General features: G+C 39.7%; 2 protein-coding genes across 14 annotated transcripts in view; both read left to right on the top strand.

Annotated features, from left to right (window-relative positions):
- The first annotated feature begins 22,612 nt into the window (after positions 1 to 22,612).
- Positions 22,613 to 89,437, top strand: CD86 (CD86 molecule). Of its 10 annotated transcripts, none has more exons than XM_043473120.1 (7): positions 22,613 to 22,735; positions 58,514 to 58,563; positions 72,025 to 72,381; positions 74,159 to 74,464; positions 77,437 to 77,586; positions 84,626 to 84,671; positions 86,842 to 89,437. In XM_043473120.1, exons 2-7 carry the CDS (start codon positions 58,518 to 58,520, stop codon positions 86,936 to 86,938), a joined length of 1,002 nt encoding a protein of 333 aa, XP_043329055.1. In that variant the 5' UTR covers positions 22,613 to 22,735; positions 58,514 to 58,517; the 3' UTR covers positions 86,939 to 89,437. The 10 variants fall into 10 exon arrangements, with proteins under 10 accessions (XP_043329055.1, XP_043329054.1, XP_043329059.1 ...); XM_043473119.1 differs by lacking the exon at positions 22,613 to 22,735 and adding an exon at positions 24,167 to 24,306; XM_043473124.1 differs by lacking the exon at positions 22,613 to 22,735 and adding an exon at positions 24,167 to 24,306 and having other exon boundaries at positions 86,847 to 89,437.
- A 41,515-nt stretch (positions 89,438 to 130,952) lies between these two features.
- Positions 130,953 to 144,179, top strand: part of CASR (calcium sensing receptor) — an 80,770-nt gene continuing 67,543 nt past the window's right edge. The window contains exon 1 of one of the 4 annotated variants that reach the window (XM_043473131.1): positions 130,953 to 131,020. The gene's annotated coding sequence lies outside the window, so the exon portion shown is untranslated. Of the gene's footprint in view, positions 131,021 to 131,802; positions 131,925 to 131,972; positions 132,244 to 132,293; positions 132,559 to 144,179 lie in introns of those variants that run through there. The other 3 variants (XM_043473130.1, XM_043473129.1, XM_043473128.1) reach the window with 3 other exon arrangements.

Here is a 144,179-nt window from a genome sequence, read left to right on the forward strand (position 1 = left end):
AAGGATGTTCATGAGAGAAAAGTTAGAAAAATATGCATTAATGGAAGTAAGAAAAAAGTCCTGCTCCCACCACCCATAGTTAGGCATCGTTAATATTGGTTTAGTCCTTTTTTATTATTTGCCATCCTGCCTGCAGCTCAGCAGTCCCTTGCAGACCTCAGCCACGGATTCTAAGTCTCTTTAAATCAGGCCATTTAGGATGTAATCCCAGCCTCTCCTTCCCTGGTAGGAAACCACGTGTAGGGATAAAGCAAAACAGAGAGAAAGGCAGCTTGCCTTCAGGAAGCAGCCAACCAATGACATTAATTTGGAAAGTAACATAAACATTGGCTAATACAAGTAGACAATACAAATAGATTTTATACACCTCTCTTTTATTGGGGATTTCTCACTGTGCTCCTCATTATGTAAAGAACACAATTCTCCTTTCTGCTAGCCACCACCTTTTACCTGATGAAAATAGTTATAAAGATCTGTTAAACGTGGTTTCTGGGCTTCCCTGGTGGCTCAGACTGTAAAGAATCTGCCGGCAATACACAAGACCCAGGTTCGATTCGATCACTGGATTAGGAAGATCCCCTGAAGAAAGGGATGGCAACCCTTCCAGGATTCTTGCCTGAAAAATTCCGTGGACAGAGGAACTTGGAGGGCTAGAGTCCATGGGATTGCAAAGAGTCAGACATGACTGAGTGACTAACACTACCACTAAAGATGGCTTCTGCCCTCAGGGAACTGCCCTTCTGCTCACCAACCTTAGAAGTCAATATTATTTCTCCTAAAGTATATCTCGTGTTTTACTTTGCTGAGAAGGTTCCTCTTCTCCTGGCACTACTGGAGTCCCTCCTCTCTCCTCCACCCAGAGGAGCATCCTTGTCCTGAATCTGATTGGAGGTTTCAACTCAATCTCTCCTCTCCAACTCTTCTCCTTCCCCTCTACTCCTGGGTCTGGCCTCTGGTTCCCCAAAAGGGCCTTTCCACTTTAAATGTTTTTCTTGTAGCCTTTTCTCTTCTATAAAGTAGGAAGTAAAATCAGGAAGTGCATGGCTAAAGGCAGATAGTACAGGATGTTTAGAAGCCCACAGTGGGATCCCAGAATAGCAGGAGCAGCAGGATACAATGTGAGTGAGGGATTCTCCCCACCACCTCCCAGGTACCCTGTACATGCTCTCAGGAACACCCTGTGTGTTTTACTGTTTGTGACCCTGAAGGATTTGTGTCTCCTGGCTTAGAGAATTGTTCTAGGGAAATTTTCAATTCTACTCTAAAAACGTATGAGCCCTCTTCTTCTTAAACCTACCTCCCTTAGCCCTTGCTTTGGTATTAAGGTCATTTTGATACTCATTGAAGTCAGCATTTCTCCATATTTATTCCATGGAACAGTAGTTCCATGGAATGTTAATAAATAGTATATCGGGGAAAAGGGCTCTTTGATCAAATATATTCAAGAAATGCTGGATTAAGTTAAATGAAACATTTTTTCAGGACCCGTCAAACCCCTAGGGCTGCTACTACACATTTGAATATCCAAGGGAATATGTCACACAGTATTTCCCAGCATTGTTCAACCATAAAACCTTTTTTCTCATACATATCTTAGGACAGATGTCCCATGGAATGTGTTTTGGGAAAGCCTGGTGGTCTAATCCAAACATAACTGGGGGCTACATAGGAATGTATGTATATCCATAGGAATAACAACAAAAAAACACCTTTAACAAAAGTTATGCCAAGTGCAGTAGAATTAGAAAATTTCCTTGTTCTCTCTTGGAAATCACTTGGTCAATTTGAACATCTACCTCCATCGCTTCCATTGGAGTGAACACTTAGGTTAACTTTATATAGTCCTTGGTCTACTATGGTGTATCTTTTTTTCTTCACCACTTATTAAGTATTATGTACCAAGTAATGTCCTAAGTGCTTTACATGGATTATCTCATTAAATTCTCACAATAACTGTATGAAATAGAAACTTATTATTAATCCCATTTTACAGATGTGGAAGCTGAGATACAAAGAAGTAACTTGCCCAAGGTGACAAAGCTGGTAAGTGGTGGAATTTTGAGTCTTAGTGAGGAAGTCTGATTCCAGACCTTGTGAGCTTAGCTGTTATACCACCATACACTCTCACTTATGTCTCAGAGTGTGTAGTGACTCTATGTGGAAAGAACAGTTTCTTTCCACTTAAATTATTTAGCTCCAAACAAAGAAAAATTCTATTCCACTGCCATGAGCTCTTCTGAGCCAGTGATTTTGCCACCATGTGCCACTCATTCAATAAAGATTAGATGAGAGTATACGTTTGTCTCAGAACAACAAATAGTTCTTTCATGGCTAGATATAGAAGTAAAAAATCACTTGACCTGCTGATAGTGACTGAGACAAAAGTGTCTTCATCTGTAAAATAATAATAGCTACTATTTATTAAACACTTAATTGTGCTAGGCGGTATTCTAAGCACTTTTCATTTTAACTTCAATAATTCTTTCAATTATACTATGTGGCAAAGACTATCATTGTCCCTACTTTATAGCTGAGAAACTTGAGGCACAAAGATACAGTTATTTACCTAGGATCACCCAGCTTGTAAGTAACAGAGCTGAGATGCAAACTTAGGCAGCCGATCTTCAGAGCACACACCCTTAGTTACTACTCTAGCCATACTGTGCTTCTTTGTGTCATCTGGTCTAGGCTCTAAAACAAAGTACGGACAGCAGGATCCTCTATGCCCACCTCCCAGAATATTGGAAATAAAAGCAAAAATAAACAAATGGGACCTAGTTAAACTTAAAAGCTTTTGCACAACAAAGGAAACTATAAGCAAGGTGAAAAGACAGCCCTCAGAATGGGAGAAAATAATAGCAAATGAAGCAACAGACAAAGGATTAATTTCAAAAATATACAAGCAACTCCTGCAGCTCAATTCCAGAAAAATAAATGACCCAATCAAAAAATGGGCCAAAGATCTAAACAGACATTTCTCCAAAGAAGACATACAGATGGCTAAAAAACACATGAAAAGATGCTCAACATCACTCACTATCAGAGAAATGCAAATCAAAACCACAATGAGGTACCATTACATGCCAGTCAGAATGGCTGCTATCCAAAAGTCTACAAGCAATAAATGCTGGAGAGGGTGCAGAGAAAAGGGAACCCTCTTAAACTGTTGGTGGGAATGCAAACTAGTATAACCACTATGGAGAACAGTGTGGAGATTCCTTAAAAAACTGGAAATAGAACTGCCATATGACCCAGCAATCCCACTTCTAGGCATACACACTGAGGAAACCAGATCTGAAAGAGACACGCGTACCCCAATGTTCATCACAGCACTGTTCATAATAACCAGGACATGGAAGCAACCTAGATGCCATCAGCAGATGAATGGATAAGAAAGCTGTGGTACATATACACGATGGAATATTACTCAGCCATTAAAAAGAATTCATTTGAATCAGTTCTAATGAGATGGATAAAACTGGAGCCCATTCTACAGAGCAAAGTAAGCCAGAAAGATAAACACCAATACAGTATACTAATGCATATATATGGAATTTAAAAAGATGGTAACGATAATCCTATATGCAAGACAGAAAAAGAGACACAGATGTATAGAACAGACTTTTGGACTCTGTGGGAGAAGGCAAGGGTGGGATGATCTGAGAGAACAGCATCGAAATATGTATATTATCAAGTGTGAAACAGATCGCCAGTCCAGGTTGGATGCATGAGACAAGTGCTCGGGGCTGGTGCACTGGGATGACCCAGAGGGATGGGATGGGGAGGGAGGTGGGAGGAGGGTTCAGGATGGGGAACACATGTAAATCCATGGCTGATTCATGTCAATGTATGGCAAAAACCAGTACAATACTGTAAAGTAATTAGCCTCCAACTAATAAAAATAATTGGGAAAAAAAGAACAAAGTACTGAGCTTATGATCCCATCATGTATAAATGTACTTTTGAGTTGAAATTGTATCCATGACTATTCTGAATACTGAGTCCATACCTGCATATGCCTCTGTGTTTGAGAATATTGTCGTATTTATACATCTATGTGCATATTTATTAAGAAAGGAGAAAAGAAAAGAGCACATAAATAAATATTATGCTTCAGACAGTTAAAGCTAAAGGATGGCAAGAAAAGAAATTTGCTAACTAATGTTGTACCATTTGGAGTGTGTGACCATTTTATATGCCAAGCATATGTCATAGCACCTAGCATATAGGTAGTACTAATAAATATTTGGTGAGCTGTTAATCCATAGATTCTGTAGGATGTGACATGTAATCTGGGTTTGAAAACAAATAAAAGTTTGCCAGAGTAACACAAGCAGAGGGATCAGTATGTCAAGAATCATGGGACCAGGAAATAGCATAGCTTAATTATAAGCACTTGAGTTCTGCTAGACTATAAAACAAGGTGGGGGAGTGGTAGGAAAGTATGTTAGAGAGCTAGCCAGGGTAAATAAAAGGCCTTGCATGACCAGCTGGAGAACTAAGATTTCATGTAATAGACACTGGGAAGACAGTGAAGGGTTTCAAGCTGGGTGAGGTATGATCAGACTTCTAAAGCTTATCTTTAGAAAGAAACTTGGCAGCAGTAAAAAGAATGGTAGGTGAAAATTGAGATGAAAGGTAGGGAGACCAGTTATGAAACTGTTACTATAGTCAATGAGGGCTTAAACCAGTCATTAGTGTTGGCAACGGAGAGGAGAGAATACTTTGGCAGATATTTAGAATATAGAATTGACAAAATTGCTAATAAATAAGATGTGGAAATTGAGAGAAGAATATGCTTCTGACTGTTGAGCCTAGGTGGATGGTGATGCCTTTAAAGAACATAGATATATAGATAAGTTTTGAGTCACTTCAGACACATGGCACCTGAGAGAATAGTCAATCATCCAAATGAAACTCCTGTGGATGGTTGGACATCTTTATTAAGTGGGATTGATTAGATGAAGTTAGTAGAAGCTGCATACCTGTATAGGGAGGTCTGGGCTAGTAGAGACTGAGAAATCTTCTGGATTAGTGGGATTTAACAAGAGAGTTTATCTTGGAGTAGGGCTAAAAGCAGGAGGTGGTACAATCTAGTGAAAGGAGTTTGAGAACAAATAACATTTATTATTACCACTCCTATTCAACATTTTACAGGATATTCAAACTAGTATGGGGCATCCTTGGTGGCTCAGCGGTAAAGAATCTGCCAGCAATGCAGGAGACGCGAGTTAGATCCCTGAGTCGGGAAGACCCCCTGGAGGAGAGCACAGCCACCCACTCCAGTATTCTTGCCTAGAGAATCCCATGGACAGAGGAACCTGCTGGGCTTGTAGTCCATAAGGTCACAAAGAGTCAGACACAACTGAAGTGATGAGTATGCACACGTGCATAACTAGTATAATAAGAAAATGAAAAGTAAAAGCCTGAAAATGAAGAATAACAATGTTGTTATTCACAGTTTTATGATTATCTACACAGAACATTGAAGACAATTTGTAAATTATTTATAAGGACTAACAAGAAAGGTTGCTGGAAACAAGGTCAATATATTCATGTCACTTGTGCTTGTACAACCAGCAACATCCATTTGGAAAATATGACTCTAAAATATATATTTGCAGGGCTTCCTTGGTGACTCAGTGATAAAGATTCTGCCTGCCAATGTAGGAGAAACGGGTTCGATGCCGGTTCGGGAAGATCTCACATGCCTCGGAGCAACTAATCCATAGGCTGCAACTACTGAGCCCACATGCCACAACTACTGAAGCCTGCATGCCCTAGAACCCGTGCTCTGCAACAAAATAAGCCACTGCAATGAGAAGACCTTGCAAATCCCACGCACATTAGAGGAAATCTGACTTAGTATTCTTAGTATTCTGACTTTGTCCTTCATCGGAAGGACTGATGTTGAAGCTGAAACTCCAATACTTTGGTCACCTAATGCAAAGAACTGACTCACTTGAAAAGACCCTGATGCTGGAAAAGATTGAAGGTGGGAAGAGAAGGGGACAACAGATGGTTGGATGGCATCACCGACTCAGTGGACATGAATTTGAGTAAACTCCGAGAGTTGGTGATGGACAGGGAGGCCTGGCGTGCTGCAGTCCATGGGGTCACAAAGAGTCGGACACGACCGAGTGACTGAACTGAACTGATGTAGTATTACACGTATTAAAAGATATTCAACTTAACAAGTAATCAAAAATTGGAAATTTAAAATAACAAATGCTATTTCACATATGACAAATTGTTTAAAATGTAAAAGACTAAACCTACCAAGTATTGGTAAAGATGTGAGAAGTGTAAATTGGTTTAACCATTTCAGAGAACAATTTGACAAAACCTCGTAAAGTTAAAGATGCACATATCCTAGGATCTTGTAATTCCCCTCTAGGTTTCTACTCCATAGATATTCTAAATTTTGTGCACACATGTGCAAGGGTGTTCATTGCAAAGCAATTTGTGCAAAACTTGGAAACAACTTTCTACTAGAGGGAAATAATAATATGGGGCTTATAAATGGAATGAGATAATATGCCATTGTTACAATTAATTAACTAGGTCTATGCCACAGATGAACATTAAAAATATAATGCTATATAAATAAAGAAGTTGCAAGATACTTCTCTGTCAAATATTAAGACACAAAACAATATCGTGCAGTGTTATGGAAGATTCATTTATATGTAGAACAAAGTATAAAACGTTCAGGGGAATGGGATTCACCAGTGTTAGGGTGTTGTTACTCCTGAGAGGGAGGGAGGAGAGAAATGAAAGGGACTTTAGCTGAATCTGTGATGTTTTATTTTTTTAAATATCTGAAACAAATATGCTAAAAGTGTAAAATCAGTTACATCTAGGTGGTATAAGTGGTACCAGTTACATTATTTTTTATAACTGGTATTGTAAGAGTTATTTTTTTGTAACTCTTCTGTATCTTTGGAATATTTTGTGTTTAAAATACTTTTCAAGACAAAAAAAGAGAGTGGGCACTGGATGTAGAATCAGACCAAGTGTTTGTGTCATGACATTTCCACTGGCATTCAGTGTTACTCTATGTAAGTCACTTTGGGCATAGAGGTTTTTATCTATCAAATGGGAAACTGCATAAGATAACCTTCTTGGTCCTTCCCACCTCTGGCATTCTACAGTTCAAAGGTGAGAAGAAGCCAGATTAGGAGACATCAGGGTTCCTTGACTGGACAGAGAAACACAGAGCCAACACATCTTTAAGACTGACCTCCTTCAGAGAAAGGTCCTGCCAAGCTCTGCTGATTCTGAGCACATAGACTCCATGTTCTGCCAAAGAATGAAACTCATTCTTTAATCACACTTGTCATTGAAAGACCTAAGAATGTGGTTCTCTCAGTATTTTCTTCTAAGGAGGGGAGAAGGGTTTTGCATTCCTGAGGCTGGAGCCATAGACAACAGGTCCATGTTCTCAGGTCATAGCAACCAAGGCAGAAAGCCCACAGTTTTGCTACCGTGAGAGGGATTTTTTTTTTTCTCTCTCTCTCTAATGTTTTTTTCTCTTTTGTCAATGCCCGGTTGGCTGTGTAAACTCAAAGCTTCTCTGAGAAAATGAGCTCAATCCATGCACATCTCTGTAAAGCTCGATAAGAATCAGAATATCCAGTTCTTTGCAGCATACTCCAGACTCTGATTCAATAGTCCTTGGGGGAGGCCCAGGAAAAAGTTTTTCGTTGTTTTTTTTTCTAAGTTCCCAGGTGGTTCTAATGTGCAGCCAGAGTTGAGGAGCTAACTGAAGGGTGAGCTGGATCAGAGACTGCCCCGAATATTTGCTGCCAATCAGGGTATTCCCCAGGGCAGTCCCTAAATGAAACACTTTCCAATACATCTCCCATATCAGCTTCTCTTTAGTAACTTTGCTTTGCCACTGCCTCAAGTGACAGAATACGAGTCTCTACTTCAAAAACCATGGTCCTGATATGTGTAACTTTCCCCCTTTTTTGGCTTCTCCATCAGGGCAGCACAGTGCCTTCAAATGGCAGTGAATATCAGGTCATTACCACAAAGTAATAGCTCTAAACAATGAAAACAGTAGTAACATATGCTCTCTAAGCCTGTTTCTTTATTTGTAGCAAAAGCGAGTTAAACTAGATCAGTAGTTTTTAAACTGTGTTCTGAGAAACTATTCTGTGAAATATCTAAGGGGTTGCCCCTGCCTGATAGTAGGGTTTGCAAAATCAGTGGGTCAAATGATCCAGAAGTTCTCTTCCAGAATCAACATTCAACTATTCTAAATTCTACAGGAATAGATTTATGATACCATCAAAGGCTGCTGCTGCTGCTAAGTCACTTCAGTCATGTCTGACTCTGTGCGACCCCATAGACGGCAGCCCACCAGGCTCCCCCCGCGCCCCCGCCCCCCCCACACCCCCCCCCACACCCCACACACCCCCCACCCCCCCCCCCCCCCGGCCCTGAGATTCTGCAGGCAAGAACACTGGAGTTGGTTGCCATTTCCTTCTCCAATGCATGAAAGTGAAAGTGAAGTCGCTCAGTCGTGTCCAACTCTTAGCAACACCATGGACTGCAGCCCACCAGGCTCCTCCGTCCATGGGATTTTCCAGGGAAGAGTACTGGAGTGGGGTGCCATTGCCTTCTCTCATCAAAGGCTACTGTAACCCGTATAGTTTGAGGCCAACCCTGGTCTAAGGCAGATATTACAAACTGGCTACTTGCAAGCCAAATTTAGCACAAAGACTTGTTTTGGTTTTGCCTGAAGAGTATTTTTATTTTTCCTTTCTTGGTAGCTTTTAGAATTTTTCCAAATTACAGCATAAAACAATTCTGAAATCTGCACAAATAAAAGGTGTATCACTCAATGAAATATCTCAGGATGGGGAACACACGTAAATCCATGGCTGATTCATGTCAATGTATGGCAAAAATCACTACAATATTGTAAAGTAATTAGCCTCCAACTAATAAAAATAAATGAAAAAAAATTTTTTTAATGAAATATCACACTATAAACACACCTTTGCAACCACTACTCTAGGCAAGTTATAAATCAGTTAACACCATTTCAGAAGGTCTTCCTCATTACCCCTGTTAGTCATTCCCTCCTTCCCCTTCTCCAGAGGTAACCACCGTCTTGACTTCTTCCACTGTATTCTGGTTCTGCCTCTTTTAACATTTATATAAAGGAAATAATATTACAGTTTTTTTTAGTTTTTCTCTTTGACTTAATATTAGTGAGCAAAAAGTTAGCAAGCAAAAGAATTAGTGAGATTCATCTATGGTTTTGCATGTACCTATAATTTATTAATCTGTAATTTACTAATTTTCACTTCTGAATAGTTTCCCATTGTTAGAATACACCATAATTTATTTATCCATTATATTGTTGATAGATATTTTATTTGTTTCTACAATTTGGCTATTATGAGTAACAATGGTATAAAATACTCATAAATGCTTGGGAGGCCATATACCAACCCATTTTTGCTTCTATAATTCAGGGTCAAGTGATTAGGTTATAGGGTGATTAGGTTGTATGTGGTGATTTTGTTTTTTTAAATAGATGATAATTTCTTTATAATATTGTGATGGTTTCTGCCTTATATCAACATAAATCGGCATTAGGTACACATATGTCCCCTCTCTCTTGAACCCCTTTCCACCTCCCTCCCCATCTGACCCCTCCCAGTTGTCACAGAACACTGGCTGTGGGTCCCCGAGTCATATATCAAACTGCCACTGGCTATTTTACATATGGTAATGCGTATGTTTCAGTGCTGCTCTCTCATATCATCCCGCCCTCTCCTACCCACAGTGTGTCCAAAATGTCTGTTTCCTTTGCTGCCATGTAAGTAGGATCATCAGTATTATCTTTCTAGACGCCACATATATGCATTAATATATTTGTCTTTCTCTTTCTGACTTACTTCACTCTGTATAATAGGCTCTTAGGTTCATCCACCTCATTTGAAATGACTCAAATGCATTCCGTTTTGTAGCAGAGTAATATTCCATTGTGTATATGTTCCACAACTTCCTTTTTCATTCATCTGCCAATGGACATCAAGGTTGCTTCTATGTCCTAGCTATCATAAATAGTGCTACAGTGAACACTGGTGGTATATGTGTCTATTTTAGTTCTGGTTTCCTCAGGGTATATGCCCCATAGTGGGATTGCTGAGTCATATGGTAGCTTTATTCCTAGTTTTTAAAGGAAACTCCATACTATTCTCCATAGTGGCTGTATCAATTTGCATTCCCACCAACAGTGTAACAGGTTCCCTTTTCTGTGTGATGATTTTAATATATGTCCATGAAGTCTTTGACCCTCCTGTCTTCAAAAGGGGGAGCCTAAATCCATGACCCTCAAGTATAGGCTTGACTCAGTGACTCACTTCTAATGAATAAAATAACAGAAGTGACACTGTGTTACCTCTGAGACTAGGCCCTAAAAGGCTTTACAGTTTCTTTCTTGTCTCCTCCGGGGGAAACCAGTTGCAATATTATGAAGATACTCAGGTAGTCCTATGGAGAGGCCCACATACTGAGGAAGCAAGGCTTCCTGCCAATGGATGTGTGAGTGAGCTATCCTGGGAGGAAATTTTCTAGCAGCAGTCAAGTCTTCAGAAGAGCTGATATCTTAACTAAACTCTGAGAGACCCTGAACCCAAAATTCTATAGCTAAACTACTGTCAAATTCCTAACCCACAGAAAGAATAAGAGAATATATATTATTTAAAGTTACTAAACAGTATTGTTATTATGCAACAATAGATTACCAGTAGAATAAGCATGTGTTGAATCTTCATAGAAAACACCAAAGATTTTTTCCAAATTTATCCACATACCCGTATATCAGTGTATGAAAGTTTTCATTGTTCCGCATCTGTGGCAATATTTGGATCCGACAGTCTTTTCAAGTAGAACTCTATAGGTGGATGTGTGATGGTATTGCCTTGTGGTTTAATTTGCATTCCCTAATGACTAATGAAGCTGAACACTCTCTCATATGTATTGGCCTTTTGGATATCTTATTTTTGGCGTTAGTGGAATCTTTTGCTTATTTTTCTATCACTTTCTTGATATTTAGGAGTTTCTTCTGTGTCCAGGGTATAGTCCTTTCTGTGGTTAAAAATGTCTTTTCCCTATTTTTGACTTGCCATTGTGCTCTCTTAATGATATTGTTTGATGAACAAATTTTTTAATGTTTTTATTTACTTATTATATATAAATTTGTAAATCTTTTCCTTGAATGCACTTAAGAGTCTACTATTTTATTTAAGAAATACTTGCTTACTCTAGGTTCATGAAGATATTCTCCTCTGTTGCCTCCTAGAAGGACTATATTTTGGTTTTTACTTTTAAGTCTATCATACATAGAATTAAGGTGTGAATTAGCCAGGGGGTGGAAGGGTGAGTTAAATTTCATCTTTTCTCATGTGAATATCCAATTGACAAAGCCTAATCACTGAAAATTAATTCCTTTCTCCACTGCTCAGCAGTGTCAACTTTTTAAAAAAATCAAGTATTGATACATGTGTGTATCTGATTCTGGATTCTCTATTCTCTCCCACTGGTCTATTTATTTGTCTGTATTTGTGCCTGTATTATATTCTTTTCATCAGAACTTTATAAAAAACCCTGATATCTGCTATAGCAAGTCTTTCTACCTCATTTTTTCTCCAAGACTGACTAAACTATTCTTAGCTCTTTGTATTTCCACATATATTTTAGAATCAGTGTGATAATTTCCAGAAAAAAACCTACTAGGGTATTAATTGGGGTTGCCTTTCATCAATAGCTCAATTTGGGAAATCAATCACTTTATATTTTGAGCCCTCTAATATCTCCATTTATTTTTATATTTTCAATTTCTCTTAATAATTCCTTTAGGGTTTTTTTTTTCTGGGTAGAAATACCATACATCTTCATGAGGTTTATTTCTATTGATATTGTTCGATGGCAAACTGTATCATTAAAAACTTTTTTCTATTATTTGTGGTTGGTATATAGAAGTTAAGTTGATTTTGTATACTAACCTTGTATTCAGCAAACTTGTGTATCTGGTCATTTTTGTTGAGCCCAGAAATTGTACATAAAAAATTATAGAGATTAATTCTAATTTCAACTCAGAAGATGTAGAAAGTTATAAGGAGACTTCTTCCCACCCTAACAATAAGAAAATGATGGATAAACTGCAAACCAATGAAGACTCTTGAATTCTTAGAACTGCCATGGCAGGGCAAAAGGAGAACCTAAATTTTAGGGAGAGACAAGCGCCTACATGGAAAAATAGGATCTGATCACCTGGGGTGTGCATGCATGCTTAGTCGCTAAGTTGCATCCAACACTTTGTGACCCCATGCACTATAGCACTCCAGGCTCCTCTGTCCTTGGGATTTCCCAGGCAAGAATACTGGAGTGGGTTGCCATTTCCTCCTCCAGGAATCTTCCAGACCCAGGGATTGAACCTGCATGTCCTGTGTCTCCTGTATTGGCAGGCAGATTTATCACCACTGAGCCATCCAGGAAGCCAATTACCTGGGGTAGAGGTCTCCAGATGCCTCACGTCAACAAGAATCAGCTGGAAAATTGTAATAAGTTGCTAAAGACTGAGTGCAGGTTGGTGTGATACAGTGAGGCCCCTGGGGGTTCTCATCTTCTTGCAGGGTCTTTCTGTAAGAACATCGCCAGGAACTCACAAGAAAAACTGGAGAAAATCTTGAAGAAATTTTCCTCACAGGAATGAGTGAATGATGGGGATGAGAAGTTGTTGCCAAAACTCTGCCCAAATCCATTTATCTCCCTTAGGGAACAAAAGGCTTAATCTGCAGGGATAATGGAAACAAAAACTGTGTCTGTGAGGCACTGGTGGGAGCCCATTGCCACTGGGGGGAAGAAGGCAGAAAAACCATGTTTACCCCTCAGAAAAATTCAAGAGTAGGTTCTAGCCCAGTGCTAGATTTGACGGAGGGATGGGAACACTAGAGAACACTAGTTCACAATGTCTGACTAAAACTGAAACAATGAGAATATCAGAGAACTCTGCCTTCCTCAACTTCCTCACCCTCCTCTGTAACCACTGTGAAAAGCACCAAGTAAAATAAGAATATAGCGAGGAAAATTGAATTAAAGATTTACTGAGCATGGCCCCACCCATCAGAACAAGACCCAGTTCCCCTCAGTCAGTCTCTCCTGTCAGGAAGCTTCCATAAGCCTCTTATCCTTCTCCATCAGAGGGCGGACAGACTGAAAACCACAATCACAGAAAACTAACCAATCTAATCACATGGACCAGAGCCTTGTCTAACTCAATGAAACTATGAGCCATGCCATGTAGGGCCACCCAAGATGGATGGGTCATGGTGGAGAAGGGAATGGCAAACCACTTCAGTACTCTTGCTGAATATTGACAAAATGTGGCCCACTGGAGAAGGGACAAAGTGTGGTCCACTAGCAGCAGCAGAGAAGGGAATGGCAAACCACTTCAGTATTCTTGCCTTGAGAACCCCATGAACAGTATGAAAAGGCAAAAAGATAGGACACTGAAGGATGAACTCCCCAGGTCGGTAGGTGCCCAATATTGCTACTGGAGATCAGTGGAGAAATAACTCCAGAAAGAATAAAGGAATGCAGCCAAAGCAAAAACAACACCCAGTTGTGAATGTGACTGGTGATGGAAGCAAAGTCTGATGCTGTAAACAGCAATATTGCATAGGAACCTGGAATGTTAGGTCCATAAATCAAGGCAAATTGTAAGTGGTCAAACAGGAGATGACAAGAGTAAACATGGACATTTAAATAATCAGCAAACTAAAATGGACTGGAATGGGTGAATTTAACTCAGATGACCATTATATCTACTACTGTGGGCAAGAATCCCCTAGAAGAATTGGAGTAGCCATCATAATCAACAAAAGAGTCCAAAATGCATTACTTGGATGCAATCTCAAAAACAACAGAATGATCTCTGTTCATTTCCAAGGCAAACCATTCAATATCACAGTAATCAAAGCCTATGCCCCAACCAGTAATGCTGAAGAAGCTGAAGTTTAACAGTTCTATGAAGACCTATAAGACCTTTTAGAACTAACAACCAAAAAGGAGGTCCTTTTCATTATAGGGGACTGGAATGCAAAAGTAGGAAGTCAAGAAACACTTGGATTAACAGGCAAATTTGGCCTTGGAGTACAGAATGAAGCAGGGCAAAGGCTGATAGAATTTTTCCAAGAGAATGCACTGGTCATAGCAAACACCCTCTTCCAACAACACAAGAGAAGACTTTACACATGGACATCACCAGATGGTCAACACCGAAATCAGATTGATTATATTCTTTGCAGCCAAGGATGAAGAAGCTCTATACAGTCAGCAAAAACAAGACCGGGAGCTGACTGTGGCTCAGATCATGAACTCCTTATTGCCAAATTCAGACTTAAATTGAAAAAAGCAGGGAAAACCACTAGACCATTCAGGTATGACCTAAATCAAATCCCTAACAATTATACAGTAGAAGTGAGAAATAGATTTAAGGGACTGTATCTGATAGACAAAGTGCCTGAAGAACTATGGACAGAGGTTTGTGACATTGTACAGGAGACGGGGAGCAAGACCATCCCCAAGAAAAAGAAATGTAAAAGAGCAAATTGGTTGTCTGAGGAGGCCTTACAAATAGCTGAGAAAAGAAGAGAAGTAAAAAGCAAAGGATAAAAGGAAAGATATACCCATTTGAATGCAGACTTCCAAAAAATAGCAAGGAGAGATAAGAAATCCTTCCTCAGTGATCCGTGCAAAGAAATAGAGGAAAACAATAGAATGGGGAAAGCTAGAGATCCCTTCAAGAAAATTAGAGATACCAAGGGAACAGAAATAGTATGGACCTAACAGAAGCAGAACATATTAAGAAGGGTGACAGGAATATACAGAAGAATTGTACAAAAAAGATCTTCACAACCCAGATAATCATGATGATGTGATCATTCACCTAGAGCCAGACATCCTAGAATGTGAAGTCAAATGAGCCTTAGGAAGCATCACTACAAACAAAGCTAGTGGAGGTGATGGAATTCCTGTTGAGCTGTTTCAAAGCCTCAAAGATGATGCTATAAAAGTGCTGCACTCAATATGCCAGCAAATTTGGAAAACTCAACAGTGGCCACAGGACTGGAAAAGGTCTGTTCTCATTCCAGTCCCTAAGAAAGGCAATGCCAAAGAATGCTCAAACTACCACACAATTACACTCATCTCACACTTTAGTAATGCTCAAAATTCTCCAAGCCATCAGCAATATGTGAACCGTGAATTCCCAGATGTTCAAGCAGGTTTTAGAAAAGGCAGAGGAACCAGAGATCAAATTGCCAGCATCTGCTGGATCATCAAAAAGCAAAAGAGCTCCAGAAAAACATCTGTTTCTGCTTTATTGACTATACCATAGCCTTTGACTGTGTGGATCACAATAAACTGTGGAAAATTCTGAAAGAGATGGGAATACCAGACCATCTGACCTGCCTCTTGAGAAACCTGTATGCAGATCAGGAAACAACTGTTAGAACTGGACATGGAACAAGAGACATGGAACAAGAGACTGGTGCCAAATAGGAAAAGGAGTGCTTCAAGGCTGTATATTGTCACCATGTTTATTTAACTTATATGCAGAGTGCATCATGAAAAATGCTGGCTTGGATGAAGCACAAGCTGGAATCAAGATTGCTGGGAGCAAATAAATAACCTCAGATATGCAGATGACACCACCCTTACGGCAGAAAGTGAAGAAGAACTAAAGAGCCTCTTGATGAAAGTGAAAGAGGAGAGTGAAAAAGTTGGCTTAAAGCTCAACATTCAGAAAACAAGGATCATGGCATCCACTTCATGGCAAATAGATGGGGAATTAGTGGAAACAGTGACAGACTTTATTTTTTGGGCTCCAAAATCACTGCAGATGGTGACTGCAGCCATGAAATAAAAAGAATACTTACTCCTTGGAAGAAAAGTTATTACCAACCTAGACAGCATATTAAAAAGCAGAAACATTACTTTACCAACAAAGGTCCATCTAATCAAGGCTGTGGTGTTTCCAGTAGTAATGTATGGATGTGAGAGTTGGACTATAAAGGAAGTTGAGTGCCAAAGAATTGATGCTTTTGAACTGTGGTATTGGAGAAGACTCTTGAGAGTCCCTTGGACAGCAAGGAGATCCAACCAGTCCATCCTAAAGGAAATCAGTCCTGAATATTCATTGGAAGGACTGATGTTGAAGCTGAAACTTCAAAGTTTGGCCACCTGATGCGAAGAACTGACTCATTTGAAAAGACCCTGATGCTGGGAAAGATTGAAGGCAGGCAAAGATGGGGACAACAGAGGATAAGATGGTTGGATGACATCACCAACTCAATGGGCATGAATTTGAGTAAACTCCGGGAGTTGGTGATGGACAGCGAGGCCTGGCATGCTGCAGTCCATGGAATAACGAAGAGTCAGACATGACTGAGCAACTGAACTGAACTGATAGCTAGGAGAACTGCAAAAGACAGATTCTTCCTGGGGAGAAGTTCAAAGCGAAGACTCTAAACAGAATGAGTTAAAACCATGTGTAGAGCAGACATGTGAAGAAACACCCTGGTGTTTGTTGTGTGGGCCCACACAAGGTATCATTAGAGAAATCTGAAGCCTATGGTACACTGAGGTGAGCCATATCAACAACAAGCTTCAAACCTAACTCAACTCCAGACAAAATTAACACAAATTCCCACATGACTAAGGACCTAGCAGAAGGAAGGCATGTTTATCTCTAAGCACAAAACATATTTACCTCAGTATCTATTATTTTACATAACCTATCTGATTTTAAACAAAAAATTATGAGGCTGTCCTAGTTGATTCAGGCTGTTATAACAAAATTCCACAGACTGGGTGGCTTAAGCAAAAATTTATTTCTCATGGTTTTGGAGTCTGGAAAGTCCAAGATTAGGGTGCCAGAATGATTGGTATTTGTATTTGCTAGGCTATCATAACAAAATGTCACAGAGTGGGTGACTTAAGCAACAGAAATTAATTTCTCACAGTTCTGAAGGCTCCAAGTTCAAGATCAAGGTGTGGTAGGGTTGGTTTCTTCTGAGGCATCTCCTTGTGGCTGGTAGATGGCTGACCTCTTGCTATCTGGTCACATGGTCATCACTTTGTCCATGGTTGTCACCCATGATGTCTCTTTTTGTATCCGAACTTTCCTTTCCTGTAAGGATATCAGTCAGATTGGATTAGGAAGGCTCTTAACAGCCTCATTTAAAGACCATATCTTCAAATATAGTCACATTCCATGTACTTGGGGTTAGGATTTCAACATATAACTCTGGAGGAGAACAGTTCAGTCCATACCAATATTCAAAGTGCTGACAACCAAGAGCAGAGAGAAAATCTTTAAAATAGGGGGAAAAATGTTCCTACAGAAAAACAGAGATAAGAATTACAGCAGACTTAGGACTCCTCTGGCAGTCCAGTGATTAAGACTCCATGCTCCCACTGCAGGGAGCTTGAGTTTTATACCCGGTAAGGGAACTAAGATCCCACATACCACATGACACAACCAGAAAAAGAAAAAAAGAATTACAGTAGATTTTTTCTCCCCCTGAAACCTAAAACCAAGTAAGAACACAATGGAGTGACATGTTTAAAGTGCTCAAAGACCGTTTGCAGCAATATAGATGGACCCAATCTTGTCATATTGGGTAAAATAAGTCAGATGGAGAAAGACAAATATCACTTGATATCACTTAAAAGTGGAATCTAAAAAAAGGCTACAAATAAACTTATCTACAAAACAGAAATAGAGTTACAGATGTAGAAAATAAACTTACAGTTACACGGGATAGGGTAGGGGGAAGGATAAACTGGAAGGCTGGGATTGACACATACACACTACTATGTATAAAATAGATAATTAATAAGGACTTACTGAACAGCATGGGGAACTCTACTCCATACTCTATAATGGCCTTACATAGGAAAAGAATATTGAAAAGAGTGGATAGATGTATAACAGATTCACTTTGCTGTACACCTGAAAGTAACATAATATTTTAAATGAACTATCACCCCAATAAAAATCTTTTTAAAAATAAAAAATAAAGTGCTGGGGAAAAAAAAAAAACCTGTCAATTCCAATTCTTTTTTTTTTTTTCTTGGATGGGGGCACTCATTTTGTGGGATCATAGTTCCCTGACCAGGGATTGAACCCAGGCCCTTAGCAGTGAGAGCACAGAGTCTTAACCACTGGATCACCAAGGAATTCCCTCCATTTCTTCACTCAGCAAAAAATAGTTTTCAGAAATGATGGAGAAATATCCTTTCAGATAAATGTTGATAAAATCCACCCCCAAGAAATGTGAAAAAACAGTCATTTAGGTGAAGGAATATGTATTGGTCAGAAATTGACAGGCGTACCTCAGAGATACTGCTGATTTGATTCCAAATCACCTCGACAAAGTGAGTCACACAATTTTTTTGGTTTCTGAGTGCAAATAAAATTTATGTTTACACTATATTGTAGCTTATTAATTGTTCATTAGCATAAAGTCTAAAAAATGAATATACCTTAATTAAAAAATATTTTTTGCTGAAAAATGGTAGCCATTATCTGACAACTCTGGGTTGCTGCAAATCTTCATTTTGTAAAATATGAAGTATCTGCAAAGTGTAATAAAGCAAAGTGCAATAAAATGAGATATGAATGTATACACAAAAATTTAATGAAATAATGAATAAATAAAAGAAAATAGAATCTTTTTCTTAGATTTAAATGTGCTAAAAAATAACTGACTGTATAAAGCAAAATAATAACAATGTACTATGTTTGAAGCATGGGTAAAAGTAAAATAGATGACAAAAATAACACAATTTTAAAGTTCACTGATAAGTTCTTAAAGATTTAAAGGGGAACTTCTCTTCTTTCTTAACATGAACATTAATTGCTGTCAACTACCTTCTTAGAACTGCATTTTCTGCATACCATGAGTTTTGGTAATTTGTGTTTTCATTTTTGTCTGTCTCAAGATTCTTTTTGATTCCTTTTTTAAATTCCTTCTTTGACCCTTTGGTTGCTTCTGATTTTAGTGATTTGGATCTTCTATGTTCTTAATCCAACTAGCTGAAGGTTTGTCAAATTTTTTTTTAATCTTTTAAAAAGTACAACATTTTGATTTCATTGATTTCTCTGTTTTTTCCATTCTCTTTTTCATTTATTTCTGACCTAATTGCTATTATTTCCTTCCTTCTGCTATCTTTGGGTTTAGTGTTTGTCTTTTTCTAGTTCCTTAAGTTGTAAAGTTTCTAGTTCCTTATGTTGTCACTTGAGATCCTTGTTTTTGACATCAGTGTTTAGAGCTATTAAATATTCACCATAGTCCTAGTTTTCACTGTATTCCATAAGTTTTGAGGTGTTTTGTTTTCATTCATCTCTAAGGTTTTCTAATATCCCTTGGGATTTCCCCTTTGATCTACTGATTGCTTAAAAACATGTTGCTTAATTTCTACAAATTTGTGAACTTTCAGTTTTGATTCTGTTACTGATTTCTAACATTATTCCATTTTGGTCTGAGAACATATTTTGTATTATATCTATCTCTTAAAGTTCATTGAAAGTGAATTTGAGGCCTGACTTATAGTCTATCCTAGAAAATATCTTGTGTTAATGAGAAGATCAATGTTGTTGTTGTTGGGTAAGTGTTATATGTATGTTCATCAGATCTAGTAGGCTTATATTATTGTCCTTTATTTCCTTGCTTATCTTTTGTTTGGTTGTTCTACCCATTATGGAGAGTGGCTAATGAAGTCTTCAACTATCAGTAATTATTGATTTTTACTTATTACTTTTACTTATTTACTTATTACTTTTGTCATTTTGCTATTTGTCTTCTATCTGCCTTATAGATTTTTTTGTCCTTCTTTTCCTACCCTATTGTCTCCTTTTGTGTTTAGTTGTGTTTCCTTTTTTGGAGTGAAATGCTCAAATTTATTTCTTATGTCATTTATATATATTATATAACTATATATAACTATATATATATAACCACGAAACTTTGTGGTTACCTTGGGGACTATATTTAAACATCCTAAAACTGTAGCATTCTAATTTGAATTATATTTGCTTAACTTTAATAAACAAAACTTTGCTCCTTTACAGCTCTGTCAGTTGTTGACATCACAAAATTACATCTTTATTTATTGTGTGCCCCAAAATACAAACTAATAAGTCTTTTACATGCATTAATATCTTGTTTTAGCATCTTTTTATGATTAGTAGTTGCATGGTATATATTTTTTTATTTTTTAATTTTCAACACTTCTGTGAGGTATTTTTTGATGTATATCTTATACAGCTAATTTTCTAACATTCCACTTTTTAAATAAGAGTGCATTCTGTTTTATTTATTTTGAAAAAAATGCATTAACCTCTTGAACTATATAGAAAACAAAACATTGAGTTACAAATCAAAGTTCCAATGATACTAGCTTTTAGAATTGCCAGTTTATTAAACTTTACTGAGATCTTTATTTCTTTGTACAACTTTGAGTTACTTCTAGTTTGTTTTTATTTTACCCTGCAGGACTCCCTTGAGCATTTCTTGTAGAGATAATAAAGAAGTAAACAACCCTTTCAGCTTTTGTTTACCTGGGAAAGACTTAATTTCTTCCTTACATTTGAAGGACAGTTTTTCCATATATGGGGTTGTTGGTTGATAGGTTTTTCTTTTTTCTTTTAGTGCTTTGAATATATTGGCCCATGGCCTTCTGGCCTCTAAAGTTTCTAATAAGTATTAATATTATGGTGATAATGTTATAAAGGATCCTAAAGGGGCTTCCCTGATGGCTCAGAAGGTAAAGAATCTGCCAGAAATGCAGGAGACCCAGGTTCGATCCCTGAGTCAGGAAGATCTCCTAGAGAAGGGAATGTCTACCCACTCAAGTACTCTGGCGTGGAGAATCCCATGGACAGAGGAATCTGGTGGGCTACAGTCCAAGGGGTCACAAGGTGTCAGGCACGACTGAGTGACTAACACTTTGTACATGACAAGTCTTTCTCACCTGATACTTTGAAGATTCTCTGGTGCTTCCCTGGTGACTCAGTGGTAAAGAATCCACCTACCAATGCAGAGACATGAATTCGATCCCTGATCTGGGAGCCCACATGCCTGGGAGCAACTAAGCCCATGTGCCACAAATATTGAGCCTGTGCTCTTGAGCCTGAAAACACCTGAGTGCCTAGAGCCCATGCTCAGCAACAAGAGAAGTCACTGTTATGAGAAGCCTGCACATCACACCTAGAGAGCTGTCCTGCTCTCCACAACCAGAGAAAAGCCCTCACAGCAACAGAGACCCAGCATGGACAAAAATAAATAAATAAACTCTCTCTTTGTATTTTGCTTTCCAGAAATTTCATCATATGTCTCAGTATAGGTCTCTTTGAGTTCATCTTACTTGGAGTTTGTTGAACTGATTGAATATCTATATTTAAGTCTTTCATCAAATTTGTGACGTGTTCTTCCCCTTTCTCCCTCTCTTCTCCTTCTAGACTCCCACAATGAATATGTTGATTAATGTCACAGTGTTCCATGGGTAACCTAGCCTCTAATAATTTTTCTTCATCTTTCGTTTTCTGTTTCTCAATCTTGATAATTTTTTTGGTCTCATCTTTAACTTCATTGATTCTTTCTTCTGCCTACTCAAATTTTGGTTTGACTCCTAGTGAATTTTAAAATACCAGTTATTGTACTTTTCAGCTCTATAATTTTTTTGGTTTCTCTTTGGGTTTTGTAACTCTTTTACCAACACTTCCATTGTGTTCATACATCATTTTATTGACTTTCTCTACATCCTGTTTTAGTTCTTTGAACATCTTTAAGAATTGTTTTAAAGTCTTTGTCTAGTAGATATGCCATGAAGTCTTGAAGAGCGGTTTCTGTTGATTTTTTTCTTTTAATACTTTATATTTCTTTATATACATTGGATATGATTTTTTTTTTTACTGAAAACTGGACATTTGAATCTAATAATGTACTAACCCTGGAGATCAGATTATCTACCTTTCCCATTGTTTACTTTTTGTCTCTGTGCTAAGGATCAGACTGAGGTATAAACCTAAGGTTCTCACAGGTCTTTTGTGAATCTTTGCCTTTCACAATTTCCCCATACATGCAGTTGCTTTTGAATTTCCTAGTCTTTAATGTCTGGCTCCAAAAAAGGGGAAAAGAGAAAAATGAAGGAAGAGAAAAGGGCACCAGTCCTTTAAATCCTCTGTAGGCCATTTCAGCTGGAGGGGGAGGTGCAACAAAATGGCTTCTCATCTCTTTTCTGTGCTTGTGTATCAGAAGCAGCAATCAGGGATCAGAACATAAACCGCAGATACTTGGAGTATAGGGCCTTGTTTTTGTCCATTCTGACTCATGCAAGCTATGTGCAAGCCGCTCCAGGAACTGTGCACGGTTGCCTGCAATGGAGCTGAGAGTGGCAGATGAGTATCTGCTTCTGTGCCAACAGCTGAAATTTTTGGAAATTAACCACAGTTTACAGTCCAAACCTTCCCTTGAAAACTGAGAGCCTTCAATAGACTGCAGAGTTCCAGAATAGTTACATCAGACAAAGTCTTCCTTTGCAATTGTTGTCTCAGTAATGAAAGAGATTCCTGGTACTTCTTACTCTGCCATCTTCCCAAAATCGTATCACCTGTTACTTTCAAACTTCTGTAAAAATACAGGTAATCTATCTCTAATGATTTTTTTCTTAACGTTCTAATCTTCTAAACTAATTTACAACAATTATTTTCAGTGTTATCTCTATGTTTTACTGACTTTCAAGCTCACCTAAGCTTTCTTTCTTTAACCATAGCTTTTCCATTCTTAGACTTTCAATTTTAATTCATTTTTAACTATTCTGGAATACATACTTAAATAATTTATTTAGGAAGGTTATCTTAGTGGTAGTGTTTTTATTGCTGCAGTTTTTCTGTCTGGTAATATGTTCCTATTGATTTCACATTTAACCACCATCTTATCTGGGTAGAGAACACTACCTCAAAATTTATGTCTATTATTCTGTGGTTTTCTGACATTTAGTGTTGATTAACAGACCAAACTGGTTTAGCTTTCTCTGCATTCATCCCACTTGAATTTCTTTCCTTTTCTTAGTTTTTCTTATTTTTGGAATTTAAAATGCTCATGGTGATTTCTTGAAATGAAAGTCATGTTCTTAAAAATATTTTTGACAGTCTGAACCCTTTGAGTTCCTTAATTGTGTCTTGTGCATGCTAAGTTGCTTCAAGTTGTATCCAACTCTTTGTGACCCTATGGACTGTAGCCTGGCAGGCTCCAGTGTCCACGGGATTCTCCTGGCAAGAATACTAGAGTGAGTTGCTATGCCCTCCTCCAGAGAATCTTCCTGACCTAAGGACTGAACCCACTTCTCTTATGTTTCCTGCATTGGCAGGCAGGCTCTTTATCACCAGTACCAATTGGGAAGCCTGAATCAGCTGTATGAATACATATATCCCCTCCCTCCTTCCCCTCCCCCCAACCCACCTATCTAGTCATCACAGAGCACATCTTTTAATTTTAGGATGCTGCTTTTTTTTTCAAGTCTCTATTTCAGGATCCTTTCTTTGACCAATTTAATCTTTGGCTCTAATAGGAGTGACATAATAAAAGCGGCGGCTTTTGTTTGCCCTCCTTGGTTGAGCAGATCTTACATGAGAACATCCCCTTGTCCCCAAAGTTCAGTGAAATCTTCTATCATCTTGGTGGTAGAAATCACAAGGGGAGGCTACCCACTTCCAATACACATCCATACTAAGTCACACTTTTTATTGTGTTACCATAATCTGTAGGACATTCTTTTATACCATCTTATAAATGCAGAGGTCTTCCCCCTCTCCTCGGGATAATTATGTTAATTTTTAGGCTTTTTGAGGGAGTTTCAAGAGGAGAGATTTTTAATTAGTCTCATTTTAATGCCATGTTTGGAACTCAAGCCACTGAATTATTATTTTTTAAATACATTTAGACCTAGGTGAAAACACTCAAATGCAAGAAAAGGGTTAAATTTCTTCCACAAGTATTGGCAAAATCTGTAGAAAAAAAGAGGAACAGCCTTTAATACAGAAAGTTACAGATTATGCAGTCATTGAGGAGGAAGGCTTTCACGGGTGTAGGAGGGGTTGCTCCTCCTGCCACTGTAAAGCGGACTAGCACAGACAGACAGACGGACAGACAAGGGCAGTCCATTCCCAGAAGTAACCCCAACAGCAGAAATAGCGAAAATGCATTTCAAATGGTGAGTGATCATTCTTATTCTTTGAAAAGCAGTTGGTGATCTCAGTGTTAGACTGAGGTTGAGGATGGTGCTGTTTTCTGTCCTTCCTGCCCAAGAATGCTAATTATGTGTTAAGGGCATATTTATGTGGCAGGAAAACTTGGGAGAAAGCTCCATCTATGCTATGGAAGGTTAGCTAAAGTCTTGAAGGCATTCTTGCCTTCTTGCTCTACCACTCTAAGTTGATCCCATACCTCCAAGGCAGGGGAGATTTTAAAAAATTCCTACCAAAGACATTTGACTACTAATTAAAGATGTGAATTACTGGATATATCAAAATGTTTATTGGTTGTCAGGGGTTTTTTTACATGATTTAATTTTTTAGATTTGCTTTTTAAATATTTAAATGTTGCAGTTATTGATTTCATGAATCAGGAAACTTTTAAATGTCTGTACAGGTATAACAAATATCAGGGAGTAAATTCAGTGGACACCAAGTTCAGTTTGACCTGGGGTGGGGAATGAGATAGAGACAGTAGAAGAAAGGCAAGGAAAAGGGAGAGGAGTAAGAGGTTAAGAAGAAAATGCAGAGCCCAGAGAGTGAGTCACAAATAGGCCATGGGAGATTCTGAGCAGGACGAGGTAGCAGAAGGAGGTAGAATAGCTCAGTTTGCTACCGGGTATTAAATATGCATGATATAGCCTAAGTTTACTGTGATTTCATTATATTTTAGTCTTTGCAATGACTCTCAGACAGATGATATCATCGCTGTGTTTTATAGATGAGAAAACTGTGGCTTAGAGAAGCTAAATAAGTAACTAAAGATCACGATGGTCAGAAGGAGTAAAGCTGAGATCTTTCTTTCCGTTTTGCCTGCACCACAAGGTTTCTCCAAGCCCTGGCAGGCCCCCATGGCAGGGACTTACTGGAAGAAGTCACACACGCCCTTCCCTTGGATGGTGGCAGCTGGGGTCACTGGTTATTATTGTGCTTTGGAAATCTACATAACCCTCATCTACCCAGTGCTTACTGGTTTGGTAGATAGTTTTTCTGCTTTTATTTCAGAAGATTAGAATTTAATTCCCAAGTAAAGACTTCTTTTCCTGCCAGTGAAATTATTGCCCATATAAGAAATAAACAATTTCAGAATTTACAGTTTTTGTGGAACCATAGAAGTGATACCCTTAATTATGCTATAGATGTGTATAGAACCAAAGGCCACTATGTACATTGTTGTTGTTGAGATTCTCTTTGTTTCACAGTGCTTGAAAATTGATCATGAGCAGGAAATTTTAAAATATAAATGACCAATACTGTTTAGTCCCATCTGAAATAAAAGAAATGGAAATTAAAAGTGAAATGACATTTTTCTTTTAGCAAAGTGGCAAATATTTTGCAAAGCAAGCGAGAATTCTATGCGTTTCTAAGGAGGGAGGAACATTTATACCCTTGTTACTTGTTGATGATAATACAATCTTTCTAGATGATAATCTAGTAATACATACCAAAAGCTCTGAAAATATATATGCCTATTAACCAAGTAGTTCAACTTTTAGGAATTTATTGTAAGGATTCAAGCATATTTTCCTTGCCATTGTTTCTCATAGGGAAAGTCTTAAAAATAACTTAAATGTCTAAACATAAGTAGTTGGTTAATTATGGAGCATTCATAATGAAATACAATGCAATCATTAAAAACTTCTAATGTAGAACAATTCTTCATGTGTTTCGCTTACAGAAAAATAAAAACAAAAAACCCAGAATGTACATTGCTATTACTTTTATACATGATACCTATATATATACAATGTCAGAAATACAGATGATTTATATTTTCTACTTTGTGCTTTTGAATTTGGATCACATCCGCAGGCAGAAAAATAAAGCTAGATATTTAAGAAAACATAACCAATAGCTGTCTTCTTTCAGAAAAGCAGCCAGCTGTCCAGTGGTACATGATCACTCATAATTTGTGGAGTTTCATTGTTAGGGCTTGGGTCATTTTTTATTAACTTTTTTGTTTCTTGACTGTCTCTTGACACCTCAAAAACATACTCTCTCTACCCATAAATCACTAGATCCTGATAAGCCTATTTTCATAAAATATTCTATGTGGAAGATATCAGAATGCTCATTTCCTTATTTTGCAAATGGATAATATGGCTCTAGAGAGAGCTGCATGGTAAAAGGAAGAACAGTGCAAGGGTTAAGTGGCCACACTTAGGAACCAAAGTGCTGGGGTTTCTGTGCCTGACTCTTTCACTTTCTAGGTGTGTGACTTTGGACAAGTTGCTTAACAATTAAAATTCTTTAGTGTTTTACTGTGTAATGGGGAATAATCATGATAAGTGTGAGATTTTAATGAGATAATTCATGTAAGGTTCTAAGTACCTTAGAACCTTGCTGTGAAAAGTACTCAGCGATTATTAATATTGTTTATTACTATTATAGTTAGGATTAAGAAATAGAAAGAAGATCATTTGTCCAAGATGATACAGCTACTTGATGTCAATGCTAGGACTAGAACTCAGGAAGATTTTTGTCCAGCATAAGTAATCAATCTGCTCTGAGCCTCTCAGGGCAACCCTAGGCTGGGCTCCCAGGGGAGCTGACATGAAACAGGCAGTCCAAGGACAAGTCCAGCCACTTCCAGGGAATGATTCTGATCACAGCAGGAAGTCAAACACTGGAAAGGAGGATGAAGGTAAAGCAGCTGAGACCTGAGTTAGATGCAGAGATGAAGCCAGGAGCAAAGAGCTATTGCAGGAGAGAAAAGATGGCTCAGAAACCCTCCTGAGGCTTTTATAGGCCACAGGCTGTGGGCTTCACGAGGAGTCTACATAACTTAAATGAACCCTCCCCTGCAAGGTTGGGGTGATCAAACAGATAGATGGGGTGTGTGGAATTGCAGATATACTGCAAGAAGGTGCCCGACAGATAGTTCTCATAGAGGATGAGGTGGACCCTGGGAGGGGCCAGAACAAAGACACCCCCCCTGCCCCCACCCCCGCAAGCCCAGGCATCCATTGTGATTATCCCAAAGTCACAGCCTACATTTGAAGAACCATAAACAAGCAAAAATATGATAAAAATTTTTTTTTAATTCCACGGGCAGCAGAATGCATAACTGATTTGAGATAACAAGGAAATCATTTAGGAAAATATTAGACTAATAGGACTATAGGAAACTAATTCAAGGAGAGGTGTTGAGAACATGAGACTGGGGCAGTTATGGTGGGCTCAGAGAGGAGAGGACGCATTTGGGAGATATTTACAAACTAGAATTGGCAGAATTTGAATGGAGCTTGAAAGGAGAGATCTAAGTATATAGTGGCATCCTTCCCAAAATGTGGATGGGATTGGGCCAGGGGGAAAGAGGACAGAAGTTGAATTCATTTTTTAACATGCTGAATTTGAGATCTCTTGGAGCAGCTAGATGGTGATGTCCAAGCAGACAAGTGGATATACAGGTGTAAAGTTCAAGAAAGAGGTATGGGCTGCAGAAAACATTAGTCTTAAGCATCAGTTATAGGTATAGTTGAGATTCTCTTTGTGGGTGAGATCACTAGGGAGAGGGGATGGTGGAGTAAGAAGAAGCCAAGGATAGAACCTGGAAAACTTCAAGACCGAGGAGGGTATATGATAGAGAGTCCACAATAGACATCAAGGAGGGATTTGAGAGAGTGGAACAAGGTAGGAAAAAAGTGGTGTCACTGGAACCCAAAGAGGAGAGAGATACAAGGAAGAGGACAGCCATACACCTGAAACTAACACAATATTGTAAATCAACTATACCTCAGTTAAAAAAAAAAAAAAAAAGAGGAGGACATGGCCACAGAAAGACAAAGTATATTTACTGAATTTCTACACTGAGCACCTGAGATACAGAAAAAGTGATTCTAGGGACTGAGGGTTAAGGGTTGATTGTGTTCCCTCAAAATTTGTACAGTCTTAAATTGCTTTCCAGAAAAATTATAGCCATTCACAATCCCATAGTCATTAGTATATGTAAGTACCATTCTTCTTAATGGGACCTCAGGATGTAACTATATTTAGAGATAGAGTCTCTGCAGACATAATCAAGCTAAAATGAGGTCATTAGGGTGGGCCTTAATTCAAGATGACTGATATGCTTAACAATAAGAGGAAATTTAGACACAGAAACAGGCATAGAGGAAAGACAATGTAAAGAAACCTGGAGAAGATAGCCATCTACCAAGAAGAGAGCCCTTGTAACAGATCCTTCCCTTATAACTCTCAGAAGGAATCAGCACTGCTGATAACTTCATTTTGGACTTCCAGCTTCCAGAACTGAGACAATAAATTTCAGTTTAAGCCACTCAGTACTTTGTTACCATATCCCTAACAATCTAATCCATTTGGTGGGTATAAATAATCCTTTGGTGAGGGTGCAGATAGCCAGAGAAAGAAAACATGAATAAGTATTTCAGAGAGGCGAGGGAGGAACCAAAAAAAGGATTAGGTCACCTAAGCTAAGAGGAGAAAAATATCCCATAATGTAGAGGGTAGTCACAATGTTAATTCTGCAGAAAGGTGAAGTAGGAGAGTGACTGAAAATATCAGTCCAGAGGTCTGTGGTGACCTTTACGGAGCACTCAGCTAAGCAGAGGGGTAGGTCTTAGAGAGCTGAGAAGAGAGGCAGCAGATAGACCACTCCTACCAAACAGTGAGTGATGAAAGGGGACCTCTTCATGATCCAGACTCATCTGTGCTGCCCGGAAGGAGCCACATGGAGACACCCTGGAGTCAGCCAGACAGACCTGGTGTCTCCTCTGCTTTTCCCAGCCGTCATTTTACATGTTGGATGTTTGGTACTAACATAGATTACATTCTCTTCTGTTAAACACTAAGAAATGTGTTATTTAAAGCTTCCCAGAGATGAAATCCATGATGAATCTGATGTCGTAAAGGGGATGTTGTAAGCCTGTGGTGAATCTGATGATGTAAAGGAAAAGACAAGCCTGAGTGGAATTTGGGGGATCACTCATAATGTATGTCAATAAGCAAGAAAAAAGCATAGTAGAATTGGAATAGGGAAGTACTGAAGCATTTTCTTAGAAAGCTTTAAAGTCAAAATGAGCCTAAAATTTGCTTTCTGTAGCCTCAGGATATTTTTTGCCAAGCAACCCAAATATCACACTTCTTTATTATTGAGGATCAAATTCATCAGGTTTGACTTTACTAAAGATCTAATAAAAATTTGTTAAATGAGCATTTAGTGAAATAAATAAATTAGTCAGTACCAGACAGGAAATAATCATGGGGTAAAACCTGAAATAATAAGGACCCAAAAAGAAAACCTAGATCATCACCTCCATCTTATGACTATTTTCAACCAACTAAACAATAGATCTTGATCAAGAAAATGATAGTTTTAAGGCAGCATGGAGTGTATAGAATAAAAAGCTGATGTATAATTTTTATAGTGTAACTGGGAATAGAAAACAAAACCATGAAGTGACAAAAGCAATCCAATGTAGTTAATAATTAAGTGATTTAAAAATATATAAATAACAAAAAATGTTTTCAATAGAAATTGAAGAAATGCCAATTCAAACATCAATGAGGTATTTTCATTTATCAGATTAAACAGTAAACAAATAATCCAATTAGAAAATGGGCAAAAGATATAAAGACATTTCCCCAAAGAAGATATACAGATGACAAATAAGCACATGAAAAGACATTCAACATCATTATCCATTATGGAAATGAAAATTAAAATCTCACTGAGATATTACCACATACCTATTAGAATGGATAAAGTAAAAAATAATGGTAACACCAAATACCTGCAGGAGGTAGAGACACTAGATCACTCAGATATTGCTATTGGGAATGTAAAATAGTACAGCCCCTCTGGAAAGCAGTTTGGCAATTTCTTACAAAACTAAGCTTACATTTATCATATAACACAACAATTGCATTGTTGGGCATTTATCCTGGAGAAATGAAAACCTATGTTCACACAAAAATCAGTACATGAATATTCATACCAATTTTATTCCTAATAGTCAAACACTAGGGGGAAAATGTCCTTCCATGGATGAATGATTAAACAAACTGAAGCACACATGTACAATGGAATACTACCCTGCAATAAAAGGAATGAACTACTGATACACACACAAACTTGAACAACTCTCCAGGGAATAATGCTAAGTGAAAATGCTGATCCCAAAATGTTACTACGTGATTCCATTTGTGTGACATTCCTGAAATAACAGAATCACAGACGGAGAACAGTTGGTGTTTGCCATGGCTCTGGGTGGTGGGGAAAGGAAGGGACATGTGTGGCTGCAGAGAGGTAACACCAGGGTGTTTTGTGGTGATGGACCAATTCAGTATCCTGATAATGGCAATTGTTGCATGAATCTATGTGTGTGAGAATATGGCAGAGAAATACTACATACACACACACACAAGGATTATACGTGGAACCTAAAACTAGTGAAAACTAAATAGGCTCTGTGGATTAAACTGATGTAAATCTCCTGATTTTGCCATTGTACTAGCATTATGTAAAACAATACCACTGGGGGAAGCTGGGGGAAAGATACAAGGGCCTCCCTGTACCCTTTTCTCCAACTGCCTTTGAATCTTTGTTTCAAAATAAAAAGTTTAAAATGTAATTTTAAAACACACAAAATATTCATCTTCACTAAGTATTAAGGAAAATGACAGTGAAACACCAATGAGATGTGTTCATTTATCAAATTAACAATTTATGTTTTATTAGAGGGTCAGGGTAAAAATGCTCAGTGTATATATGAAGAATGGTACTGTCATATACCACTGATTGTGGGATTGTGAATGGCTATAACTTTTCTGGAATTTAAGACTCTATATCAAAAGCCTTAAAAAAGCATATACAGGCAAACTTGACCACTGCCTATTTATCTGTTCTTAGTAATTTTTTCCAGTTCATTCAATACCTTTATGCCAGGCACAGTGCCACAGGTTAGAAGTATACCAAAGATCAGTATACATGATTTCTGCCCTCAAAGAGTTCAGCTTAGTGGTATAAATATCAAATATGATGACATTTTTATAAGAGTGACATGTGGGAGGGAACCCCAGGAGCACAAAAGTGGCTGTTTTCCCTTTGTCTATAGGTCTGTGTCTTGGATAAATGCTTGAGTTTTGAGTCAGTCTGGCTGGTGTCAAATAATAAGTTAATAAGTAATTTTGTACTTATTAGTGGTGTCACCTTGGGGAAGCCATCCAGCTTTCTGAACTTTAGCACCTTCATCTGTAAAATAAGGTAAAATTGGTACTTACCAATGCTATGAGGGTTATAAGCATTTTTAAAGGATGTAAGTCTTGTGAAAATGAAATACTTGAGGCTTCACATTCTTTAAAATTTATTATTTCTGATATTTGAAATGAAGTCTTTAATTTCTTTGGCTCTACCTTTTCAGATTGAATTCGAGCAAATGAATTCTTACTTATGAATCAGAAGTTGCTATAATAGACCTCCTAATTACAGATGAGACAAGGCCCGGCTCAATGCAAGTGAATAAAGTGAAAGCCAAACCAAAAAAAAAAGCCACTTAAAATATATAAATGTAAGTTAGGCTTAATAAGTGTTCATAGTTGTAAGAAAATAAAGTTAAAAAAAGAAAAACAAGCTGAAACCCAGTTAGCAGAATTTTCACACATTCAGGCAGAATTATCCCTTTACACACTACTGAGGTATCAATCTGAGGGGCTCATTCAGTGGTGGGGGGGCTTTAGGAAAAACATTTGCTTAGATTAAAGGAACTTTGGGCAGGTTACTTACTTCTCTAAGTCTCAGTTAATTCATCAGTTAGAAGGTTTAACAGTTTCCGTTTTTCAGAGGAAAAGGATTAAGTGAGCTAATGCAGGAATATGAAATGTGTGGCTCAGAACAGTGGCAGTGATAGCTGTGATGGGTAGGGACAGGGCTAGGAACGTACGTAAGGTGTCGTCCCTGGATCCTTACGACAACCATGTGAGCTGAGTATTATTTTCCCCATTGAAAACAAAATGAGGAAATTGAGGTTTAGAGAGGTTTAGTAAGTCACTCAACATCACAAAATTAGTAAGGGGCAGAGTAGAGAGACTTACTCAAAAAGTGCCAAACCACACCAAAAAAGTACGCTGACACCTGACATTCTAACGATGGCCACATAGCATTATCAGCTAGAAATTACAAAAGATTCAATTCTATATCTCACCAACATCTTGAGGTCCCCAGCTGTGTGTCCCTGGGTGAGGGGCCTAACTTTTCTGAAACGGTATCCTCTTCAGTAAACTTTGTGGGTTTGCTGTGCGGATTAAATGAAGTGATAGATTGGAAGTACTAAGCAGAGCACCTAGCTCATAAGCAGTCAGCTGACAGATGCTAGCTCTAAGGACATTTATGGGACCTGCTCCTCTGCTAAGCAGTGGGAATGCAAAGGGGATGAAACATGTCCGCTGCACTTGCGGAACGCAGGACGGGAGAGCCACAGGAGCAGTGAGACCGAAGCACAATGAGGAAATTGTTATCATGGAAGAATACATAATGTGATTTTGGAGCAAGGACGATAGAGATATTGTGAAAAGAGGAGGGAAGGATGGCCAAAAAAACAAAAAAGTAAAAAAAAACCAAAAAACAAAAAAGTCTTCAACTGTGAACCGTGGAATGATTAAATCTTAAAGGAAAAGAAGTATTTTCCAAACAGAGAAGGCAGGAAAGGCATTCTGGACAGAAGGAACAGTTTGTGCAAAGGTAAAGAAGGCAAAAGAGTCATGAAAGGGTTTGCGAGGGTCCAAAACTAGAGAACAGTTCATGTGACTAGAGGGTGAGTTATATGAGCTGGTCAATAAAAGCAGAAGAGAACACTTGGATCCAGGCTGTGAAGGGCCTCATCGGTCTTGCTAAGTAAGAAGTGTGATAACTATCCATGAGGAACAGGGAGTAAGTCTTTAAAGCAAGGACATTTCATAATCAGATTGTTCTTGATGAAAGATAACAGTAGGGTAAAGCAGAGGACCCCAACCTCTGGGATCTAATAATGGCTGATGATCTGAGGCGGAACTGATGTAATAATAATAGAAATAAAGCACACAATAAATGTAATGTGCTTGAATCATCCTGAAACCATCCCCCAACTCTGGTCTGTGGAAAAATTGTCTTCCACAAAATCAGTCCCTGGTGCCAAAAAGGTTGGGGACCGCTGGGGTAAAGCATAGTGAGAAGGAATCAGCTTGGAGGCTGTTGCAATAGCCCTGACGAGTGGTGACCAAGATCCTAACATGGGCCGCCAATGAATTGGAAGTGGGTGGTGAGGAAGGGGAAGTGAGGGGGTCACTTAAACTTACGTGTGAAATCCAAGTTATGAAAATGGCTTGGTCCTGTCTTACCACAGTCATCCCAAAGGACCAAAACAAAAACACAGAAAACCTCTTTTAAAAATAATCTCTTTTGTTTGTATGCAAATAGGCCATGCACAGTGAAAATGCAACTCAAGTGTGATGACAAATACAATATTTTGTCTTCACTCCATGAGACATGAAGATGGAACTGGTTTACACGTGCTGTCCTTCTTAAAAATTCCAACTCCTCACATTAAAACTGTAGCTAACCAGTGCAAGTCTTATTTGAAATTGTTTTTAGTCTTAAACCAGATGTGTGGGAATCTATTTAGGGCACTTTTCAAAAAAAGCTTTACTCACATTGCTGAAGAGTAAGAAGAGCAGCATTATGTTTTAATGGAAAATTTCTTTTAGGTAGCAACACATCTGTGTGGTGGTGGACCTTTAGAATTTTCCAGATAAAGGTGTGTGAAGGGAACTGCAAAAATTACACTTCTATGGTTCTGCACCACCAACTTGAAAATTGCAAATCCAAGTTGACAAATGCATATTTTAAAGGTTCGCAGACGTCTTCTGTGCTTTGCTTTTGGTTACAGAGATGACACAGGGAAGTGAGCCTTTGGGTAATGCAGTGCCCTCTCCTTCAACCCTGTTGTGAAATGGAAGCTTTAAAAAATCCAGTGGTTTTTTTTTTTTTTTTAAACAAGCTTAGTCATATTAGCTGTGCTCTGTATGCCCCAGTCTACTTTATTTCACTTTGTAGTGCACATTTTATTTATACTCATATATAAATATTTTGCATAAAAAGGTGCTTTCACAGATCTTTGTGCTTCCCTAAAGTTGAAATCTGCTGCCATTTGTTAAAATGTGTTAGTTTTGTTATGTTTATATTCTCTCCTGTGCACACATAGGAAAAAATATATGGAAGTAACTCTTCTAGCAACTTTTACATTTTAGAATATTACCTCATTTTATTTCTTCTAACTGAGGTTATAAAGGAAATGACAAATGTCAAATGCTTTGTCATTTCACAAACTGTTGAGAAAGAAACAACAGTTTCTCAGAATGTGTAAGCACCTATTCTTAAGCAAGGGGCCACTTTAAATTCAGAGATCACAATCTTCCGAATTGAGGTTCGATATTCCCAGGTAATGCTAAGATTGGAACGATATCAGTTTGGAATCAGATATTCATTTCATTAGATTCTGAAAAGTGCCATCACCAATATTGGCAGTTTATTGTATCAATCTTTTAACTGGCCACTGTATAGATTTTATTCTTTTTGGAAAGATTTTATGTAGTTTTGTTATTAGTTAATTAATAGGCCATCTTTTGTGTGAACTATCAGAGGAAGCCCTGAGATTATAAGATTGTATTGTAATAAACCTGAATAGCTAGAGTATAGAATTACTAAATTAGTTAAGGATCACTGAGTCTACCCCTCCTTCAAATGAGCTCTCTCATTTGGGGCCACCCATGACTAATAGTCAGGCAGACTCTGTAACTACTTAAAATATGAAATATCTCTCAGATAGCCTATCCTTGAGATGGAGGGCCTGGGGAAAATTTTCCTAATTGTGGCCTACCTGATCTAGTTAGAATCTATCTCATGATGGTATCTGATCATTAGGGCATCATATGTAACTGAAGTTGTTAATGTTGAAAATCAGCTGCTGGCAAGTACCCTAACAATATTGGGGCTTCCCAGGTGGTGCTAGTGGTAAAGAAATTGCCTGCCAATGCAGGAGATGTAAGAGAGGTGGGTTCAATACCTCAGTAGGGAAGATCCCTGGAGAAGGGCAGTACAACCCACCCCAGTATTCCTGCCTGGAGAATCCCATGGACAGAGGAGCCTGGAGGGATACAATCCATAGTGTCACAAGGAGTTGGACAAGACTGAAGCGACTTAGCACGCACGTGCCTTGACATTATTAGACTGTGCAGGTCTCCTACAGGATATGGGAGGGCAGGGACCCTTGGCTTTTGCTCACCTTGGATCCCAGGGCTAGCCCAAGGCCTGCACTCAATCAAGGCTGGTTAAGCATTTGTTGATAAATGAAGGCAAATTAAAAAGTAGGAATTCTAAATCCATCTGTGGGTTTTTAAGAATTATTGGAAAATGGGAAAAGTTAACTGAGATACAAAGATGGGTGGGAACACAGGTGAAACATAAAATATGCATATTTGGCTGCCACTAGAGTCTATAGTCACTGCCAGTCCCCATGGATGCTCTGGCAGCAGCCCTGATGCTCTGCCCAGTCCTTCCAGGAGGTCTGTGTACACACGGCAGGCAGGCAGGTGGGGAGGGGTGCTCTGGGTGTTATCTTGCTGCTTCTAATCCTGGTCTCTGTCCACCAAGTGAGTTATGAATTCCTCAGTTCCCTTAAACTGCAGTTATTCTGTGACTTCACCTTATTTCTGACCTGCAGTCCAGTTCCCAGCTAGTCGTTAGGACCTGTCCCCCATTGAAGGGCCTTGTTCCACAGAGACAAATATCTCCACTCCTCACACTGCAGACATCACACTTCTCAGAAACTCTGATTTCTGGGTGTGTTGAGGCCTACCCCCACCCCATTCTGCCCTGTCTCCACCAGACCACAGATTGCTCTCAGATCCTGAGTATGGAATGGCTGGTTCCTCACATGCTGGGGTTGTTGTACCCAACTCCATCTTCCTCCCCTTCCTCACTCCAGACCAACAAAGGAACAGCTCATCCGAAGCTCACCCCCATCTCTGGTACAACAGAGCTTCTTTCTCTAAAATGGATGTATCCTGACACCCTTTTGACAGTTTTTTTTTTTCCTTAACCTGCTTTTCAGTACGTGCTAATGTAATCTTCAATACAAAGAAACGTATTTTGCTGCTGAAGTTCGGGTATGTTTTGTTAAGCAACCACGTGATTTTGAGAGAAAGCGCCCACAAGAATCTTTTGCATTCACTTGATAGAATCTTGCAAATAACCACTGGTGCCTTTCTGACTTCTTAGAGGATATCTAGGCAAAAGCGTATCATGCGTCCTAGTTTTGGTGTTCAGAAGTTGATCGAACACAAGTTAAGAAACAATACACATGGCCTCTTTCTTAGCATGCATGAATGATAGGTGTGAATTTGCATCATGAGAAAGTGAATAAAGGAGGGGCATCTAGAGAGACCAAACAAGCCAGCCTAAGATGGAAGGGGAGCCGTGTTAGAGGCTATAAGGGTGAGGGTCTCACCTACCCTGTCAACCCACTTGCAGGATATAAATACTGAGGCTGCAGAAATTTGGTTCAGAGAAAAATATTCAATAATGCTTAACTATATAAAATTTATTTCAAGTATAAGTCAAGATTGTATTCCCCCAAAGAAAAAAGAAACTTATTTTATTTCTAAGAATGTTCCTCCAGAAACATGGAACTGAAAGCTATTTTTATTGATCTGGCCCTTAGAAAACAATGGGGGCTTTTCCTTTAATTTACCTAAGGAACTGACATAAAAATCTACAGCTTCACACCAGAAAGATTAAAAAAATGTCAAAATAGAAGGCAGAAATACAAAACTGGAGATTTTCCACTGCAGCATTTTATGTGTGGCATCTGATTACAAGTGTGCAACATGGAGAAGTGAACCTTTGGACTGTGAAATTGATGCTAATTTCTTACCCACTAGTCTAGAAGCCCTCTAAAATGTCACAACATTCATTTGGTTGCTTTACCAGGAATCAGTGTATGTGGTTAATATGTCTGTGTGTTTAATTAATAGATTTTATTTTTAAAATAGTTTTAGATTTACAGAAAAATTAAGCAGATAATACAGAGAATTCCCATAAGACCCCTGTTTTGTAGACCGTTTCCCCTATTATTATCATCTTGCAATAGTGTGGTATATTTGTTACAATTAATGAACCAGTATTGATATATTATTATTAACTAAAGTCCATACCTTAAGTCTCCCCCTTTGTGTTCTATGAATTTTGACAAATTTCTAATAGAGGTTTCCCTGGTGGCTCAGATGGTAAAGAATATTCCTTCAATGCAGGAGAGTTGGGTTCAATGCCAAGGTCAGGAAGATCCCTGGAGAAGAGAATGGCTACCCATTCCAGTATTCTTACCTGGGAAATCCCATGGACAGAGGAGCCTGGCAGACAGCATCATGTCCACAAAGAGTTGAACATAACTGAGCAACTAATACTTTCTATCATTATTCTTTCCTGTACTTTGTCTCCCTCTTTGTGTTCTATGAGTTTTGAAAAATTTATAATAACCCATATTTACCAGTATAATATCACACAGAGCAGTTTCTCTGCCCTCAAAATCCCCCGTGCTCCACCTGTGCACCCCTCCTCACGGACACTGGCAACCACTGATCTTCATACTCTCTGTCATGCTTTTGCGTTTTTTACGTCATCTAGTCAGAATCATACAGTGTAGAGTCTCTTCAAACTATCTTCTTTCATCAAAAAATATGCATTTAAAGTTCTTTCATGTCTTTTTCTGGCTTGATAGCTTATGTTTTAATCACTGAATAATATCTCATTGTATGGATGTATCACAGTTTGCTTATCCATACACTTATTAAAGGGTATTTTAGTTGCTTCTGGTTTTGGGTAATAATGAGTAAAGCTGCTGTAAATATTTGTGTGTTGGTTTTTGTGTGGACCTAAGTTTTCAGTTCATCAGGTAAATATCTAGGAGCATGACTTCTGGGTCATATGGTAGGCTTATGTTAAGTTTTATAAGAAACTGTTCCAAAGCACCTTTCATTCCTAACAGCCATGAATGAGAATTCCTGTTGCCCCACATTCTCATCAGCACTGGGCACTGTCAATTTGGTGAATTTTAACCATTCTAACAGGTATGTAGTTAATAGCTCATTGTTGTTTTAATCAGCAATTCCTTAATGACATGTGAAACTGAGCATCCTTTCATATGCTTATTTGCCATCAGTATATCCTTGATGACTTTTGTATGATCTGATCTTTTGCCATTTTTAAATTGAGTTGATTTCTTATATTTGAGTTTTAAGAGTTCTTGGTACACTTTAGATACCAGTCCTTTATCAGATTTGTGTTTTACAAATGTTTTCTCCCAGTCTGTGACTTGTCTTTTCTTTCTCTTGCGGTCAGGGTTAAGAAGGGAGGGTTCTAAAAAGACAATTTTACAACAGCAGTAAGAGGTAAATTTCATAGCAGATGTTTCATGCTCTCTCTCTCAGGCGGTGTTAGGGAACCTGTCTGTGAACCCAGCAGAATCTTTTTAAAACTAGAGTCAGATGTTGGGATGGCTAACTCTCCTGCATCATTAGAGGTTGTGCAGCAAGGCTGGCCATAAGAATAGGGCCCAGCCCTGGGCTGCAGCAGTTCTAAATAAAGGACAATTCAGAAACTGTGTTTACAGTTCAATCCTGGGCCCCCATGCATGGATTACATTACACGCAGGGTGTGAAGTTCTGTCCATGAGTCCAAGTGTGTAAGACATCATCACTTTTCTTATTTCTTAATCCCACCTGTGAGCCCCCATTCTGACAGTTAGACAAGTTAGTCAGTCAGTTCAGTCACTCATTTGTGTCCGACTCTTTGTGACACTATGGACTGTAGCACACCAGGCTTCCCTGTCCATCACCAACTCCCGGAGCTTACTCAAACTCATATCCATCAAGTCGGTGGCCAAAGTATTGGAGTTTCAGCTTTAGCATCAGTCCTTCCAATAAATATTCAGGACTAATTTCCTTCCAGACTGATCATACAGGGGTGCCCTCCCCTGCTTGTGGCCCAGTCAGAATTCAGAAGCTTACCTGGTGCCTAAAAAGTGGTGGAAGTCCTGGTCTATACTGGTTGCTATCAGCCCCCCTACTCTCCAGCCCACAGTGGGGCTGTGAAATCTGGCAGCTCTCTGCCCCCACGCCACAGTGGGGAATGAGGTCATTCACTGAGGGTGGGTCTCCTGCATGAACCATCTCCCCTGAGGTTGTTGTGCCCTTGGGAGCAGTGTATGGGTTGCTTGGATCCCACTATGCACAGGGCTCACACACCTCTGCCCTTCTCTCTCTTCCTTCTGCATCTCAAAAGCCACTCTCTGTCTTGTCTCTCACCTTCTGGGGCACCTACATTGTCTTTTCCAGGGGCTTTCACAAAAGTCCAAAAGCGCCTTTGACTTTAGGTCTCTTCTGCTTTCTCCTCTGTAAAAAATCTCTGTATCAAGGAAGCCCAGAAAACAAACACTAATTAACATTTCAATGAATTAAGCCTCTACAATTATGTGTGGAAACTATTTGGCTAGTATCAGAACCACCACCACCACCACCACCTGGAATGCTTCTAGAGTGCCTCCTGACCCCTGGCCACAGAAAGCCAAATATATAAAACAACAAATACAACTGGAACTGGAAAATTCAGCTAAGTGTTCAGATGTTTCCAAATGCCACAGATTTCTAGCTTTGCTTCCCAGAGTAGACCCTGACTACATGGTCCCAGAGGAACATCTCTTGAGCAAAGCTGGCCAAGGACATGGGGAAGGGGGTCTGTTTCCTCCACTCAGCCACTATCTATAAGCCACTCCCCTCCTGCTGCTTTCCCGATAGCCATGGCCTCCTCAGACCTAAGGACATCTGAGAGGAAGGCAGTAGAGGAAGCAGCCCCACACAGAAGGCAGATTTCTGAGGTTACCAGCAACTTCCTCCTCATTAACACAAGGAACTGATCTTCATTTTGCTTGACCTCTTCTCAGCATTTGAAACTGCTGGCCACCATCACTGTTGAACCCTCTGTATCCTTGGCTCTGATGAGCCTTGGTGAGGCCGCCTTATAAGATTTTTGAGTGGCACGGGCTTGGAAGGAATGGCTAATTTACAATGGATGAAATATGTGGGATTCAAAGTAATGTTGATTGGCTGAACACTGGCCTGAAATACTGATACACAAACAAGATGGGGCCAGAGGGTGGTGATCTGACTTGACGTGTGAAAAAAAAGTCATGGTCGGCCAACCTCACAGTGGAAATGTATATAGGCTAATTTGATCTCAGACCCATTTACAAAAGTGATCTTGTCACCGCCTGTTTCATTCTGTGAGCAAAAAGATAGCTGACAAACTCAGGGAGATGGGTGCCAGTGTGAGAGCCACTGAGTTGATTAGGGTGCACATGTATGCGTGTGCTAAGTTGCTTCAGCTCTGTCTGACTTTTTATGATCCTATGGACTGTAGCCCACCAGGCTCCTCTGTCCACGGGATTCTTCAGGCAAGAATACTGGAGTGGGTTGCCATGCCCTCCTCTTGGGGATCTTCCTGACCCAGGGATCCAACCTGCATCTCTCATGTCTCCTGCATTGGCAGGCAGGTTCTTTACCACTAGCCCCACCTAGGAAGCCCCAGTTGATTATGGTTCTGGAGAAAAAAATCATACGAGGAACAGCTGATTATATTTAGTTTCAAGAAGAAACTATTAAGGAAATTTATAATATTTGCTCTGGATTTGGAGACTTTTATATCTGGATATAGATACATATATTCTGGTAGTTTTAGAAAACATGACAGGAACAAGTAGATTGTATTTCTGGGAGTGAGGAGTGAAAGGTGGATGGCAGGATTATTATAAAGAAGGCTTTTCTCTTAGAGCTGTCTCATCAGAGAGTGAGTTTTCCAACATTAGTGAAAAAGCAAAGACTGCACCTCCATCTATCAGAGATGATATCAAGGGGATTCCTTGCTTGAGTAAGAGACTGGAATGACTTCTGAGGTCCCTTAAACAACTCTGCATCTCTAAGTCATGGAGTAGGAGAATTCCATGACACTGTATTGTCCTTTATTTCTGCTGCCTGCCTCATCTCCCTGCACTTCTATGTTACAGCTTTGGAGGAGGCTGCCCTAAGCAAGAACTAAAGTAAGCAGATGAAAGAAGGGACATGGAAAACAGAAAATGAAAAAAAAAAAACAACACTTTTTTTTTTTTTTTTAAGGAAACTACTACATGCCACAATCTGTGCTAGGTACTATGTGTACAATTATGTCATCCTATCTGACCCTCATGATGAGATTAGAAGATATTTAGCATTACTTCTGTGAGGAAACTAAGACTCACAGAAGTTAAGTCACTTCCCTAAGAACACACAGCTATTAACTATAGGAGATGGCATTTGAACACACATATCTTTGATTCTGAAGTATAGTGTGACTTGTTATTTTTACTCATCCTTTATTTATGGCAAATGATACTGTTTTTTTTAAATTTTTAATATTGACATAAGGATTCCTTTTTAAACAAATTTACTTAAAGTAAGTTAAGAGAAAAATATTGTACAAAAGATAGTACAGATTTCGCACAGATATGAAGTGAGACTAGTAGCCAGAATGACTGAAGTTTGGGAAGTGTTATTCCAAATGTTTTGATAGTAGGACTTTCCAATTTAGTCAGTCTTATATTTTGATTGCTGAGTACAAGGAAGAGAAGAAAATTTGAAAACTATATGGAATATGAATTAATTTGCTGTGCTCTGATAGGTGGGGTAATTTCATGTGTTACAATAAGGAAACCAAATAGACCCTTTCAAATTAAAAACCATACAATTGTAAAATCCAGAGGAAAACCCCAGGTGAGGCCTATTCGAATAAAGGATGAAGTTTCCAAAGTACACACATAAAGTGGCTGAGGGGAAGAAACGTGAGTGAGGGCCCAGGACCCACACAGGTTTTGAGAGGCCACAGTGGAAGGTGAAGGGGTTTACAAACCTGTTTGGGGGAAGAATGATCATCTTTCCAGTGACGGAAGGAAGATCTTTGTGGAAAGGTCAAAGTGAGGATTGGAAAGTCCAAAAAGAAGATGGGAAAGCAGTGATGAAGACTAAATAGCAGCAGAGCATGCTATGTGCCAGGTTATTTACATGCAAGACCTCGTTTGGTTTTCACAATCACATAGCAAGGAAGCTATTACTAGTCACAATTCATAGATGAGAAGACTGAGCTGGGAGATATTCTGTAATTTGCCCAGGGTCCAGTGGATCAAGCCAAGATTTGACCTTGGACTGACCACCAGTTCAAAAACCGGTGCTACTTCCCCTGGACCTCCTCCACCCAGACAACATCAAGCAGTTTTCATTTTGTCACTTTCAGTGTCTCCAGCCTCACAGAGCACCACCAGTCTCTAAGAGAAGAGGGAGGCCTGCTCAGAGGCAGGCTGTCTCTCCTCTGGACTCTAATGCTGCAGACAAAGAGGCACATAATTGCCCCCAAATTGAGCAGAAGGTATTGTAAGGCCTGATAAGGTCAGAAAAAAGAAGCCATGTGCTGGGCAGGATTATATATGTGAAGCCTGTTTCTGCCTAAGCACAGGGTTTGGAAAGATCCACATGGAATTCACATACCTTTCATACTTCTTCTTGTGACTCTTCCCCAGACTCAATAGTACCATCCACTAGGACTTCCCTGGTGGTCCAGTGGTTAAGACTCTGTGCTCCCAATGCAAGGGGCATGGGTTCGATCCCTGATTGGGGAACTAAGATCCCACCTGCCACATGGTGTGGCCAAAACAAAGAGTACCATCCACCTCCAGGAATAGTGGGCCAAGATAATAGAGACATTCTAGGCGAGGACAACTAGGATTAGATTAGGATAATCTGAAATAGGGGCTATGTGGGTTTATTGACTGCTAGCAGGATTCGTGGAGTGGTACTCAATGAGTGATTTGGGCAAGGTGACAGGTGAAGAGCCAGGTCTCTCTGCTGTCTCTGATTGAGGGCTGTCTCCTGCAGCCCTGCTCAGCCAGACACAGTGTCTGGCATGTGGCTGCCCAGTAAAACATTTGCTGAACTGAGCTGATTCTTTTTACCTACAGACCTCTGTGATCTGTCAGGGAAGGTGTCTTTGCCATGTTTGTGGCTGGGCTGTCTTCGGGGGGTTTCCTCAGGGCTTTACAGTCACTAGCTCTCAGGAGTGTGTTTGTAGTCATTCTCATCAGTGGAAATGCCCACCTGCCAGCAGAAGTTATCTGGAACCAGAGAGAACACTGCCCCTGTCTGTGGTGTTATTTCTCTCTAGTCAGTTCCCCTTTCTGCATTTGAGATCTAGCCTCAGCCCTGACATTATTTCTCTCTCTCTACGAGGAGTGTTAGGAGGTATGGGGAGCTCACAAAGGCTCCTCTTCATTTATTCTTGATCCCTTGCTTCTGTGTTCCTTGGGAATGCCACTGGGCTTATGCCTCTGGTCTCTTGGAGCTGCAGTGGATGGGCACTTGTGACAGGTATGTTCTCATGAGGCTCGTATGCCTTGGGGAGTGTGGTGTGGGGTCAGGCTGCATCTGGGGCAGATGTTCAAAGTTGGGGCTGACAGCAAGGGAGTGGGTAAGAAGGGGTGAGCGGCATGTGATTAAACCCTTTGACTATCAGGCTCGGTTCCTGGACTGTGTGCATTGGAGGTGGGACGTGACAAAAATGTGTCTCTTCAAGTCAGATCCCTTTGTCTGCTTTGATGAGCTGAGAGACATAAGAGGCAGGAAATAGAAGGCACCACTTACCAAACAACTGGAAGCCACTCCTGGCCTTGCAGTGCTGGGGGCTCCAAGCAGCTATGCTCCAGGAGAAGCTAGCCAAGCGTGCTGGCCCTGCCCGAACCCCTTGTGCCAGTGGAAAGCCCAGACGATGGGGCCCAAACTTACACACTCTGAAACAGCCTCTGCCTTCTTGTTTGGTCTTTCCCTTTGCCCATTTCTGCCCATTTGCCAGAAACCATTGCCTATTTCTTCTTTCAATCCAAGTGCCCCATCCCAATATCAGCCCCTCCTGGCACCAGAGACCAATAGCTTATTTGGAAAGAAATAGTCCTGGGTCAAAAAGAGCCCAGGCAGTGGTTTATCGTGTTCTGTATACCATGAACTTATTTGCATTTGCAAATAGCCTTAAAATAGTGCCTCCACTAATAGTTATTGAAGGTTCTGGAGAGACAGGTGAAAATAATTTTTGACCAAGGGAACTTCCCACTCCTCAAATTGTAAGAACTGAGGAGTCGACCTGTTCCTCCCAACCTCAGTCTTGGGACTCAGGCTCTGGATTAAAATGTCTATTTAATTACGTGCACAAGTTCAGAGTGTGATATTCTATTTACTGTTACAAATATTACTGTTTACATGAGCTATTCTGTGTATAATGAAAGCATTTATAAATCTCTGCTCATTCATGTACCCTAAATATATTTTTTGAATGCTTACTATATCCCAGGTCCTGGGTTTCTAACAAGGAGAATAAAAGACATGGCCCCTGTTCTCTTGAAGCTTCTAGCCTAACAGGAAAACACTAATTAAATACTCACACTAAAAATGACTGTGTAGCAACAATGCTCTGAAGAGAACAAATGGTTTTGTGATTGTGCTCACTGTTCAAGAACTATGTCTTTGAGCTTGATATTTTGTTTACTACAGTATTCCCAGATAACACATGTCCCCTCATAATGGAGGTGAGGATTAGATTTAATGGAATTGAGGCTAGAGTGGGGAGGGGAGAGAACATGAAAGGTGAAAAGACAGGCTAAGCTAGACTTCTTAGGAGAAATTCAAGGTTCAAATACCATGTTTCAAAAATCAGATAGAGGTAGGAGTTGAGTTTAGGGGTCTATGGGCCAGAAGATGGAAGCTGTAAGGACATAGAACTAGAACAAATATGTCTGAAACAAATGAGGAGGCGGTAGGGAAGTTTCTGGAGTCATTCAGAGTCCAGGCAAATATGGATAATTCACCTTTCATGGTCAGGCAAGAAGGAAGGATAGGGCCCTAGGCTGAGCACCTAACCCTTTATTAGACCCTTGTCCTCATCTCTAATCAAAGCAGAGACTTTCTGAGCTACCCATCATAGTTTATTTAGGCTGGGTTTGGGAGAAAGATGCCATTTTGAATATACGTAGACAAAGAAAACTGTACCAAGTACTTTCCATCTCCCAGTCAAGATGGGAGAGGTCCCATTCCCTGTTCTTCTCCTTCCTTTCATGAATATGATTTCTTTCCAAGTTCCATTTCCTAGAGAAATTAAACTTAAATCTTAATAGCTAAAACCAAAAGACATTTCTCCTTTCCAGCTAGCATTTGCATTTTAATAGGGGCTTTCAAAAATGCCTTTACCCAAGGAATGAGTAATTTGGGAATTCCAAGCACCAGGGTAGGGCTAGCGCGTGGAATGGGGAGAAGGGGATGTCCCTCAGATTGTGCCCTTGAAACACTGGTTTTCTCTTTTTGACCATGATTCTGGTTCTGAGAGAGCAGGAAGGGGCTTCCTTAGGGGGCCAGAATTGGCATGGCTGCCTTTTGGTAAGTTCTGTGGGTCTTATTCATGGCAGGCAGAGCCCTTGACTGGATGTGCACAGAGAGAGGAACTTACAAAATTTTGCATGGTGCTTACCCATAAGAACTTTTTGGCAAAAGGGGGAAAATGGTTTCCAAAACCATTGATAAATCAAAAAAGCAGTATTTCTTGACTCAGAAAGGTCCGATTCTAGATATGACTAGAAAAACTGGGTATCTGTCTTATACACAGACTTGCTGTTGGGGGATGGGAAAGGTTAATTACTATTGCCATCTTACACTCCTTCTTCTGGGCAACTGAGGAGAATGGACTCTTACTTTTAATGCTTTCGTTATGTGCAATATTGGGAAATGAAGAAAAGCATCCCCCTGCTCCTTATGAACCTACTTAGACATTTCTTCTTTGTACCTATGCCTCTTTGATCCTACTCCCCTTGTACCTGTATGGAAACACTGTGCTCCCAAATGGGTGAGGAAGATGACAGTTAATGAATGAAAGCAGTGTTGGGTAAGAAAATTCTCCACTAATGAGGACCCAAAGGGATTTATTCCAAGAAGAGACTGGAAACCAAGTCAGACATATGATCCAGCCTCAGCAAGGAGATGTGGCTGGTTAGGAAACTCAAGGAAAGCAGAGCTGAGGATGGGTGATGTGTATCAGTACCAGTCATCTCCCTTGTCCACCGGACACCAGGAATTGTTCATATTTTCATCAAGGCATCACTCAGGCCCATCTCTTTCCTGTCATGCCTGCTTCCCCTAAGTGGGTTCAGCCTCTTCATCTCAAGGCTATAAGCTTTTAATATTGGCTTTCTTGATCACCCTCATACCAGTCCTCACTGCCTCCTTCAGGCCACTGACAGGCTTATTTTCTTTAAACTTTCATTGTATAACTTTTTTGCTCCCACACTATTAATCCCAAACTCCCAATTTTCTATCAAAACAAATATAAATTCCTTATCTGACTTTCTAGGCCATGTTCAGCTATCCTGTTCTTATACATGTGTGTGTACCTCAAGAATATGGCTGAAATATGTATCCAGTTAAACTCAATCAAACATTTGAAAGTAGTTCATCAGGAGGCAGTAGTTCCCTGAGCCACATTAACTGAATGCCTAGGATAGTACTACTGCGGGAATCTATCTGAAGGGCTGTCCAGGAAAGAATTGTCGGAAGCCTACAGAGCCTTTCAAGGACAGAGGCAGATGGCCACCACATCAAGTTCTGGACAATCAATAATTGCTAATATGAAAGGAAGACAGAAATTCTCTGAGAAAGATTCTCTTATGCAATGGCCTAGGCTGACATCTCTCTGGAGTGAAAGGATCAGACTGAGCTGGCTGGGAGCACGGGGTAGAAGCCTCATCTGCTTCAACTGAACTTGACTTTTTCCAGCAAGCAATAATATTCCTAGCTCACTCTGTTCCTGTCACCAGGGTACAGTTCTGAGACAAAAACTGACCTACTTTTAAGTCCCAGGTTAGATATCCCCATCTTTACCCCACCCTTCTGGACCATAGGATTACTTGCTGTTCTCTATCTCTTTTGAAACCTTGGACCACTTGTCAACTCAGAAGGTCCTCCACAGACCTGGGATCCTTTAAACATACCACAATGTGTGTGTGTGTGTGTGTGTGTGAAGTCGCTTCAGTCATGTCTGACTCTCTGCAATCCTATGGACTGTGGTCTGCCAGGCTCCTTTGTCCATGAGATTCTCGAGGCAAGAATACTGGAGTGGGTTACCGTGCCAGGGGGTTCTTCCCAATGCAGGGATTGAACCTGAGTCTCTTATGTCTCCTGCATTGGCAAGTGGATTCTTTATCACAAGTGCCACCTGGGAAGACCACCACACTATGTGTGCTGTGCTAAATCACTTCAGTTGTGTCTGACTCTTTGCGACTGTATACTATGCTAAAAGTTGGAGGAATGAAATTGGATGGGGGTAGAGAAAAGTGGTGTGTCCAGTTTTCTCCCAGAAATGTGGGTGTGTCCAGGTTTTCTCCCTTATTTTTCCTCCTTTCTGGGAATGTAATGAGAAGCTTCAAGGAAGACTTCAAAGTTATGCAGTTCAACCACCCACTCAATTAAAGAATCTCTTTTAAAATGTCTCCTCTGTATTATTACTCTACTTTTGCCTGAGCAGTTCTGGTGATGAGGAGCTTATTATCTCATAAGAAAGTCCAGTCCTTGGCGGTAGCACTCTATTCAAAGTTCTTGATCACCTGAAGCTGAGATCTGGCTCCCTGTATCTTTCAGTATTGGAACTACTGTCCCTTTAACAACAGTGCAAGTGTCTTCCTGTGGGAGGGCCCTTAAATATTTGCAGACAGCTTTGGGCACTTGCAGGTTTCTCTGCTTAAAGTTAGTTACCCCCAGGCCTTTCGATTGTTCCTCATTTGACAGACTTTCATTATTCCCTGGTGAATCCCTTGATAAACTCTAATTTGCCATGGTCATTCAAGTATAACAGACCTCACTGAATGTGATACCACAAATGATGTGGTCTGATTAGCACAGAGCACAGTGACCACATTCTAAGAGCGAATTAACTTTTGGTTAGCCTTGCCACGCTGACATTTGTATGATTTTTGTATTTACTGCGGATAAGCTCTTCTCTATTTTCTACTATTCTACTTCACTTAAGTGTGGATCTTTAAGTGTACCCTGAGATTTAGCATGCTAGTATCATACTCTCTTTTCAGCTGACCAACTGACCAATAGCTATCTGGCTTATTCTCGTGCACATTTTTATGTACATCTGCACATTTGAAAGCAGAAGTATGACTTCTGTGCTTTCATTCATAGTTTTACTAAACATGTAAAAATGAGAAAGTAAAAAACAGAGAGCCCCACAGTACCCACCTAGTTTCAGCCTATTAAACAAGAATGATTTCTTGTACTCAGTTGTTGAGTGAATGAATCAATCAATACATTGTTCTCATCCCCCATATTTAATCCATCATCATATCCTGCTTGTTATAATTCTAAATTCTGCTTGGACCTATCCATTTCTATCTACTTTTCCCACCACAACCTACAACAAAAAGCCATCTTCTTTCACTTAAATGACTACAGTAGCCAACTGATTGGTCTGGTGGCCTCTGCCCTGGCTTCTCTACTATCCATCTGCTACACAGTAGCCAGTCATCTTCAAAACGCAAACCTGATTATGTCACTCCTCTGCTGTTCATGTTGCTATCAGAATAAAGGACAAAATCTTTAACTGACCCACAATATAAGCACGGTCTGGCCCTTGCTGACCGCTCCAATCTTGTCCTCCACCCCTATACCCACATCAACCTTCTCTCATGTGCGTGCCCTCAGGGCCTTTGCACATGCTGGTCCCATTGCCTAGTACTTTCCAAGTCACTCTACCAACCTTCATCTACTTAGCACCTATTCAATCTGTTCTGCTTACCTGTTGATGCACCAGAAACTGCCCCCAAACTTAGCAGCTTAGAACAATGAATATTTTACTCTTTCTCATAACACGTGAGTCAGAAGTTCTGACAGCCTTCTAAGTGATTTTTCTGGTCCTCATGGCATCAACTTGGTCACTTAGCTGATGAATGGGCTAGTCTAGATGTATACTATCTAATTTAGTAGCCACTAGCCACATGTACCTACTGATTACTTGAAATGTAGCTCATCTTAAATGAGGTGTGTTGTAAGTATAAAATACCCACGTGATTCTGAAGATTTAGTACGGGAAAAATAATGTAAAATATTCATTAATAATTTTTATATTGATCACATATTGAAATAATATTTTAGATATTAGATTAGATAAAATATATTACTGAAATTAATTTCATTTGTTTTTAAATGTTTTAATGTGGCTACCAGACATTTTTAAATTACATATTTGGCTTGCATTATATTTCTATTGGACAGTGCTGATCTAGAACAAGTGTCAGTATTTTTTTTCTTTTCTATAAAAGGCCAGATAGAAAATATTTTCAGCTTTGCAGGCCATATGATCTCTGTCACAGCTTCTCAACTCTATCACTGCAGTACAAAAAACAGTCAAGGACAATAATTAAAGTAGTGGTTATAGCTGCATTTCAACAAAACTTTATTTGTAAAAATAGGTGGTGGTCTGATTTGGTCTTCAGGCTGCAGTTTGCTGACCTTTGATTTAAAGGATTCAGGATTTTATTCACATATTTGGTGGGTTGGCAGAAATGGCTGGAAGGCTGGTTTCAGCTGGGACTGTTGACCCAAATGCCTACACACGGCATTTCCATGATGGTGGTCTCAGTAGTGGGACATCTTGTATAGTGGCTCTGAGCCCCATATTCCAAGAAAGACAAACACTGCAAGACTTCTTTTGACCTAGCCCCAGAAGTCCTAAACATCCCTTCTAGGGTACTCTATTGGTCAAACAAATGTCTAAGGCCAGCCCAGACTCAAGGAGAGGAAATTAGAGGTCACAAAGGGATAGGAGGGAGGAGTAGCAAAGAATATGTGTCCATCTTTAATCTATCACATCATTCTTCAAATCTCAGTTTAGACTAGACCTATTATGGGCCCTCCAAGCACCATGAAGCTCTCCTCTGTAGCACTTGTCATCATTGTAATTTTACATGTATTTGTATGATCATCATCCTGCTCATCTACTAACCTATAAGCAACTATAGGAAGAGGAGTCCTTTCCAGTTTTGCTCATCATTCTATTCCCAGCACCTCGAACAAGGCCTGGCTCCATAAATATTTGTTAAATGAACGAACAACCTTGGGGCACAGCCAAGTATCTGTATGAATATGTATCCCCACATTTTTCCACTGCTCTCAAGCATGTCACGAGACACCCTGTCAGAAGTTAAAATTCAGATACAGTCAATTCCCAGCAACCTTCTTATTTTGCAGTTCAGAAACTTTGTGAAAAAGGAAATAAACCTACCCTATTCCTCCAAGGACCTACAAGGTAATCATAGCTGTTCTAAGGGTAGAGCTTCAGGTTCTGGTGCCCTGAGAAGTGATTGACACAGCGTGTCACCCTGAGGCCAGTCAAGGCCCTGGGCAGCTTGTCCTGCCTTCACTGTCTTCTCCCTAAGCTGGCAGTGCCCATCCAGCATGCTTGCTTGGCCAGTCACAGTACAAGCTGGCAGAAAACAAAGTACTGGGGTCTGAACATTGGAATGAGGCCAACCTAGTCCTCCCTCCATGGAAATTATGGCATCTTTTGCTTTGTTCGGAACAAGGACTCTCATATGTGCTGGGAGGAGATGAATGAGTCCACCTTCCACACTGGCCTGGAGCTTGAATGGTAGCTATTTGTGGACACTCTGTTTTTCTTTTTAGCTCTGGGTTAGGAATCAAGGCCTGAACATCTTTACACTCCCTCACAACCTCTAGAACAAGCCTGACACTGAGTAAATTCACTACATGTTTGCATGAGACTGTCTCAATGAACAACCTTCATTAGACACCAGAAAACCTATCAGCATTTTTCCTGGTGCCCTGATCACCACTAATATTCTAGACAAAGTAGTGAAATAGGGAACTTTTTTTGCTGCTCCCCAACTTCTGCCTTGGAATCTTTCTCTCACTTCCTGAGCCATCATATGTGTACTCCCCTGTCCCACCCCGTGACTGGCCAACACCACCTCACCATATCTGCGTACGGCCTTTCGTCTGAACTAGATCCCACATCCTCCTGCAGACTTGAGACGAAAAAGAGCTCTTCTTAATCCCCTTTGTTCTGTCCCAATGCACGTAGTTCCCAGAACTCTTCTAGGTGAAGCTTTGCTGAAACACAGTAACATGTGTCTGGAGGTCAGCCCAGGCCAACAAACTCATTACCTGTCCGGGGCTGGGGTGGAGAGAAGCATTCTCTACCTGGCACGTAATAGGTGCTCAAGGAATATTTGTGGACTGGATGGCAGCTCAGGACAGAAATGTCCCTGATACACAGGGACACTGTGGTCCATCCTACATCTAGCCCCGCCTGTCCCCCTGAGTGTCTCACTCTGATTCTAGGAGCTGCCATCACACCTGGATCCAGGGATGTGTGCTGTTCCCTTGTTACCCTGAGAGTGGGTAGAATTGATATCTTTTTTCCTTGCTCCTAAAGCACACTTGGGGCTTCCCTGGTGGCTCAGTGGTAAAGAATCTGGCTGCCAATACAAGAGATTCAGGTTTGATCTCCAGTTCGGGAAGATGGAGAAGGGAATGAAAACCCACTCCAGTATTCTTGCCTGGAGAATCCCATAGACAGAGGAGCCTGGCAGGCTACCGTCCATGGGGTCACAAAAGAGTTGGACATGACTGAGTGACTAAGCAATAACAACAGCACATCTGAAACCAACTGGAACTTTTAAAGGAACTATACAAGAGTTAAAAAGAACACAATGAATGATGGATGGAAACTAAATTTCTGGTGGTGAGCAAACTGTAGTGTATACGGAAATGGAAATATAATGTCGTATGAAGTGGAAATATAATGTTGTATACATGAAAAAAATGTTGTAAACCAATGTTATCTCAATAAAATTGAAAAAGAATGCAGGGAAGAAACTCTATTTCTTTACCTGCAACATGGGGAAATAAAATCCCACCTTGCTGTGAGGAATAATACACTTGGTCGTTGAGTTGACTCTCACTCACATTCTATGATGGCCAGGTATGTAAAGTAAGAGAAGATAGTGTCTGATGGGTGCTTTTCTTTAGTTTTGGAGGTGAACCTCCAGCTAAATAGAACGTTGAAACTCGTTCTAGGTTTTTGGCCAGTTCAGTCACCTACAGACTTTATTCTGCTCACAACTGACAGAAATATCCTCACAGAGAATCTCCCCTGTAAATTCTTAGGTTCTTTCCTCTCCCAATCCCCTTTCTTCTCTCTCCCTCCAAAACCTAGAGTTTCTACTTCTCGGGCCCTCTGGAGAAAGTCATGACTCGTAGTTGTGGTTAAGAGTTCATTGCACAGGGAGCAGTGACATTTCTGCTCTGCCTCACAGCCAGTGACATTGAAGAAAACTGGCCCCTTACACACACTCCATGGCTCGAGTGGAGAGAAATTTTTCACATGTATAAAAGAGTATATTTTTATACATTCATACTGTCTAAAAGAGTATCATGACACTCTCGAGTTTTAGCCCTATATTTTAATAGGGCCTCTGGTAAACCTTAAGTGTTGGTCAGGATGGTATGCAGTCTCTAAGTTAGTTAGGGAAGTTTACTAGGAATATCACTTCTGGGGCAGGATTTCAAGGACAAACATGATTGCTCTTCCCAAAAATCCATAAAAGGCTTTGATAGAAGTATGTTAGGCTTAGATTTATTCTCTATCATCTGTTAGGTTTATTGTACGTAGTTTGAGAGAATGATACCAGTATCAATGAGAGGAAGTTAAGGAGAGGCAGCTTCTCACCCAGGAGAAGACAGAGATTCCAAATAGAGAAGCAAAAAATAATTTTGATGTCCTTCTCAGACCCGGTGCTCCTTCCCACTGAATAAATTACAGGGATCATCTGTCCAGGATTTCCCAGGACCATACAGATTTCATGTAATTATTTGAATTAAAGGTGATTCATTAAATTTATACCAAAGTATAATTTTGATGGTGTGTCCTATTTGATACATCACCCAGGGAGGAAAAAAACTTTGATTACATCAAACATACTGATACTTGGTTTGCAAACAGTGTGAGATTTTTATACTAGGTAGGAGTTCAGACTCACAGGGTTCACAGTCCACAGAATCTATGACAAATTGGATATTGGTAGTGATTTAGGATGATGAAGTGCACAGGAATTAAATAGAGAACTCCTTTACCTTACGATCCACCAATCCCACTCCTGGGCATATATCCAAAGAAAACTCTAATTCAGAAAGATACATGTACCCAGTGTTCATAGCAGCACTACTTACAGTAGCCAAGACATGGAAGCAATGTTCAACAGATGAGTGGATAAAGAACGTGTGGTATATATACAGTGGAATATTACTCAGCCATAAAAAGGAATGAAATCATTCCATTTGTAGCAGCATGGATAGACCTAGAGATTATCATACTAAATGAAGTAACTCAGACATGGAAAAGACAAATATCATATGCTATTACTTACATATGGAATCTTTATGATACAAATGAACTTATTTATAAAATGGAAACAGACAGATATAGAAAACATATTTATGGTTGCCAAAGGAAGAAGAAGGGAAGGGATTAAATTAGGAGTCTAGGATTAACAGGTACAAAACTACTATATATAATATCAACAGCAAGCTCCTACTGTAACTCACAGAGAACTATATTCAGTATCTTGTATTAAACTATAATGGAAAATAATCTGAAAAAGAATATATACATATATACAACTAAATCATTTTGATGTACACCAGAAATTAACACAACATTTTATATCAACTATACTTCAATTTTTAAAAAACAGAGCTCTTTTTCCAGATTCTACCACTTACTGGTGTCAGCTTTGGCCCAAAAGATAGTGCCCAAGTTCTGAAACTTATTAAAATACTGGAAGGAAGGCAGAACAATTGGGAGAGAGTGCGAGGTACACAGATTGGACACCTACTATGTGCTTTGGCAACTGAATATATTTGTAACTCACTGTCACAAAACACAAATTTTCTCATTGTTCACTAATTAGCACTAATTTTTTAAATATAAAATAGCTCTACAAATCAATTAAAAAAAAGGCCAGTGACTAATTAGCACTAATTTTTTAAATATAAAAGAGCTCTACAAATCAATAAGGAAAAAAAAAAGGCCAGTGACCCAAATTAATAATAGGCAAAAGAAATGTACAGATATGGAATAGAAAATATTATCTCTTGTACATTTGAAATGATGCTCATACACAAAATAAAAGAAATTCATTTAAAAATTATAGTGAGAAACACCTCACACCCTTTAGGATGGGTACTAAAGAAAAGAATTACAGAAAATAACAAGTGTTGGCAAGAATGTGGAGAATTGGAATTCTTGTACACAGTTAATGAGAATGTAAATGATATATCCAGGGAGAAACAATATGGCAGTTCCCTCAAAAATTAAAAATAGAATTACCATATGATCCAGTAATTCCACTTTCGAGTATATACTCAAAAGAAATGATAGCAATGTCTGGAAGAGATATTTGTACACTCGTGATCATAGCATAATTCACAGCAGCCAAAAAGAGGAAGCAACTCGGATGTCCATCAACAGTTGAATGGATAAACAAAATGTGGCATTTACATACAATAGGATATTATTCAGCCTTAAAAAGAAAGGAAATTCTGACACGTGCTACAAAATGCTTGAATCTTGAATACATTATGCTAAGTTAAATAAACCAGACACAAAAGACAAACATTGTATGAGTCTACTTATATGAGGTGCCTAAAGTAGTCAAATTCATGGCGATAGAAGGTAGAATGATGCTTTTCAGGGACAGAGGGAGTGGAGAAGCGTGTGGAGTTAGTATTTAATGGGTACAGAATTTCAGTTTTGCAAGATGAAAGGAGTTCTGGAGATGGGTGGTAGTGATGGTTGCACAACAAATGTAAATGTGTTTAATATTACTGCACACTTTAGAAATGAGTAAGATGGTAAATTTTATGTTATGTGTATTTCATGACAACAAAAAAGGAATTTTTTAAAAATTACAATGAGATGTCATTTTAACCTTCCCTACTGGTAAAGATCAATATTAAAAAGCAGAGACATTACTTTGCTGACAAAGGTCCTTCTAGTTAAAGCTATGGTTTTTCCAATAGTCGTGTATGGATGTGAGAGTTGGACTATAAAGAAAGCTAAGCACAGAAGAATTGATGTTTTTGAACTGTGGTGTTGGAGACAATTCTTGAGAGTTCCTTGGACTGCAAGGAGATCCAACCAGTCAATCCTAAAGGAAATCAGTCCTGAATATTCATTGGAAGGACTGATGCTGAAACTGAAACTCCAATACTTTGACCACCTGATTCAAAGAGCCAATTCATTAGAAAAGATGCTGGGAAAGATTGAGGGCAGGAGGAGAAGGGGACAACAGAGGATGAGATGGTTGGATGGCATCACCGACTCGATAGACAGGAGTTTGAGCAAGCTCTAGGAGTTGGTGATGGACAGGGAAGCCTGGTGTGCTGCAGTCCATGGGGTCACAAAGAGTCAGACACAACTGAGCAACTGAACTTAACTAATTGGTAAAGATTACGAATTAGAAATCTTTTTTGGCAAAATCTATATGAAAATAAGGACACTCATGCTGTGATTTTGTTGGTGGAAACATAAGCATCTAGTTTTAGGGGAGAACAATTTTCCAATATGTGTGAAGATTAAAATTGAAGTTGCTTTTTAACTTTTTGGTCAAGCCATTCTGCTCCTAGGAAGATAGCTTATTCTCACATATATGATTTGGCATATGATCAAGGCTCTTCATTGCAGCAGAAGATTGGAAAAAACCCAAATGTCTATTGATAGGGGCTGGTAAAGTAAATTATTGCCATCCAATAGAAAACACCAGAATAATATGCAACTGTTAGAATGAGGATACCCAGTATGTGTGGACACAAAAAAAATCTCCAAGGGAGTAGTTAGTGTGCAAAACTGCATTATAGTGTGCTAACATTTGTGCTTTATAATAAAATTTTTTTAAAAAATGGGTCTAAGTTTTCATTTCTCTTTGTCTCAAATAAGTGCAAGTAGAGGCAAGAAACTGCTAACAGGTAAAAGTGGTCAACACTTATTGCTATGGGGAGAAATCAAACTGCTAGAGGGCAGGGTTGGCACGGAGTTACTTTCCACTGTTTATTGCCCTTGTATTTCAAATTTAGTACTATGAGCAGGTATGATCTATTAAAAAATTTTTATTTAAAAAAAAAGAAATTACAGTCCAGAAGGAAAGAAACATAACAAATACTTTCAGCTTAAAGTCATGCACTAGGTGTTATGGGAAAGGAAAGGAAGGGTGTCTAGCATAACCCACAGGCATCAAAGATGGCTTCTAGACAAATTACCTGCAGGGAAGAAATGTATGCTATTGGATCAGGAATAGTTGTATACTTTCACCTGAGCATTCGTTTATTTTTATCTCATGGACAGATCTTGAAATTGATTCACCAATTAGAGTTTCCTTATCACTTTAGCTGTTAAAAAGTTAACAAGCCAAACTTGTGACCCATACCATACAAAGTGGGCAAATTTCTATGGTAAGCATTTAGCTTTGGCATTGTACTTGACTCCATTTTGTATTCCTACATCTGGTTTGCTTTTCCCCTGTTTGTAATGTTGTTCATCTTCCCTATTCTATGCTTCCCTGTAAGCCACTCTACAGCCTTTTTGGTCTAAGTTGGGGTAAATGGGTGAATGAAGAAAGGTGGAGGGCAGGAAAAGAAAAGAGAGAGCATGGAGGTTATAGAGCAATGCCTATCATTTTCCTTGGCTCCATCACATAGATTAAGTGAACACTAGTACAGGATTATCAAAGTGGGCTCCTTAGACCAGGAGCATCACTAATCATCTGTGAGTTTGTGAGTCATGGATTTCACTCAATCTACTAAATCAGAATTGCTGTGGAAAAGGCCCAGGAATCTGCTTTAACATGCCCTCCAGATAATTTTTATGCACATTAATGTTTGAAAACTGCAGGGAAGCCAAAGAAAAATTGATTTCTAAACATGAAAGTGAAAGTCGCTCAGTCGTATATGACTCTTTGAGACCCCATGGACTTATACAGTCCATGAAATTCTCCAGGCCAAAATACTGGAATGGGTAACCTTTCCCTCTCCAGGGGATCTTCCTAACCCAGGAATCAAACCCAGGTCTCCCACATTGCTGGCGATTCTTTACCAGCTGAGCCACCAGGGAAGCCCAAGAATACTGGAGTGGGTAACCTATCCCTTCTCCAGAGGAGCTTCCCGACCCAGGAATTAAACCAAGGTCTCCAGAATTGCAGGCAGATTCTTTAACAACTGAGCTACCAGGGAAGCCATAAATACGTTCTATTTGCCCCACCATATCCTTTTATTGGTCAAGATAATAATGCTGCTATTGCCGTTTTAGTTGCTCAGTTGTGTCTGACTCTTTGCAACCCCGTGGACTGTTGCTTACCAGGCTCCTCTTTCACCATGGGATTTCCCAGGCAAGAATACTGGAATGGGTTGCCATTTCTTTCTCAGCTACTTCAGTAAACAACTCCCAAAATTTCATTAACTTAACACACCAAAATTTTATTTTTTGTTCACATCACAGTCCAATATAGATCACTGTGGGGTGTTAAGAGCTGTTTTATTAATTTGTTCAGCCAATCAGCTTCTTTCATAGTGAGGCTTTACCATCTTCTGGCTGCTTGGACTCCTCCTCTGGATCCTCTGCATCAAAGAAGGCAGGGGATGGAGGCAAGAGAAAGGCTTTAGCGCTGTGGTACCTGGAAGTAATGCCCATCTTTTCTGCTCACAATTCCACTGGTCAAAACCCAGTCACACGGCCTACTTAGTATGGGGGTGGGGGCTGGGAAATAGGGTATGTCTGTAGGTTTAGGAGAAAAAGAAAATGGCTTTGATGAACACACTGTATCATCTTTGCCACACCCATGCGCCGAAGTGAATTTCAAACTCGACTTTGTCACATTTTGGTTTTCGGTTTCATTTTCTAATCGAGTTTTATCTTCTCTGTTTTAACTCTAGCACCATGGGACTGCGAAACACTCTCATTGTGATGGCCCTCCTGCTCTCTGGTAAGCACACTTTTGGCTTTATAAAGTCCTATAATCCTCCTACTGTCTCCCCATGAACCTGAACAGCAAGCTGGGGCTTGAGACTTGATGGGTTTTACTCACTTTCTATTCAGCGTTCACAAGACCACAAGCCAAAAAGACTTTCATGGAGAAGAAGGAAGCATCACAGTTGAGAACATGTATCTCAGCTGATGGCAGGTCCAACCTGAGATGGAGCCCAGGCCTTCTGCCATCTTACACCTGCTTAAATGCCCCTCAGCTAATCATATCAGCTGCTTTACCATCAAGCTAAGGGGCTAAGCTTCAGGGCTTCTCACCTGCACAGTTCTTTCCAAACCACTCCAAGACCTCAGGAGGAGCCTTAACAGTGCAGTCACGGTCTTAGGTCTTAGTAAAGTTTTTATTAGTAAGATATTTTAACCACAAGAAGTTAAGACCATTGTCTCTTTCCACTGTGACTTTTTTACTGTCTCTCTGTCACATTCTCCCCCTATTGAGCAGCGTTGCAGTTGCCATGGGCATTTTGTTTTGTGTTCTGTATTCTTTTTCTTAAAGAGCTCCTCTCTACTCAAAATAAATTTTAGAAGTGTCAGGCCTCAGAAAACTCAAACCTTCCTTGTTTGCTGCTTTCTCTCAATTTACTTTCATCAGTAAACTGGGGCTGGCCAAGGTTCCTGCCACCCATCTTGGGACTGGGTGCCGTTAGTTTCTCCTGACCCAGGCTCTTCCTGCTGCTTGTCTTCCCCACCCTCCGCACTGAGAGGGAAGCATCCTGGTCCTGGTGTGGGGCAGACGGGGAGGGGTAGCCCACCTGCTGTTTGCTGCAGCAGAGCACAGGCTGCCCCTAACTAACTAGACTGGCCATGAGCTCACCTCCTCCCAGTGGCCACACATAAGGCCCTTGGCCACTGACCTCATCCCTGCTGTGGTTGACAAAGAGTCAGGCTACGAGGGAAAGAGTCTCCCTCAGATCGATGCTGGCTGGGACAGGCTTTTGGGGATGTGCTTTCTGCTTAGCACCCTGGAGCTTTCTGTGTCTGTGCTATAGACATGTTACCTGATCTACAGATGGGCTAACAGATCACTGACTTTGGTCATAATACTAGCTTTCACCTCCCAGGACCAATATGATTTGCTATTTTAACTCTTGAGAAAGTAGAAGTTATGTGTGAGCAGGGGCAGAGAGAAAAGAGTTGAAGCAAAGCTTTGGAGAACATTATCCAGCAAGAACCTCTTCCCATCCCACTTCTAATTTTTTTATTTGACAAGCATACAGATGTAGCACTTACAAAAACTTTGTGCCAGGTACTGTTCTAAGCATTTTATAGATATTAACTCATTTAAACACCATCATAACTCTGCTTTAGGTCTTGTTATGATTCCCTATTTTACAAATGTACAAACTAAAACCCAGAGAGGTTAAGTAATTTGCTTAAGACAACATTGCTGATAAGTGGCAGAGCTTGAGTTCATACCCAGCAGTATAGATGCAGCATCTGTTCACTTCACCTTGACACAATGCTACTTCTCCTAACTCTTGCTAGGGAACTCTCCATATAGTAGGATTTGTCCCTTGGGCACCCAAACAGGTTTGATAGATCATATGGCTTGTGCCTCAGTCAAGTTCACAATTTTCCCATCAAATACATCCTCCAAGTTCCCTGCAGTCAATTCCTTAGCTGTCCCTACAGCTTGGGCCCTTGTCTTTCTCATACGGTGACCAGCCCAGGTTTTATAACTTGGGAGAGAAGAAAAAAAAAATGGCCTGAAAACAAATTTCAGAAAAGTCTGAATTGAGATATCATTCACCCCTTCTCCCCCTAAACTTTCTGACTCTGCCCATGGAAAGTGAAAATAAAACTGAGAAACCTCACCAAAATTGAGTCCAGGTGTCACTTTTGCCCTTGCTTTGCGTTTGAAACTGCTTGGACACTTCCTGACTTCTGAAAAGAGTTGTCAATACTGAAATTTTAAAAATAACTCCTCCAAATAGAAGTCATTTAAGCTTTATGGTGATGAGAGAATAGTGGTTATATTTTTGGCAGTACAAATTTAAAGTGGGATAGAAGATAGAAGACAGTGACACTTGATTAGAAGATAATATTGCCAGTACTTCACACAGGATTAAAAATAGCAACAACAACAAAACAGATTTCATTCTTATGTAAAGAATGAAAAGGAATCCATCTAAATCTCATCTTTCTTCTCAGGGCACATCTCTGCTTACTGGGTTGGTGAGCAGTGACCTACTCATCGGCAGGCATCCAAAGGGAGAAAGGGGATGCAATTGACCCAGCAAAAACACAGGGCTGAATAATTCATTTGACAGCAGATATAAAACAATGCAGTGAAATAATTCTGTTTCTCCTTTTCTCCCTAATATGTTTTGTGTCTTCCCCTAGTCATGGAAATCAGACAATGTATTTGCTGACTCTGCCCATGAGGCAAAAATTGGATGAGAGTTTGAAACCTAAAAGGGCAAGAAGGCAGCCTTCTTGCATAATTAGATTATAATTTGTGTTTAGATTATAATTTGTGTTTAGTAGATAATAACTTGTGTTTATAAAGCTAAAGGAATGTTGAGCTGCCACTAGCAAAGGTACCTCTAACTCTCCAGCTCTGTTTGCTGCTATCCCAGTACCTCCAGTAATACTTAAATCTGGAGTCAGAGTGGTATTTGGGAAATCAATAGTTCACAAATCAGGAGGAAGTTTCTTCTTAGTTTGACTTCTGAAGGATGCTCTCTTATTGTCTGGAGGTTCTCTGGGTCCTAGGGCTTCTCATTTCTCTTGAACAATACTTCTGGTTGAACAATTAATATTCCAGGAGTAGTTGGGGGTTCTTCCTTCACTTTTAAGATTTACATAAAATTGGCTCAAACCTTCATTTTCTATATGGTATAAATGTTTATTGCTTCCCCCGGATTTTTCCAGGTTCCTATATGGGTGGTTGCATGTTTATATGGCTACTTTGACTCCCACTTCCTGTTGCTGTTGATAGTGGTCACTATAATCACAGAGGTGGATAGATAATTCAGACCTAATTCCCAAATTCCCAAAGAAGTGTCATGGAGCCTCAAGGTTCTCCTTTTGGAGTCACTCCTTTAAAATTAAGGTACTGTTTCGGGGGTCTTTGAAATACTTGTATGCTTCCCAGTAGGGAGTATCTTACTTCTGAAGTAGTGGATCATCTTAATGTTTAGTAGGTTCCAGAGAGAATGGGCTGTCTGACAAGTTAATTTATTGGAAGATGGTCACTGAATAGGGTAAGCATGGGGTTGATTGGGAGCAGGGGTAATATTTGTAGGGAACAGAGAGGCTCCAGTGGCAAACAAACTACTTTGGGAAGAGGCAAGAGTTTGAGAGACTGTAGTTTGTTTTTCCTTTGTGAGAGATCTTAATACCATCTCCAAATTACGCAACTCGGGATTTCAGTCCCCTCGGTACTGTTGAGATTTACAGAAGCAAAAATACTTGTAACCCTTCCTTTATAGCCATTGGCAGCCACAGGGCCAAATTCCAGGGCCTCAAAATTACAAAAAACTCTTTCAATATCCTCTAACAGTATTTACCCATCCTTGGTTTCATTTTCACTTTCTTTCATTCCTTCTCCCTGTAGATATCTCTATTAAAAAGTATTCAGCTCCCTGTACTACTTAAAAATCACTTCTCTGGTCCTTACAATAATGTAACAGGCGAGAGAATAAAAATTGTTATGTATAGTTGTGGCCACAATATACATGCAAATCACTGAATATGTTTTATTCAGTATTGTTTCATACACACTGTCTCAAGTTTCTAAGTTCTTTTCATTTTTATAATTTTTGAAACTATTAGTTCAATGAGTAGAAATGCTGTAATTTGCTTTATTTGTATGTGTGTGTTTTATTCATTCAGAAATAATTGCCCCCATTGTCTTCTTTGATTTATGGTTGCTGAGAAGTTTTCATTCTAATTGTCATTGGTTTTTTTTTTTTTTTTTTTTAATTTTTTAAAAATTTATTTATTTATTTATTTTACCTTAAAACATTGTATTGGTTTTGCCATACAATGACTTGAATCCGCCATGGGTGTACATGTATTCCCCATTCTGAACTCCCACCTCCCTCCCCATCCCATCCCTCTGGGTCATCCCGGTGCACCAGCCCCAAGCATCCTGTATCATGCACCGAAATTGGACAGGCGATTCGTTTCACATATGATAATTTACATGTTTCAATGCCATTCTCCCATATCATCCCACCCTCACCCTCTCCCACAGAGTCCAAAAGACTGTTCAATACATCTATGTCTCTCTTGCTGTCTCGCATACAGGGTTATCGTTACCATCTTTCTAAATTCCATATATATGCGTTCGTATACTGTATTGGTGTTTTTCTTTCTGGCTTACTTCGCTCTGTGTAACAGGCTCCAGTTTCATCCCCCTCGTTAGATTGATTCAAATGTATTCTTTTTAATGGCTGAGTAATATTCCATTGTGTATATGTACCACAGCTTTCTTATCCATTCATCTGCTGATGGACATCTAGGTTGCTTCCATGTCCTGGCTATTATAAACAGTGCTGCGATGAACATTGGGGTTACACGTGTCTCTTTCAATTCTGGTTTCCTCAGTGTGTATGCCCAGCAGTGGGATTACTGGGTCATATGGCAGTTCTATTTCCAGTGTTTTAAGGAATCTCCACACTGTTCTCCATAGTGGCTGTACTAGTTTGCATTCCCACCAACAGTTTAAGAGGGTTCCCTTTTCTCCACACCCTCTCCAGCATTTATTGCTTGTAGACATTTGGATAGCAGCCATTCTGACTGGCTTGTAATGGTACCTCATTGTGGTTGTGGTTTGCATTTCTCTGATAGTGAGTGATGTTGAGCATCTTGTCATGTGATTTTTAGCCATCTGTATGTCTTCTTTGGAGAAATGTCTGTTTAGTTCTTTGGCCTATTTTTTGACTGGGTCTTTTATTTTTCTGGAATTGAGCTGCAGGAGTTGTTTGTATATTTTTGATTAATCCTTTGTCTGTTGCTTCATTTGCTATTATTTTCTCCCATTCTGAAGGCTGTCTTTTCACCTTGCTTATAGTTTCCTTTGTTGTGTGCAGAAGCTCTTAATTTTAATTAGGTCCCATTTGTTTATTTTTGCTTTTATTTCCAATATTCTGGGAGGTGGGTCATAGAGGATTCTGCTGTGGTTAATGTCGGAGAGTGTTTTGCGTTGGAGAGTGTTTTGCCTATGTTTTCCTCTGGGAGTTTTATAGTTTCTGGTCTTACATTTAGATCTTTAATCTATTTTGAGTTTATTTTTGTGTATGGTGTTAGAAAGTGTTCTAGTTTCATTCTTTTACAAATGGTTGACCAGTTTTCCCAGCACCACTTATTAAAGAGATTGTCTTTTCTCCATTGTATATTCTTGCCTACTTTCTCAAAGATAAGGTGTCCTTAGATGCATAGATTTATCTCTGGGCTTTCTATTTTGTTCCATTGATCTATATTTCTGTCTTTGTGCCAGTACCACACTGTCTTGATGCCTATAGCTTTGTAGTAGAGACTGAAGTCAGGCAAGTTGATTCCTCCAGTTCCATTCTTCTTTCTCAAGGTTGCTTCAGCTATTCGAGGTTTTCTGTATTTCCATACAAATTGTGAAATTATTTGTTCTAGTTCTCTCAAAAATTACCTCAAAAAACAAGAAAAAAGTCAAATAAATAACCTAACTCTATACCTAAAGCAACTTGAAAAGGAAGAAATTATGAACCCCAGGTTTAGTAGAAGGAAAGAAATCTTTAAAATTAGGGCAGAAATAAATGCAAAAGAAGCAAAATAGACCATAGCAAAAATCAACAAAACCAAAAGCTGGTTCTTTGAGAAGGTAAATAGAATTGACAAACCATTAGCCAGACTCATCAAGAAACAAAGGGAGAAAAATCAAATCAACAAAATTAGAAATGAAAATGGAGAGACCACAACAGAAAACATAGAAATACAAAGGATCATAAGAGACTATTATCAGCAACTATATGCAAATAAAATGGACAATTTGAAAGAAATGGACAAATTCTTAGAAAAGTACAACTTTCCAAAATTGAACCAGGAAGAAATTGGAAATTTCAACAGACCCATCACAAGCATGGAAATTGAAACTGTAATCAGAAATCTTCCAACAAACAAAAGCCCAGGACCAGACAGCTTCACAGGTGAATTCTACCAAAAATTTAGAGAAGAACTAATACCTGTCCTACTCAAACTCTTCCAGAAAATTGCAGAGGAAGGTAAACTTCCAAACTCATTCTATGAGGCCACCATCACCTTAATACCAAAACCTGACAAAGATGCCACAAAGAAAGAAAACTATAGGTCAATATCACTGATGAACATAGATGCAAAAATCCTTAACAAAATTCTAGCAAACATAATCCAACAACATATTAAAAAGATCATACATCATGACCAAGTGGGCTTTATCCCAGTGATGCAAGGATTCTTCAAATCAATCAATATAATACACTACATTAACAAATTGAAAAATAAAAACCTTATGTTTATCTCAATAGATGCAGAGAAAGCCTTTGACCAAATTCAACATCCATTTATGATAAAAACCCTCCAGAAAGCAGGAATAGAAGGAACATATCTCAACATAATAAAAGCTATATATGGCAAACCCTCAGCAAACATTATCCTCAATGGTGAAAAATTGAAAGCATTTCCCCTAAAGTCAGGAATAAGATAAGGGTGCCCACTCTCACCACTACTATTCAATATAGTTTTGGAAGTTTTTGCCGCAGCAATCAGAGCAGAAAAAGAAATAAAAGGAATCCAAACTGGAAAAGAAGTAAAACTCTCACTGTTTACAGATGACATGATCCTCTACATAGAAAACACTAAAGACTCCACCAGAAAATTACTAGAGCTAATCAATGAATATAGTAAAGTTGCAGGATATAAAATTAACACACAGAAATCCCTTGCATTCTTATACACTAACAACGAGAAAACAGAAAGAGAAATTAAGGAAACAATTCCATTCACCATTGCAACGAAAAGAATAAAATACTTAGGAATAAATCTACCTAAAGAAACAAAAGACCTATATATAGAAAACTATAAAACACTGATGAAAGAAATCAAAGATGACACAAACAGATGGAGAAATATAGTGTGCGCATGGGTCAGAAGAATCAATATAGTGAAAATGAGTATACTGCCCAAAGCAATCTATAGATTCAATGCACTCCCTATCAAGCTACCAACGGTATTTTTCAGAGAACTAGAACAAATAATGTCATTGTTTTATGGGTGTTCTTTCTTCATTTTTTTTTTTAAGAATGAAAGATTCACTTCTTCATAAATTTGAAAAAGTATTTGGTGTTTTTTGTTTAGCAGCTTCACCACAATGTATCTAGGTGCAGATTTATTGTCATTTATCTTCACTTACTGTCATGGTATTGAGAATGCATTTCTGATCTAAGGACTTGTGTCTTTCTCAGTTTTGAATAATCACAATCTTTAAATATTGTTTCTCTACCATTCCTCCCATTCTCTTCTTTTAGGAACTACTAGTACTTCTCAGACTAACTCCTCTGGACTCTTAACCTGTTTTTCCACATTTTCATTTCTTTCTCTCTCTGTGCAGTAGAGCAGTCAAGGATTAAGTGGGTCAGCACAGACATGGGGGTCTTCAGACTGTTGAGGGAGCTCAGATCAAAAAGCTCCAGCAGTTTTATGGACCCTGGGGAGAGGTGGAAAGGAAGGATGAGGGAGAAGGGCTCAGAATGGAAATACTGAGTCTGCTGGAGAAAAGTAAGCCTGCAAGGCGAAAATGTCTCCAAACATAAGGCAGCCTCATCAGAAGCATCTTAAGAAGACCTCTGCCCAAGGCCCCAAATAAAGAAACTGTAAAACAAAGGTGCCTGGGCTACAATACAAATATGTGAAAGAGCATGACTGGCTGGTGAAGTGGGCAAATCCTTGACTGCAACTCCCTTCCAAGACTGCAATGTCTTCTTGGCTGTGCAAAAAGACTGAAGTGGTGAGGCCTTGAGATAGACTGTACCTGACCTTTTGGAGGAATGACAAGGAAGCCAGTATAGCTGGGGCAGAGTAAGTGAAGGGAAGACGTCTGAAAGTTACCAGGGATCAGCTTACATAAGAATTCATAGGTCACAGGAAGGATTGGGGTATAGTTCTCCGTCTGATGGGAAGGGATTTGGATATAATTTTCAGAATGATGAGAAGCCATCAGAGACTTTTAAACAGGAGTGTTATACTATCTGAGATGCATTTTTAAGGGTCAATTGGGCTTAAGGAATTAGATTTGGGAACAAGGGTAGAAGTAGGGAGATAAGTGAGGAGGCAATTGCAATTATCCAATCAAAAGGTAGTGGATGTTTGACCTAGGGTACTATCTGCAGATACAGTGAGAAATATTCCATTTCATTACATATCCCAATGAGGTGGGAGAATTTATGGAGTGGTGGTAGGAGAAAGAATAAAATGAAAAGGTAAGAGGTGGTGGCCACAAGGTGAGATGCTTGCTATTGAGAGTTTTTAGGAAGTGAGGTGATAACAATAAGATCTGAATTCTGGTCCAGGGAGGAGATGGCTGAGGTAGAAAGGACAAGATACTGAAGGAAAAGAGGACAAGAAAGAGAGAGGTTGGGCATTGTATGCAAGGGGCTGAAATTGCCTAGACAAAGGCAGTGATGGGGAAGCTAGGTGCTCAGATCTTCAGTGAATAAGGGCGTGCCTAAGACAAGATGGATAACAACAGCTATAAGGGGCAGTGGGTGGTACAATCTGAGGGCTTGGACTTGCCTGGAGCTGAGTTTTTTGACATGTAGTGATATGTTTTACATTTTATCTTATATGATACTTCATATATTTTAATAGACCATATTTCATATAATATATAGTATAGTTATATATTTGATAAAATATACAGATATTATATACCTATAATATATGTACATAACTGTGTATGTATTTATATCTATAGTGGGATCCACAGTGAGCATGAAATCAAAGCAAAGCAAGTCTTAACAGAAATATCATCTCAGCCATGAAAACTCCTGGAGACCCATCCCTGCCCTAGTCACTACTTAAGGGGTGATGAGAGGAAATTGACCAGGATGTCAGAATTTGGGAAAGAATGGAGTTTCAAGAAGGAGAGACAGCCAACAGTGTGGTGTGATAAGGTCTAAAAAGTGTTCAGCATTTAACAATGGGGGGAAGCCACTGACAACACTTGCCAGGGAAGTTTCATCATTGAGGTGGAGACAGAGGCAAGGGTGGAGACAGCAATCACTGCTTAGTCTTTAAGAAAGTTCACTCGAGAAAGAGAAACTACAAGCAGTAGCAGAGGGTACTGCTGAAGTAACTGCTGGGAGGAAGGGAGAGGGTTTACCAAGTAGAGTGAGCAGCCCAGAGGCCAAGTTTAAGTGAACTAGAGACAAGTGATTTGTAATGTCACCAGTCTAATCAGTTGAATAATTTTCTCCAGGAGCGTTCAAACATTGTCATGAGAACAGATATATAGATCAAAAGTAGATTGTTCTTGGAATGAAATCTGCACAGAAGGGCAAGTTTACAGAAGTTTCTTACAAAGGAATAATTGAAAAAATATACTATTGCTGCACTATCCAACATGATAGCCACTAGCCACATGTGGCTATTTAAATTTAAATTAGCTAAAATTAAGTAAGATGAAAATTAAGTATCTTAGTCATACCACCTACCTATTAAGAGACTGCTTTTGGAAAGCACTGCATTATAAGGTATAGACTGGATAGAGCTGAAGTCATAAGGAAGTTCAGAAACAGATGAAGGTAATCAAGAGCAAATCTTGGAAGATGATATCTTGCAGACAGAGATTGGTACATTGAGGTTTAAGATTCTAGGGACAGAGATGTTCTTAGCAATAAGATTTAGGATTATGTCATGGGAAAGGAGTTGCTGAAATAGCCTGTGGATGAAGATCTTTCAAGTGGCAAAGATCAAAGAACATTGAGGCATGGTTGCTGGTAAACTTATCCATGCCAAAGCCACCTTTGATACTTGATAGGAACAATTGATTAAAAAGGAACACCTTGCATCTAATGCCAAGAATCTTCAGTGAGTAAGGAAGTAGTGACAAATGATTAGTAGCTAACAGCAGTGAAAGAGAAGAACACCTCAAAGAGGGAAGAGTGTTACTAAAGGTCCCTGTAAAGTGTCATAAAACAAGCAGTGGCTGTGGGCAAAAGCACAACCTTATGGGAAACATTTGATGAAGAGGTTGAAGACATAAAAGAGTTTATTACAATGGAATGACACTGGTAGAGCTTTGGAGGAAGTTTAGTAAAAGAAGGGAAATTCATGAGTACAGATAAGCATAGTAATATGAGAAGTAGATGACCTAGAATACATAAGATATGCATTTGGGTAGTAGCTGGGGAAAACTGAAGTCCTGGGTGGGGTCAGAGACCTCACAAGTTTAGATGACTATAGTTTCTGTGTGAAAGCCAAACAGTATCTTGGTGATAAAGTCCTCAGCTGATAAAGTGGACTTTATCAGCAATGTCTTCCTGATAAAGACAGTTGGAGGTGTCTAAATGGATTCTTGAGTGACCATCTCCTAACATATTTATGTGCTAAGTGCTAAGTCACTTGAGTCGTGTCTGACTCTTTGTGACTCTATGGACTATAGCCCGCCAGGATCCTCTGTCTAGGGGATTTTTCAGGCAAGGAAACTGGAGTTGGTTGCCATTTCCTCTTCCAGAGGATCTTCCTGATCCAGGGATCCTTTATGTCTCCAGCACTGGCAGGTGGGTTCTTTACCACTAGCACCATCTGGGAAGCCTGTTATAACTAGACCCAGACCATTTCTATGACTCAAGTGCCAGGGAAGAGAAAGAATCTCAATGTTTAATCTCCAGGGGAGCCCAGTGAATACAGTAGCTGGGTGGCCTTAAGTTTAGGGTCATAACAGGGGAAGCCTGAAGCCACTTAGAGAGAGCAGACTTTGAGCTAAATCTTCCCTATATCGTCAGAGAAGTGATTAGCATGCATATCTCTGAGTTAAGTCATGGAAGCCAGTGGTTGGTGGGGAACTATGGAGTCTAAGTTGTGAAATACTTTCAGTTCCACTCAAAAGGAACTTCAGAGTGATTTCCAGTCCAGGGTGAAGAGAGAAGGTTTGGGGAGGGATGGGTGGAAACAGATATTTCCTATTTCATCATCACTCTTTTTCCACTGGAGACAGAGATAGGTCTATTAAAAATGCAGATTCTGACTCAGAAGGTCTGGAGTAGGGCTAGAGATACTGCATTTCTGACAGCCCCTGAGTGATGCTGATGCCTTTAGAACACAGATCACACTTTCGGTTGTTAGATGAGAGGGGAGCGGTTGGATGGGTGGAAGAAAAATTCCTTCTTATCTTTGAGAGAGGGAGCCTGGGTCATGGATCCTTCTGTCAGTGGAGAAAGCAGGCAGACAGGAGAAGAGGTACTGTGAGACTGTGTAGAGACGCAAACCTAAATCAGGAAGACAGAAGAAGCCAAAGGCAAAGTAATTTCCAGGCTAGAGGCACAATTGACTGCTGAGTAATAATATACCATGTCAGTTAACTGACAGAATTTTCAACTATGTATTTGGTTTCTCTACTAGGTCATCTGCTCTATATCATATGGCAAATTTGTGATAAAACCAGCATGAGTTTCCCCAGAGATAGTTGCTAGAAGCTTTTACAGCAGGTGGCACCCTTAGATTATCATTCAGAGTTTAGCAAAGGAACAGCATTATCCCAGGAGTGCCTGGTAAGGTGGTTACTGAACACAGAAAGTCTTCTTTAAGTCCCCCTTTCACTGTTCCAAGTATCCAGGTAGATTTTCCCACCTCTCTCCACTATGGAAATACATGCTATACAGAGACTGTACTTTATACTTTCAAGGGCTTCACAGTGTTCTAGCAAGTATAATGCAACAAGCAGTGATTCAAACTTGTGCTGACTCTCAGTGATGCCTGGAGTCCCTTCCCATAGAGTTCAAGTCCACCCTAATCCCCTCCTTGCTTATCCATTCTCACTGGGCTACTCTGTACACACTTCCGTTTTGCCAAGTGCATATCACTAATATTTCTCTTTTAGAAAGAAAAACCCATTTCTCTTAAGAAGAGAAACCCATTGATTATATCAATTTAAGTTCTCCTACCACCACCCAAGAACACCTCAAGCAACATCTCTCATCTCCCTCACCAACCTACCTCTCCTTTCCTCCTTAATGTCAACATCCCTTTACTGAAGTCTGGAATGATGAAGCTTAATTAGAACCCATCCTAATTCCCTTCCCAAAGTGGCATCTAACTTCATGTTAACTAAGAAACAGCATTTCACCACCTAACCCTGTACTTCTCACTCACCACAACTTAATTTCTTGGCAAGTTCAAGTAATTCTGTGATCCAGAATGAATCCTACAAAACCCTATAATCCATTGCATTTAAGGAGTTATGTGGCCCAAATATAAACCCCAATATGCCCTCAGGAATGAAAGCCTTTCTCTGAATTCTCCCAGAACATTCTCTAGGGTTTGAAAAAGTTTCCAAAAGCAAATGTATGCATGCTGAGGAGAGCAAGTTTGTGGCACCTGGGGATTCCCCAATACTCCAAAAGTACATCCTCACCTTCCCACTTGTGATTCATTTCCAGCATTTCATTCATGTACTAAAATGGTCTTTGACCACCACAATCCCAAAACAACCATCATATTTGCCCAGTTCTCTTTCTGATCTCTGAAAGAGCTTAGATAGGCTACAGAATAGAGGCCTTGGTTGACCATTTGTGTCATTTCCAAACTGTTTTATATCCTTGAAAGAGCTGGCTGTGGGAGAAGCAGTCATGAGGGAAGCTCTATAAAGGGAACTATTTGAATTTTAAAGATGTTATTCACTGTGGTTCCCAGCTACAAGACATAATGAAAGGAAGGATATCACATTTGTTACCATGGTCAGAAATCTTTTCTCCATAGCAAGTCAAGGAATTAGGGAATAGGGAAGGGAGGGGGAAACTTTCAGTCATGGTAAAGCAGTACTGGAGCCTATAACAGCTACAGTGGAAAGAATTAATATTCAGATTATAGGAAGGTAACCAGTGGGTGAAAGAGTTATATAACTCTGCTGGCTTTTCCTGTTCTGGCATTTAAATTCACAGAACCACAGTCCTGGAAGAAATGTTAGAATGTTTAGTCCACCCATTCATTAAACAGATAAGAAAACCAAGCCGCACAGGAGTTGCAGTTTGCACAAAGCCAACCAGTTAGCAGTAGAATGAGAACAAAAACCCCTTCCTTTCTCCACATACCAGTGTGTATGCACTGTTCCAGAGTTTAATTTCTTCTTCTTCAAGATCATTACTAAGAAGATAGCAACTAGGTATTGTATAAAGAGAAATGGAGTTTCTGAGGTTTTTATTTTTCCCTCTTGTTTCTCCTTCCCCAGTTTCCACCATTCCTTTTTCAGGTGCTGCTTCCTTGAAAAGTCATGCCTTCTTCAACGAGACTGGAGAATTGCCATGCCACTTTCCAAACACTCAAAACCTCAGCCTGGATGAACTGGTGATATTTTGGCAGGATCAGAATAAGTTGGTTCTCTACGAGCTATTCAAAGGCCAAGAGAAGCCAAATAATGTTCATCCCAAGTATATAGGCCGCACAAGCTTTGACCAGGACAGTTGGACCTTGCGACTCCACAACGTTCAAATCAAAGACACAGGCTCATATCAATGTTTCATCCATCATAAAAGGTCCCAAGGACTGATTTCCATCCACCAGATGAGTTCTGACCTGATAGTGTTGGGTATGTAGTCAATGGTGTGTTCAGATCCCAGGCCTTCTCAGATAAGACTGCAATAGGTGGGGAAGGGGGTACCTTGAGAGAGAGGCAGAGGACAGCCAAGTCTGGGAAGCCCGCCTGAGGGGAATGCAGGGCTTGGGAGTAGGGAACTAAAAATTCTTTGTACTGTTTATGGCTTACTTCTGAAGGATCTGTAAGAATCTGCTCTGGGGACCAGCTAGAGCTAACTAAGCCAAGGTAATGCAGCTAAGTGAAAACCATGGGTAATTTAGACATTATTAAGTTTATATGAACCGTATAGGTCTCTAATCTCTTTTACACTCATTTTTTCTTTTAGTCCAAGATTTCTCACCCACTAAATCTTTGCCTGGAGCTCTTTGCAAGGGTAACAGCTGGATAATTGGGGATTTCCCTTCAGTCTCCTGCAAGTTGCTTACAACTTGCTTGTTGCCCAATCATGAGCCCAGAAGATAGGAGGGAAATAACCCAAGGCACACAATCCAAAAGCTGACAAACCAGCTCCTCTATTTTTCCAGGCCTTGAAAAAACCTAAATGACACTACAGATTTTTTAAAATTAAAATACAATAAAATTAATCATTTTTATCTCGGTGTATAATCTGAACTTAGGTACAGATGTATGTAACCAGCAATACAAAGAAAGTAAAAGTGTTAGTCATTCAGTTGTGTTCGACTCTTTGTGACCCCTTGGACTGTGGCTCACCAGACTCTTCTGTCCATGGGATTCTCTGGACAAGTATACTGGAGTGGGTTGCCATTTCCTTCTCTGGGGGATCTTCCTGACCCAGGGATCTAATCTGGGTCTCCTGCATTGCAGGCAGATTCTTTATTATCTGAGCCACCAGAGGTCAGTAACCAGCAATATAAATAGGATACAAATCATTTTCAGCACCCTAAAAAAAAATTTCCCCATGCTATGCCCTTCTAATCATACCCTCTCTATACCCATAACCCCTGTTTTGCCTCCTACAGACTTATCTTTTGTGACTATCAAATAAATGAAGTCATACAGTATGTAATCTTTTAAGACCAGCTTCTTTTATTTAACATAATGCCTTGGAGAGTCATCCAAGTTGTCACATGTATCAAAAGTCTGTTCCTTGTTACTATGAATAGTAACATTTTTGTTTATCCATTCAACCCATGGAAGACATTGGGCTATTTTCAGTTTGGGGCTATTATGAATAGAACTGCTATAAACATTCATGTAAATCTCTATCTGGATAGATACCCAGGTGCAGAATTACTAGATCCAGAATAACTATTGTTAATGAGGTTTAAAGTAGGTAACACCTTGGCAATATACCTTCTATTGCCACATCAAATACAAGCAGAATGCTTAAGTAGTGGGTTGATAGAGCAAAACTTGTAAAGATAGCACACAAATCACTGAAATTATAGAAACAATATACTCAACTATTAGTTAGTATGTAGAACCTGCACAATACCTAGTGATTAGAGAAGGAGAGTGAGGGATTTGGCTGGCAGAAGGGGCTAGCCCTCCTGTGGCTCAGAGAGCACCTCCTTGATTGGGGTAAGCAGGAAGCATGGTGGCCCCAAACTCCATTCCTGAAAATAAATGTGGAATCATTATGTGGCTCTCACCATGGGTCAAGGCCCACAATTTACACACCCTAAGGCTGCCAAGTGTACTCCCAATGAGTTCCCAGGGTACCTAGTTATCTGCTATTCCATTCCAGATACATCAAATTTAAACTGATTTCTTTCTTTCTTTTTTCGTACCCCTATTCTGCTTTCAGCTAACTTCAGTCAACCAGAAATAAGTCTAATTGCTAACCAAACAGAAAAGTCTAACATCATCAATTTGACCTGCTCATCTATGCAAGGTTACCCAGAACCTCAGGGGATGTATGTGAATCTAACAACTAAAAATTCAACTATCACCTATGATGCTGTCATGAAGAAATCTCAAAATAATATCACAGAACTATACAATGTTTCTATCAGCGTGTCTTTTCCCATCCCTCCTGAAACAAATGTGAGCATCATCTGTGTCCTGCAACTTGAGCCAGGGAAGATAATTTTATCCCTACCTTGCAATATAGGTAAGCCTGCTTCCCCAGACTCTTCTTTTTATCAGGTATAATACACAGATGGGTAAGGCAGATCATCCAATGTCCCCTGCTTGCCAGGAAGCCTCCAACTGGGCCATTTTAGGATAATGTAAGGAAGGACCTAGACAGACAGCTCCTGTTTCATCTGACTGTTACAAGGTACAGGAGGCTATGAACCTATGGTGCATTTAAGGACACATATTCTTTTCTCTGATGCTGACTTGGTGTTTTGGGCTGCCTTTTGATAGAAGATTTTGAAGTTTAGGTCAGAAAATGCAGCATTTCTCCAGGCTAGAATTCTCTCATTCATTAAAACACACACACGTGCATACATACATGTTATGAATACAGGACCATTCTAGACATTGTTGGTGGCAGAGGAGAAAACCAAAAGGTATAAGACATACTCTCTGCTCTCAGGAACCTTCTTATAGAACCAGAACCCCATGATGTACACACACGGTAAACTGGATTTAAAAAGACTGAATTGGAATCTAAATTATATCCTATGGAAATATACAACTAAATTTAAAAACAAGGGTGACTGACAATAAGATTTACAGGCATTCAGAGATAGGCAAGTTCCTAAAGGAAATGGGATCTTATATTACCATAACAGAAATAACTGGGCTGAATAAGTGTGATAAAGAGATGACAGGTACTTGTGGTGGCTTCTGAAAATTCTGAAACAGCATCCAGACTTGGGTGGTTAGAGGGCCACAACCAATTAGTAGTACCTGCCGTGGGCACAGGTAGTGGTGGCCATCCGTACACATGTGTCAAGGAAACGCTCAGAAGCAGAAATGCTTGTGGCATGTTGATGGTGTAGTGTGGTACCAGTCCCACTGGAGGAAAGGGGTGAAATTAAGCAGTGCCCACTAATAGGAACCTGCGATCTTAAATTCCTGGCTTTGCCCTGGAATATGTCCCTATTTGAGGCTCCACTTCTGAGGAGTGGTAACTGAAAAATTCTTCTGAAATAAAGGTGGTCTGCACCCACATTGCCTTCAACACTGCTTATTCCAATCCCAACCCTTCCCCCCACCCATCAGCCTTCTGCTTGCCTTGGCCCCCCTCCTCCAGCTCTGGCCCCTTGGTTTGCCCCCTCCTAAGCATCCCTCCAGTTCCTTGCTCCATCCTCTGGCTTTGATGGCTCCCTCTCCTGGTGTCTCATTGTTTAAATATAACTTGGCCTCCAGATGCATTCTTTTTTGTGTATATATATATATATATTGTTGTTGTTGTTTTTTAATTTTGGGTTGCACTTGGTCTTTGTTGATGCATGCAGGGGCTACTCTTCCTTGCAGTACAGGGGCTCTAGGCACATGGGCTTCAGTTGTGGCATGTGGCCCCTAGAGTGGGAACTCAGTAGTTATGGCACATGGGCTTAATTGCTCCGAGGCATGTGGAATCTTCCTGGACCAGGAATCAAACCCATGTTTCTTGTATTGGAAGGTGGATTCTTAACCACTGTACCCCCAGGGAAGTCCCCTTGCATGCATTCCTATGGACAGCCCCTGGGGCCCACCCCCACCAGTCAGCTTAGCTGTACCAGTAGGCCAGTCCTCTCTCCTGATGCTGATTTCCTTCTGATTACCTCTGACTCTTAACAGTTAAGTAAATGGCATGGTCACTCTACCTGTCCTGGTTGCTTCTACTATAGCCTCTCTTGGGCTGATAGAAGCCTCTCCCACACTGTCCTGAGACTTAGAAACTTCTTGAAGCTGCCACCATCACCACAGATGAAACACCCTGCAGATCTCTGCCATGACTCCCACAGGTACAGGGCCCTTCTACCACTACAGCCTCATCATGGCTCACCTTTCTGCTGCTTCTCAACTGCTACCAAAATATTCCTCACTGCCACCATATTCAGAAATGTTTCAGCTCCAGCTGCCTCAGGAAGATGGGGCTTGCCTCTCTGGGTCCCTATTCTCTGGCTAGATCAGAGATAGGTTAGGCCCCACATCAAGGAACATTTTTGGGGTATCCAAAGGTGGCAACCTCCATGACAACAAGTATTACCCTCCTTTACTGGGATGCCAGACAGGCTCAAGTGAGGTTAAACTGGGACAGACTCAAAAAGTATTGAATGTGACCTGCAGTGTCAACAACTCCTTTTCTTAAGGTCCCAGGAATTCGGTGTGGGTCCACAAACTGCCCCTAAGCTAATGGGAAGTCAACTGGTCCTAGTCTTCTGTTATTTGAGATTAACTACCAGACCTGTTCTCATAAATGTCTATAAAATGGGCCACTCAGCTCTATTTCTCCTTCCCAAAGCCTATTTTACTAACTTCTTGGAAATTTAGGCATCCATGAACAAGGAAGTAAGTCCTGATTTCTCAGGAGCTGACTCTGACCCTGATTCCTTAGGGCATTAAGAAATATCAAAGGTTTACCGTAGGTGGGACATATTGAAAGCTATGTTGAGAAAGTCCACTGTGACATCAGGGGGACAAACAAATAAATGTGGAGACTGGAGGCCTGTGAGGCGGCTGTTGTGTTTGTCTGGGTGAGAAGTGTCTGGAGCCTGATATTCAGATGATATTGGACAGAGGACTTATTCTAAGGGAAAATTCAGGACCATGGAGGGGGTTGAGGAAGCAGGATGCTGCCAAGCTGACTGTACCTTCAGAGCCTCAGTGCACGTACATTGCCCAGATTCCACAACCAAGGGCCAAGTTGACCCTCTTCTAGATCAGGGTCATTGTCATCCAAGCCTCTGGGAAGGGAAGGCAAGACAGCTAGTCCAGGCAATGGATCAGAGTTTCTGGCTTGGTTCTCAGTCAGCTGCTGAGGCCCTGAGACTGGGATTCTCTATGGCCAAAATCATGTGAGTTTCAGGCTCCTCTGGCAGTAGAGCCCTGAGGAGATGCTGGCATGTCAAGAAAGAGAAGAGAAGTAATTATAAAACTTTTATAATCAACCTTCCTGGCTGATTGCAAACTTGGGTTCATTTCTAGATGCAAAGTCACCTGTGCCAAGCCCCCCTGTCCCAGACCACATCCTCTGGATTGCGGCTGTACTTGTAACAGTGGTCATTGTGTGTGGGATGGTGTTTCTAACACTAAAGAAAAGGAAGAAGCAGCAGCCTGGCCCCTCTAATGAATGTGGTGAGTCAGTGCTTGTCCTCTCTGCAGATTGCCACTTTGCAGCTGTTTCCTGATCAGCTGCCTTCTGGAGCTCCCTGGCTGAGCCCAGGCCGGCAAAGAGTCAGCAAGTTTTTGGAGGAAAAGGTTCTCCCAGGATCTGGAGCCCATATAGATGGGAGTAAGAGCCAATAAGGTGGCTCTGGGTTTCCAGGAAAGGCAACGTTTCTAACCTAAGGTTTACAAATGTACTCCTCATTTCCAGACAAAGCTAATTGTTTCTTGGTTTACCTACTTCATGAGGTCACTGTGAGAATTCAACAAAGTAAAAGGGTGAAAACTCTCCTAAACATTCATGATTATGGACCTGATGGTGTTCAAGCAAGGATGTTTGGTGGGAGAAGGGGAGGATTAGGTGGACATAAGATTTTCCTTCTCATCTATTAAAAGTCTTGGTTTCCTAAGAAGTAAGTTAGATGAATTATGCCCCACTGACTTTAAACTATAATATTAATTCTTAATGATTACCAAGTATAACATATCCATTACCACATACACTGAACATAAAGATTGCCTAAAGTTCCACTAGTAAGAAAAAAAATGATTATGCAGACAACATTTTAGTGTATATCTTCCAGATTTTTCTATATATTAATCTGTTATTTTTCCACAAATGGGATAGTACTATGAGGACTGCTTTTCACAGTTTAGATAATGTAATATACTGTTTTCAAACTGTTTTATACTAAATGTCGGAAGATAATTTTTAGTGCCACTAAGTATTATTCTGTAGCATCATTTAAAATGGTTCCAACATACTCCATTATGTGGATACACCTTAATTGATTTAACTAAGTCCTTTCTGTTGGACATGTGGGTTGCTCCTATAGGTTTTCTATTGCAAACAGCACTGCATTGAGTAGCCTCCTCATTGACTTCTGTTGTAAAAATGTCCTATGTTTAATGTGAGCAAAGTGGTCCCTGTCTTTATAAGAATCCCATGCCTGTTTGTGATTAAGGCTGGTTTGGATGATGTTGTAAGATAAAGTTGGACTTTATCTCACTAATTGCCTCCAGTAAAAGTTTGGTTGGTGCTAATGATTAAGGTAAAACCTCCTAACTCATTTATGGTAAAAAGCACAAGATAAGTAATGCTTCTGGTCAGCATCTTAAGATTTCAGGTACAGATTTTAAGAAAATAAATAGATGACATTAGTAGTCATTCATTTCATCCTGTTGTATTTCAAAAACAGTAAATTTGGAAGTGATCCCAATTTCAATACATTGACACAAAGCATATCGCAGAACCATTCAAACTGCCAAAGTACAGGGTGTACTGAGAGATTTCTGTGATATAAAAGTGTAAAATTCCCAGCACAGAGTCAGATTACAGATGTATCATGTTTGTCCAGGCTTTGACTTTTTAAAGCGAGAGTTTTTAACTTCTATTGCTCTCTCAATCTCATTGCCATTTAGATTTAGGTAAATGTGCAGATGCACCCCCTGCTTGGAAATAAGATGTCTCCTAAATTTGCTTTTCCAATGGAATGATTAGCTTATGCAGGCTTCCCAGACAGCTCAGTGGTAAAAATCCACCTGCCAGTGCAGAAGATGCAGGAGATTAGAGTTCGATCCCTGGATCAGGAAGGTTCCCTGCCAGAGGAAATGTCCAAGAACAATCCCACAGAGGAGCCTGGCTAGCTACAGTCCATAAGATCACAAAGAGTTGGTCATGATTTAGTGACTGAGAACCCACATGCTATAAGCTTACAAATGAAACAAAGCAAAGGGATGGAGGAAAGGCAAGTAAAAATGTTTCTTCCCCTAATAAGCAGTCAGAAAAAATTCAGGAGACTAGATAAGGAAGTTAAAGAGGACATGTCTGTACACATGAGAGTGTTGGAAGGATGTTCAAGAAGCTATCTGTTGCGTTTTAGATGGTCACATTGAGATATGAGTGTTAAAAGGCAGAAAACCACAAGGGAGAGCGTAGTACATACACAAGCCTCTCAAGAATATGACAGAAAATACTGGTAGGAAACATCATTTGGTCAGATAGTCACCTGTGCCAGCAAATTTGGTCAAAGAGAATAGCCTTGATATCACTGGAGAAGGGAGAGGTACTAGGGAACCGGGCCACATGGATATGAGATGTCCGTAAAAGCGGGTTCTATAACTTTAGCAATGTCTGCACTTGCTTGTGGATACCCTTGGCATTGGCTATATGATAGGCAGAATAATGCCACCAACAAGATATCCATCTCATATACCCCAGAATATATAATAAGTTATCCTACATGGAAAAAGAGATTTTTCATATATGATTAGTATAAAATGATGGGATTATCCTGGATTATCCAGGTAGACCCAATCTAATCATGTGAATCAGAGAAGCTTTCCCATCTGGATTAGAAAGATAAAATAGAAGGAGAGAGCCAAAGCTTGAGGTAAGCTGAACCCACCATTGCTGCTCTTGAAGACAGAGGAAGGGGCCCTGAGCCAAGAAATGTGGATGGCCTCTAGAAACTGGAAACGGTCCTCAGCTGGCCATGAAAGCAAGCAAGGAAATGGGAATCTCAGTCCACAAGGGACAAAATTCTGCCAATAACTATGGAAACAGTCATGACCTATCCACAGAGAAACAAGCTTACTGATGAGTAGAAATTTCTCCAACAATGCAGCTTCCTCCTAATCCAATATTCCTTTTCTCAGGGTACACAACTCTCCAACTAACTAACTTGGTGTCAAAAGTCCTTTCCAGTGTTTGGTATTTCCAGTTTTTCTCTTCCTTGGCCATACATATTTACCCTTTTTAGGTTGTTAAATGAATAAAAGGGAAAGGCCATGGTTGTTTTAGCTGGTTTCTTATCCCTCTTCTCTATTTTGGTTTTGTCAAATAGGGCAGTGAAGGCATGAGAAATTGCAACCTTCAATTACTGTCTTTTCCCAATCAGAAGTTACCCTGTCAGCTTACCTATTGGGGAGAAAGACTAAAATAGCTCCTCTTAAAGTTTTACTTCCTCATTTGTGTCTTGTGTGACTAAAATTTGTATTATAATAGTGCTTAGCAACCTCCAGTTTTTATAACTTGCCCCCCTCCACCAAATCTGGGACAGTCTCAGCTCTTTCAAGAATGATTTCTTAAAGGACAAATGTAGTTTCCAAAATAAATCATTTTAACCATTTAAACAGAAACTTTCACAGGGTTTAAAAAATGAAACCAGGAGACCTCTTCATATCTATCCTTCAAAATGCTAAATTTGAAATCAAATCCAAAAGTTTAGAATCCATCTTCTTACTGCTGCTTACATTTTAAAACAAGCCTTTTAAAAAATGGTGGTGATTTTGTGATGAGTATGAAAGGATAATATAATTATTTGTGTTAGTGTACAGATATCCTGAAGTACTATATTCACCTATAAGCACTGTTATTTTTAAGAGAAACTTTGACAAAAATAGAACCTAGCTAGATTTATAAAGTATCTGGAAGATCAGTCAAATAAGAAATAACTGAGAATGCTCAGCCAGGACAAAAAGCCTTAAGGAGTACACAAGTGCTCCCTTTAAATATCGGAAAACTGTCATAGGGTGCAAGATCATACTTAACTGAGGCTCTAAAGGACATCTTAATGACAAAGGTTATAAGAAGGTAGAAGGAAATAAGAGGTTTTTCTAACAATTAAAGCTCTTTTAAAATTATATAGAAGACATAGACTTCTCTTTCCTCCCGTGAAGGATTAACTGTTATAGAAATTGCCCTCCTGCAGTAAACAACTAGAATCAGACAAAATATATGTGACAATTGTTTTCAGACTTTGGACAACAGGCTACAGAAAACTGTAGTCCCTAAGAGAAGGGAAAAGATGAGGTGAGCCCTGTGATTGTCCACAACTTACTGGATGGAGTCAGTTTCTAGGTTGCTCTGAAGGCAGGGGGAGCCCTAATACCAAACAAAACTAGAAAAAGACATTACAAGACAAGAAAACCACATATGGCCCTTGTGAACATAGATGCCAAAATGCTCAACAAAATTAGCAAATGAAATTTAGCGATGTATGAAAATATTAGACAACATGATTAAGTGGGATTTATTCTAATAATATAAAGTAAGTTCAACATCCAAATAGCAAGCAATGAAATTCAACATATTGAAAAACTAAAAAGAGAAATCATGGGGATACCTACCAAATATGTGTCAATAGATACAGAAAAAGCATTTGGGAAAATTAATACTCATTCATAATTTTTTAAAAAAAAGATAAACTCCCATAAAAGTAGGAATACTCTTGAATTGAATTTAAAGGACATCTACCAAATCTTTTGTTAGCATTATATTTAATGATAAAAGACTGCTTCCACCTAAGATTAGGAACAAGGCAAGTGTGTCACTCTCCCTGCTTTTGTTCAACGTTGTGCTGAAGTCCTAGCCAGTGCTACAACTCTAGAAAAAGAAATAAAAGGCATACATATTGCAAAGAAAGAGGTAAAACTGCCTTGTTTTGGCAGGTAAGATGAGTATGTTTATAGAAAAGCCTAAGGAATCCATTAAAAGCTATTAGAACTGATTGAGTGTAGCTAAGTCACAGGATACAAGGTCAATACACAAAATCAATCGTTTTTCTATATACTAACAACAAACAATTGTACATTGAAATTTTTAATACCAATTAAGGTAGTCTCAAATAATGTTAAAGGCTTTGGAATAAATTTTTATAAAAAAACAAGTACAAGATACCTATATATATATAGTGAAAACTAAAAAACATTACTGCTGACAGAAATCAAAGTAGATCTAAATAAATGGAGAATTATGCAATGCTCATGGTTTAGAAGACTAGCTATTAAGATAAAATCTTCTCAAATTGATATTTGATTTCAATGCAATATTAAAATCCTGGCAGACTCTTTAGTAGAAATTAAAAAGCTTATTCTAAAAGTTATATGGAAATGCAAAGGATCTACAATTGCCAAAATAATTATGAAACATAAGAACAAAGATGGAAGACTTATACTACCTAATTTCAAGATTTATTTTACACCTACAGGAGTCAAAATGGTGTGACATTGATGAAAGGACAGGCAAATCAACCAATGGAACAAAATAGAAGGTCAAAAAATAAACTCACATGATTTTGTCAACTGATTTTGACAAAAGTGCCAAGTTAATTCCATGCTGAAAGGATAGATTTTTCAACAATTGTATTGGGTCAGTTAGATATCCAAATGGTAAACTGTGGACCTGGACACCCAAAAAATATCTCGAAGTGGGTTATAAACCTAAAATAAGAGATACAATTAAAAGAATTTTGAAAGAAAACATAGAAGAATTTTGTGAGCTTAGGTTAGGCAAATCTTAGGACACAGTAAGCACAAATTGTACTATAAAAAGATAAGATTTGTAAACTGAACTTCATCAAAATTAAAAATTTTGCCCTTTGACTTTACAAAGAAAATGAAAAGTCAAATCACAGACTATGACAAAATGCTTGCAAAATATACATATAATAAAGAACTTATAGGCAGAATATATAATTATGTGATGCTATTCAATAAGAAGATAATTCATATAACAAAAGTCACAAAGCAAAAGATTTAAAAAAATACTTAACATAAAAAGATACACAAGTGGCCAATAAGCAACAGTCACACAGTCGTGTCATTAGTCATTGGGGAAACACAAATTCAAACAAATAATGAGCTACCACCATCCACCCACTAACAGGGCTAAAATTTGAAAGACTGGTAAATATCAAATGTTGGAAGAGGATATGAAGCAAATGAAATTCTCGTGTTCTTCTATACAACCCAGCAATCCTAGGTAGTTATCTATGAGAAACAAAGACATATGTCTACACAGACACACACACACACACACAAGTGTCCATAGCAGCTTTCTTCATAATGCTGAAAACCTGACATGCTGAATTTTTACAGTTGGTGAATAGATAAACAAATGGTGGCATATACATACAAGGAAATATCTCTGAGCTATAAAAAGGAATGGGCTACTGGTAACATGAAACAGCATGAATAAATTTCAAAAATATTATGCTATGTGAAAGATACTTGGCACGAAAAGACTACACATTATATGATCGTACTTACATGAAATCCTAGAATAAAGCAAAACTGTTGTGGCATTAAGCAGATCAGTGGTTAGAGGGGATGGGTGGGAGAAAGAAATTGATTGAAAAGGGCCAGAGGGCACTCTTTGTGCTTATATAAATGTTCTATATCTTGGTTATAATGGTAGTTACATGACTGCATACATTTGCTAGACTCAGCAAAATCTGTATGGAAAATGATTGGATTTTACTGTGTATTTTATCTCAATAAAGCTGATTATTTTCAGTTACATACACATAAACAGAACCGCTAAAGACAGGAAGTGTTCAGAACCATCAGGATTGTTGAAACGACTGCTGTGGTCTCTAAATTCCTCCATGGACCCTGGGTTAACAACCCCTGCTGTGAGGCTCTCAGTGGGATAATAGCACCATCACAACTGTCAACCCAGAGAAATTTTCTCCCTAAGTTGCATCAGTAGTAAGTCCATGCCAGTAGTAACTCAGGCTTTGGAAGGTCTAGCTCACTAGAGATTTCCCACTTGATCCTGTCCATACAATATTGTGTATTATTTAGTAGCACCAGTTGGATAACCCAGCAGGGTGTCAACATATTCAATATTTCCTTTTCTGCCTCCTTCCAAACCTTACTTTCAGAAAAGGACTGGAAACTTTTTTCCCCATCATTAAATGTTTGCTAAAACTATATGTGGTACACCTCTCAGTAGCATTTTTATTTTAGTAAAGAATAGAGCTATAAGTAAAACCTATCCCCAGTGTTAGAACTTAAGGCACAATGAGCAAAAGAAGGCATTTACTTTTGGGATGAAAGAAGCTCCTTCTCAGTCCCCGTGAAATTTCATCAAGGAACCCTCTATTCCACATATATGGCAACAACAATTTTCTCTGGGTCCTAGGACTTAGGAGCCTCTTCAAATTTTCCCTCTTTTAGTATCTATGGGAAATACATTTTCTGAAGTTGTTTTTGTCTCTTTAAGAAATCATCAAAGTGGAGGGGAAAGAGAGTGAACAGACTGAGAAAAGGTGAGTTCTGACTCTACAACATTATTGAAAGAGGTACAATCCCCAGAGTCTATAATTTAACTAGGCTTGGTATGAGGCATGCTGGGACCTCAGCATACATGGAGAGGAAAAAGAAAGTGAGACTAGTTTGGACTTCGAGAAAAACATCCTGGCTATAAATGGATGGCAGTGTGCCCTGTGCACAGTGCCCAGGGGTCATGGCAAGCTCAGCTGTCCTCAAGGGAAAAAATTACCAAAAGGGTCTGATGTGATGAGCATAGAATGCATCTTATTCACCATGGCAACCCCAGTACCTAGCACAATGCCTGGACCAGTGGGTGTCCTACATTTGTGGGATGAATAAATACATAAGTGAGAAGTGATAATAGGTACCCTTTAGCCTCAATGTCTTTGCATCTGCTGTGCCCTCTGCTTGGAATGTTCTTTGCCACTTCTATACCTCATTCTTCAGATCTTGACTTAAGCTGAACTTTCTTAAAAACCCTTCCCAAACTAGATTATGTCATCCTGTTATAGTATCTTATGGATTCCTGTGCTTTTTCTTTATAGCACCAGGTTACACTTATATATTGGTATAAGACTAAACTCTATAAACTTAACCAAATTAAACTCTACAGAGGGCAGGGAATGTATCAGTGAAGGTCATCACTGTGCTGCCAGAACCTAGCAAAGTGTCTGGCATATAGTATAGTAGGTACTCAATAATTTTTTTAAACTGCGAAATTGAAACAGCAAATACGCTTGAATCTATAGAAAGTAGCTTTTTAATAATACTAACAGTTTTCAGTAGTTGTAATTTTCATGGTGAATATTCATTGAAAGATGATGGGATTTATTTATAGAATTTACAATCTAATGGTTTGACGAGTATATAAAATGTTGAAAGGAGTTTTGTGGAAAAATAAACATTGTTCATCGGAGTTTTAGTCTCTCTTACGTTTGCTTTCAGCTGAGGAACAATTTTTTGTTTGATTTGTATTTATTTTTCACTTATTTAGCTTTCTTTGTAGATACTTTACCTAATCAAATCCAAATAAGAACAGCACTTAAGTAACCCTAAATACGGCATGGGGAGAAATGTGTATATCCTTTCCTTTACATTATCTTTTGTTCACATATGAGGGCTATGGAATGCAGAATTTGGTGAGGTGATTTTTTTCTATTTTAAGGGGTTCAAGTTTTCAGTTTTTTTATGTAATTTATTTAAACAAAAGAAAAAGTTATTTTGTTTTAGTTTAAATAAACCATTTCTCCCACCTCCCTACCCCAACCCCACCTCTAGCAGCCATCAGTCTGTTCTCTGTATCTGAGAGCTTGATTTTTTAATTATTTATTTTTTTTACTTTTAAATTCCAACATATAAGTGAAATAATACAGTATTTGTCTTTCTCTGTCTGATTTATTTCACTTAGCATGATACCCTCAAGGTCCACCCATGTTTGTCACAAATAACAAGATTTCATTCCTTTTTTGTGGCTGAGTAATAGTCTACTGTCTGTGTGTGTGTGTGTGTGTGTATAAGTTACAATTTCTTTACCCATCATCAGTGAACACTTAGGTTGTTTCCATATCTTGGTTATTAAAATAGATATTTCTTGAAAGAATGGATGGATGCATGGAGGAATACACAAAGATTCCTGCCAATCCACCTTTTCACACAATGAGGCAGTCAGATTGTACCTCCACACACCATGAGAAACTGGGCTCTCAAGAATATTGAGGCACTAGTCACACAGTCATGAGGTTAAAGCAACCCTAAGTCAAAAAAAGACAGTCATGACCCCAGAGTACATTGCTTCCAGTGTGCCCGGCACTCACCTGGATATACCAGATACTGTGAGTCTCAGAATCCTGGATGGAGCTGTGCTCCCTTGTCAAAGCCAGCTCAGAAAAGGTCTGGAAGAGCCTACAGAGGAAAGGCACCAGGGAATCAGCATCTGGCAGTGGCAGGCCCAGATAAAAATCAGACAGAGTAAATAGGAAGCATGGATGGCACATCTCTTCAATAGTTTATTTCTCCTCATTGCTATTGCAATGCCATTGCTCATTCCTATGTTATATTCCATTGCTGAAGGCTAGAAAAAGAAAGTAGCTCTGTGAAAAAGAATACTGTGGCTCTAGAAAAATAATACTGTGAAATCTCACTGAATTCTTTTCTCTATTTTTCCAGAGTAGAACTCCAAGAACCTGACAGATCTGATGAAGTCCAGTGTGATGTTAACATTTCAAAGACAGCCTCAGGCAACAAAAGTGCTACAGATTTTTAATTAAAGAGTAAATGCCATATAACTATCTGTTTTTATATGCTTTCCTTTTCAAGTTTTGACTGACCTTTTCTTGTCTCTCTTAACCTTCTCAGAAGGCAAGAAAATATTACTATTAATATTAGCAGGGGGCTTCAGAATTCCCTCCAAGTAAAATAGCCTCCTACCATGCCAGCTCTGCTCTCATTGACAGGAGCAGATTTTAACTGTTTCTTTTCATTTCAAAACACACTTAAGAGTCAAGCCTATCTAACTGATTCCTGGCTCAGGAATCATGTGTGAGATTAACAACTCATGTTTCAGATTTGGTCTCTTTTCTTAATTTTATAAATAATGTTTTATGTAGAACTCCCAATTCCTGGAATCGTGGCTTTTATCTACTCTGAATCTCAGATAGCACCTCATTCCATCTTGTATACCTGTGACTGAACAACTACCTTTTCAGTCTGGGTGGGAGTTATGTATTTTATGGCCTTATAATGTTTTGAAGTATAGAGAAATATGTACTATAATAATGTAATTACTGAGAAAAGTCCACACTCTGCTAAGGAGTTCTGGTCCCTCTGTGAGGGTCAGTAAGGAAAATGATGGTCCAACGTGCTGACAACAATGACCAGACCAACTCAAAATCTGGGAAATTAGAGAGACAGAGAAGGAACCAGTTCTGTAGCCACTACCATCGGGGCCGATGCTAATATTAAGGAGGATCCACCTGCCCAAGAAGCTACTGCTGAGCCTTAGCAAAGACTGTTGGATAAAGCTGAAGAATGCTGTGCATAATAAACTCTGCTTCTCTTCTTGGGGGAGAAAAATGAGACAGTGACCTGGGCCAACTGTGAGAGAGCCAATAGAGAGATCACAATACTCAAAACAGGAAAAAAAATGAAAGCTATTGACAAATAGAAATGCAAATGAATGTTCAGTGTGTGCAGTTCTTCAACAAGCCCCGGGAAGAACAACAGATGGACAGTCTATCCAAATAGACCTAAGGCCGACAGCAGTATCCTTGGAGGTTGGGAGGGGTTTTGATAATAGCCAGGTTGTTGTAATGTTTCACCAGAGCTGGGGAGGAAGAGCTATCTTCTTAATAATGGGGTGATGGAAGGAGGCCTAGGTCTCTTTCAATGAATGACTTATAGTGAAGGAGTTGAAACAGAATTAAGAGGACCAAGATGCACATTGCCCAGAGGCTGACTAAGCCCATACCAGCTGTCCCAGAGCAGGGCTCTGGGGACTGTCTATGTATCATCTCTCAACAACCGGAAAACTGGGCACAGGTGAGGAATATAGTGGCCCAGTGGAAATGAGTTAGGAGACCCTGGCTCTAAGACAGCATCATTAATGGATGGAGAAGCCTCAGTCCAAACCTAAAGAGAACTTTGGGAGGCCCACGCTACAGAAAGTAGTTCTTATTCTATATTTTGTTGTTGTTGTTCAGCTGCTCAGTCATGGCGTGTTTATTTTACATAAAGGACCCTGAAGGGTTGTAGATGGCTACGCTAGCCATGCTTGAACCTGTAATAGTTACAGTTATGTTCTCTGCCTTGCCCTTGCCTTCATTAGGCTCTAAGCATCTTCATTAGACTCTAACATGTTGTGTGTGTGTGTGTGTTTTTTAACTTTTTAGTTTATATTGGGAGATAGCTGATTATGTTGTGGTGTTTTTGCGTGTACAGTAAAGTAGTTCATTTACACATACACATGTATCTAGTCTCAATAAATTTCCATTAGAATGATGTGTGCTAAGTCGCTTCAGTCGTGTCTGACTCTTTGCGACCCTATGGACTATAACCCTCCAGGCTCCTCTGTCCACAGGATTCTCCAGGCAAGAATACTGGAATGGGTTGCCATGCTTTCCTTCAAAGGATCTTCCTAACTCAGGGATCAAACCCCTGTCTCAGACATCTCCTGCATTGGCAGGTGGGTTTTTTACCCCCAGCACCACCTGGGAAGCCCATTAAAATGATGTAAAAGTCTAAATTTTCTACTTCAGCAATACTTACAGTCTGACATCACTCCCTCTATCCTCCTAAGTTATGTCTTTCCTCTTGATAGTGCTAAGATAGCCCCAGTCTCCAGTCACCTAGCTAAAAGCCCCGACTCACTCCAAACACTTTCTTCTTCCCTTTCCTTTAACCATTGGATAAGTAAGAGTGTCTTACATGATTCTATGTTTATCTAGGTACTGAGATATAAGGGGTGTTGTTTCTCAGGGTAACCAGGAAATCTGAAGTTAAGGAAGGGATACTTGCCTTTCAGTTTGTAATGTTTTATACCATGTAATGTGTGATTGTATGTACATTAAACAAAAGCTTAGTGTAAAAATGTATTCCTTGAAAATACTTTGATTATAAAATAAATGCATATAACTGTATTGTATATTTGAAAGTTGCTGAGAGTACATCTTAAAAGTTCTCATCACAAGAAGAAAATTTTGTAACTATGTGTGGTGATGAATGTTAAATTGTTGAGGTGATCTCTTAATAAATACTATGTCAAATTGTTATGTTCTACACATAAAGTGAATACAGTGTTATATGACAATTATATTCCAATTAAAAATAAATACATGGCATATGAGAAGAGCCAGGGAAACTGTGTAAAAAAGAAAATTATCCAGGCTGTATGAGGGCATGGATGTGTCTAACTTCTTCACCAGTGAATAAGATAGTACCTAAGATAGGCACCTAAGATAGTATCTCAAAATTATTTGTATAAGGACTGAACAGAGCATTAGCATATCCTCTGGTGAAAACATCTCCTCTTGTGTATTAAATTCTGTAGGCCTTCCATGTTCCAAGTCTGGGAGAAAGAACCCCAAGTAAGGTGAAAAGTGATCATGAGGTGTAATAACAGTACTAGCTATTATTACTGGTGTTTGTTCTGTACCAGGCACTCTTATAAACCTTTAAACTCACTATCCCATTTAATCTTCACAACAACCCTATGATGAAGGTACTGGGCTCTTTTGCCCATTTTGCTGATGAGGAAACATAGGCAAGGAGAGGTGAAAATGATTTACCCAAGGTCATTAACTTAGTGAGTGACAGAGCTGGGGAAAATTTTGTGAATCGTGGCCCCTTCCACCCTTTTATTTCCCAGCCTTGTGTTTTCTGGCCAGGGGACAGGCAGCATTTTAATTGATTGCCAGTTGAGTGTCCACACTCCATCTTACACTACACTACCTCAGCCTTCCAAAGGTGGTGCCTCCAGAAGACCCATCACTGAATTTTCCAGGAGCCATTCCATCATCTTATAAGTCCAGAATATGTGGGTGATAAGGCACATGACATGACAAATGCATGATTAGAGAAAACATGAGCTACTGTTGCTGACTCTAATTCCTCTCCTACCATCCCTGTCACTTATTACTCTTTTGCAATCCACCCTCCTCTGCCATTCTGAAGCCAGTTTCGTCTACTCAGTGTCCTCATGTTTGTGAACCCAGACTAGAAAGCAAGGAGTCATCTCTGACCACTGCCCTCTGGCCTTTCTCTCGGCACCCACTGCCCACTCCCACCCACCTGCCACATCTGGTCATCACCAGGCCAGGCAAAGATTCCTCCAGCTTTAGCATCCACCCCCTCTTTTCTCATTCAGGCTCTTATTTCCTCATCCTGAGAACATGACAATCACCAATAAAATAATCCCAGTCTATTGTCTCTTACCCTACATTTTGTCCAAACATCAAAAGGAACAAGGCAATAAGTAGGAAGGTCTCCCTCACATTCCTTTTCCTTAGCCACATGAAGACAGCTCTGATCTCCAGCTTCTAATGCATCTTTCCATTGATACAGTATGCTTATATATGTGTGTGTGTCAATGTTTAGTGTGAATATACATATACATACACATATGTAATATATATATATACATATACATATGTAATATGTATATACATATACATACATAATTATACATACAAATAAATACTAAATGAATGACCTTGAGTAAATCATTTTGACATCTCTGTGCCTATGTTTCCTCATTAGCAAAATGGGCATAATAGTAGGAGGGCTTCCCTGGGAAGCCATCTTTAGGTCTTTCCTGTTGGGCTGGTGGTTTTCCAATATCTTGCCTGAAAGATGGAAGTCTCTCTGCCAGAATTTTGGGAGAAAAGTGAGAGAAGAGGGGGATATGTGCACATGTGACTGTGTATGTGCTAGTGGTGGGATATCTGCAATCTTTATTCACTCTGTGTAAATTTACTTTGTCCATATGTTTTCAGTATGGTAACACCATTCTCAAATGTGTGAGATGTCTTTTTTTCAAACACTTTCTGCTTTTCCATCTCCAGCTAACAAGACTCCAGATTTCTGCCAGGGTGGGAGAGGAAAGTTGCCCAGTAGTGCAGAGTGGGAAAAGAGAGCTCAGCTTCTCACGTAACTTTTACCCAGTCTTCCTTGTTTGGTCCCTCACCCTCATCCTCAATTGGTTCCCAGTCCTGCTGTTTCCTGAGGCTTTTGATAACCCTAGGGTATAAACTGGGTTGTTTCTTGGTTTCCACACTGACAGGAAAGATTTGGCTATCCTTCCTTGCTAAGTTAGTTACCAGGCATCCATCTATTTTTCAGATTCCAAACTGTTGTCTCCTTTCATATTCTTGTACTTGAAATTAAAAAACAGGAACTTCCCTGGTGGTCCAAAGGTTAAGAATCCACCTGCCAATGCAAGGGACATGGGTTCGATCCCTGGTCTGGGAAGATCCCACATGCCACGGGGCAACTAAACCTGTGCGCCACAACTATTGAACCTGTGCTCTAGAGCCCAGGAGCCCCAACTACTGAGCCTGCATTCTAGAGCCTGTGCTCTGCAACAAGGGAAGCCACCACATTGAGAAGCCCGCTCACCACAACTACAGTAGCCCCTTCTCGCTACAACTAGAGAAAGCCCATGCACAGCAACAAACATGCAGTGCAGTCAAAATAAATAAATATAAACTTTTAAAAAGAAATTTAAAATAATTTTTTTTAGTTTTAGTGGAATTTCAGGAGGCAATGGAATTAGATGTGTATATTTAATTTACCCTCTTACTTGGAACTCCACTATTCAAAATTTTCAAGGACTTTACCATTGACTGCCTTCAGTCTAAAATCCAAAGTCATCAATAATGTGACTCTAAACTAATTCAATTCTTTACCAACTTTATTTTTCCCCTCTTTTCATATTTGAATATCCATGATGCTGCCATCTTTAGCTACTAATAGTTTCCAAAATGTAGCTTGTATTATATTGGTTGTTTTCACCTGAGCTATTCTGTGTCTCTGGAATATATTTCTCCACATCTCCCTCTGCTTATTAGACTTTCGTTCACCATTAGAGCTCGGCTCAAATACCACTACTTCTGTTGGGCCACAAACCTTACCACTACCCAGGCTGCACACAATTAACACAATATCTTGTGATCCAAGAATACCCTTTCCAACAATAATTCATTCCTGTCCCAACACTTCCTTTCCCCACCAAGCACAACTCTGGCCACTATATAGAGCAGCTCCAGATTTCCCAAGGGGAACTAAAAGCCACTAAATAAGCACTTTTGTATAGCCCTGCTCCTAAACTTCTTGGTCTGGGCAGATTCATGCTCTATCTGCCAAATTCTCCCCAAACATCTTAGCTTTCAGCCACCTAATCACCTCCTGTCCTTGCCATACAAGTTAGATCTGACAATCAGCTCCACCTCCCAAGTTAGAACTTTAGTTTCCCACTCTAAGAATGACGTGGATTCACTCCCTTAAAAAAGCTGCCTCTGGCCACCCAGGATAATCATCGTCCCACCATCTCAGCCTTCCGAACCCATTATTTCAGAGCATTCACACTGAACCAGCTCCTCCCAGCCACCAGGAAGCAGGATTACAGAGTACATACTGGACTCTACATAGGAGGTAGTAGTATCTACTCTGAATCTACCCCTCAATTTTAGTAGAGATCCTTATTAACTAAAGTAAAACCTCTCATTTCATGAAACCATATAATTTAAGAGCTTAAAAGAAATCAAATAGTCCTTGGCCCTCATGAGAGATGGAGGCTGTGTACCAAGGATTTGGGAAGCAGGGTCTAGAGAGATGGGAAAGTGAAGATTCATTCAGATATGGGAGGGGTGATGGCTAGGTTAAATTAGGCTAGAAAAGCAAAAATATCCATTTAGAGCAACATGTCTAAAGTTTGCTACACTTTAAGTTTGCCAGCATGTAATGAAATGTTTCTAATTATGTAGGCAGTTATTTATCTGTTCCTTGTAACTTTCTGAAGAAAATATTTTTCTGCTAACAGTGCATTAACAAACATGAAGGATAAAAGGCATGATAATGAAGGAAACAAAAGAGATCAGAATCAGTAGTTTTCACATCTAATGAAGAAGCATATAAGATTTTGTACTTTTCAAATTATTTCTTATTAATCTACACTTTAAATTATAGTGAAAAATAAATTTTCCTTAGTGGACAAAGACAATACATCTCAGTATGTATAGTGTCCTGAAGTAGAGTCTCAATGAGAATCACAGAGCTGGGGAAACCATAGGTGCTATGTCTTGGATCAAGGCTGTCTACTAACGATGCTTTCAGAGAAAACTAGTACCCAGTCTCCTCATCCAGCATCAATTATGTTCTTTCCCCATTCATACACATTAATACACAAGATCAATGAAGTGAAGTATTTTTTATAAATAAGTGTAACTGGACAAAGATTAGAAGGCTCAGTACTTTATGAGTGTTTTTAGCATGGAAAGATGCCTTTTAAAAATATACATGAACTAATTTCAGAAAGTAGCTATCTGCCCTGGCAGTGGTCCCAGCTTGATACTACATGTGGCAAAGTGGCTTCTCTTCCCATGATCTGATTGTGAATCATTGTTTCTGAGATTAAATGCTGTGAACCCATGGATTCCCTAAATATATTAGGAGTCACTAAATAGTCCTAACAGCCTATTAGAAATAGAAGAAACATAGAAAGCATCAAGTAGAGCCCTTCCATTTTGTATGGCAAGTGAGGGCAGAGGAGAGGGATTCCTCTTTAAGCTTAAAAAGAGCTATGACCAGATGTCAGGTTCCCCAGCTTCAGTCAAAGGTACTTTCCACCTTACTGTGCCTTTCTGCACTTCCTATTAGCTAGACCATCTGGGAAAGGGGCACTGACAGCGTATAATGCACTAAGATCATAGACTTTGGATCAAGTAGACCTGACACTGCTATTAGTTGGCATGTGACCTTAGGCAAATTACTTAATCCTTCTGATTCTAGATTTTCTTATGTGTAATATAGGGTTAATAACACCTTTCTACCTACCTCACAGAATCAAGGGCAATCCAAAAGATTCAAGGATTATACAGTTAAAGAAGGGAAAGGAGAGGAAGGGGAGGGAAGGAAAGGAAAGGGGAGGAGCCTCAGCAAACAAGCAACTGGGTGTCTTGTTCTGGCAAGGTGGAGCTGGTGGTGGTAAGGGAGCATTAGTAGTGGGAGAAATGGGAACAGGAAGCCATCATGAAGTAATAGGGGTGGGTGTGGGTTCTTTCATATAACACGCCGCCCAGAAGTCCCTTCGCACCCTCATAAAAGCCAGAAATGCTCCTACAACACCTCCCACATCAGCCTCACTTGAAGAAGTCCCTCTCTCAGCATCTCGACACAGGACTGAGATGATTCATGCAATCATGTTATGCACGAGGGACTCTCAATCCTTACCGTCTGAGGCCACAGACGTCTTTCTAACATACCCTTTATACCTTTACATTTCCTTTAGTCAAGATTATTTCCAGACATGCAACTATATCTACTTCTCTGTCATGGTGGCAGAGGTCTGCCCTTACTAAATATAACATAAGATTCTAAGCAGTTGGGCTGAGAGGGAAAGAGGGATTTCTCAAGGGTCAGGGGCTCCCTGTTAAGATTTTGGATGACTTAGTCTTAAAGGGTAGTTATGCAGAGGATGGTTTGTGCGGGGAGAGGTGTGCAGAAAAAAAAAAAAAAAACAGGAAACTGACACACACAATTAGCTAAGGAGATGAACTAGGAGAAGCCTCCTAACATTTCCAGGCTAGATTACGGTGCTCATGCTCATCAGACTAAAGGCAGGATCAAGTATACTCGATTACAGAAGCAGATGCAAATTCAGGAAAATTAAAACTTAAGTGAGCTGCTTTAGGAGAGATGGACAACAGGAGTTCTCTGCACTAAATCATAATGGGAGGAAAGAAATCCTAACATTGGATATTAGGAAAGCTACATGATTCAGGCATAGCCAGTAGACTGAAAACAGATTAATCAATCACAGTCTTTGATTTAGTTGCCAAGGTGAAAAAAATCTTTTTTCTGTATTACCGACCCAGTATAGAGTTAGGGCAGAGGTTAACCTCACACATGAGAGACCAGAGACGCAGAGCAGGAAGCCAGGGCTCTGTGCTCCTAGAACACAGTTTACCAAAAAATTAAAACTCTTTCTAAAATTCATATTTGCAAACCAGAGCATATACCTGAAGCTTTTTATTAGAACAGGTCAGGGTATGGTTGCTGTGCTGACTGGTAACAGAAACTAGCTACATGCTGTTTCCACCAGTCCACCTGCCACTTTTTAACTGCACACATCACGTATTTACCCTCAGGCTTCACAGCCTCTGCAAGAACAGTTGAGCTGTGTCCGCTTGATGGGAAAACATCAAGCCCATTCCATTTAAAAAAATAAAAGACCAAATCAAACAATTAAATCAGTCCTTTCATATTTTTTTCCCTCTAAATTTTAATCTATTTGTTGAACTGTCTTGGAGTCACAGTCTCAGAGTATTACTTGAGACTCTCATTATCAATTTAAAAAGAAAGGAAAAAGAAGGAATGCTTTTTTAACATTAAAAATAAATCCTGTTCCTGTGTCCAAACCAGCCATGCATATTAACATGTGTGAATGTCCTAGAGGTTTAAAGTTTCAGCTGGAAAAAAAAAATACTGTAGCAAGACTTAAAGAAACAAGATGACAGATCAATGAGAATTTTAAGAATTTTTATTCTCCCTGAGTAATTGCTTATATTAAGAACTTAATAGAAATGGTTTGTTTGCAGCAGCAAATATAGGTAAGATATGAAGAAAATCTTCTATCAGGGTGGTTAGCATGGGAAACAATCGTCAAATCTCAGCCCTATGTAAGGGATCGATGTTGCCTCATTGCCATTGTCAGCGTCGTCATCCTCATAGCTATTTATTTTTTTAATTTTCTCTTAATTGGCAAAGCTGAACTATTAATACAGTGTTGTGTTAACTATTGCTGTGCAGCAAAGCCGCTCAGTTATATGTGCTGCTGCTGCTTCTAAGTCATGTCAGTCATGTCCAACCCTGCGCGACCCCACAGACGCAGCCCACCAGGCTCCTCTGTCCCTGGGATTCTCCAGGCAAGAGTACTGGAGTGGGTTGCCATTTCCTTCTCCACAGTTATACACATATACATTCTTTTTCATATTCTTTTCCATTATGGCTTATCACAGGATATTTAATATAGTTTCCTGTGCTATGCAGTAAGAATTTGTTGTTCATCATAGTTTTTTATTGAGCACACTATATGCCAGGCACTGTGTTAAAAAAAGCTTACATTGGGAAGAAGAAATGCTGCATTATCTTGTAGAAGTTAAAGAACTCATTTTAAGATGAGAAAGGAGAAGCAAAAAGAATGTGTAGTGATACATGATAGTATGAGAATTTAGAGAAGAAAAAAATTATGAGAGCTGCAGAACAGTGAGCAAATGTGTTACTATAGTGGGGTGACTTGGAGAGGTGCCGTCCAAACCCTAATTGTCCTATGCTAAGACTTGCATATAAGTAATCAAGAGGAAAGTCTTGGAGGGGAAAGAACTGATGATACTAGGGAATATCTCATGCTTAAGAAAGAGAGAACCCAGACACAGATGCTTGATTTAAGAATCATGGAACTATTGCCAAGAGAGGTACATAGATTTTGGGGAAACCAGAGTATCTGTCCCTGAGCTTGTCTGATTCATGTTTAACCTGATAATGGAGCCAGTCCTAAGGAGCAGATCTAGGAGGTAAAGCCTGGTGATAACATGCAGGCCCTGTTCCCGCCACACCTGAGACATATCTATTCCTGGGCTCTCCAGTTATGTTTCTCTGTCTCTCTCCCTCTCCTCTTCTCCTACCCCTTCTTTATTCCTCAGGTTGGTTTTATTCCTTAGGTCAGACTTTATGTTCTATAAAATAAAAAATGTTCCTAATTGAAACATCATAAAACAGAAAAACCTTGGTTCACCTGAGTCCAGCACAACCAATATTTTTAGGCCACTATCTTTGTCTCCCTAGCTTCATTTTTGGCCCAGATTTCTCTGTATGTTGGTTTCTTCTCCTGTTATGGGCAGACTCCTTCAGTGCAGCTGGGAAGTATGGCCACAGGGAACTCTAACTTATGCTGTCCAGAGCATCTTTTCTGTTAGCTCCAGCAGAAATATTCTTGAGAGGAAGTTGATTGGACTTGTTTGGGTCCCACGTTCATCCCTAAAATAGTAACCATGGCCAGGGATTTTTGACCTTATGAAACAGGTCCAAGTATTATTCTCCTCTCCTCCCTCCCCAATGCTAGGGGAATGGGGTCAACCCAAATTTAAATACATGGAATTGGGGAAAGGCAGTGTACTGGATGTTGTTGGTGCTTTGCCCAGTCCCCCTTTATCTGTGCTGATCCCTCAGATGCTGTGAATGTTGACTGACAACAAGCCACAGATGCCCTCTCTGAGACTTGCCCTTGGCCAAGTAGGAACCTCCTCCCCTAATTCTCTTAAAGTCGGGCTTTGTTCATTGTGAGTTTGGGGAGTTAATTTTGATTTGTTTAAAATGTTACATTGGGGGCAGTTGGAGGGAGGTTCAAGGGGCAGAGGACATATGTAAGTATGAAGCTGGTTCAGTTTGTTGTACAGCAGAAACTAACACAATATTGTAAAGCAATTATATGCCAATTAGAAAGATAAAATATTACATTAAAATATAATTCATCTTGATTACTGAGATCTTGGTACCCCTTTAACCTTACTTTGCTCACCTCATCCTAGTCCTGCCCTGGCTAAGAAGCCACACTCCAGCCCTCTGCCATCCCCTCTGGGAGCAGACCTGCTGTTGCTGCTGCTGCTAAGTCACTTTAGTCATGTCCGACTCTGTGTGACCCCACAGACGGCAGCCCACCAGGCTCCTCTGTCCCTGGGATTCTCCAGGCAAGAACACTGGAGTGGGCTGCCATTTCCTTCTCCAATGCATTTAAGTGAAAAGTGAAAGTGAAATCGCTCAGTCGTGTCCGACTCTTCAGGACCCCATGGACTGCAGCCCACCAGGCTCTTCTGCCCATGGGATTTTCCAGACAAGAGTACTGGAGTGGGTTGCCATTGCCTTCTCTGGGAGCAGACCTAGGCAATGATTAACTCATGTAGGGGTACAAAAGGTCAGCCCCCTTGCCTCAAGATAGAGCTAACTCTGCAGTAGAACTTTGCTCTAGAGCTCCCCGTGGAGTCAGATTCTATAGCTAGTCTCCCGCTAGGACCACATTTCTGCTGATTTTCATTCCTGCCCTGTTCCTGCCTTCCTCACACTCTCTTTTACTGAGAACATTCATGGAAAGTTACTTGGATAAGATTCCCTGTCTTCAGAGAATTCTACTAAAGCTGGTTAATAACAGGAAGGGTCCTAGGATGTAGTGTGCTTGCAATCTAAGTCACTAAGTCATGTCCAACCCTCTGAGAACCCATGAACTATAGCCTGCCAGACTCTTCTGTCCACTGGATTCTCCAGGCAAGAATATTGGAGTAGGTGGCCATGCCCTCCTCAAGGGGATCTTCCACAACCCAGGGATAAAACCCGTGTCACTTATGTCTCCTACACTGGCAGGAATCTTTACCACTAGTACCCTCTGGTAAGCCACTAACGGTAAGATTTTTGTAGTTGGATTACTCACCAACTGGATAACAATAAGGACTAGATGAGACTGTCTGGATGCTGGTGGTAGTAGATCACTAAGACTTACCTGTAGTGAGCTATAAAAGGATACAGGTGCAAGGGGATGTAGTAACTGGTACAATGTCCTAGCATTAAAGTCACCTGAAAAATCTCTTAAAAATTCCTAATGAAGATCACACCTAAGACTGACAACGTCACAATTTCTTGGGATAGGACACAGACACCAGTATTTTTAGAAGCTCCCAGATAATTCTAATATGTTGACAAATTCAGGTACTACTGTGTCAGGCTATTGAGGGGTATGGGAGCAACAATAACTATAAGGAAAGGGCAATGGAATCAGATGGTTGTTGGTAATCACTATTGATTCTTTGCAGAGAGAAAATAAAAGGCTCAGCTGTATTAATTAACAACTTCAAGCAGTGAAAAGGGCCAGAGTATTTCCTTGGCAGCATTTAAAAAGACCCTCATATCCTGCAGCTGGAGGGGAGACACAGCTGAAAATCAGCCTGAGGATTTAATGAGAGCTTTGAATTGCCTGAAACCTCAGGGCCTAAGAAGTGACCAACTCTCCCTTGTTGGAAGACAGAACTTCCGCCGCTGAAAGGATATAAAGAAACCTCAAATGAGGCAATAGAGTCACCAGATAATGTGCAAGATGTGCAGTTAAATTTGAATTTCAGATAAACAATGAGTAATTTTTTTTAGTATCCTAATCTTCTGTATCCTGTTTTTTTGTTGTTGTGTGTGTGTGTGTATGCTAAACTTGGCAACCATACCTTCAAGGCAATCCTTATCCTCTCCAGGAACTGTTCCTACCTCCATCTGGCCACCAGACACATAGTTCAGACCAAGACTCTGCAAAATCTGACTGAGGGAATACCAGGCTTGCTAGATAATAGAAAATATTCCGAAAGAGCTGTCAAATCTGGCTAGCATGTATTGGCAGGAACTGGGAGTGGATCTGGGGGTGCTGGATCAAGGAAGGCAGAATAAAAATCTAAATCAGGGATTTAACATCTGGCTATTACAGGGTCCTGAGTGACAGTTTTAATACACCAGTGGGATGGCACTTGAAAATTTGAAAAAAACATGATATGTACTTAGCAAATGAAGCAGAGATGCAAACTGTAGAGGAAAGTCTCAAAGGGCTTTGGGAAGTTGGAATGCTAGAATGAGCCAACTTAGAAACCTGACAACCTATCACTGTCTGTGTTTCTCAGCAGGGCTTGGAAGACAACTTCATTCACCAAGGTGATAAGAAACATGCTGGTGAGAGAGGGACACACATCAAAATTCGAATCATATCTATTTTCCACCAGCCAGGACTGACAGTAGAATACACTGTTATAGAAGTGGGCTTCACTGGGGATGACACAGTTCTGGAATACGAGACCAGGGCAGCACTTAAACATCAGAAGTAAAATGAAGAGAAAGTCACTCAGTCCTGTCTGATTCTTTGAGACCCCATGGACTATATAGTCCATGGAATTCTCCAGGCCAGAATACTGGAGTGGGTAGCCATTCCTTTCTGCAGGAGATCTCCCAACCCAGGAATCGAACCCAGGTTTCCTGCATTGCAGGTGGATTCTTTACCAGCTGAGCCACCAGTGAAGCCCAAGAATACTGGAGTGGTTAACCTAAATGTTCTCCAGCGGACCTTCCCGAGCCAGGAATTGAACCAGGGTCTCCTGCATTGCAGGCTGATTCTTTACCAGCTGAGCTGCCAAGAAATCCCCCCTAAATGTCAGAGGTAACAGTCATAGTTAATGTAATGGACAGCAAGTTTGGAACAGCAGCCAGGGGTTGTCTCAGAGATCCCTAGAGATGGCTCATAGAACACAGTATTCCCGGGGGCAAGGAGATAGGCTGCCATCAGGGCCCTGTGTAACTGCCCTGGTTGCATGTCCCATGAGGTCAACCCTGTTTAAAAATTCATACAATTGAACAACATGCAGCACCAAAAGGAAGATGCTACAAGCATACACACACACCATAAATCTCAGAAATACAATATTGTGTGAAAGAAATTAGTCACATATAAAAAAAAACCATACAATCTAATTCTATTTGTATAAAATTTAGAGTCCTGGGCAAATTAAAGTATATTGGTTAGGGTGCAAGCATAGACTGTAACACCACAAGTCAAAAAAGAAAAGGTTTATCACAAAGGTAGGATAAAAATTACCTTTGGGGGGAATGGTGGGCTTTTGATCCCAGTTTTCATCCCATTCATTTTTGATCCCTTTTGATCCCAGACAATTATTGATCTGCTTTTTTTTATTATAGATTAGTTTATAGGTAGCAGATTGATTTTCAAGACTTTTACATAAATAAAATTGTACACTGTGTATTCCTTGGTAATTGGATTCTTCCACTCAGCATGATTTTGAGAATCCACTTATTCTTTTTAAAAATATTTTAAATGTTTTATTTATTTTTATTGACATATAATTGATTTATAATATTGTGTTCATTTTAGGTATACAGCAAAGTGATTCAGTTATATATTTTTTTCAGATTGTTTTCCATTATAGGTTATTACAAGATATTGAATATAGTCCCGTGTTCTATACAGCAAACCCTTGTTGCTTACCTATTTTTGTTTCCCATGTCTGTAAGTCTGTTTATATTTTAAATATAGATTCACTTGTATTAAATTTTAGGTTCCACGTATGTGGTATCATATATTTGTTTTCTCTGACTCACTTCACTTAGTATGATATTATCGAGGTCCATCCATGTTGCAGCAAATGGCAATATTTCATTCTTTTCTATGGCTAATATTCCGTTATATATATATTCCATTGTATGTATATATTGGAATATATATATGTATCATATTTTCTTAAACCAGTTTTCTGTTGATGGGCACTTGGGCTATTTCCATGCCTTGGCTATTGTAAATAGTGCTATAAATAGTGCTGCTATGAACTTTGGGGGGTGTGTGTCTTTCTGAATTAGGGTTTTCATCTTTTCTGGGCATATGCCCATGAGTGGGCTTCTTGGATCATGTGGTAGCTCTAGTGCTAGTTTTTTAAGGAACCGTCACAGTTTTCCTTAGTGGTGGCACCAATTTACATACCCCCCAACAGTATAAGAGGGTTCCCTTTTCTCTACACCCTCTCCAGCATTTATTGTTTATAGGCTTTTCTATTGTAGCTGTTCTGTCAGTTGTGAGGCAATACCTCACATTAAAAAAAAACGAAAATGGTGATTTTCATCTGCACTTCTCTAATAATTAGCAATGTTGAGCATCTTTTCATGTGCCTATTGGCGATCTGTGTGTCTTCTTGGATAGATGCATATTTAGATCTTCTGCCCATTTTTTTTGATTGGGTGAAGTTTTTTTTATATTGAATTACATGAGCTGTTTGTGTACTTTGGATATTAACCCTTTGTCAGTCACATTGTTTGCAACTATTTTCTCCCATTCTGTATATTATCTTTTCATTTTTCTTTTCTGGTCTACTTAAGACTATAAATTTCCCTTTAAAATCTGTCTTAATTGTATCCCCTAAATATGCTATGAAGCATTTTCATTATTATTCAGTTCAAAATATTTTCTAAATTCCATTGTTATTTCTTATGTGACACATGGGTTATTTATAAATGTGTTTCTTATCTAAACATTTAGGGATTTTTTAGTTTTTTTGTTTCTTTTTGCTTTTACCAATTTTAGCTTCATTATATTGTGGTCAGAGAACATGATCTGCATAATTTCCAGCCTTTGGTTTTATTGTGACTCCTTTATGGCTTAGTATGTGGTCAAACTTTTTCATGTGTTCTGTTTGGGCTTGAAAAGGAAGTACTTTCTTCAGTTGTAGGATACAGAGTACTATACAAGATCATTATGTAAAAATCTCTTAATCATGGTGGTTAAATCATTTAAATCCTTCTTGAATTTTGGGGGAAATTATTGTTCTATCAATTACTAAGAGAAACTTAAAATCTCCCACTATAATTGTGCATCTTTCTATTTCTCCTTGTAATTCTGTCAGTTTTTTCTTTGTATATTTAGAGGTTGTATAGTTAGGAATATTATAAATTTTAAATTGTAGTATCTTTCTATGAACTAAACCCTTTATTATTATTATGGACTGATACTCATTACATGCAATACTTCTTTTTGCCTTTAAATCTTCTTTGTGTGATGTTAACTAACATACCAGCTTTTCTGGATTGGTATCTGCATTCTGTATCTTTTTCTGTCCTTTAACCTCTCAGTGTCTTTATATTTTAGATGTGCCTAAACATTTATTTTTGTTTATAAATTAAGTTTATCAATTATTATTGTCTTTATTGTAATTATTGATACATTTCAGTTTATATCACTCTATCATTTTATTTTGGGATTTTTATTTTTCCTACCTTTTCTGCCAGGGAAGTCTCATCCTTTATTTCTTCTTATATTGGAGACCTTCCCTGTCAGATCATTTTCTGACTATCTGAAGTACATGCTTCAGAATTATTTTTCTAAAAACTGTTTTATTGAGATATAATTGACATACAAACTGCATGCATGTATGCATGCTAAGTCACTTCAGTCGTGTCCAACTCTGTGTGACCCTATGGACTGTAACCTGCCAGGCTACTCTGTCCATGGGATTCTCCAGTCAAGAATACTGGAGTGGGTTGCCATGCCCTCCTTCAGGGGATCTTCCCGACTCAGGGATCAAACCCACGTCTCTTAACATCTACTTTCATTGGTGGGCGGGTTCTTTACCACTAGCACCACCAGGGAAACCCAACTGACATACAAGGTACTATATATATTTAATGTATACAACTTAATGAGTTTAGAGATAAGTACACTCCAGTCAAGGGATTTCCCTGGTGGTACAGTGGTTAAGAGTCCACACTTCCCTGCAGAGAGCATGGGTTTGCTCCCTGGTGGGAAAACTAAGATCCTGTATGCCTTGCAGTGCAGTCAAAAAATAAAATAATTAGTTAACTTAAATATAAATTTTAAAAAGTACACTCCAGTCAAACCATCACTACAAACATTAGAATTTCTTTAATGATGTCTGCTGTTGAAAAACTCTCTGTTATTGTTTGTTTACCCTTATTCTTGACATATATAAAATTCTATTTTGGCAATTATTTTCTTTTTCACCAAAGATACTACTTCACTGTCTTCTAGCTTTCCTTGTTGAGAAGTCAACTAACAAGCTGGACTTTCTTGAAAGCAGATTGTATTAATATTTTCCCCCCTCTGGCTTCTTTTAAGATCTTCTCAGTCTTTGTCGTTCTGATGTTTCATTTTGATGTGCTTAGGTATAGATTTCTTTTTATTTATATTGCTTAGCTTCTTAAGTTGGTATATTGCTGTCTCTTTTTTATTTCCAGTGAGCTATCCATTATCTTTTCATATGTTATTTCTCCAAATTTCTCCTTCTTCTCCTACTACAACTCTGATTAATTGATTTAGACCTTCCCACACTATCCTCCTTGTCTCTTTTAATCTATATTCCCCCAGGTTTTTTTGCTTCTGATATCATTTTCTGCCCTATCTTGTAACTCATTAACTGTATCTTTACCTGTATCTAATCTTCTGTTAAACATTTCAACATTACATCTACTATGAGATATAATCCCAGGTCCTTCTCGGGATGGGATGGCTGCCAGGCATTCATTCATGTATTCAGTTAATATTTCCAGAGTACTTCCCTTGTGCCTGGCACCGTGGTAGGCCTTGGATATACAGTGGTAAATAAAGCACACAAGACCCCTGCTGTCATGGAGCTCACAGTCTAGTGGAAAAAAACAGACATGAAACAAGTAAGTAAATAAGCACACTCATCTCATATTGTAGCAAATATGATGCAAGAGAAAAACAAGTTGCTGTGAGAGAGAATGAGTGTTGGCGCTTCCACTGCACCTGGCTTACCTCCACAACAGCTGTCACCGTGACTGTCTGACCCCTGGAACTGTCACTTTGCCTGACACCATTCCTCCTGAACAGAGATAGACTCTAGCTTGACTCTGCTTCCCTCTCCCTTGGCTGCCCTGCTGACTTAGCATGGCCTGGGTCACTCTTTCTCCAAGAAACAAGGTTCTGAGAAAACTGAGCCAACAAAGAGGTGACAGAAAAATGAAAACTCCTAGCGTAAGGGGTTTGGAGCAGGTAGGGGTGGAAAAACCACTCTGGAGTTGTCAGATGAACCCGATCCAGATAAAATGCTCTGTGCTTAGATGAACACACAGATAGTGAGGTAAATAAAAGTACATTTTTAGTACTGTGTGAAGCAGTGGCATGGGAATGCTTCCTAGACTTTGAGAAAGGCCTTCACAAAAATAAGAGAGATCTTGTCACAAAACCAAACCTAAATATATGTGGACTGTGAAAAAATAATAAAAAACAGAACATGCAGTCAATGAATCCACGTTTTCTCTGCCAACTTCATCTGGGAAACAAGCCATTATATCCTCAGGGTTTTAGGATCTTGTTCAGAGGCTAAGTCATGTCTTTGTGACCCCATGGACCACAGCACACCAGATCTCCCTGTCCTCCACGATCTCCTGGAGTCCGCCCAAGTTCTCGGATCTTAGAAGTCCTAAAATGACAGGAAAGTGCCTTCCAGGAAAATGCCAGGGCCTGGCATTTCTGATCAAATATCTCCACCAGCCACATTGTCTTGGGCAGATTGTTAACCTTACACTCCTCAGCTTTCTCATGCATAAAATGTGAATAATGGCCTCCTATGGTATTGCACCCCACCCCAGTTTTATTAAGAATTGTAGGGTTTTTAAATATTTAATACATGGTACACATGATCAGTTCAGTTGCTCAGTCGTGTCCAACTCTTTGCAACCCCATTGACTGCAGCACACCAGGCTTCCCTGTCCTTCCCCAACTCCCAGAGCTTGCTCAAATTCACATCCATCGCATCGGTGATGCCATCCAACCATCTCATCCTCTGTCGTCCTCTTCTCCTCCTGCCTTCCCTCTTTCCCAGCATCAGGGTCTTCTCTAATGAGTCAGTTCTTTGCATCAGGTGACCAAAGTATTGGAGTTTCAGCTTCAGCAACAGTCTTTCCAATGAATATTCAGGACTGATTTCCTTTAGGATTGATTGGTTGGATCTTATTGCAGTCCAAGGGACTCTCAAGAGTCTTCTTCAACACCACAGCTCAAAAGCATCAGTTCTTCAGTGTTCACCATTTTTTATGGTCCACCTCTCACATCCATACATGACTACTAGAAAAACCATAGTAAGTATTATACTTTTAGAATATTTAATTTCTTTAGCACCCAGCTCAGTGCTGAGCACACATTTGGTACCCAATATATGTTTTATTGTTTGATTAGCTGTGCTTTTATTACCAAGGCCTCTCTCAAATAGTAAGGCTGCATCTCTGAGATAAATGGTTATGTGGTCCTTGTGATTCCACAGAGGCTTTCAGAGGCCTGGTGATAAGTCTACAAAGAGTGACCCAGGAGCATTAGAAGACAGCAGGTCCAGCTAAGGCCCCCAGCAATGGAAAAGAAAAGATTTCCTGGACTTATTTATCTTCCGCCTTCCTAAACAGACCTAGTCACTGAAGCAGAAAGCAATATGGATATTCTTTGTTTAAATGAATAAATTAAAAGCACTGGGTAATGTTTATGCACACTCTTAGTCAATCATGGAATTCTCAGGCCAGAAAACTGGAGTGGGTAGCCGTTCCCTTCTCCAGGGATCTTCCCAACCCAGGGATCAAACTCAGGTCTACCACATTGCAGGCAGATTCTTTACCAACTGAGACACCAGTGAAGCCTGAGTCAATCTTAGCTAAAAGGAAAGCTCAAGCTGGCAAGAGGCTTGCAACCAACTGCTCAACACCTAAAGTTATATAGTGCTAGTTGGACACTGACCCAGTCTCAGGGCCCACATCTGGAGCTTTCTTTCCTAACCAAAGCTCTATTTCATGCCCTGGTGGTCTTCCATCAACTCACATGTTTTAACTTTCCCAGTGGGACAGCAGGAACTATCTTCTCTATCCTGCCACCTGCTTCATCATGATCCCATGCCAAATTCAAACTGCAGAGGAAGGAGTGGGGACCTGCCTGCAAGGCCACCGCCTCTGACTGCTTCCCTGAGAGTTTAACAGAAGCTTCAGCTCTGCAGGGAGCTCTGCTCAGGGGGGCGCCCAGGAGGCTTCCTCTGAACTTCACTTGGTCCCAAACCAGTCTCTAACATGGATTAAGAAAGGATTCTCAAGGAAGAGAGAAACAGACTGCACAACTCCCTACAGGAAAGGGTAAGAGTCATCCTAGATATTCTTTTTGTTTTAATGAGACATGATTATTGACTTATTTTATATTTATTTTCGATTGTACTAGGTCTTCATTGCTGAGTGGGTTTTTCTCTAGTTGTGGTGAGTGGGGGCTACTCTCTAGCTGCGGTGTGAAGTGTTCTCTTTGCAGTGGCTTCTTTTGTTGCAGAGCACCAGCTTTAGGACACACAAGCTTCAGTAGTTGCAGCTCCAGGGCTCTAGAGCACAGCCTCAGTAGTTGTGGCATACAAGCTGTTACCCTGTGGTATGTGGGATCTTCTCAGATCAGGAATTGAACCCATGTCTCCTGCATTGGCTGATTCTTTACCACTGAGCCACCATCCTAGATATTCTGATTGAAATTTTGATGGACTCAATCAGCAGATCATCTGAAATTCAAGAAGATATTCTTCTACCACAAAAAGAAATAAGGCCAGAATTTTTCTTCTCAAAGTAGCCTGAACTACTACTTAGAATGGAAGCTTGATGTTTATTATGATGGTTTTGTTAGTAATCAGCTGACAATAATTTTTTAAATCGAGAATTGAGATAGAATTAAACACTCAGATATGAGCTTGGTACATCACAGTTAAGGTCAATACTGAAAAAGTAAAATGATTAATTTTGGGTTCACAGCTGCGGGGTAATACAGGAAAAAAAAGTTTATTTCCTGAAAGCTGAAGACTAGGCTCTCTCTCTCTAATCCTGGACCGTATTATCCTGATAAATAAGGAAGTTGTGCTTATTAGCATGAGTTTAATAAGATTGCAGACCCTTTAAATATCCTGCAGACACCGGCTGCTTACCTCTCCAGCAGCAAATTGTGGTGAGCCACTCAAGGTCGTTTCCTGCCCTCTCCTTGACTACTGGCAGCCTGTGGACACGACTGACCAGGGCACAGAGTCACATGAGTCATCTCCCAGTGCATGGATATGAGGACAGCACCATTTCACAGGAAAGCACAATTCTATTTTATTTTGCCTAATGTGGTTCTGAGACAGCCCAAGCTGTCCCTATTCTGAGGCTACAGAATTTTATTTCCTCTCTTGCCTGTGGAAATAGGTTCAGCATATAAACCTGTTTAATGACGACTATTAACACTAACTAACTAAGAGGCCGACCCTGGGCCACCAGAGACGGCAGCGAGGATCCTTGTTGCTGAACCTAGCCCCAGTCTCAGAATACAGAGCTCTTGGCAGACCACCAACCGCAGGAGGCATGTGTGATTAAAACCACCACATATTTCCTCAGTTCAAAGATGCATATTTTTTTCAATAAGAGAAGAAAGCATGTTACTATTTTAATAGTTGGCACCGAGCTTTCCTTATGGCTCAACTGGTAAAGAGTCCACCTGCAATGCAGAAGACCTGGGTTTGATCCCTGGATTGGGAAGATCCCCTGAAGAAGGGAAAGGGTACCCACTCCAGTATTCGGGCCTGGAGAGTTCCATGGACTGTATAGTCCATGGGGTCACAAAGGGTCAGACACGACTGAGAGAATTTCACTTTCACTTTCCAGAATTCCACTGAAGAGCACGACCCATTTCTTGCAATGGTATTAAACATTCGTGTTGATGATCTTTCCAGTGCTGTTTTCAAATTGCCCTCTGTTATCCCTAACTCCTCAGTCAGAGTCTATTATAGACAACCGCCTTGTATTCTGAAGCCTTGGGGAATACAGAAAGAATGGTGGTGCCTGGGTAGAATGAAGCAGGAGGAGTTAGGACCACAGCAACAGATGCTGAAAGACAGTGTGTGTGAGTGCTCAGTTGCATTCAACTCTGCAACACCCTAGACTGTAGTTCGCCAGGTTCCTCTATCCTTGGAATTTTCCAGGCAAGAATGCTGGAGCAGGTTGCCATTTCCTCTCAGGGTATCTTCCCAACCTAGAGGTCCAACCCGTGTGTCCTAGGTCTCCCGTATTTGCAGGTGGAGTCTTCATCACTGAGCCACCTGAAAGACACGTATAAGCCAGGAAGCAGTAGAGAGGCTGGCTGCAGTGTGGACTAACTCAGAGAGAGGCAGACACAAGGGAAACTGCAGCTGAGGAGGCAGGGAAGGGAAAACAGGTATATCAGGCTAGAAGGCCTGAGGCTGTTATATGGAAAGGGGCTTTCCAAGCGACAGGCAGGTACTTGTTTAACACTACTGGGACACGAATTCATGAAAATTTTGTACCTTGAATTTTCTGTAAAATACAATCTCAGAAGCACTTTCTATGTTAATCACAAATTATCTTCATGAATATAATTTTCAGTGGTGTCATAATATTCTATTGAGCAAATTTTCCATGAATTACTTAACATTTTCCTGTTTTAGACTTTTAAATAAATTCAAATTTTTAGCTATTAAGGATGATGATGCTATGAGTATCTTTAAGTAAAAAACTTTTTCCTAGTTACAATAATTTCCTCATGACAAATTGCCTGGGATAGAATTTACTAGTTCAGATGATATGAAATTTTTTAACTTTTGCTAATATTGGTAAAGTCGTTTCTATTTCTATCAATACTGAGGGGAATCCTAATTTCTCTACACAAAAGAAGCTCTCTATTAACTTCCACTTATTCTCTGGAGAGAGATGTTTTTAAGAGTGGTATTCTCAGCAGCACAACTCTTAAGTCAAAAGATATGCCTGGCACAAAGACAGAAATATAGACCAATGGAACAGAATAGAAAGCCCAGAGATAAATCCACGAACCTATGGACACTTTATCTTTGACAAAGGAGGCAAGGATATACAATGGAAAAAAGACAACCTCTTTAACAAGTGGTGCTGGGAAAACTGGTCAACCACTTGCAAAAGAATGAAACTAGAACACTTTCTAACACCATACACAAAAATAAACTCAAAATGGATTAAAGATCTAAATGTAAGACCAGAAACTATAAAACTCCTAGAGGAGAACATAGGCAAAACACTCTCCGACATAAATCACAGCAAGATCCTCTATGACCCACCTCCCAGAATATTGGAAATAAAAGCAAAACTAAACAAATGGGGACCTAATGAAACTTAAAAGCTTTTGCACAACAAAGGAAACTATAAGTAAGGTGAAAAGACAGCCCTCAGATTGGGAGAAAATAATAGCAAATGAAGAAACAGACAAAGGATTAATCTCAAAAATATACAAGCAACTCCTGCAGCTCAATTCCAGAAAAATAAATGACCCAATCAAAAAATGGGCCAAAGAACTAAACAGACATTTCTCCAAAGAAGACATACAGATGGCTAACAAACACATGAAAAGATGCTCAACATCACTCATTATCAGAGAAATGCAAATCAAAACCACAATGAGGTACCATTACACACCAGTCAGGATGGCTGCTATCCAAAAGTCTACAAGCAATAAATGCTGGAGAGGGTGTGGAGAAAAGGGAACCCTCTTACACTGTTGGTGGGAATGCAAACTAGTACAGCCACTATGGAAAACAGTGTGGAGATTCCTTAAAAAACTGGAAATAGAACTGCCATATGACCCAGCAATACCACTTCTGGGCATACACACTGAGGAAACCAGATCTGAAAGAGACACATGCACCCCAATGTTCATCGCAGCACTGTTTATAATAGCCAGGACATGAAGCAACCTAGATGCCCATCAGCAGATGAATGGATAAGGAAGCTGTGGTACATATACACCATGGAAATTTTACTCAGCCGTCAAAAAGGAATTCCTTTTGAACCAGTCCTAATGAGATGGATGAAACTGGAGCCCCTTATACAGAGTGAAGTAAGCCAGAAAAGATAAAGAACATTACAGCATACTAACACATATATATGGAATTTAGAAAGATGGTAACGATAACCCTATATGCAAAACAGAAAAAGAGACACAGAAATACAGAACAGACTTTTGAACTCTGTGGGAGAAGGTGAGGGTGGGATGTTTCAAAAGAACAGCATGTATACTATCTATGGTGAAACAGATCACCAGCCCAGGTGGGATGCATGAGACAAGTGCTCCGGCCTGGTGCACTGGGAAGACCCAGAGGAATCGGGTGGAGAGGGAGGTGGGAGGGGGGATCGGGATGGGGAATAAGTGTAAATCTATGGCTGATTCATATCAATGTATGACAAAACCCACTGAAATGTTGTGAAGTAATTAGCCTCCAACTAATAAAAAAATTAAAAAAAAAAAGATATGCCTATTTGAACTTTTGGTAGATAATGCCAAATTACCTTCCAAATAGGCTATACTACTCACACTCCCATTAACTGTTAAGAAAAATACTCATTCCTCCACATTTCTGCAGACATGGGTATTACAAAATTTACAGCTATTTTGGTTAATCAGATGGTCAAAGATATCTTATTATTTTTTTTAACTTACATTTCCACAACTGCTAGAAAGGCTGTTTTTTCATATTACTAGCCATTTGCATTTTTCACCTGTGAATTGCTTGTTTACATACCTTGCCCATTATTCTATTAGATTGTTCATATTTTACCTATTGGTTGTAGAAATCCTCTAAATATTACAAAAATATATTGTCTATTAAATGTATTGTAATTATTTCCTTCCCTTTTTTAGTGCTTTTTATTATACAGAAAATTTTAATTTGTATGTAGTCAGTTCCCTCTGTATTTCCCTCTTGACATCTGTGTTTTTTTTTTAATCTACCTTAGAAAGGCCTTACCCATCCAAGATTACAAAAATCTTCTCAGAAGTTTTATTCTAATATTTTTTCTATTTAGCTAATTTATATGAAATTCAGTTTTGTATACTTGTAAAGTGTGATTTCATTTTATTTTTCAAAGAAACATTAGCAGTTGTCCATTTATCACAAAATAAATTCATAGATTTCTTGGATTTACTGTTTTTGTTGTTTTTTGGGGGGGATAAGGGGAGCAGTTGGCTGTGCAGCTTAGAAGATTTTATTTCCCTGACCAGGGACTGAACTCAGGTCTCTGGGCCCTGGTAGGGAAAGTGCCAAGTCCTAACCACTGGGCCACCAGGAAATTCCTTTGAATCTAGTTTTATACTCTCAGATGATTACATTATTGTTTCCACTTTGGGCTATTATGGTAATACTTCTATGAATATTTGTGTACAAGTTTTTGGTGGAGGTATGTTTTCAATTCTCTTGGGTATAGTTATAGGCATATATACTTATATGTGTATATATTTGGAATTACTGGGTGATATGATAAATCTATTTATAACACTTTGAGGAAATGTCAAATTGTTTTCCAAAATGATTACACCATTTTACATTCCCACCAGCCATTTATGGGAATCCTAATTTCTTCAATTCTTCATCAATATTTATCGTTCATTTTTTAATATAGCCATCTTAGGGAGAATGGAGTTGTATTTCATTGTGGTTTTGATTTTCATTTCCCAAATGACTGATGATATTAAGCATCTTTTCATGTCTTCATTTACTCCTATGTTTTCTTTTAAGAACTCTATGGTTTTAGCTCTTATATTTAGGTCTATGATCTATTTTAAGTTAATCTTTGTATATGTTCTTTGAAGTAAGAATCCACCTTCATTCTTTTGCATGTGGTCATCTGTTTTCTCAGCATCATTTGTTGACAAGACTATTCTTTCTATCAAGGAATGGTTTAGCAAGCACCCTTTTTGAAAATTAGTTGACCATAAATTCATAGGTTTATTCCTGGACTCTCCATCTTATTTCATTGATCTAAATGTCTATCTTATATCAGTACCACATAATCTTGATTATTGTAGCTTTATAGATGCTTTGAAATCAAAAAATGTGAGTGCTTTGTTCTTCTTTTGCAAGATTGTTTTGACAATTCTCAGTGCCTTGCAATTCCATATGAATTTTAGAATCAAGTATCAATTTCTAGCCATGTGAGATTCTAATAGGAATTACACTGAATCTGCAGACCAATATAGGGATTGTTATCTTAATAATATAGCTCCTCTGATTCATGAACATGATATGTCTATTTATTTAGGCTTTCTTAAATTTCTCACCACCCTCATGGCAGAAAGCAAAGAGGAACTAAAGAGCCTCTTGATGAAGGTGAAGGAGGAGAGTGAAAAAGCTGGCTTTAAACTCACAACATTCAAAAAGCGAAGATCATAGCATCCAGTCCATCCAGTCCATGGCATCACTTCATAGCAAAAAGATGGGGAAACAATGGAAACAGCGACAGACTATTTTCTTAGGTTCCAAAAATCACTGCAGATGGTGACTGCAGCTGTGAAATTGAAAGATGCTTGCTCGTTGGAAGAGAAGTTACAACAAACCTAAACAGCATATTAAAAAGCAGAGACTTTACTTTGCTGACAAAGGTTCATGTAGTCAAAGGTATGGTTTTTCCTGTAGTCATTCATGAATGGATGTGAGAGTTGGTCCATAAAGAAAGCTGAGCATCGAAGCATTGACGCTTTTGAGCTGTGGTGTTTGAGAACTTGAGAGTCCCTTGAACTGCAACGAGATCAAACCAATCAATCCTAAAGGAAATCAGTCCTGAATATTCATTGGAAGGATTGATGCTGAGGCTGAAGCTCCAATACTGTGGCCACCTGATGCAAACAGCCAACTTGTTGAAAAAGACCGTGATGCTGGGAAAGATTAAAGACAGGAAGAGAAGGGGATGACAGAGGACAAGATGATTGGATGACATCACCAACTCAACGGACATGAGTTTGAGCAAGCTCTGGGAGATTGTGAATGACAAGTAAACCTGGCGAGCTGCAGTCCATGGGGTTACAGAGTTGGACATGACTTAGCAACTGAATACATGTTGTCACAAATGCAGAGTTTCCTTCTTTTTAAAGGTTGAATAATGTTTCTTTATATATATCATTTAAATTAGATAGAAGAAAAGCATTAAAATAAAAATACGTTTATAGCCTCTCATATTTATCTGCTGATATGTAATTATCTTTACTGGTATTCTTTTATTTCTTTATATGGATTTGAGTTGTTGTCTAGTGCTCTTTCATTTGAACTTAAAGTACAACACTTAATATTTCTTGTTTATCACTTTTTATCTGGGAATGTCTTTTTTCTCCTGTGGTCTTGAAGTACTATTTTATTGACTATAGAATTCTTGTTTGACTTTTTTTTTCTTTCAGTGTTTGAACACACCATCCCTCTGCCTTATATCATGTGGGGCCTGAAGGCCTCTATAGTATCTGAAAATTCTATCAGCAGATGACCTTAATGAGGACCTCTTGTATTTGATGAGTTGCCTTTCTCTAGTTATTTTCTCTTTGTCTTTGCCTTTCGACAGTATGATTGTTGTCAAGGCAGTCAGCATGGGGCGGGGGGTGGGGAGAATTTTGAGACACATTATATCTTAGAAGAGAAAGAATTTATTGAGAACAAAGGGCTTAGATAGTGAGGGCTGTTGCAAAGACTGTGGGCCAGCTTCCTGACAGACCAGGAGGAGCCAACAGGATGCTATTAGAACAGCAGGCTGCTCAAGGGAAAGCCAACAGTTTGGCTTATGGCCAATTTTTATAGTCTCAAGACAAAGAAAATTCCTAAGGGGAAGGGTGGCGTTAAGTCATTGGTCAGTGGTCTTTTGGTGCCCACTTTGCCTAATACAGAGATGGGAGTTGGCTGGTTAGTGACAGGATGGCTCATAACAAACAGGATGGCTCATGGCAATGGTTGTCACGGAACTTGGCTAATTCTGGAGTTATTGCCCTATGACCTCAGTATAGGGCTCCACAACTATCATGGCTAGATAATGGTTTATCTGAGTTTTTCTACTTTGATTCATTGAGCTTGTTGAATGTGCAGTTTAATGTGTTTTGAAACCAAATTTGAGATTCTTTCCACCATTACTTCTTCAAACATCCTTTATAGCCTTTCTGTCTCTGCTCTCTTTCTGACACTCCCCTTATGTGTATATCGATATTCCTGATATTATTCCACAGGTCTATGAGGCTCTTTTTATTTCTTCTTTAGTCTTTTTATCTCTGAAAATAAATAATTACAATTAATCTGTCTATGAGTTTGCTGATTCTTTCTTATGCCAGTTTAAATATGCTGTTGGGTCTATCCACTAACAATTTTATTTCAATTATTTCACTTTTAAGTGACAGAATTTCTATTTGTTTCTTTTCACAATTTATTTCTTTATCGATATTCTCTATTTGAGAAGACACAACTCAAACTTTATTCAGACATGGGTTCCTTTAGTTCTCTTAACATGTATAAAATAGCTAATTTTTAAAAAATCTTTGTCTAAGAAATCCAATGTCTTGGCTTCCTCAGAGACAATTTCCATTGACTATTTTTGTTTTTGTTTGTTTGTTTGTTTCTTTGTATGGACCTTAGTTTCCTGTTTCTTTGCATATCTTATATATTTTTTGTTGTTATTGAGAACTGGACATTTAAAAAGACATAGTGTGTAAATTATGGAAATCAAATCCTGTTCCTTGCAAAGTTTGTTGTTGCTGATAAGTATTGTTTGTTTGCTCACACTCCTGGACTGTAAAATCTGTATTCTTTGTGGTGTGCAACCACTGAACTCTCTGCTCAGTTACATGAGTGTCAGTTTATGACTGGACAGGGATTTTCTTAAATCGCTCTCAGCCTTTGCTGAAGGACTTTGAGTGTTGGGGCATGCCTTCAATGCTCCCAGAGGCAGTTTACAATTCTGTTTTAGACTTTGCTTCCTGTTTGTACAGAGTCTCAAGCCCAGAAATGAGAAGTTGAAGCTTTCACAGATCTTTCCTGAGCATATGCATAGCTCTGCACATAGATGCAACCCTCTAGATTCCAAATAATATGTCACAGCTTTTCTAAGTTCCCTATGACTGCGACGGACCGCGCAGAAGCGCGGCCGAGAGGAGCTACCCCTCGCCCAAGGTCACGGGCAGCAACCGAGAGCGCCAGGCAGCGACGGCACAGGAGCGGCCGAGAGGAGCTACCCCACGTTCGAGGTCAGGGGCGGCGGCTGAGGGGAGCAAGCACACGTCCAAGGAGTGGCGGCTGCTAGAGCGCAGGAGGGCCAAGAGGAGCTACTCCATGTTCAAGGTCAGGAGGGGTGGCCATGAGGACATACCCCTCGTCCAAGGTAAGAGAAACCCAAGTAAGACGGTAGGTGTTGCGAGAGGGCATCAGAGGGTAGACACACTGAAACCATAATCACAGAAAACTAGCCAATCTGATCACAGGACCACAGCCTTGTCTAACTCAATGAAACTAAGCCGTGCTGTGTGAGGCCACCCAAGACAGATGGGTCATGGTGGAGAGGTGTGACAGAATGTGGTCCACTGGAGAAGGGAATGGCAAACCACTTCAGTATTCTTGCCTTCAGAACCCCATGAACAGTATGAAAAGGCAAAATGATAGGATACTGAAAGAGGAACTCCCCAGGTCGGTAGGTGCCCAATATACTATTGGAGATTAGTGGAGAAATAACTCCAGAAAGAATGAAGGGATGGAGCCAAAGCAAAAACAATACCCAGTTGTGGATGTGACTGGTGATAGAAGCAAGGTCTGATGCTGTAAAGAGCAATATTGCATAGGAACCTGGAATGTTAGGTCCATAAATCAAGGCAATTGGAAGTGGTCAAACAGGAGATGACAAGAGTGAATGTCGACATTCTAGGAATCAGAGAACTAAAATGGACTGGAATGGGTGAATTTAACTCAGATGACCATTATATCTACTACTGTGGGCAGGAATCACTTAGAAGAAATGGAGTAGCCATCATGGTCAACGAAAGAGTCCAAAATGCAGTACTTAGCTGCAATCTCAAAAACGACAGAATGATCTCTGTTTGTTTCCAAGGCAAACTGTTCAATATCATGGTGATCCAAGCCTGTGCCCCAACCAGTAATGCTGAAGAAGCTGAAGTTGAACGGTTCTATGAAGACCTACAAGACCTTTTAGAACTAACACCCAAAAAAGATGTCCTTTTCACTATTGGGGACTGGAATGCAAAAGTAGGAGGTCAAGAAACACCTGGAGTGACAGGCAAATTTGGCCTTGGAGTACAGAATGAAGCAGGGCAAAGGTTAATAGAGTTTTGCCAAGAGAACACACTGGTCATAGCAAACACCCTCTTCCAACAACACAAGAGAAGACTCTACACATGGACATCACCAGATAGTCAACACCGAAATCAGATTGATTATATTCTTGGCAGCCAAAGATGGAGAAGCTCTATATAGTCAGCAAAAACAAGACCGGGAGCTGACTGTGGCTCAGATCATGAATTTCTTATTGCCAGATTCAGACTTAAATCGAAGAAAGTAGGGAAAACCACTAGACCATTCAGGTATGACCTAAATCAAATCCCTTATGATTATACAGTGGAAGTGAGCAATAGATTTAAGGGGCCAGATCTGATAGACAGAGTGCCTGATGAACTATGGATGGAGGTTCGTGACATTGTACAGGAGACAGGGATCAAGACCATCCCCATAGAAAAGAAATGCAAAAAGGTGAAATGGTTGTCTGAGGAGGCCTTACAAATAGCTGTGAAAAGAAGAGAAGCAACAAGCAAAGGATAAAAGGAAAGATATACCCATTTGAATGCAGAGTTCCAAAGAATAGCCAGGAGAGATAAGAAAGCCTTCTTCAGCAATCAATGCAAAGAAATAGAGGAAAACAAAAGAATGGGAAAGACTAGAGACTAATTTTCGCTTCAAGAAAATTAGAGATACCAAGGGAACTTTTCATGCAAAGATGGGTTCGATAAAGGACAGAAATGGTATGAACCTAACAGAAGCAGAAGATATTAAGAAGAGGTGGCAAGAATACACAGAAGAACTGTACAAAAAAAGATCTTCATGACCCAGATAATCATTATGGTGTGATGACTCACCTAGAGCCAGACATCCTGGAATGTGAAGTGAAGTGGGCCTTAGAAAGCATCACTATGAACAAAGTTAGTGGAGATGATGGAATTACAGTTGAGCTATTTCAAATCCTGAAAGATGACACTGTGAAAGTGTTGCACTCAATATGCCAGCAAATTTGGAAAACTCAGCAGTGGCCACAGGACTGGAAAAGGTCAGTTTTCATTCCAGTCCCTAAGAAAGGCAATCCCAAAGAATGCTCAAACTACCACACAATTGCACTCATCTCACACGCTAGTAAAGTAATGCTCAAAATTCTCCAAGTCAAGCTTCAGCAATACGTGAACCGTGAACTTCCAGATGTTCAAGCAGGTTTTAGAAAAGGCAGAGGAACCAGAGATCATATTGCCAACATCCTCTGGATCATCAAAAAAGCAAGAAAGTTCAAAAAAAAAACATCTATTTCTGCTTTATTGACAATGACAAAGCCTTTGACTGTGTGGATCACAATAAACTGTGGAAAATTCTGAAAGAGATGGGAATACCAGACCATCTGACCTGCCTCTTGAGAAACTTGTATGTAGATCAGGAAGCAACAGTTAGAACTGGACATGGAACAACAGACTGGTTCCAAATAGGAAAAGGAGTACGTCAAGGCTGTATATTGTCACCCTGCTTATTTAACTTATATGCAGAGTATATCATGAGAAAAGCTGGGCTGGAAGAAGCACAAGCTGGAATCAAGATTGCTGGGAGAAATATCAATTACCTCAGATATGCAGATGACACCACCCTTATGGCAGAAAGTGAAGAGGAAATAAAAAGCCTCTTGAAGAAAGTGAAAGAGGAGAGTGAAAAAGTTGGCTTAAAACCTAACGTTCAGAAAACTAAGGTTATGGCATCTGGTCCCATCACCTCATGGGAAATAGATGGGGAGACAGTGGAAACAGTGTCAGACTTTATTTTTGGGGCTCCAAAATCACTGGAGATGGTGATTGCAGCCATGAAATTAAAAGACACTTACTCCTTGGAAGGAAAGTTATGACCAACCTAGATAACATATTAAAAAGCAGAGACATTACTTTGCCAACAAAGGTCTGTCTAGTCAAGGCTGTGGTTTTTCCAGTGGTCATGTATGGATGTGAGAGTTGAACTGTGAAGAAAGCTGAGTGCCGAAAAATTGGTTCTTTGGAACTGTGGTGTTGAAGAAGACTCTTGGGAGTCCCTTGGACTGCAAGGAGATCCAACCAGTCCATCCTAAAGGCGATCAGTCCTGGGTGTTCATTGGAAGGACTGATGCTGAAGCTGAAACTCCAATACTTTGGCCACCTCATGCGAAGAGTTGACTCATTGGAAAAGACCCTGATGCTGGGAAAGATTGAGGGCAGGAGGAGAAAGGGACAACAGAGGATGAGATGGCTGGTTGGCATCACCGACTCGATGGGCATGAGTTTGAGTAAACTCCAAGAGTTGGTGATGGACAGAGAGGCCTGACATGCTGCGATTCATGGGGTCTCAAAGAGTTGGACACGACTGAGTGACTGAACTGAACTGATGACATCTTATTCCTCATCTTTTTAAAAGTTTTTCAACTGCTTCTTAGCCTTGGCTGGTAATACCACATCAGGCAGCTGTAATGTTAATTACTGCTGATTGTTTTCAACAAATGTCCAGAAGCCAGAGCAGTTTGCTAGTGATGAGTTCAGAGTGAGGTTAAAAAAATAAAATAAAAAAGAAACCCCTGAGAATGGAGCTTTTAAACAAGTTATTAAGCACGTAAAATGGTGATTATTCGCTAGAAATAGGGCTTTGGGGAGTTCCAAACTCTTTTTGTTCACTCAGTAGCTTCTAGATTGCTGATTTTCACAGCTACTGTAATTGCATGACTCTTCGCTTGCAAGGCTGCATAAGGCACAGGTGAGGAGAGGGAGACAGGATCAAGGCAAGGTAAAATGCCACAAGATTTGCCATTTCAATTAAGGTTCAGAAATTTTTCTTAAATAAACACTTCTCTGATTGTTATTCGACAGTAGTGAATTTCCAGAATTCTGAAAAACCTGGCCTTCTCCATTTTTGCCAATGTTCCAAATGCTTTTATGGAGGAGATTTTCAGAAGCTCTTACTCTGTCATTCTAGAAGTCAAGAGCTTGATTGTGATCATTTATGTTTTCCTACTAATTTTTCCATTTTATCTATATTGTCAAATATATTGATATAATAATTTTCCTTTAAACCACTGTAGTTATGTGTTCTTTTTTGTTTCTAATGAGTTTGTGATTTTTTTTGGTCTGTTTTTGATTGACCACGTTTATCTATTTTATTGGTTTTCTCCAGAAAAAGTAGTATCTGATTTAATTGAAGCACTGGATTTCTTTTTGTATGTTTTTATTTTGTTCATTTCCATTTTTAACATTAATTCCTGTCTTCTACATTTTTAGAGAATTTACTGTCCTTTTATGGACTTATGTGTTTAGCTACTTTATGTTTAGCTTTTATTTTCTTCCCAAGAAGAAAATTTAAGATTATACACTTTTGTCTGAATAATGCTTTGGCTAAATTCAACAGGTTTTTATGTGGTCTACTTATTGCTAAATAATGTCAATTTTTGCTTCTTCTTTAACCTAAGTTTTATTTAGAATAATTTTTGTTAATGTCCAACTGTAGACGCTACTATATGAGACACTGTGCTGTGCTATGCTTAGTCCCTTAGTCATGTCTGACTCTTTGCAACCCCATGGACTGTAGCCCACCAGGCTCCTCTGTCCATAGGGATTCTCTAGGCAAGAATACTGAAGTGGGTTGCCATGCCCTCCTCCAGATATGAGACACTACTATATGTAAAATAGAAAACCAACAAAGACCTAATATATAGCACAGAGAACTATACCCATAGTTTAATAACCTATAAGGGAAAAGAATCTGAAAAAATATACATATATTTTATATGTATAACTGAATCGCTTTGCTGTAACCCTGAAACTAACACAACCCTGTAAATCAACTATACTTCAAATAAAAAGATTTAAAAATATCCAACCATAGAGAATTTAAATGTCTGTGTATTTCATTATTTTATTATACTTAAGAAATGTGGCTTTTATGAGGTCTACTTTGGAGAATGTTGAGATTTTCTTTGTGATTTAATGCATAGTTAACTTAAAAAATATATTCTAGAAATGACTAAAAGAAATTAATATTCTCTATTGACTACAAAGTTTTATGCATACAGAGAATTGAGAAGAGTCCCTTGTGCTATATACAGTAGGTCCGTATTATTAGCTATCTATTTTATATATAGGTCAAACTAGACTTTGAATCATTCATTTCTCTGAGTGAGGAAGGCTGCTACAGAAAAACAGAGGCAAAGAAAGTCCAATATCAGTCAAAAACTTTTGAGTTGCACGTGCTTGGGTTTCAAAGGTCTAAATCATTATGAATTAGCAACCCAATGTCATAAAATAAATTTGCAAGAATTCCTGATGTTACAATAGCTAGCTTTTACTACCTCAGAGTAGATTAGTATTCCTCAGACTAGGAGCAGGAGACTGGAAAGGAATTAAGAAAGTTGGAGACTGATGTGTCTCCTTGAGAAACTGACCAGCTTCCTTACCCCTCCCCACTCTGAGCTAACTTCCTTTGGTTAGAGAACAACTTCAGACAGAGTTGAAGAATCTAAGATCAGAAAGGATCTGCATGTTGCTTCCTGAGTGAACCTTGAAGAAGTGGCAAAAACTCAAAGTTCTCTAGCATGAAATATGGAATGGAAGCTGTAGAGGAGAAATGGTTGCATTCACTGACTAGGCAAATATTTCATAGGAGCTTCCAAAATTTTTCCAAGAGGGACATGGAAGTAACCAAGAGAGAGTCAGATCTGAAAAGGCCTTGAAATGAGGATAAAAATACTGCCTCTCTGACCTGCATGGACTAATGATCAGAGAACAATCAGGAATAAGCATCTAAGCAGATGCTAGAATAGACAGAAAATGATGCCCCGCTTCCCCAGCATTAAGTATGTCCCCTGAAACACAAATTTAACTCCAAGAATTTTTAAGGTAGTGTAAATGGAATATGGAAAATCTGAGCTAACTGACATTAGCCTGAACTGAATAAGATTACATTTCTGCTATCTAGAAGCATGAAATCTTGAAACAAAAATTAAGTTCACTTACAAAAAAACTTTGTTTTGATTTTAATTTTTATACCTAAGGTTTTAAAAAAACACCCACAAGATCTATTTCAAAATTAACTTGATAGATGCATAAAGAATTGAAAATTGCCCTGTCTTCTTGATAGATTATACTTTCTACAAAATCTAAAATTTTTTCCATTTGATGCTTTTAGTTTTTAATTCAGCCTTTTCTGTTACTAATATTCTTTTTGTAAGCATTTATCAGATGTATTTTTTTTTTATATTTAGTGCTTTTCTTCTTTTTTTTAACTTTTTACTTTGTATTATGGTATAGCCAATTAACAGTGTTGCAATAGTTCAGGTGAATGGGGAAGGGACTCAGCCATATATATACATGTATTCATTCTCCCCCAAACTCCCCTCCCATCCAGGGTGACACATAACATTGAGCAGAGTTCCATGTGCTATACAGTAGGTCCTTGTTGGTTATCCACTTTAAATATAGCAGTGTGTATATGACCATCACAAACCCAGTAACTGGCCCTTCCCCACCACCACCATGGCAACCATAAGTTCATTTTCTAAGTCTATGAGTCTCTTTATCAGATATATTTTTAATTCGATAATTTTAAATCTTCTTGGGTTATTTTAATTTTGGTGTGTCTTTTGAAACAACATATATAGCTGGATTCTTTTAAAACTATACTTGTAGTTTTCTGCCTTTTAATAATTTATTATGATTAGTGATGTGTTGAATCCATTCAAGTCATGTTCTTTTATGTTCTCCATTTACTATGATTCTTCTTGGGTCTTGTTTTTCTATTTCCTGCTTTTTGTTTCTTGATCAAAAAGAAATTTTGTTCACTTTTTTTTCCTCTAATGGTTTTTAAAAGGTTATCTGCTAGCTCTCCTTTGATGCCACCATAAAGTTGGATGAAGAAAACTTGCAAATTGCTTCTTTGGCTCAATTCCATTTCTCTCCAGTACCTGGGAGCTCCTCCAATTCCTCCCCCTTTTCCTCCAAGCTGGAAAAGGAGGAAACTTGAGAGAAAAGACAAAAGGTGGAATCAGAGGGAGGAAAGAGAAGCAGAGGTCAGGAAAGAGTGTATATTCTCTTCAGCACATCTACCACTGACCCAACTGATCCTTATATTATTACAGGTGACATCAACACTAGTACCTGGAGTTAGGAAGGTGAAGGAATGTTCTTACGGGTATGGAAGCTAGAGAAGAGTGATGGTCAACAGCTGGGTCCAGAGAGAGCTGTCTGAAATTGCAAATTACACTTCTTTGAAGAGTAGAGTCTGTCTGTCCTAGGATTTTTGCCAGTTCCGCTAAACAAAAGACTTCATTGTGTGGGGTTTTTTTTCTAATTCTCTGATACTTGCATGAGTGTGGTCTCTTTTTCCCAATGAGATTAAAACTCTTTATGAAAAAGGAATTTAATAGTTAGTTCAAAATTAATTTATAACAAGGCTGTCAGTGCTGAGTCATGAGAAACTGTGGCAAAAAGTTGGGTTAGGACAATAGAAACTGGTAAATTTTAAAAGTTTATTAAAATTCTAATATTCCTAAAGGATTGTGGCTCAAGGAAGACTCTCTGTTGGGACTGGAGCAAAGAGAGGAAAACTAAATTTCCTCCAAGAGAATGCTTGAGTAGTTGTTTACTGGTGCAGAAAAGCCAAAACTATTCTAGATCTGTTTGCTTCTATCTTCTCAATTAATCAAAATGGACTTCCAATAGAAAAGGGAAGAATTAACATTGGAAAGAAAGGTCTGAGGTAGATACAAAGATAATAAAGATACCAAACCCCTATGAACAGGTTGACTCCTCAAATTCCAGAAAATCTCATTCTCATGAAGTAGAAAAATTAAAGGTATAATCCAAAAGTCCCTGTATGCAACACTGAGAAACCATAAAGAATAGATAAAGAAGGCAAATAATCTCCTTATTTTCAAATAATGGGCAACAAATGGATTCTGGACACAAAAGACAAACAAGGTAGGGTGCTGAATTCAAGCAAAAATTTTTTAAAAATTAAACTTTTTCTTTTTAGTATTTAGAATGACGAGTCATGGAATTCACCAATACAAATTGAACTAAATGAATGTTATTTCTGTTTTTACAGAATAACTAGGATTATAACAAGAAGGATGGTATTAGATTCCCTGAGTTTGGCAAGTTTCTCCTGATAGTAATGTTACTTGTATGGTTAAATAAGAGCTAGATAAAAATAGGGTCAGAAATTCTGCAACTGATTGAGCAAGTATATACTAGATATCTACAGAGGGTTGGTAAAAGAGATTGGTATTCACCCAAAGCTGTAAATAAGTAAAGAACTGCAGGGCCTGGTCTTTAACACTGTCTAGGTTTGTAGATTTTAAGTTACTAAAATAATATAAAGGAGGACCTGCTTATCAAATTTTCTAGATACATAAGAGTTTAGTAATATGATTGATGATAGGATCAAGACTCAAAATGATCGCAATGAACTGGAATGCTAGGCTAAAGATTAATGGGAGCAGATGCAGGTTTTGTGGGGCCTGAAGCCTATAGAATTTGGAGGGGCCTCTTTAATTTAAAAAATTATGAATGCAGAAAAATAAGGGAATAAAATAAGAAGTGAATATTTATTAGCATGATAAAGAAATCACCCCAGCCTTGGAGCTAAATCTTTTTATCCAACTCCCAACATCTCCCTACATTCACAGGGGTCATACAAATAGAAGACCCTAAAGCTTAAACTTTTTTAGCTTCAATGTATAAGGACTTCTGGCAATAGTTTTTCATATATCTTAAAATAATTGAGCTTTATTTCAAAAATACAGGCTGGGGGATACTGTTTGACCACAATCTTACTATGCATCAATATTGTGACAGCAAATTAAAATGATCCGGCTCAGGCAAGTAATAGTCTAAATTTACCATATATATAGATCAGATCAATTCAGGGAGCCCAGACTAAAAACAAATATTGGCAAACCAGAGCATGCACAAATGGGAGAGAAAGAATATAATGAGAGAGTCTTTAAAAGCTGTGTCATGAGAAACTGCTGAAAGAACTGAAGCACTTGGCTTTGGGAAGGGAATGGTGCTGGGTATAGATGATGACCCATCATAAACAAGAGGAAGGAAACTTATTCTGTATTGTTCTGGAGGAAGGAAGTGTGAGTTGCAAGAAGATTTCACCTCAGTATAAGTTGATCCAAATCAATAAACACATATGAAGTCTATTATGTGTTAGGAACTATTAAGGTACTGGGCATAAGGAAGTGATCAAAGCAGACAAAGTTATCTATCCTCACACAATTTATATTTTTAGAGAGATAAACAATGACACAAATACACAGTATATCAGGTAATGAGGTGATGTATCCTAAGAAGTTAAATATAACAAGGTATCAGCAACAAACAATTAAGCATACAGTTTTAAAAGGATGCCAAATGTTGCAACAAAAAGTATCAAATACCTAATAGTAATCTAGCAAAATATGTGCATGACTTATACACAGAATACTGTAATTATTTATGAGAGAAATTAAAGAAAACTTAAAGTGGAAGAAAAAGTGTTTGTGGATTAGAAATCTAAATGTTTTAACAATGTCAGTTTTCTCCAAAATTGTTCTAGAGATTTAATGGAATCCCAGTGAAAAATTAGTCTGTGTGTGTTGGTGTGTGTGTGTGACAAGCTGATTCTAAAAATGCATATGGAAATACAAAGGTCCAAGAGTAGCCAAGATGATCTTAAAGAAGAATAAAGTTAGAGAACTTACTGAACCAGATTTCACTTATTTGACTTAACTATAAAGCCATGATAAATAAGGCAGTGTGGTGTTTTGGCAAAAGAACAGATAAATAGACCAGTCGGACACAATCTAGAGTGAAAAGGCAAACCACAGAATTGAAAAAGATATTTTTAATATCAATAATTGACAAAAAGCCTAGAATATCAGAAAAAAACAAATATTCATAAGGAAAAAGACATAACCCAATTTTTAAAAGGGAGAAGGGAAGGGAGATATAGACACCTCACTAAAGAGAATATCTAAATAGTCAATAAACATATGAAATGTACAACTTCTGTGGTCATCAGGGCAATGCAAATTAAAAATACAAAGAGACATCACTTTATATACACAAGAGTAATTTTTTTCAAAAAGATTATACCAAGTGTTGGTAAGGAGATAAGTAAGAATTCTCATTTATTGCTGGTGGAAATATAAATTGGTGTGACCACTCTGGAAAATTCTTTGGCAATATTTTCTAGTACTAAACATATGCAAATCTTTTAACCAAGTAATTATATTCCTATGTATTGCCCAACAGAAGAAGTATAAACAAGAATTTCATATGTATATTTACAGCTGATTCATGTTATTTTATAGCAGAAACCAACACATTATAAAGCAATTGTTACTGTTCAGTTGCTAAGTCATGTCTGACTCTTTGTGACCCCATGGACTGCAGCACACTAGGCTTCCCTATACTTTACTATCTCCTAGAGTTTGCTCAAACTCATGTCCATTGAGTTAGTGATACTATCCGACCATCTCATCCTCTGTTGCCCCCTTCTCCGCCTGCCCTCAATCTTTCCCAACATCAGGGTCTTTTCCAATGAGTTGGCTCTTCGATTCAAGTGGCCAAAGTATCGGAGCTTCAGCTTCAGCATCAATCCTTCCAATGAATATTCAGGGTTGATTTCCTTTAGGGTTGATGGGTTTGATCTCATTGCAGTTCAAGGGACTCTCAAGAGTCTTCTCCAACACCACAATTCAAAAGCATCAGTTCTTTGGCTCTCAAACTTCTTTATGGTCCAACTCTCACATCCATATGTGACTACTGGAAAAACCATAGCTTGGACTAGACCTTTGTCAGCAAAATGATGTCTCTGCTTTTTAATACACTATCTAGGTTTGTCATAGCTTTGGAAAACAATTATCCTCCAATTAAAAATAAAAAGTAACGCACCCAATACTATCCAAGGTAACTTCAGAGGAAAATACACTTGTACATAAAAAATAGCATTCCTTTGGATTATTTATATCAATTCAGTTACATAAACATTTCCAAACGTAGCAATGGCAATGGTTTGGAGATGTCGAATGAAAGAGAAATTATCACTAGCTGGAAATCTTTTTATTGTAAATCTCTTCTTGTACATTAAACATTTCTATTGATATTTTTAAAAATAATTTCATGGCACCATTATTAATAATAGCTCAAAACTGATAGCAATCCAAATGCCCATCAATAGTAAAATGAATCAATAAATTGTGACATGTTCATGGTCACACAATGGAATAGTACATGGCAATAAAAAAGCATAGTATGGTTGAAGCTCACAAATTGTTGACTGAAAGAAGCTAGACATAAATGAGTATTTACAGGATGATTCCATTACTATAAATAAATAATATATGGTGTTAAAGGTCAGGCTAGTGGTTACTTTCTGGGGGGTTTAGAGAATGGAAAAGGGTATGAGCACTGGTCAAATTGTACATATTTCTAAACATATGTTACACTTTAATGAAATTAGTTAATTAAAACAAAAATGAATAAAAGAGATAGGACCCACTCAAGTTTTTAGAGCACCCTGAGAGGTATTAGAATACTAAGAGAACTTGGGCTACCAGTGAGACTGTGAGAAAACCCAACAGTAATGAAACAGGAGACTGGGAACTGAGGAGGAAAGACAGCCAACAAGAAATTCACAGTAGCTGAATTTCTTAAGTGTTTTTAAAGAATCGAGTATTTAATATTCATTTTAAGTTTTTTTGTGTGCTATGATTTGCTCTAACCTCTCTATGACCCCAAATTTGCTGCTTTCAAACCATGAGTAAAGTTTATAACATCTTTTAAAAATAGTGAAAATGAAAGTGAAGTCGCTCAGTTGTGTCCGACTCTTTGCGACCCCGTGGACTATAGCTCACCAGGCTCCTCCATCCATGGGATTCTCCAGGCAAGAATACTGGAGTGGGTTGCCATTTCCTTCTCCAGGGGATCTTCCCAACTCAGGGATCGAACCCAGGTCTCCCGCATTGCAGGCAGACACTTTAAGCTCTGAGCCTAAAAATAGTAAAACAGGATAAAAAAATAGTGATGAAGAGGGATGAAAGAGAGGTTCTGCTATTAAAGGATAAGAATCCCAAAGGAAGGCATCTCTGCAAAGGTAACAGAGAGAAAAAGAAGTGAGAGAGAAGTGTTTCAGGCTGAGAAAATGCTGACTTCAAGGTAGGATGTGCTGGGCACATTCAAAAACTAGTAAAGGAACCAGTGTGTGTGGAGCCAAGATAGATTATAGGGGATGATGTCAAAGAAATAGCCAGGAGCCAGATAATGCTGGTCTCCATGGGGCATGGATTTTTCTAGGCTTTACTCTGAGTTAGACAGGAAGCCATTACACACAAAGTTTTGAACAGAGAAATGACATATCCAAGTTGTTTTAAATCTATCAGTCCAGTTACCATGTGAAGAACAGCGATCTCTGCAAAGGGTAGGTGCTGAACCAGTTAGAAGGTTTTCTAAGGATAAGATAATGCTGGCTTAGAGGAACTGGTAGTGATGGAGGTGGAGAAAATAAGATGACTCTGGATGTATTTGGAAATCAGAGTCAACAGACTTGCAGACGGACTGGACATGGAATGTGAGAGAAAGAAAGGCATCACTAATGCCTCAGGAAAGAACTTCCTAGCCAAAGAACTGACAACTGGTTGAGCTTTCCTTTGATGCAGTTATCTGAGTGGAAGCCATTATTCCTTCATGGGGCCTTCTGAAAGCTCGTCTTTCTTCAGCTTACCTGCCAAAGAAGCTCCTAAGAGGAACTCTCACCTTTGAGGTGATAGACCCAGGTGACCTCTAAGATAGGTCATGTGCAAAATATTCTAGAACTCTAAGGCAGTCAGTGGTCTGTACACTATAAATTTTAGGCTAAATGACGGCAAAGTAAATTTCCTACACCAAAGTAATTTTTTAACTGTTATTGACCTTTTTCACTTCCCATGTATTAAAAAAAATTTTTTTTTATTTTGTATTGGGGTATAGCCGATTAACAAAGAATGTGATGGTTTCAGGTGAACAGTGAAGGGACTCAGCTATACTATATATACGTGTATCCATTCTCCCCTAAACACTTGCTAATCTGTTCTAACAGAGAGAGAGCCTGCCTCAGGATGAACACTTTTGCCAGGCATCAGTTCCGAAGCAGAAATTAACATCACTCTTTCTTCCTTCTGATATTATTCCTTATGCTGCTACTTTCTAATTGGTGTATGTTTTTCACTTACAGAGTGATGTAGTTTCCAATTAAGGTGAAATTACTTGGCTAAGAAAATTGGGTAATTATAAAGGAAGATATTAAGGAGCTAAATGGACCAGTAATATTTAGATATGGTAAAAATGGCAGAACGTGGAGGTGGTACATAAGTGCCTGACATTTGGGAAATAATGCCTTATGCTTCGTTATAATCACTGGATGCAAGGTGTGGTGAGGCAGGTTTCAGTTCAAAACAAATGAGAACTTTCTGACAATCAGAGCTGTCTAGGAAGATTCAAAAGGGCTGCCTTAAGGGTGTTAACCACATCCCCCTCACTCTGCGGGTTGAAGCAGAGGTTAGATGCCTGTTTGTTACGAATAATACTGTGGGAAGTCAAACACCAAATAGGCTAGAAGTTGCCAACCAGAAAATATGAGATTTTTGAAATCAGAGCTTCCCAGGGATCTGGCCACTGAAGAGACTGAATTTTGGAGTAAGTTACACTAACTCCCTTGAAGGACAAATCCCAAAGAGCACCACAGAATGATACCTCTTTCTTAACATCTATCAGTTCAGTTGCTCAGTTGTGTCCTACTCTGTGACCCCATGGACTGCAGCACACCAGGCTTCCCTGTCCATCACCAACTCCCAGAGCTTGCCCAAACTCATGTCCATCGAGTCGGTGATGCCATCCAACCATCTCATCCTCTGTCATCCCCTTCTCCTCCTGCCTTCAATCTTCCCCAGCATCAGGGTCTTTTCCAATGAGTCAGTTCTTTGCATCAGGTGACCAAAGTATTGGAGTTTCAGTTTTAGCATCAGTCCTTCCAATGAATATTCAGGACTGATATCCTTTAGGATGTACTGGTTGGATCTCCTTGCAGTCCAAGAGACTCTCAAGAGTCTTCTCCAACACCACAGTTCAAAAGCATCAATTCTTCAGTGTTCAGCCTTCTTTATAGTCCTTCTTTATAGTCTTTTCACATCCATACATGACTACTGAAAAAACCATAGCTTTGACGAGACAGACCTTTGTCAGCAAAGTCTTAACATCTATAGGTTCAACAGAATTGAAGACAGCATAACTTTTTCACCACGTGATCCACTGTTATTTAACATCATTGTTTATGTACCACTCAAAGCATTGCCTATACCTCTAATGGGAGGTGTATACTCGGGGACCCACTGGCAAAGCACCTTGACAGCGTTCACCCTGATCAGATTCAGATCACAGTTCTGCCACTTCCTAGCTGTCCAATCCTAAACACCTTAACCAGTTTCTTCATCTTTAAAATGGAAGTAACGCTAGCTCTTCAGAGTAATTTTCTTAAGGCTATTTGAACGTTTTGCTCCGGCTATAACTTGATGACTGAAGAGTATAAATTCAGGCTAAGACTGCAGTGTCACTCAGTGCGGGGCTGAATTAATTCATCCTTTGGGCACTGACCAGGCTGTGCTGGTAGTCAACTAAAATCTCTAAGATATTTTGATGCGGACTGCTGCTGAGCCAAATCTCCCATTGTGAACTTGTGCTGCTGGAGATGAGGCAAGACTTGACATTTATTCCTATTAACTAGATTCTGCCTTTCACTTTAACCTGGTGCTTCCGCATTTGTTCAACTCCTTCTCTTACCCTACATTTGAACGGAAGGAGGTCAAACCAGCAGAACTGAGCTAGAATGATGATGTATTTGTGACTCTAGATGTGAGTGTCTGTCCCTTTGGAACAGGAAAAAGAAAACTTTTTGCTGAGTATCAGGTAATTTTCTCAATACTTCATTTAATGCTCCAAGAATCCCTTAAGGTAAGTGTTAACTCCAGTCTACTGAGAAAAAAATCTGCATTTTTCTTTACTTGACATTTTTAAGCATGGTAATTATGCAATTTTTTACTCTTTTGGCTTAATGTTATTTTGTAAACACTTTATCACATTGCTTCACATTTTCCTTTTTTTTTGTTTTGGTTTTATAAGTAAATAAGTACTCCATCCTTGTTTTAAAAACATTTTGAGGCACTCCTGCCTTGATGTTTATCATTTTAACGACTATATGATAGCTCATTAAGTTACCCAAAAATATGAAAATATTTTATTTTGCCAATTTCCTATTGTTGACAGGTTGGCTTTGTTTCTTTGCTTTTGTGGTTTTTTTAAATTATGACATTCTGTAAAAAAAAAAAAAGAAAGAAAGAAGATCCTTCTATGAACATCTACACATAAGTATCTTTTGTTCTGGAAATTTCCCCAAGAATGGAATTAATGCATCAAAGAGGATAACAACTCTTGTGGCTCTTTATAGAGAGTAGCAAATTGCTCACGTAAAACAGTATGTGTTATCTGAGGATAAAAGGAAATAACTGGCTTTCTACAAAAGAAATTAATTTTCCACTTACTCATAAAGTATTCGCGCCCCTGATAGGTGGCAGGTGCCATGCCAGGGGATGGGGACAGGAATGAGCAGGGGCGGCCGGTCGCGGTCTCCAAGGAGCTCACGGTCAGGCGGTCAGGTCGGGCAGAGGAAATTACACCCGACAGGTGTCTGCCTCTGCCTAGGGAGGACCGAAGTGCCCTTTCGCGCAGGAGAGTGGAAGGAGGGAGCTGCCTACAAACACGAAGGAGTTTCTGCAGCTTAGAACTGAGTCTTGCAGAATGAGTAAGAATTTTGGTACGCGATTTGTATTTATTTTACCTTGACTCTCCGGCCTTTCATCAGAAAAAAAGTTCCCCACTCTTAGTACAGAGAAGGTTGGCAGAGTCGTAAGCCCCCAACCTCTTAAACCTCTTTGCATCTCCAAGGAGAAGGAGGGAAGAGGGGCTTCTTTCCGACCTGGGGAGCTGGATCTGGGGTCCGGGAACCCCAAGGCAGCACCGGAAAGAAGAGCAGAGGAGGCGAGCGCGTGGCCCGCCGCCGGGAGAACCAGACCCGACGCGCGGTCCTTGGCGCCGGGGTCCAGGGGACTCAGCTCAGCACGACTGGGAAGCCGGTGAGGGAACCGGGGCTTCCGGGTGGAGGGTTAGCGAGCAGCCCGCCAGCGAAGTGGAGCGGAGCTGGGCTCTGCAGTTGGGGACCCCGAGGGGGCGGGCGCCAGAGGGGCGGAGCTCCGAGGCAGGGGCCGCGGCAGCGGTCCAGAGGGTCTGCGGGGGCTGCTTCGGCCGGACCCGAGGACTGGCGCCTCTTTGAGCCAGTGACCTTGACATCGCGAGTGGACCCCGCGCGCCGTCTTTAGCGCGCCTCGTGGAGACCCACGGCCGACGGGCCGGCGCTGCCCGGGGTGAGGGAGCCTGGGCCAGGACGCCAGGTAGGACCCCCGGCCGCGAGGAGGGTGGGCAGAAAGGGCCGGATGGGGAGAAGGAATGGAGGATCAGGGGGTCGCGGGCAGGGGGCTAAGCAACGGGTGGGCGCAAGCTGGACCAGCTCAGCCCTGGGAACGCTGAGTGCAGGGCACTGGGGACGTCAGGGTCCAGCTTAGAGGACCAAAGGCTTACCGCTCCTCAGAAGCGGCAGTGGGTCACTCTCTTAGATACACGGGAGTGCGTACCAAGACGCGGCTTGTGGGGTACCACCTTCTGCCTCCGCCTTGTTTCTGCCTGTGACGATGGTCATAAAGTATTCCCTGTCCGTGTGCTAACAGGGAACGGTCAGTTTTCTGAAGCATATGCATATGGAAGGCTACTGTGTCAGAATCCATCCTCGTGGGCTGAGTCCCCTCTCAGGATACTTGGCCCAAGCTTCCAGCCTCCTTGGGGACCTAGCCTCACTGACACCAAACTAAGGTGTCAGTCCCCAGGCCTTTTCACCATACACCATATTTCTTAGGAAGAAAAAAGAAGTACCAGTTTGATGATCTTTTACTATTTATTTTTTAAAATTGCAGTTTCAATACATTGTTTATAAAAAAATAAATCTTCCAGAGATATTCCTATACTAGCATTTGTGTCTACTTATACCCCCTTGTTTTTTAACCCATATCTTTTTCTACCCTACTTCTTCCGTCCCCTCCTTTTGATTCTTTATCCCACCTCCTGCCTAATGAAACTATCCAAAGAAAATGACGTCAGCGCCACCGCCTGCATCCCTTAATCTCTAGGGTTCCTTGCTGGCCCCACCCCTGATCTCTTTAAACGTCTTTCACCAGAGTAGCCCTTGGGGTAGTGAGTCCACTTCCAAGAGGACATTTCTTTTACTTGCCTTAACTTTCCCAGAGATTCGAAGAAAGGAGCTTTGGGGAAAGGTCCCTGAATTTTACACTACCAGTTCTTTTCCTTAAACTGGACTTTCCAAACGCAATTTAAGTAGTCTGGTACTGATGAAAATTTATGAAGGAAATTTCCTGAAATGGTCTAGACTTCCAAAAGTTAACACTTCATTATTTCCTGTTCCTGAAAGCAGAGCTTTGCCAATCACAGCGCTCATTACTTCTGTTGCCTCCACCCAGGACCAGCAAAGAAACAGGCATAGGATTTTTCATCAGTAGGAACCTAATAGGGTGGATTTTTATATGTGTGAAGGGGCTCAAGACTTTGTGGTAGTCAAGAGGAAAGGGGAAGGGATAGAAGAAGGAATTAGATGGGGTTAGGGGATTAGAAGGGGGGAGCAGATCAAGACCCTGAAGAGAATTCTGGAGGCAGGACCCTGTCATTTAGGAAGGACCCCCAGATGATGTGGCTGGGAGACCACATAGTCAGCTTACTTCTTGCTGACAACCAGCACAAGCAGCTACTTTCCAAGAACAAAACATTAAGAAGTGGAAAAAAATCAAGCCACTTTTGTCTTTGTGATAAAATAGAAGCGGTTTAAATTATTTTTACTGAATTAATGGGGTTTTTTTTTTTAGGAGTTGTGTAGACTGTTTAAAATAACCTAATAGCTACTCCCGTCACAATGTTTTCTTTTGCTGTGTTCATTTTTTCATGTTGCATGACCTTGACCCCACACAGTTCAGGAAGTTCAGGTTGGATAGAAACTGCCACTTTTAAGAAACTTTTTGAAGGGGGGATTAGGAGAGAAGATTAGAAAATAAGGACTGAGCCTTGTGGTAAGGTGGGGGAATAATGAAGAGGAATGGTTTGAGTACCACCTTGAGACTGGTAAGGAATCAGGTATAGTTCTTAGAACAAGGCAGTAAATAAATAAGAGGTGAAGGAATCCATTCATCACTCATTTCTGCGTTCAAAATGTTTGCAAAGTGCCTGGCTATGTACCAGCCACTGAGGGAAAGATGATAAATGAAACTAGGCAAGGGCTTTGATCTCCTAGGGTTTATAGATGCTTCAGGGAGGCAACCAGTAGTAAGATAACTGAGTATTGAATATATGTAATTACAAACTAAGATAAGCTTTGTCAAGGAAAGAAATAAAGGTCTTTGAGGTGTATATAGGCTACCCTAGAGATCAGGGAAGGCTTTCTAAAGGAAGTTTCCCTTGAGCTGAGATTCAGGAGTAAGTGGAAATGTTGGGGGTATTAGAAATTCAGTTTGGTTGCCAGTAATCAAGAAGGCATTTTGTTGTTTTGGTCTTCTGATGCAAAAAGCCGACTCATTGGAAAAGTCCCTGATGCTGGGAAAGATTGAGGGCAGAAGGAGAAAAGGACATCAGTGGATGAGATGGCTGGATGGTATCACCGATGCAATGGACATGAACTTGGGCAAACTTGGTGAGATGGTGAGGGACAGATAGGCCTGGAGTGCTGCAGCCATGAGGTCACAAAGAGTCAGACACAACTGGTCGACTGAACAGCAATAGCAACAATCATGAAGGCAGATGTAGTGTTTGCAATACTGCATATGTACAGATGTAGAGTTGACATTTTTGGAATTTGGGAGAGATGCTTTGTTATCACAGCATCCTTTGTACTGCCCTGAGTTGGTCATGGTTTTCCATAACATTTTGCTGATGTTCTTGCTTTTAAATTTAATGTTTAGATTAATTTTAGTCTGTCAGTTTATTTTATTGTGCACAATAAAATGTATGCACTGTGCTTCAAATGTGAATCATCACACTGCTGAGGTAGATATGTGCATAACTCCCATACCAAATTTGGCTTGTGTGGTGATAGCTCATTATTGTCACTGAATACTTTCCCAGGTGAAAACAGGTGTGGCAGGTCAGCTACAGTGTCTTCTCTCCACTCCTATCTACTGCTTTGATTTTAGTTGCCCTAAAGCTGCGTGTATCTCTTCAAGTTTCATATACAGTTGTTAGGTAAAGAAAAAAAATTACTAATTGCATTGATGCAATAAAGTAAAATTAATATAAATCTCACAATGTAATGGCATGGTGAGCTTTGACCAGGCATCATATTTCATGTGCAAACAAATATTTTTATTCATTCAACAACATTTACAGTGAACCTTCAATGTGCCTAGCACTCTGTGAGATACTGTGGGTAAGATGGATTAGTAAGATGATGAGACTTCATAGAAGTCCAAGAGGAGAGAGTCATACTCATCTATGTAAGGGTGGGAAAGTATTGTGGTTGCTGTAATGGAAGCATAAGTAGAGAACAGTGATGCACAAGGGAAAGGAGTGGTCATTTCTACCAGAAAAGGAGAGGGGGTCCAAAAAAGGTTCATGGAGGAGTTAATACTTGAGCTGAATCTTGAAAGATGAGACATTCCAAAAGATAGACAAAGGGAAGAGGGCATTCTAGAAGAGAAATTCATGTACCAAAACAAACAGGCATGAAACAGAGTGTCAAGGTCCAGGACGTGCAACTGGCTTGAAGAGCTGAGGCATGAGGAACAAAGAGGGGCTCATTAAGAGATGAGGCTGGAGTGGCAGACATGCCAGGTTACAGAACCTGCATGCCATCAGCTGATAGCATTGTGGTTAAAGTATGTGCTCTGAGGTCAGACAGCCCCAGGTATGCATCATGGTTCTACCACTTTCCAGCTGTGGGGTCTTGATCAAGTCATTTAGTAATAAATAAATAATAATTACTTATTTAGTAATAAGTAATGGTAATGAAGGTTGTCTCTCCCTCATAAGGTTGCTGCAGGAACTGAGGTTAAGTCATGGAGTACCTGGCACAGATTATGCACCCACTTGTTTCTGGCTGTTATTTTTTATCCTAGGGCTAAGGGAGCCACTGAAGGGTTTCACACAGAGAAGTGACTTAGGGAGCAGTTTTATTTAGAGCACAGTTATTCTGGCTCCATGTGGATGCTGGGTGAAAGGGGGTTAAGTTTGGAGCAGAGCAGTCATTTAAAGCTGGAGAAGGAAATGGCAACCCACTCAGTATTCTCGCCTGGAGAATTCCCATGGACAGAGGAGCCTGGCAGGCTACAGTCCATGGGGTCACAAGAGTCGGACACAGCTTAGCAACTAAACCAATCATTTAAAGAGATTATAGCCATTCAGATGATAGTGATGATGGCCTGAACCATGAAGAAAAGGAGACAAGTGCTTGAGACAACTGCAAGGTAGATGCCACAGAACTCAATTACTTACTAGTTGTGAACAGTGGGATTCTGGTCTGTCATCCTTTGGTACTGTCATCCAGGTGTTCCTAGGATAAACAAAAGGAAGCCAGGTATCAAGCAGGACTGCAGATCAGATGCTTAGTTTATATGCTGAGGACTTAATGATTGGTACCCCAAAAAAGTTGTCTTTTTTTTTCACAGAATTATGTATTTTATTTTTTTCCATTTATTTTTATTAGTTAGTTGGAGGCTAATTACTTTACAATATTGTAGTGGTTTTTGTCATACATTGACATGAATCAGCCATGGATTTACATGTATTCCCCATCCCGATCCCCCCTCCCACCTCCCTCTCCACCCGATTCCTCTGGGAAGTAAGCCAGAAAGATAAAGACCAATACAGTATACTAACGCATATATATGGAATTTATAAAGATGGTAACGAAAAGCTGTCTTTTTGATTTAAGAGATCTTTTGACACCTTCCATGTCGTAACTTTGATAGGATCAGGAAGGTCTAGTTCATCCATAATGAATTTCACTTATGCATTCACCCTGTCCTCTTTCCTTTTCTCTCTCTTTCTCTCATTTCTGGGAGGCTTTTAGTTCCAGGTGTATGAACATTAGACTTCATTCATTTGCCATTGTCATAAAGTGGCACATATAAAGGTTGCTTATGTCTGATATTTTTGGTGCAACTCTTGCCTGACAATAGCATGACTGAATTTTTCCTTCTCTTTTCTCAAGTGTCCTCCCACAATCCAATAACTTCTGGCTGAGGCATGTTTATTAAAGCCAGTGAGAATTAGAGGATTTAAGTGGTCCCTACTTTATAATACAGGCTTCCCTATTGGCTCAGACTGTAAAGAATCCACCTGCCTTGCAGGAGACCCAGATTTGATCCGAGTTGGGAAGATCCCCTGGAGAAGGGAATGGCAACCCATTCTAGTATTCTTGCCTGGAGAGTTCCATGGACAGAGGAGCCTGGTGGGCTATAGCCCATGGGGTTGCAAAGAGTCTGAGCGACTAACACACACACACAAACACACACACACACATACTTTATAATACAGTGTAGTTTTGGTAGCCACATCACCCATTCATAAGACTGAAAATAATCCAGATGTGTATGATAGTGTTTACTGAAAAGTTGCTAGGAGCTTTATGCCTGTTCCCTCCAAATGTGGATCCCGGGGAATGCTGATTGAATTCTTTTCTTTTGGATTCAGCTGCTTGAACAACTGTCTGATTACTTGAAGACAGAGAGATGAACAGACTTTAAATTAGGCAGGGCCAAGGAATAAAGTGCTTCCCTGGTAGCTCAGCTGGTAAAGAATCTGCCTGCAATGCAGGAGACTCCAGTTTGATTCCTGGGTTGGGAAGATCCCCTGGAGAAGGGAACAGCTACCCACTCCAGTATTCTGGCCTGGAGAATTCCATGGACTATTCCATGGGGACACAAAGAGTCGGACAGAGCTGAATGACTTTCACTTTCAAGGAGTAAGGTGGCAAAATGTGAATGAAGGGGAAAAGAGGTCTGCCTCTGCCATGGATGGTCTAGAGTTTGGTTAAAAGTGAACTTCCCATCTCTGTGACCTTGGGCAATATATCTAAGCTCTTAAAAGCCTCAGCTTTTCCTGGTGGATATCCCAGGTGGCACAGTGGTAAAGAATCTGCCTGCCAATGCAGGAGACAAGAGATGCAGGTTTGATCCCTGAGTTGAGGAGATTGCCTGGAATAGGAAATGACAACCCATTCCAGTATTCTTGCCTGGAAAATTCCATGGACAAAACAGCCAGGTGGACTAGAGTCCACGGGGTCACAAAAGAGTTGGATACAACTTAATGACTAAATATTAATGACAACAACAAATCCCTTTGATATCTGTAAAACCGAGGTAATATTTCCTTATGGACTGGATACGGAAAGTGTTTAATACAGTGCTTGGCATTTGGTAGCTGCTTATCTGGCCTGTATCCTTTGCCACAGCTCATCTCTGGGGCTTACATGGAAAAAGTAAGACAAATGAGGATTTCTTAGTTTATGTAACCTGAATTAATTGACTTATATGTATTTCTTATCTATGACTGATTCACACACATACCACCCCCTCTCCCTGGGAACTGGTTAGAAACCTGTTTTCCTCCACCTTCAGGGAATGCTTATCAGTGATGGGGGCAAACGTAATATGAACCTGCTGAGAGGAAGCTAATTTTAGATATTCTTCTTTCAACAAATCTTTCAATACACACGAGCAAAATTACTATCAAATAGCAAAATGGAGTTATTTGACTTCTCTCATCCATGTTTTTGTTGCTGGAGTTCCTGACATGCATGTTTCTTATTTAAATTGTTTTTCATGTGGAAAAAAAGAAGCAAGCTCAAAGAGACTCTAATTGTTCCCCCTAATAATGGTGAACTGCTTGTACTGAGGGGGCGGGGGGGAGTTTTGTTTTTCTTCTCATAATAGAGATTGATGGTTGAAAGAATGATCATTTCTTCAGTCCTGCTAAATATTCTGTAATTTGACATAGTTTAGTTCAACAAGCTTCAGTTGAGCTCCAGTTGCGTGTCAGACATTGAGTTGGCACTGTTCACTCAGAGACGCCAGACGTGTTACCCAGATCTCCAGTCTGGTAGCCTTTGTGGAAGAGGGTGTCCAGGGAGAGGTGGGGGTGCCAGCTGACCTGAGAGAGCTGGTGAGAGGGGAACACACACGCTGAGGCTCTCCACCACAGCTTCAGACCACAAGTCTGTCAGATCATGAGCACCTTCAGGTTCAGGATCCCAGTCTGCTCATCCCTACACCCACAGCCACTGCTCACAGGGACCCTTCTGTCCTAAGTGTTTCTCATGTGAGAGACCAGGAGAAGAAGGTAGTGAGGAAGCCAGGTGTTCTTCTCTTTCCACACGCTTAAAAATGAAAATATTTCAACTAAAATTGGCTCTGTGCAATTGTCAGCCAATTTTCAGCCTTGTCTTTGGAGAGGCAGTGCAGTACATTGGTTAAAAGCCAGCTCTATCATTAGATTGCCTGGATTACGCCCACTTCTACACCTTACTGATTGTGTGACTTTAGACAAGTTGTTCAATCTCTTTATGTCCAAGTTTCCGTATTTATAAACTGGGATTATTAATATTATCTACCTCATTGATTATTAAAGGACTTAACTGAGCTAATACATTGTTCAAGGTCATCAAGCACAGACAGCATGTCTTATTTAACATTGAAACCCCAGAATCCAGCATATTACCTGGTACACTGGAGGAGATTACCGAGTGAACAAGTCTAATATATAGGCTGGTATAGTTGTCAGTGACTGACAAAGCACTCTTCCATCATTAACGCATTTGATCCTCAGAATATCTCATAAGATGAATAAGGGAGATGGGCAGGTCAGGTGTTATCATCTCTATTTACAAATGAGAAAACTAATGCACTGAACAGTAGAATGACTTGCCAGAGGAAGCGCAGCTATAAATGACAGAGCTGATTAATTCTCCTGACTCTATTTCTAGCCCTCTCCTCTTCCCATTTTTTGGTTGTCTCTCAGTCCTATGCATGTTTAGTGGAACTCAAAGGATGTCCAACTGAAAAAAAAAAAAAATGAACACACATGGCTTGTTTAGCTTTCTGAAAAAAAATGAACTTCTTACTACTGTTATTGTTTTTCAGTTGCTAAGTCATGTCCAACCCTTTGTGACCCCCATGAACTGCAGCACTCCAGGTTCCTCTGTCTTCCACCGTCTCCCGGAGTTTGCTCAAATTCATGTCCATTGAGATAGTGATGTTATCTAATCATCTAACCCTCTGCCGCCCCTTCTTACTGTAAATATACTCAAAAGAGTAACCTCAAGTTAAAACTTGGAAAGTTTCTATTTTGGGAGGTGGGGAGGAAAGCAGAGGATATTTTACAAGAATTAGGAAGTTCTTTCAAAGTGAAAAAGTAACAGAGAATCATAAAGGAAAATTTTGTTAGATTTTATTACATAAACATTTAAAACACTTATATGTAGAAAGTCACAATTAAAAAGAAAATAAACTAAAAACTATTGCAGCAAGTATGCCAGATGGTTAAAAGTTTCAATATTGAAAGAACTCATAAAATTTAAAACCATGGATTCAAAAAAGTGGGCAAAGGATATTAAGAGTTTTCAAATGAGGAAAAGCACATAGTTGGTGAACATATACAAATATTTTAACTTTACTTAATAAAAGAAGTAAGAATTTTTTTTTAAGTGATATACCAGTTTGTTGGTCAAGAATACCAAGACTGAGGACTCCTCTGGTGGTCCAGTGATTAAGACTCTGTGCTTCCAGTGCAGGAGGTGTGGGTTCCATCCCTTGTCAGGGAACTAAGATCCCACATGCTGCATGGTGCAGCCAAAAAAAAAAAAAATACTAAGACTGTAAAGATAATGCTGGTGCAGTGAGGAAATGGCTATTCTTATAACATATTGTCTGTAAAATAACTGCCTTAAAATTGTTGATCACGGTTGACCAAGGATTTCGGTTTCTGAATTTCTATCCTAAAGAAATGACCGGGAATATGGTTAAAAATTTATACCCACATGTGTTCTTCACAGTGTTTATTAAAGGAAGTAAAACACTAGAAACAACTTGTGTGTCCAATAATAATGTAGAGGTTAAATAAATTATGGTGGGGGTGAAGCAGCACAGACTAGCAGCTAGAAGCGTGGATTTAGAGTCTCACGACCTAGATTCAAATCCGGACTCTGCCAGTTATTAGCCCTTTAGGCTTAGATACCTCTCCATGTCTCACTTTGCTCATCTATGCACTGGGAATGACGAAAGTACCTACCACAAAAGGGTTGTTTTGTGACTTGAATGAATCATTATACGTTTACAATTCTCAAATCTTCAAAGCTCTAAAAACAAAGCTTTTTTATAATTTAATTATCATGATTAAATAACATAAACTACCATAACTTTATTCCACTTACTGTGGCTATTTTCTACTACTATAATTAAGATTGAATATTAATTCTTTTCTATACTGTTACTTTCCTTATAGAATCTCTAAGATTCTTTTTATAAATTAATACCCTCATGCACAAGTGAAAAGATTAGTTTTGAGGGCAAAACTAACTGAAGTCAGGTGTATCTACTTTGAGCTAACCTCTTCTTTCCAAAGTTTCTTTGGAAATAATATATTATATTGTGAAAGCTGGACTGTAAAGAAGGCAAAGCGACAAAGAATTGACGCCTTCGAACTGTGGTGCTGGAGAAGACTCCTGAAAGTCCCTTTGACAGAAAGGAGATCGAACAAGTCAGTCTTAAGGGAAATCAACCCTGAATGCCCGTTTGAAGGGCTGATGCTGAAGCTGAAGCTCCAGTATTTTGGTCATCTGATTCAAACAGCCGACTCATTGGAAAAGTCCCTGATGCTGGAAAGGATCGAGGACAGAAGTAGAAGAGGGCGTCAGTGGATCAGATGCCTGGACGGCATCACTGATGCAATGGACATGAACTTGGACAAACTTCGGGAGATGGTGAAGGATAGGGAGACCTGGCATGTTGCAGTCCATGGGGTTGCAAAGACTTGGACACGAGTGGACGACTGAAAAGCAAAAACAATATTATTAACATGCAGATTATTGAGCTCCACCCCTAGAAGTTCTGAGTTAGTAAGTCTGGGGAGAAGACAAATGTCCACCTTTTACATCTCCCAAAGTGATGTTGGTGATGCTGATCCATGGACCACACATTAAGTAGTCCTGCTGTAATCCATGCCTTAATTTTTAACACCCCTTATGTTGCATCCTTTTAATGTGAACATTTTCATTTCTGGATATCTTCAGCTTGCTTTTTAGATTTTCATTCTCCTGTCCTTTTATTTCTATGCTGTGTTTTTATGTCCAGGAATAGTAATATAATAAACTTATCTATCACTTTCTAAACACTTATCAGGCGCCAGTAATGGTATTAGTGCTCTATTCATATTATTTTTTCATCCTGCAACAACCCTGAAAGGAGGACATTGTTATCTTGACTTTAGAGGTGAGAAAACTGAGGTGCTAGGACTCCCAGTGAGTAAGAGGAACAGTTTACTTTCCATTTTACTGTCCTACCTCTTTCATACAGTGGTACACGTCACCAAGTCTCCCGTGACATGCTTTCTCAGTCCTGCCCCAGCTGCTTAGTTCCCCAGTGTAGAACGCCCCTCTTCTCATTACCCATCCAGATCCCATCCAGGCATTCTGCACTAGGAAGCTTTCCTAGCTTTGTCCTGCCACAGCCCACACCCCTCTACATCTTTTATTCTTATCTGGCCATTTAGCCTATATGTTTGCATTTTCATACCAAGGGATTTTGTCTTCCTAACTGGACTTGGAACTCCTTAAAGGAAGGGCCCGTCTGTTATATCTCTGGGTCCTCCTTGGAACAGCTGGGATGGGGACTGATTGCCTGCCTTACCCCCCTTCCTGCTCTCCTCCTTTCCTATCCTCCCAGTCTCCTCCTGTCCCTGCTTAATTTGGTAAAATCAAGCCACATCAGTGAGAAGGTGGAAAATAGATGAGGTTGAACCCTTCTTAATGCCCTTCCCTGCAGTGCAGTTGTGGGTGGTTTGCTCATGTCCACAGTGTCATGAGAAGGAACTTTTTCCTTGGGGCCCTGTGCTGGGCAGCCAAGAACCTTCAGTGCCTTTAATCCTCGGATCTTCTTGAGGGTTTCTAGACATCTTCCTCTCCTTTCATATTTCTTCAAATCTCATGTCCTTTGTTTTACTTCCCAGTTTCACTGTGCGTCCTTGTCTTCATTAAAGTATCTGTCAAGAGGTCTCACCTGCCCACTCCTAACTGTACATCTTTGGGGCCACTTCCCCCTTAACAAGACCTCCTGGGGCCAGTACAGTGGGACACATTCATCTGGTCTGTATACTTTGGTTCTTTTTTGCCCTCCACTCCCTACCACCTTCTCTTCCTCCTCTTTCCTTCCTTTCCTTTCTCCCTCCCTCTTTCTCCTGAGGTCATTTTTCCCGATATTGTGTAGGTGGCATTATAAAGTGACTCTGATGGCTTACACGTCTCAAGGCTTGTAATGGTCTTCTTGTAATTTCCCCAGAATTTGTAAAGGGTCTGCCGAGCAGCTGGGCCTCATAGCGAAGGCTGAGATTTCTGTGATGCTTTCATTTCCTCCCTGTCCATTAGTATGAAAGTGCTGGTTGTGTCTGCCTCATGGAGCTGCACTGCTAAACTGCCGCCTACATTAGTCTATGATTTTACGTTCAGTTAGGTTTCTCATTCAGAAGGCTTTTTGTGACCCTGGTTATGAGACAGCTCTGGGGTGATCCTGATACCCTCCCTCAGTGTCTCCTGGAGCCTCCATTCCCTCACCTTGGGGCCTCATTCCAAATCTTGGAAGATTTCCGAGTGAAACTCTAGGAAAAACGTCATTGTGAGGACTGCCCTTTACTGTTTCCTCAGGGTTTACAATGTTATCAGTCATGGTACTAAGCATTTTTATATTGAATATAT

This window comes from Cervus canadensis, chromosome 7, assembly GCF_019320065.1.
Source record: "Cervus canadensis isolate Bull #8, Minnesota chromosome 7, ASM1932006v1, whole genome shotgun sequence".
Taxonomy (NCBI): domain Eukaryota; kingdom Metazoa; phylum Chordata; class Mammalia; order Artiodactyla; family Cervidae; genus Cervus; species Cervus canadensis.

Coding starts and splice junctions, on each gene's coding strand:
- CD86 (XM_043473118.1), top strand. Junction 77,587..84,625: donor TGGCCCCTCTAATGAATGTG/GTGAGTCAGTGC, acceptor TGTCTCTTTAAG/AAATCATCAAAGTGGAGGGG. Junction 84,672..86,841: donor AGTGAACAGACTGAGAAAAG/GTGAGTTCTGAC, acceptor CTATTTTTCCAG/AGTAGAACTCCAAGAACCTG.